At 41.0% G+C, this 122627-nt stretch overlaps 2 protein-coding genes across 3 annotated transcripts; both read right to left on the bottom strand.

Annotated features, from left to right (window-relative positions):
• Nucleotides 1-5609: 5609 nt before the first annotated feature.
• Nucleotides 5610-31413, bottom strand: rbm38 (RNA binding motif protein 38). Its single transcript, XM_023278622.3, has 4 exons — nucleotides 30748-31413; nucleotides 29154-29277; nucleotides 24251-24305; nucleotides 5610-7117 (listed from the first exon to the last, which is right to left on the bottom strand). Exons 1-4 carry the CDS (start codon nucleotides 30967-30969, stop codon nucleotides 6769-6771), a joined length of 750 nt encoding a protein of 249 aa, XP_023134390.1. The 5' UTR covers nucleotides 30970-31413; the 3' UTR covers nucleotides 5610-6768.
• A 4727-nt stretch (nucleotides 31414-36140) lies between these two features.
• LOC111574181 (nuclear receptor coactivator 3-like) lies at nucleotides 36141-104832 on the bottom strand. 2 transcript variants are annotated; one of them, XM_023278618.3, is made up of 23 exons: nucleotides 104679-104832; nucleotides 67167-67253; nucleotides 58648-58755; nucleotides 57458-57618; nucleotides 55521-55621; nucleotides 55249-55423; nucleotides 52587-52769; nucleotides 51570-51656; nucleotides 51276-51416; nucleotides 50732-50879; nucleotides 49935-50452; nucleotides 48732-49846; nucleotides 48484-48616; nucleotides 47354-47512; nucleotides 46845-47072; nucleotides 45418-45523; nucleotides 45122-45293; nucleotides 44460-44786; nucleotides 43876-43974; nucleotides 41610-41862; nucleotides 41154-41331; nucleotides 40856-41057; nucleotides 36141-38873 (listed from the first exon to the last, which is right to left on the bottom strand). In XM_023278618.3, the coding sequence occupies exons 3-23, from the start codon at nucleotides 58734-58736 to the stop codon at nucleotides 38862-38864; spliced, it is 4587 nt and encodes a 1528-aa protein (XP_023134386.2). In that variant the 5' UTR covers nucleotides 58737-58755; nucleotides 67167-67253; nucleotides 104679-104832; the 3' UTR covers nucleotides 36141-38861. The 2 variants fall into 2 exon arrangements, with proteins under 2 accessions (XP_023134386.2, XP_054869005.1); XM_055013030.1 differs by lacking the exon at nucleotides 104679-104832 and adding an exon at nucleotides 104486-104505.
• Between the last annotated feature and the right edge of the window lie 17795 nt (nucleotides 104833-122627).

Below are 122627 nucleotides of genomic sequence, written 5' to 3'. Positions count from 1 at the left end.
ATGAAATAATGTAAAGGAAGCCGTGAAAAACACTCCAGAAAGGTTTTCTTTGAAAAAAAAAATGATCATGAATTTTGGCGCAAAAAAACGCCTTACTATACTATGTCGAAAAAAAATGTCATTTTTCAAACATGTTGTAAAATCGTGCCATATCATCAAATAATGTAAAGGAGGCCGTGAAAAACACTCCAGAAAGGTTTTCTTTGGAAAAAAAAAAAAAGATCATGAATTGTGGCGAAAAAAAGGCCTTACTATACTATGTCGAAAAAAAATGCGATTTTTCAAACATGTTGTAAAAACGTGCCTTATGATGAAATAATGTAAAGGAGGCCGTGAAAAACACTACAGAAAGGTTTTCTTTGAAAAAAAAAAAAGATCATGAATTGTGGCGAAAAAAAGGCCTTACTATACTATGTCGAAAAAAAATGCGATTTTTCAAACATGTTGTAAAAACGTGCCTTATGATGAAATGATGTAAAGGAGGCCGTGAAAAACACTACAGAAAGGTTTTCTTTGAAAAAAAAATCATCATGAATTTTGGCGCAAAAAAACGCCTTACTATACTATGTCGAAAAAAAATGTGATTTTTCAAACATGTGGTAAAATCGTGCCATATGATGAAATAATGTAAAGGAGGCCGTGAAAAACACTCCAGAAAGGATTTCTTTGAAAAATAAAAAGATCATGAATTTTGGCGAAAAAAAGGCCTTACTATACTATGTCGAAAAAAAATGCGATTTTTCAAACATGTATTAAAAACGTGCCTTAAGATGAAATAATGTAAAGGAGGCCGTGAAAAACACTCCAGAAAGGTTTTCTTTGAAAAAAAAATCAACATGAATTTTGGCGCAAAAAAACGCCTTACTATACTATGTCGAAAAAAAATGTGATTTTTCAAACATGTTGTAAAAACGTGCCATATGATGAAATAAGGTAAAGGAGGCCGTGAAAAACACTCCAGAAAGGTTTTCTTTGAAAAAAAAATCATCATGAATTTTGGCGCAAAAAAACGCCTTACTATACTATGTCGAAAAAAAATGCGATTTTTCAAACATGTTGTAAAAACGTGCCATATGATGACATAATGTAAAGAAGGCCATGAAAAACAGTCCAGAAAGGTTTTCTTTGAAAAAAAAATGATCATGAATTTTGGCGCAAAAAAACGCCTTACTATACTATGTCGAAAAAAAATGCGATTTTTCAAACATGTTGTAAAATCATGCCATATGATGAAATAATGTAAAGGAGGCCGTGAAAAACACTCCAGAAAGGTTTTCTTTGGAAAAAAAAAAAGATCATGAATTGTGGCGAAAAAAAGGCCTTACTATACTATGTCGAAAAAAAATGCGATTTTTCAAACATGTTGTAAAAACGTGCCTTATGATGAAATAATGTAAAGGAGGCCGTGAAAAACACTACAGAAAGGTTTTCTTTGAAAAAAAAAAAGATCATGAATTGTGGCGAAAAAAAGGCCTTACTATACTATGTCGAAAAAAAATGCGATTTTTCAAACATGTTGTAAAAACGTGCCTTATGATGAAATAACGTAAAGGAGGCCGTGAAAAACACTACAGAAAGGTTTTCTTTGAAAAAAAAATCATCATGAATTTTGGCGCAAAAAAACGCCTTACTATACTATGTCGAAAAAAAATGTGATTTTTCAAACATGTTGTAAAATCGTGCCATATCATCAAATAATGTAAAGGAGGCCGTGAAAAACACTCCAGAAAGGTTTTCTTTGAAAAAAAAAAGATCATGAATTTTGGCGAAAAAAAGGCCTTACTATACTATGTCGACAAAAAATGCGATTTTTCAAACATGTTGTAAAAACGTGCCTTATGATGAAATAATGTAAAGGAGGCCGTGAAAAACACTCCAGAAAGGTTTTCTTTGAAAAAAAAATCATCATGAATTTTGGCGCAAAAAAACGCCTTACTATACTATGTCGAAAAAAAATGCGATTTTTCAAACATGTTGTAAAAACATGCCATATTATGAAATAATGTAAAGGAAGCCGTGAAAAACACTCCAGAAAGGTTTTCTTTGAAAAAAAAAAATGATCATGAATTTTGGCGCAAAAAAACGCCTTACTATACTATGTCGAAAAAAAATGTGATTTTTCAAACATGTTGTAAAATCGTGCCATATCATCAAATAATGTAAAGGAGGCCGTGAAAAACACTCCAGAAAGGTTTTCTTTGAAAAAAAAAAAGATCATGAATTTTGGCGAAAAAAAGGCCTTACTATACTATGTCGACAAAAAATGCGATTTTTCAAACATGTTGTAAAAACGTGCCTTATGATGAAATAATGTAAAGGAGGCCGTGAAAAACACTCCAGAAAGGTTTTCTTTGAAAAAAAAATCATCATGAATTTTGGCGCAAAAAAACGCCTTACTATATACTATGTCGAAAAAAAATGTGATTTTTCAAACATGTTGTAAAAACGTGCCATATGATGAAATAATGTAAAGGAGGCCATGAAAAACACTCCAGAAAGGTTTTTCTTTGAAAAAATAATCATCATGAATTTTGGCGCAAAAAAACGCCTTACTATACTATGTCGAAAAAAATGGGATTTTTCAAACATGTTGTAAAAATGTGCCATATGATGAAATAATGTGAAGGAGGCCGTGAAAAACACTCCAGAAAGGTTTTCTTTCAAAAAAAAAAAAAAAAGATCATGAATTTTGGCGCAGAAAAAGGCCTTACTATACTATGTCGAAAAAAAATGGGATTTTTCAAACATGTTGTAAAAACATGTCATATTATGAAATAATGTAAAGGAAGCCGTGAAAAACACTCCAGAAAGGTTTTCTTTGAAAAAAAAAGTCATCATGAATTTTGGTGCAAAAAATGCCATAGTATACTATGTCGAAAAAAAATGGGATTTTTCAAACATGTTGTAAAAACGTGCCATATGATGACATAATGTAAAGAAGGCCATGAAAAACAGTCCAGAAAGGTTTTCTTTGAAAAAAAAATCATCATGAATTTTGGCGCAAAAAAACGCCATAGTATACTATGTCAAAAAAAAAAAATGCGATTTTTCAAACATGTTGTAAAAATGTGCCATATGATGAAATAATGTGAAGGAGGCCGTGAAAAACACTCCAGAAAGGTTTTCTTTGAAAAAAAAAAAAAAAAAGATCATGAATTTTGGCGCAGAAAAAGGCCTTACTATACTATGTCGAAAAAAAATGTGATTTTTCAACATGTTGTAAAAACGTGCCATATGATGAAATAATGTAAAGGAGGCCGTCAAAAACAGTCCAGAATGGTTTTCTTTGAAAAAAAATCAACATTTACTTACCGAACTATCAGAGTCCTTTCAGTGTCTGCTGGTAGAATCAGCCGAAGGTAGAAAACTGGTTAAAACAAGCCAACGGGCAGGAAAACTGTCTGTGGAAAATGTTGTGCTGCTCCACCGATAAATAAACCAACAGTTATTATATCAGAATTAATCCAAACGAGGAGAGCAGAGTCTCAGCTGTCTCCTCCATAGGACCTGTCAATCATTCCAGACTGGACTGTCAATCAAATAGCCCCGCCCCCTGGCTTCGCAAAACTTTAACGCGCTATAAAAAAATCAATATTGATTCATTTTAAGATCGGCCACCTGATCTCTCATTTTGACCATGAAAACTAATGAAAAAAATGTATATACAGTCTATGCACCCTACTCTGTTTGGCTCCACACTTGCTGATGACCACTTCCGGTCTCAGAAAATGAAAAAACGGACCTTTTTTCGTTTCTGTCTCTTATTGATTTTACTTTCTTCCATCCATCCATTATCTATACACTGCTTAATCCTCACTAGGGTCGCGGGGGGGGCTGGAGCCTATCCCAGCTGACTCAGGCGAAGGCAGGGGACACCCTAGACAGGTCGCCAGTCTGTCGCAGGGCTACATACAAAGACAAACAATCACTGTCACATTCCCACCTACGGGCAATTTAGAATGATCAATTAACCTCAGCATATTTTTGGACTGTGGGAGGAAGCCGGAGTACCCGGAGAAAACCCACGCATGCACAGGGAGAACATGCAAACTCCATGCAGTAAGATCCCGGGAAAGCCGGGACGCGAACCAGGGACCTTCTCGCTGCAAAGCGAAAGTGCTAACCACTACACCACTGTGCAGCCCGTTTTGCTTTCTTGTTATTCTAAATATAAAATGAAAATAAAAGCATTTTTTAAAAAAATCGTATATCCCTTTTTGATCATGAAAAGGAAAAACACCTTGTATTTCAATTTTAATTTTTGCATTTTAAAACGAAGATCAAATAACCACTCGTTTTTTGTTTTTCAATACTCGTTTCAGAACAGAAAATCCAATTACCAGATCCGTACACGGACCTGGTTTGGATGGTGCAAATTCTGAAAACATTGATAAGTGCTGGTACAGTTAGAGCCCAAAGTGACACCTTCACTTTAATTTTATTTGACCAACGAACAGTCCAAAACTAAAAATGAATTTAAAAAAAAAAAAAATAAATAAAAATGCAATTCATTTATTAAACTGAGAGGAAAAGCAGAAAATATGTATATTTGTGAAGCTGGAACTTTGAAATGTTTCTGCATGAAAAATAATTTAAACCTGCTGACTGGTTTTAAAGGCATGTTTTCTTAAAAAAAAAAAAAAAAAATCTCCAAACTTATACCATTTATCAGAGCCAGAACTAGAGAGAATTGTGAGATTTTAAAATTTTTACAAATCACAAAGGACATGTGGTATAATAGCTAAATCTAAGCTTAAAAATATATTTCATCAAAAATCACCTTCCTAAATTGACCAAAAATAAACCATTTGCACCAGATCCTATTAAAAAACACCGTAACTGAAAAGTCATGAAGGACTCAGCGGGGAGTAACAGTCATATAACAAAAATTCAGGGACTTTTCAGGCGAACTGCAGGTTTTTACTCAGAGCAGAGATGAAACAATGACAGAGGAAAATGAAACACACCTTATCAATAAAATAAATGCAACATGGCTCAAAACAGAGGATCAAGTTGTTGGAAGATACTTTTAGCATGGTAGAAGGCTGTTTGCAGAGTTGATGTGCACAGAGGTGTGAAAAGATGTAAATAATCTAAAACGTTAGCTATCTATAACATGTGGAGCCCCCATTTTTTTCCCAATATTGCTAAAACCTGCAGGCATTCATAATAACATAGTACATATTGATTATATGCTTTTTCAATATTTGACCACCTTTTTCTTTTTAACAATTAATGCAACTATAATTGTGTCATACTGCGCTTCACTTTATATTTTGTAGTTTTTAGTAGTTCTCCCTACTTTGAACTACGGTTATTTTGTTTGCATTGATGTGCTGAACTTTCTATTGCAATGAAAATGAGTACACATTGAGCAAAAAAAATGCTCATAAAATACATTGTTTCCCTTTTAAATGTAGTTGAGTATATAATTACGTATAAATTGTCTCACTTAAATGACAACAACCTCAAACACTATCTCAGTGACATAAATAAATGTCACGTGTGACTCTCTGGATTGCTTCCAGTCTTTATTCAGCAGCTATTTACTACAAATATAATTTACAATTACTGCCCTCTGAGCACAGTCAGAAAAAAGATAGCAAGTCTCATTTAGAAATATTCATTTTATTTTGCATATTTGTTTAAAATGTGATGTATGGCTTGTGTTAAGACTACTAAGGTGGCACCACGGCACCAAGAGACTCCAGTATCAGTATTCTGCAGCTGGGAAAAAACAAAGAAACAACTCTGACCAGTACAAGTGGCTGGAAAAGGAGCTTCGTCCCGACACTGGTGTTTACTGCATCGCTCTATTTCTCTCTTACTCTCACACACACTGACAGCAAACACGCACTCACACATACACACACACTTCTGGACACCTACATCCAAACACATTTAGTTGATATGTATCGACAACTATGTAACTAAATATCACAAAACTAAACAGTGCCCAAAGACCGAATCCAAAGACACTCTTGTTCCAAAAGTTGCAGGTCTAGAAAGCCTAATACGCAGCTACAGGAAATCCATGTGATGAATCTTGTGTCTTAAGTGTTAAAGTTGTTCTCTGAGTAATGGCCTAGCAGTCGCAATACAAAAAAACAATATACCAGTGTTGTCTACCTTATTCATGCTCATCCGCTGTCGTCAATATTGCATATTCTGTGATAATCACCGTGTAATAACTTGCCAGCAGTAAATGAAAGGAACTAAAGGGAGTACAATAAACATTTTGTTCATCTGACATAGAGACTAATAAAAATGACAAATGGAACCAGGTACAGAGAGAGAAATCTAAGGCCATAGACAGAAAGGTAACCTTGAGGAGGAGGTAATTGGACCTGTGTTTCTGAAAGAGGAACTGGCTCTCAGCTTGGCTTAAGTCCAGCATTCAGCTCAGTACCTGTGGAGAAACTGCAGCCACAGCATCATGTCAAACAGACATATTTCTCATTGTCTTTACCCGCGTGCCTCCAAACTCAGCGGTAAGAGAGAGGCATCCAGAAGATTACCAGTCATCTGATTTCAGTCCCTGACCGCTGCCACTTATGAAAAACATTCAGTGTATGCTGATGACAATAGCAGTAGAACATCTTTTATTACCTATTACAACAATAATATATATTAAAAAAACAGGAATGAGAGTGCTCTCGAAAAGCCCTTTTGATTACATCACACTCTCTGATCCAGTCTCTCCCTGATGATGTCACAGGTCAACAGTCAGTCTGTTTTGAATCATCAGGTCGGCGGCTGCAGCTCGGCTCACTGCATGCGGTCGGGCTGGTGCAGAGGGTAGTGGAGGAAGGCCTGCGGGGCCGACACAGTGGTGAGCGCAGCCAGAGGAGGGTGGATGGCAGCCGGAGGGGTCGGGGAGGCGGTGAGAGCCGGCGCTGGCGTACCAGGGGAGAAGCTGTAGCTGAGGTAGCCAGCGGAGGGCGACGGTGAAGGGGTGTAGGGGTACTGCTCCAGCCCTGTGGGGGCGTAGGGGCTGTAGGCCGAGCTGTAGTCCAGGTAGGGGGAGGTGAGGGCTGCCGCTGTGGGACTGAGGTGAGACTGCAGCAGGAGGCTGGGCTGGAGGAAGGCCTGGGGGTAGACGTACTGCTGGGCAAGCCTGGAGGGACAGACGGACAAAAAGTCAGGCCAAGAGTAAAGTCACTAAACATTATTTTTTATTATCTATTAACTGTATTCTCTATTCTAGACAATAGTGAAACATGTCCTTCACAGTTTGCTGGAGAACAAAGAGTTTATCTAAACAACAGTATAAAGTTCACAATCATTCCAATGACTATTATGCACAACAAGGAAAATCAGCAAATTTCCCCTTCTGAGTAGATGGAACCTCAAATATTTCAGACTTGTTCTTGTAAAGTGACTCAAATTTAAGAAAAAAAAATGTCGGCCAATCAACTACTTCATTAATTTACTATCATAGCAGCTCCCTGTTTACTTATTGACCAAGTAAATGTACATATACAAGGAATTTGACTCCATTTCATCTTTGCTCTAGAAGTACACAAAAAAACATGTATTTAAACAAGGGCAACAGGTTAAAGAATGGAAATAAGTGTTTAACTACTATCCGCTATTTGTAAGTTAGGATTGTTTACAAGGATGAACTTACAAAACATCAATCTTGGTTGTGAGCCATTGTTTTCAGCTGAGAAGTCTACTGTGTAAATGTAGTTTTTTTGACCTCCTCTGTCACTTTCTTGGTCTGTTTTTAAGTGCTTACCACACAGTTCTACAGTTGTATGTGCAAAATAACAAACAAGAAGGACCAAACAAAATCAAGCAAACAAAACAAAACATGTGGGTCAGTGTATGAAATGAATGGTTAGGAAAGGAACACAAGAGACGAAGCTGATATTCCTGTTGTGCCTCAAGAATAACACAAGTGTAATAAAAATTACACACACAGGCCACGTCTGTATCTGAATATCCGATGGCAATGTCAGAGCAATGTGTGTTCAGAGCTGCAACTCGGTTTAACAACAGTAAAACGAGACACTGTATGTACAAACACACAGTCAGGGATGCAAATGGACAACAGCTTCTTCAGTAATTGCTCCTTTTTATTATATCCCAAATACTGACTCCTATAAAGGCATTCTCCTCCTTTAAGAGCAATTATCTGCACTGTCGCCTTAAAATAGAGCGTCTCCCTTGTGTTTAAGTTTAATTAGCACACTGCCTGAGAATTGTTCAGAAAAGAAGCTTTGATCCAAATGAAACGTGTAACTATGAAACACTAAAATGAAAGAAATGACTAAATATGGTGTATGAAATGGACACCTGTGCACTCTCACACACACAACTTGCCACAACAGATGAATTGCATGAGATCACTTGTACTCTGGGCCACAGTGATAATGAGAGAGAAAAAAAACACTCTACTGTCCTCCTGTATTCAGTCATGCCTTTGCCTAAGGCTGCCCACTTAACCTGAACTGCCTCAGTTACATCTGGCAAGAGCAACTGCGATCATATCAGAGGAACAAGGCTATGCTGCAGCGCTTAAATAAAAACAACACAACATGACAGTGTTTAACACTTAGAGTCTTGTGATCAGCGCCTACAGTCAAAACCATTAACCTGACAGTAACCTTGTCACTGAGTGTGAGCAGGTGATCGGAGCTGTGGCCTGCTGCTGCTGTTTAGCCCCAAACAAGGATCAGGTGTGCTTTCACAACAAACACCTAGTCTGGGCCTGTTCACATCAACTCTGTTGTATACACACAAACACACCAGTATGACCAGGGTAGCGGCCAGTAAATTCCAGTGCAAATATGAGGAGTTTAAACTAATGTAACACAATTTAATCCTACTTTGAATCTATTTAATCCTGTTGTGTGGTACTGTCAACAATCCAAATGCTTTCACAATTTATTAAAATCTTTTGGAGCAGTGAGTGGCCAGTCATAGCATTGGCACGTATATTGTCTGATATGCACTGATATGAAAACTTTTGGGGGGGTTTTGTTACAGAAGATAATGCAGATAAGGATAGCTGTAGTTTAGAAATAGTGTCAATATTTGTCCAGCAGAGTGCGACTCCTTTTTGTACACAACTCTCAGCGCTGCAGCACATGTAGCAGGGTACGGTGGTATGGAGTCAAACAGGGTCAAATATATATATATACAGTATAATACATATAAATGAATGTCTGTTGCATTTAAGCCTGTACCCAACGACAGACAATGTGCAACCTTAGTCAGCTACAAGCAATTACGAGTATGATGGAACCTGTGATTTAAAAACCAAGGAAGTGTCCAAAAAAGTTTCTGATACTTCGAGGATAAAAACAAACTGTCTGATCAGAGGAAGGATTACAGTCAAAAAAGGAAAGATATCAACAACGAGGCATACATCATAAGAATGTGTAAACAGTGTTTGTGTAATTACTCTCACTGCCAGATAAAAGGCTGCATGTGTAAGGGCTATTTTTTTTTTTTTTAAATCCACCTTAAAAAACATCTCCAAAGCTGTGAGGCCAAATGAGTTTCTTGGGTTCTGTCAGTAAGAAATGCTTAAAATGCACTTAATGTGCCAGGTTTGGCAACCTTTGAAAAAATGGCATTTGGCTACATTTTAATAGCAGCATAAAGCTGCTGACAGTTAAGTATTTTTATTATTATTACACTTCAGTAAATGAGAAAAAAATTAACCGCAGTTATTCATTAACTGTAAATCCAATAAAACTTCTTCATATTACATAAAAAAGTGTATATATTAATGTTGGATAACATCAGTCACTGTAAGAAGCTTAGTGAAAAAAGAGTTTAAGGAAGTTCTGGCCAAGAAAAGAAAGTGTGACTGTGATAAAACCTGCAGAATAAGGACCTGCAACAAAATATAAAGCTAACAAATGAAAGGCGTCATTACACAGTTTGTCCAGCAGAGGGTGTTTATACATCATTTTCTACAGCACTCTCAGCATTGCAGCACATGTAGCAGAGTACATATGACAGTTGAGCAGACAGTGGTGCGGACTAAATCTTTGTCTTCATAGTAAGCTAATATAAGTAAACAATGACATCATTTTTCCTTCTCGATATTACTTATTTTTAGCTATTTTTCATTTTTATTTGGTAATTACTTTTAATTACTATTATTATCATCACACTTCACTAATTGAGAAACAATCAACCCTAATTATTCATTAATTGTAAAATCAATGAGAAAAGTAAGAACCAAAAATTCATAATAACTACAACTTTATATGTATGAAAAGTGTATATTCATGTCAGACAACATCAGTCTCTGTAAGATGTAGATTGTGAAAAGAGTTTAAGGGGGTTGTGGGCAAGAAAGCAAGACAATGAGAAAATCTGCACACTGATGACATACAACAATACTGTATATAAAGCTAACAATAGAAGGGTGTCATCACACAGCTTGTCCAGCAGAGTGCGTTTACACATCAGCATGGCAGCACATGTAGCAGAGTACATATCACAGCTGAGCAGACAGTGGTGCAGAGTAAAGGCTTGTCTTCATGTTAGCTGCTAACTAGTTTATTGCTGGAAAGTTAATAAACAGTGACATCATACTTTTTCCTTCTCAACATTACTTGCTTTCAAGCATTAAACAACCATTCTTCTTCTTATTACACTTTACTGAAATATTAATCTTAGTTACTTAACTGTAAAACCAATGAGAATGAAATGACCCAAAATGCAGAACATAAAAAAAAAAACTCTGAATGTATGAAAAGTGCACATTCATGGACAACATCAGTCACTGTAAGAAGCTGACTGGCAGCAGAGTTTCAGGGAGTTGCGGCCGAGAGAGCAAGACGGTGATAAAATCTCCAGACTAATGACATACAACAACATTTGAAGCTAATAACACCCTCCTCCTCGACCGCTCTGTATCTCCCAGAGCAGAAGTGCAGTGTCATTCCCACGGCTGTGTGCCGCTGCCTGCCTGCGCACCGGCCTGACTGATCCAATGTGACAGCGGCATCATACGAGAGGGAGCTTCGCCTCGCCTCTCTCCTCCCCGTGCCTGGCATCATTGCTGGCTGTCAAACACACATTTATATATATATATTTTAGTCACACACAGGAGATGTAGACGGACAGGCACGCAAACACTAAATTACAAAGCACACAGAGAATCACATGGTCGAGCTGATCGCATCCAGAGAAAGCGAACACGCACGAACGCGGTGCACGTACACGTTTAACAGGTTGTGTGTAGTTAGTTAAGCAGCTCAGAAGAGGGTATGTGGATGTATCTGTGTGGTGAGTGGGGGGGGGTTCAAGCATGGCGAGGCTAATTGGCGCAGCTGCATGGGTGTACGCTCACTAACAGACCCATGAGAGCAGAATAACCTCCACCGACTCCCCTCTCCTCCCTCCCCTCTCTGGGTTTACTCCCTCACAGCCATCTTCCTCTGCTGCACTCCCCCTTGCTGTCCTTTCTCAAAACCCGGCAGTGGGATGAAAGAGATAGGATGTACTGACTAAAGAGAGTAACGTCAAAACATCCCCAGTGTTTTTTTTTAAATGCGTGGGTCAATGTCAGGACTCCTTGGACGAGGAGTGAGAGACGCTGAGAGGTGAAGGATCAGCCATCATATCCTTCATGCCTCAGGACGGCCTCGCTTTTAATAGTTCACATGAGGGATGTGAGGAGGGTGAGTCAGTCAAAGAGACACACTGACGGACACGCACGCGCTTGACCCTCCGTCCTCCCCGATGAAGGCACTCGGCTGCAGGGAGGGTGAGCGATGGAAAGGCCAGCATCAGCGATGGACACTCAGCTCTCATGTCAGCAAGCGAGAAAGACATTCAAATTTGATTCATTCCAACAGGGCCGCATGAAATGGAGGAAATGTGATGTAAGACACAGGTTTACTGAATATGATCATTGCACTTTAAGTCATAATAAATTTAATATGTCACAGATTGCTCAAGTTTAACCCTACATTTGAACAGATTTTGCTGTCAGTATAATGGAATCCAAATAATTTCCTTCATAACTTGCTGCTTATCCAACAAGCTTTTAAAAAAATATCCTGTTCTGGTGTCGTATCTATCAAACTGCTTAAAGAATCTGGTGTTTTTTTAAGTAGGACCCGACTGATATCATTGGCTGATACTGGCTCCGTCACAGATGTATCAGTATAGTCATGTATGTTGTCTGAAATGCATCAATAATGTTTGTAAGACCATATATAAGGAAAAAAAAACACTGCATTTAAATGCCGTTTTTTACACCACTATCAGCACTGCAGCACATGTAGCACAGTATTTATCACAGCTGAGCAGACAGTGGTGCGGAGTCAAGCTTTGTCTTCATAGAAAGCTGCTATCTAGATTTCAAAGCTATATTGCTAGAAAGTAAAAAAACTAAAAATATTTTTTCTTCATCACTTGTTGCTAATCCAACAAGCATCAAAATCTATCCTGTTCTGGAGTTGGATCTATCAAACTGCTTGAAGAATCTGGTGTTTTTTAGTAGGGCCCGACTGATATCATTGGCTGACACTGGCTGTGTCACAGACGTATCAGTATAGTCATACATGTTGCCTGAAAGGCATCAATAATTTTTGTACGACCACACCAAAGTAAAAAGATGCTGGGCTACTTTAGCAGAATGCATTTAAAAGCAATTTTTTACAGCACTGCAGCAGTACAGTTCTTTATGGTTAGATGCTAACTAGTTTGTAAAATGCATTGCTGGAAAGTTAAAAAACAGTGATCTCATCGTTCCTCCTTCAACAGTACTCCATCATAGGACATTCAAATTAGATTCCTTCGAACAAGGAGGAAATGTGAGATAACTGACTTCAATGTGTTGCAGATTTGAAGCGTAACCCAACACTGGAACACATTTTGCTGTCAGTGTAAAGGAATCCAAATAATTTCCTTCATCACTTACTGCTCATCCAACAAACATTTAAACAATATCTGGTTCTGGAGTCAGATCTATTGAACTGCTCAAAGTGGGATTTTGGGCTTTTTGAGGTAAAAATCCTTCAGTTAAAGCTCCTCATCATATCTCTAATTATTTATAAACTCTTAATTGTAAGAAAACTCCACAGGTCTATGACTTCTGGTGAAGAGTCAGTCATCGATGGCAGATGGTCAGAGACAGATGCGAGACATACAGAATATGATGACAGTCATCATGAAATTAGGCCAGTTTTAGTTCACCACTTGCGTTTGATTTCAACATTTGATAGGAGGGACACTCCTTTATTTACTTATTTATGTTTGCTTTAATCTGGGATGCAAACAACATAAATAAATTTAGCACCAATGGAACTTAATTTACTATTAATCTAAGGGAAGGTTTCAACTAACGAATATTTCCTCCACTAACTGTTTTGGTCAATGAAATGCCCATCACAATATTCTGGAAACTAATTCGAAGCTCATTTTGTCCAACGAGTTGTGCTTCTGTTTAGTTCCCAATCATATAAAACAGAGAAAAGCAGTAACTCCTCACAATTGAGAGTTACTGCTAAATGACTAATCAAAATAGTTAATAGAGCTCCAGCTCTGAGCAGTCATGCAAGCCAAAGGAGCAAACCAAAAACTGTGCAGATGATCCATTTAGACCAACTTTTACCCAGTCTTGACTGCAGTCGTTTATTAAACACCACATGTCTGCAGCAGCGTAACAATGAAACGTCCTCCTCACCGCTTCATGCCTTCCTCTCATCACATTTCTGGCACTTAGGCAGGTTTTTGTTGTGAGGCGCCTGCAGGCACATGATACACACAGAAGTGCTGATTTAGCCTCAAATGCAAAGTCATTGCTCATTAAAAACTAGCCTGAATCTATATTTTTATGCACTTTATTTGTCAACATCCTCCAACAGAAGACAGAAAAAAGGGGAAGCAGCCGTTGACTTTAGTGCTGAAATGCTGCAAATGCAGATCAAAATGTGAGTCATCTTTTAACAGACAGCTGAACAAAATGGGAGCTTTAAGTGCCATGAAAAGCTTCCAATGTGGTATTTTGACTTTTTCCCCCTTCTTCTGTTGGATGAAAAATCCAACAGAAGTGCCTCTCCTAATTGGGTCCCTGGATAAGAGGAAAATCCACCTGAGGGTTCGCCGTCTACCTAAACCCCTCGACAGACAGAGAGCGATAGCTGCAGGCTGAGAGACGAGGGAAGAGAAAGAGAGATTATCGAGGGGGGGAGGAAGGCAGAGGAAGAGTGAAAAAAAATCAGACAAAGAGAGGAGACAGTCGAGGATGTGAGTGGTACTGATGTGTCATTGAGAGACATTTCATAATAAACGCATTTCAGACACACAGGCACACACACAAAAACGAGCCCCAGCATCTGAAGCTTCACTGAACGCAGCCACAACTACACCCTGCCACAGGTGTGATCTAAGCCTGTATCCTCACCCCTCCTCCCCCGCCCTGTTCCACCCTGTGCCTCAACAGGAAGCTCTCCCGCCCCCTCACCTTAAACAGCCTCACCGTACATCCATCCCCTTCCTCTATTTTCTTTTCTCTCAAAAAAATAAACGGCACTGTCTGTTCTTTTTTTGATTTTGAAAAAAAAAAAAGAATCTCTCTGCTGCCAAGCAACTGCGCTGATGTTGGGTGCTGAAGGCAGAGGGCAGGCGGCCATGGGCGACAGATGCCTCCCCTCCAGTGAGAATACCCCCTCACCCCTACCCAGCCCGACTCAGCTGTACCTCAAAGCCACATTTGGCATCAGGCCGTCCTCTGTCCTCTTAAAAACTTTAAGCAAACACGCCGAAGCAGCAGACAGAGCTGCGCTTTGTTTGAGTTTATCGTTGATATTTGCGGTTTACTGCGTGGCTTCGTCTGAGCGGACAGATGCAAGAGCCCACTGGGGCCCTGCAGGGATGAAACGGGCAACAAAACACCTGCAGACCAATGATTTTGGGAAACCACATTTATTTGCTCTTTTTACTCTGAGATTCACATAAAATAATCTAAAGTAAAGCTTAACAAAAACAATCCATGTAAATTTAAAATAAAAAACAAAGCTTGCTCATCGAGGATCCAAGGAATCCTTGGATGTGGTGAGTTTTCATGTATGTTTTTGTACAGTCAAAGCTTTAGCTCTTAACTCATCAGATTAATCTCCATAATTGATAACACTGTTGTATCTTGGCCATAATATTTGTATTAGTTTTGTTTGGTTCCGTAATTTATAATACCGTAGGGTTTTTAGCTTTATTATTACATGAGTAATGTTTTCTCCATATTAATAACAGTGTAAGTTCTCAGCCTTGATATCTATTATAGTCAGGTAGAAAACAATTTAATGTAACTTTTGCAGCGTTTAATCCCTAATATGTAAATTTTGTCAGGTAAAATCATACCATAAATCACACTGTAGGTTTTTGACTCCAATATTTAAACTTGTTAGATTACTTTTGTAACACTAGTCCTTCCTATTCCTTTTCCTATCATATTCTCTGTCTTTTTTTTATATATAGGTGGGCACTTTGACTTGTCTAAAATGTGCCACATTTAAAACATCATCAACAACAACAAGCAAATGTGACTTAATTACTTAATTTCACCTTATTATATTGCACACTTAGAACCCTCTTTACTAGTTTGAATGTGTTTACATTACATCTGATATTTGTTTTGTTGTATTATATTACTGTTCTACTGTTGGTTAACAGCTCCCTGCAAAGTAGTAAACTGTTTTTTTATTAGGTGAAAAAAAATAAACTATGACGTGTTAAAAATTGATCTTTAGAGCTGCTGGTAGGTGGATTTTGCTACCTGTGGTCAGAGCCAAGCTAGCTGTTTTCCCTCTATTTCCAGTCATTATGCTAAGCTAAACTACCTGGCTGCACCTCATTATCATTCTGCTATAGGGGGGAAAAACAGTTTGTATTTTTTTTTTAAAAAAGAGCTAAATGAAGGTTGCAGCAATGGTACACCCTTGAAACAGGGATGGGTGGAATTATTTTGGTGGAACATTTGCACACAGGGAGATGAGCGCTCTCACTAACACGGAAATTTACAGAAAAACAATTGCAGGGCACAATTGTTGTGTGGTAGGTTGCTGCTGAGAGGTTGTTGTTGTTGTTTCCCATGGTGAAAAGCATTTTGAAAATGCTAACACATACAGTTGAAATCACAAGTTTGCATACACTGTATAAAAAGAACCATAACCCTTTTTTCCCACTCATTGTCTGACATTAAATCAGACTAAACTTCTTCTGTTTTAGGTCAGTTAAGATTACCAAAATTATTTCTATTTGCTAAATGCCAGAATAATGAGAGAGATAATTTTTAAAATTTTTTTTTACTACTTTCTTCAAAGTCAGAACTTTACATACACTAATATTACTGTCTTAAAACTATTTGGGAAGGCCCAGATAGGTTCATTTACAACATTTGAATTAACTGGAGGCACACCTGTGGATGTATTTTAAGGCACACCTCAAACACACTGCTTTCTTGTGTGGCAACATGGGACAATCCAAATAAATCAGCAAAGATATCAGGAGGACAAATGTCCACAAGTCTGGTTCAGCCTCAGGTACAATTTCCAGATGCCTGAAGGTTCAGTGTTCATCTGTTGAAACAATTATACGCGAGTATAAACACCATATGAATGTCCAGCCATCATACCGCTCAGGAAGGAGACGTGTTTTGGAGAGAAATGTGCATATCAACCGCAGAACAAAAGCAAAAGATCTTGTGAAGATGCTGGCTGAAGCTTGTAAGAGAGTGTCATTATCCACACTGAAACAAGTCCTGTACTGACATTGGCTGAAAGGCTACTTAGGGAGGAAGGACACATTACTTCCAAAGCAACATAAAAAACACAGATTACAGTTTGCAAATGCACACAGGGACAAAGACTTTAATTTTTGGAGACATGTCCTGTGGTCTCATGAGACCAAAATTGAACTGGCTGCCCATAATGACCATCGTTGGAAGAAAAAGAGGGAAGCTTGCAAGCCTGAGTACACCATCCCAACTGTGAAGCACAGGGGTGGCAGCGTCATGTTGTGGGGGCGTTTTTCTGCAGGAGGGATTGGTGCACTTCACAAAATAGATGGCATCATGAGGAAAGAACATTATGTAGAAATACTGAAGCAACATCTCAAAACATTAGCCAGGAATGTAAAGCTTGGGCACAGATGAGTCTTCCAAATGGACAATGACCCTAAGTATACCGCCATATTAGTTACAAAGCGGTTTACTGACAATAAAGTCAGTGTTATGAAGTGGCCATCACAAAGCCCCGATCTCAATCCCACAGAAAATTTTCGGGCAGAGCTGAAAAAGCAACTCAGTTACACCAGTTCTGTCACGAGGAATGGGTCAAAATTCCAGCAGACTATTATGAGAAGCTTGGGGAAGGATACCATAAATGTTTGACCCAAGTCAGACAGTTTCAAGGCAATGCTACCAAATACTAAGGAAATGTATGGACATTTCTGACTTTGAAGACAGTAATAAAAGATTCTCTAAAAAAAATATTTCTCTCATTATTCTGGCATTTAGCAGATAGAAATAATTTTGGCAATCCTAACTGATCTGGAACAGGAAAAGTTTTATTTAATGTCAGACATTGAGGGGAAAAAAGTTGTGTGTCTTTTTATACAGTGTATGTAAACTTCTGGTTTCAACTGTATATAGTAGAAAGGAAAGAGAAAGCTGCATCAAATGCACGGCCAGTGAAAGGTTCATTCCAGCAATCCACATCCAGTCAGTCAGACTACATGGCGGTTGGCTTTTGCCAGACAATAGACGCTATTATTAAGGTTGACATACCAGTGATTTTACATTAGAGTCAGTCTAATGCAACAATGGTTAAAGGTTCCATCTTGTGTTTTGTTTTTAAAGTATTTAAAGGCAACGGAATTTCTTTTAACACTATAGTCAACTTATACAGAATTTTCATCTTAAATGGGTGAGGTCAGTATAATTTATGGTATAAAAAATTATGAAAGAAGCCTGCATCAATGTATGTGTGGGAAAATCATAGTCAGGTAGTCTGCTGCAACCGTTGGCAGATTGTGTTGTTGCTATGAGCAGCAAACCATAACTTCAGCTTTGACGACATTTGTCAGGACATTGAATTTAGGACACATAAACATCCTCTGTGGCTGATTCTCCCTCTGATCGTCATTCCTCTAATGCTGCTTTGATTTCAAATGCTCCTTTGCATCACACAAGTTGATTGTGAACATCGCTTATTGTTGATTTTTAAAGAGTGTTAAAATTGATTACATCTGATTTCTGTTTTTCAGATCCAACAGACTTTCTATGGATTTTACTGATATTTCTGGTGGGTACTGCAGGTTAATTAACATGAGTCTTTATCTAAACCATTAAAATGCGATTGTCTCAATGATTTACTTGTTGAATAAAAAGGAAACAATATTAGAAAAAGTTGAACACTTGTATCTGCCAATAAAACCAGATTCTAAAAACACATCTTGTCAAATCTTCCTTTATAACTGTATTTTAAGGATTTTTTTTGTTCTCTTGAAAATTAGTTTGTATCAAAATTACAAACTAATGTTCCAGTTTTATTTGTGCAGCAAAGTACATGTGAATGTTTTGTGTACAGAACTGCAAAAAAGACAGCATCTTATATGCAGTCATCTTAAGCAGTTCAATCAAGTTAAGATTAAGGATTTTAAACTTGGGAGGAAGATTGGTGGCTGGTGCTGCTTGAAGATACATTGAGTTGACCAGTGGAAGAGCCAGTAAACCTGTTATTCAAGACTGGGAAGGCGACTACTCTTTCTCAACAGCATCGGCCTGTTGAAACCTTGAGCTATTTCTTATTGTTCCTAAAATAAAAGTCCTTGAAGTCGCCAAGTAATGCTGAAAACTGACTGCAGTCATACTGATCATGTCAAAGACACATTGAGCCTCGGAGCAGAGAGATGTGAGCTGGACAGATGTGCCTTGCGCAAGTACAAAACTGAGGAATATAAAGACGTCATGGGCTGTAAGGTCTGTGTGTCCCTTGTTTAAGTGTGCAGTTTATGTCTGAGCTGCAGTTTAGAATGATTAAATTCTTCCAAACTTGTTTAAGCAGATAATATGAGCTCAAGTATCTTTCTGTCAGCTGTGTGGTGCGCACAGAACAGGAGCAGGAATTTCCGACATTCAGCAGAACGACTTAACAGGCTTCATTTGTTTTGTGTTCTGAAGAGACAAACAGCAATGCTACCAGTGATAACAGAAATTCAAAATAGACAGCTTCCTGTTGTGAAAAAGTGAATCAGCCACTCAGTCAAAGAACCACACCTCTTGCAGCTGTGCAGCACTCAGATCTCCTGAGGTTAACGCTGTCGCAGACACTGGTATCGCTTCTTCTTCTGCAACAGATTTTTTCCCTAAATAAACTGAACCATGTTTACAAGACACACCGTGAACGGATGTTCCATTGAAAATGAAAGAAACTGTGTGTAAAGCTGAAGTGATGAACTGATTCAAGGGTTTTTCCACACATTAAGTATTACGTTTTCACTGAGTTGTTGGGCTTGTGGGAGATTAACTAATGTATGGGCAGGATCAGAGCAGTAGAAGTTGAGCTACACAAACACTGAATCCAACAACACAATGGAAATAAATACACACATACTTAATCACTGGATAAATATGAACTTTAAAGTCAAAGGAGTCGCTACTAATCTATTAGCTCACTGAGAGTAAATGACAACAATATTAATGAATAATTTGTAATTTGCATAATAAATCAAGTTAAAAAATTCCAAACATTTGCTGCTTGCAGCTTTTCAGATGTGTTGATTTGCTTTCCCCCCCCCCATTTTGTATCCCTGCTAATTAATCATCTGTCTGATTTGAACAAAAACTGACAGCAGATTTATAATAATTTTAAAAAACTCATCATAATACCCCCTCAAAATAAAAGCTACTTATAGTTACTTTTTATCACTCATACATGGATAGATAGATAGATAGATAGATAGATAGATAGATAGATAGATAGATAGATAGATAGATAGATAGATAGATAGATAGATAGATAGATAGATAGATAGATAGATAGATAGATAGATAGATAGATAGATAGATAGATAGATAGATAGATAGATAGATAGATAGATAGATAGATACTTTATTGTCTGCCCCCAATTGTGACATAGACATAAGACATATCAAAACACACTTAAGACACAAGCTCACAAAGTACAGACGTCTAAAGGAAATGTTAAAAAGAAACAGCAGCCGATAAAAAAAAATATGTACGGTTCAATGTCTTATTTCATTTTGTTCAGGGTGGTTATTGCAGTGTGAATAAAGGATTTTTCATAGATGTTTTTGTGGGCCAGTGGGACTTTGTAACATCTGCCTGATGTAGTGATGGAGGGGGTGAGAGGGTCCTCTGTGATCAGGGTGGCTTTCCTGATCACAGAGCAGTTATACAGTTCTGTGTAGCATGACTGTACCAGGAGCATGTTAAAACACAACCTACTGCCATTTTTAAAGAGTGTGGCGCTGAAGATGCAGCCTGGTGCTACTCTGGCTGAAATGGATGCAAAGTTGTAGTTTTTCGTTGTCAAAATGTTGCTATTCACTCTCTAATTTACAGTTTTAATTGCAGTTAGAATGAGACTTTTTCAAACCTCACTCTGGTTCGGTGAAAAGGCTGAGGAGACTTATTGTATTTTGAAATTCTTCCAAGTGTCTCTTATTCATAGAACCCAAGGTTGTTCATTTTGGCCTCACAGTTTTGAAGACGTTACTGACTGAATTGTTTTTTTTTTTTGTGGTGGAAATTTCAGAAAATAGTCTAGGGCTCGAGGGGATAAAAGAAATTAATGACTGTGTTAACTGTGAGCTTGATGGCTCCCTGCAAAAAAGAAAACAACACTTTGTCAATGACTGCAGTCGGCTCATAGCCTGTCAACCCAAACACTTGCTTTATTTATGCTTCATAACAGCTTATTACTTGCTAGTTAATTACTGACAGTGTGGCTTGTTGTGAAGTTCCAGTATTTGTCTGAATGGATCCTGTGTTTTCATGCTTTTCAGTGTAGGGATGCATTCATTCAATCTCATGTTGTCGTACGAATTTGAGTATCCATCAGTTAAAAGTGTATAATGTTTTGTCACAGTTTCCACAGTCCAAACCTAAAACTGTCCATTTAATGATGACGTAAAACAAAAAAGATCTCGGTTCACCTCACGAAAGCAGCAAATATTCTGCATTCTTTCCGTGATTAATGACTCAAATACATAATAATTAAAACACAGGTCCACACAGAGCTCATTTGTTACAAACATTTGCACAGGGACAAAGTGACACCTCTTCTGTGTGTTTGCCTTTGGGGTGTGTTAGTTAGTGAATGCACCAGGTGATGTTTTGTTACCGTCTGCGAGGTGTCAGACTGTGACTCTTCCTGAAAGCAGAGATTAAAAGACCGACTCCCTCTGCTTCAAATGTCCGCCTTCGCTCTGGGAGACTTTCTATCAACCCTTCATCACTCATTCATAGACTCATCTGGGTCAGCCTCAATTCCCTCATCGCTCATTCAGAAATTGAGGACTGCAATATTAATAGCACTCAGAACAGTTGAGGTTTTTAATGGACTTCACTGTAGCCGCAGGATGAGAATTTGTCAGCCTGCAGAACTTAAGAGTGACAAGATCTTTTCCAAAACATGGCATCTTGTATATTCCTTAAAATACCTCTAAAACATAAAAGATCCAGGCGGAAAAGCTTCAAATTTTTTGTCAACCAAAGACCAAAAAGCCTTAGAATCAAAGACAGTGAACACTTTTTCCCCCAGTGGCAGCTATTTCATTTTGAAATGACGCTCCGAAAATCAGCAGCTCACCCACATACACAGGACGAAATCAAGCAGACAGCTGTGATAGTTGACAACATCCTCCTCTAAGCTCACCCCGGCAGCAGCAGCGATACACTGAATATCTGAGTCAAGCCTAAGGAAGAGCTGTCAGAAGAGTCATCCATGCTCAGCTTACACAACAACACAACAACTGGGCTCGACCTGCAGTGTTTCTCTCTGCAGTCTGTAACAGTCCTGGATATGAATCACCCTCCACGTTTCACTGAGTAACTGAGTCATTAAGATTTTCTTTCATGCTCAAACTGAAACTTTGTGAGAATAATGGATGAGGAGGCAGAACATCCGTCACATGTGGATTACACTTTTCCAGCAGTTTTTCAGAAGGTCAAGGTCTTCCTGAGAAACCACCGGCATAGGGTCAGATGGGCAAAATTCTTTGATATGTATTGTGATATTGTGCTTTTTGTAAAATATCAATAATCCAAGATTGTGAGCAGGTACATCAAGGGATCATTCCTACGGGGATTCTTTAAGAAGATTAACAGTTAATCAATGCATGCATGTCAGAAAATATAGATAAGAAGAGAGCATTGTTGGGTTTTTTCTATAGTGAAGGGGCACCATGACCAAGACTTTTGTGACAGTTAAAGGGTGCTGGCCAGAGTTCAAGCATTAGCACTAAGCTAAGCAAAAGCCATTTGAGGGGCTCATATCTCTCAAAGCTACATCAGTATATGAAATAATGTCTACTGTAGTTAATTGGTGCCGACTATCAATTAAGAAAAATGTTCAGAATTAGCGTTCCTTGGTGCAGCTACACAGTATTTCACAAAAAGAACCTCAGTGTACAATAATAAAAATAATTTTATGTAGCATAATGTACCGTGCTAACAGCGTGGCAATGGGAATGTTATGTGCCTGCTGTACAAGTATCTCAGCAATAAATATATTGGATTACCATGAAATTTTGAGCAGACATTAATAGTCCCAAGAGGAAGGATTCCACTAACTTTGGTTATGCCCTGATTTTCTGCTTCACCCACCAGCAATTAAACTCAGCATCTACTGGATGGACTAAGACAAATGTTTTCCTCTGATATGTCTTCTTGCACCATCACGATGCTGCTATTTGTTGTTTTAAGTGAGATGTCTTGACAGTTATTGGCTAGAATGCCATGAAATTTGGTACAAATATTTAGGATCCCTTCAGGATGAACCGTGATGAATTGGAATGTGTCCAACACTATTTCCTGCAAAACTACTGACATCTTTGAGACCTAAAAACAACTTGTATATATTGTAAATAAAGCTGCTGTAACAATGTAAATTTCCCCTGGAGTGGGGAGAAATAAAGAACTTTATCTTATCTTATCTTATCTTACACTAAAACCGACTTGATGCACTAATCATTATGCACATAAACTGTGATGTCAATACGGTGCGCTTCCTCTTCTAACAGATTCCTGTCACTGCAGACAAAAATACAATCTATACCACTAGAAGAGATATTGTAGAGAGCATAGACCTGGGCAATAAAGCATTGGTCTATCATATGGGTGAAACAGACAAAAATTATCCATTATATTGATGAAATTAAACATTTTATCATGATGGACTTCAGCGATGTCACTCAGCCCTTGCAGAAACATCTCATCTTTCCCAAACTGCGCAACCCTCTCCACGAGTCCTGTGCCATCTGACGGTCTTGGTACAGGTTATAAAAACTGCGACACCAAAACACACCGTGCACCAGCAGTGACGACACCACATTTTTCAAAGTGCCAACAAGGGCAAACATGATCTCCACTTGATACTGAACATGGAAAACATCATAGCATTGTCAGTGCACGTATGTTCGCGTCGCTGTGCACTCTTGTTCTTCAGTGAGCATCCTGTGACCTCTTGAAACCACTGTGCTATTTCACCCAGAGATATTAAAATGTTAGCTGCCATCGTGTTAACAGCTTCTCTTCATATTACACAACTGTATGTTGACTCATAAGAAGCATGATGTTGATGCAACAATCTCTGTGTGCACAAATGCATGTGTGTGATGGGAAAAAGAGATGGGATGGAGGGAAGTTTGCCTAATTGGCTTATTGCCTCAGCGAAGCCCAACTCATGCGTGAGTGAAATTCAGAATTGAGCTTCTCATGTGTTTAATGGACCAGAGACAGTAGACGACAGAAGACGCATCAGAATCCAGTGTACAGATACGGATACAGACGCAGGGCTGGGGACATATTTGAAGTGTTTAAACCAACATCATTTGTGCTGTGATGGCCTTTTCTTTCTTTCACATTGGCAGAGTGGCAGTAACTACCAGGGCCCAAGTGCAAAACAGGAGTGAGTGCTCCCAAATGTCAAGGACGGAGGAGTGAAATGTATTGTGTTGAGGAGGAGGAGGCAGTGAGAGACACAGAGGGAGAGAGGTGGAAATAGTGGTATTGATTCTTCTTTGTCTTACCCATATTGCCTCTGAGCCCATGTAGGATGGACTTGCTGAACTCCAACAGAAAGACCTGTAAGCAAAGACAAAGGGAGAGAGTCAGCGGTAAGGAGGGATATTTTAGCTATGGGCAGTGCACACAACAGGAGAGACGTTCAGACAAGGACAGAGCCGATTCTCTCCCTCTCCGGCTCTGTTTGTTTCGCTCAGATGTTAGCATGTATACGAAAGTATCACAGACTGACTGTTATTCCCTCAGCACACACTCACACAAATAATGATGCACTCTGCTCACAAACATCTGTGACCTCGCTGCCTCCACATTTCACCAGGAATCAGCTGAGGCTGAGTAAGAAAGAAGAAACTTATCCTCCTCCTCTCTGCCCCTCCTCTGACTTCACTTCTACATTCCTCCAGCTATTCATTCCTTTCGTATTCCTCTTTTCACTATGCACTGCCATGACTTCATTATTCTTCTTTTGTTCAGACTCTTATATCTAAATACATTTTCTCTCTACACCAGGACAAAGAGGAGACAGGCTTGCTGTTATTTGTTGCTCTTAACAGTCCCATCCCCACTTGCTCTTCGTATTCTCTCCCTCTCCTATTCTCTCACTACTCTCGCACACAATAACAAAATACCAAGCGCTGCCATCTCCCATCAGCTGCATGCTTGGGGAGTTGCGTCGCAGCGCTGGCCCAGGAATAAGGACACACAGTCAGTTGTTGCTGGCACCACTGTTTGTCAATCACACCTACACTCCGCTGTATTCCAGCCAGCGAGCTTTAAACGAACCAGCGAGGGAGAGCTGCTGTCGAGGTCTGGTGTGCACCCAGACGTCGGAGGGGAAGCATGAAGCATGTGCGGTGGTGGTTAACTCTGAAAAAGCCTGGCGGCAGGAAAGCTGTGCGTAAATGCAAGCAAACAAAGAACAAATATATGGTGGGAAAGAGCAGAGACAGCCGGCTGGGTGACAAGCATACCAGTGGTTTTCCATGATTTATCCAACTCACCACAAATTTGTACATACATTTATTGGCTTTCAGATTGATTTCCCTATCATGCAGACAGCCATCCATTTCAGTGAAACATAAAAACAAACATGCAGAGACTCGAAACCTGCCTGAGATCCATTAACTTCAAACATTTAGCTGCTTTTATTCTTTCGCTGCAGTGAGATCACTCTCAATTGGTAATGAGCTCATTCAGTCTTATCCTGGTTTTGATCATAGTCAGGATGAGGTGTTTACAAGCTGCAACATTATTTATATCTCTGTATGCATGACTATAACTGCCTGCAGATTTCTGAATGTCTACGTGTAGGTTTTTTACATTTTAGCCATTTAACCCCCTGCTGCATTCAGCTTCACTAGTATAGGAACATTAGCATGACACAGAATAGAAAGGGCTGAAACCTGCATATCCACATCCACCCACACATAACTGGGACACTTGATCATAACCAGGACACTCATACAAATGTAAACACATTCAGTGATGTTGCAAGCAGGGAATATTTCTGGTGTTTTCCTGTGCTTTTAAGAGGCTGTGATATTTAATATGAACCTTTGTGATGCAAAAATCCCCTGTACCAAATTACACGCCATCCTGAGATGCTTTGGTTGCTAAGATACAGAATGTCTGTGGAAGTAATGCGTTGCCAGTATCAGCTGGCTGACTCAGCTGACTACCTGGTGGACCCACAGCGAAGGAAATGTTCCTCCAAACATTATTTTCCACATTAATATTGTGGTAGTCCAGTGATTTCATGTACAGACATGAACACTCAGAAACCAGCATTAGTAACTTCTACTCCATTGTTTAGCCTTTGCTCAGCGGTCGTACAAGTAGAATGCGATGGTTGGTCAATGTACTATTTATCTAACCTTCATTGTGATTGGATGACTGAGTGAGAAGGGACACTAATGAGTGCAACGTTTTACCCAAAACTGAATATTTTTCAAAGTCTGAGCTAGCAGTAAAACATGCAGCAAATGCCGAGAAATAGACGCTCAATGCCTTGTGGCACTGCTGGCACTTTCAACAAACAATTTAAAAAAAAAAACAGACTGGCCACAGGAACAAAAAAAATGAAACAAAGGAAAGCGCTGGTGGATAGACCACCTAAATTCTCTGCTATATCCAATAACCTGAATCCACTGACCAGCCCTCCACTAGCAGCAACCAAAGATACAATGTTAATTTTCTCCATTTAAACCCAGATAAAACAGAAATTATTTAAATTGGACCTGATAAGTGCCACAACAACAATCAGTTTGTTGCTCCATTTCACTCAAATATTTAATATCAAACAACAACAATCTTTAATCTTTGATTGGCATATCACTTTTGACCATCATGTTAACTCTTAGAGAGTCAGTATAAAGTAACTGAATTTCTCTTTTTGGTTCTTGAAGATGCTTCAACTGTCATCTAAGAGGCTTCTTCAGCTTTAACCAACAGATGGGAAATCCAGATATATAGTGTATATATATTATCACCCCGAAATCATATGGATAATCTATATTTAACAAGCAAGACTGGTGTTAATAGTAGTGAAACTGAAAGATCAGGGTGGACTCAAGGTGTAAATGAAGATGAAACTTTGTGGAGAGGAACCTCAGGACTGCACTGTAAGTACCCGATAAGTGGTGTCGTATACCCCGTTAATTTAAATATGGCTGTTCAAGTCAAACATAGATGGCTTCCTTCACTCTCTTTTAAACCATCTGTCTTGTCTGTCCAAAATATAACCACTGTTGTCCTCAAAAGAGTGTCCTTCATCCTTCAGATGCAGGTGGACTGCTGAGTTTTGTCTCGTTCCTGTTTTTACCACTAAAATCAGATGTAGCTGGTCTTCTAATGAATATCAGATTTTTATTTAATTCCTTCATTTTCTCCCATTTAAATGATAGTAATTCACTCTACACGTGCCTCAGTCCAGCTGCTCTAAATTGACTACAGTTAAACTGCAGCTGCCAGGCTATTAACTAGAACCATCAGTCCCGCATTACTCCTGTTCTTGCTTCCCTCCATTGGCTTTGGCAAAATTTTCAACAATGATTACACATTAGACCTTGCACGGCCTCGCTGCAGTTATTTTTCTGATTTCCTCTCTCCTCATTCCCATTCTCAACCACTACGATCCTAAAATCTGAGCTTTTTATCCATCTCTTGCTCCAGCTGCAGAACAAGAGGTGATGGTGCCATTGTTTTTTCAATCCCAAACCTCTGGAATCCTCACATCTGCTGAATCTTTGGACTGTTAAAAAAGGTTTTACATTTACAGTTAAATCTGTTTTTATAGACGTCTGTCCCTGTCTTACGTTTTCGTTCCTCTGTCTACCATTTCATTTTCACATGTGTGTGAAGCACTTTGAAGAACTCAGAACTGTGTGGCTTCAAAAGTGCTGTATAATCTAAGCTTTACTTCCTTAAATATTGGTTGTGGTGTGTTTGACTTCTCAAGAAAGTTTAAAGTCTTTGCAAGCTACTAGCTCTGGAGAAGCAAAGACATCATTTCACTAAATTAATTTTTGGAGAAATCAAAGGTATTTTGTATTTTCACATTTATTAATATCTCCCTTGAAAATTCCAAAACCAATAACAAACTGATCGTACTGACACGTTTTTACAGCCAAAGCCTCATATAACTTATTCCACTGCCACAGACGTGTGCTGTTGTCCAAAAGTCATTAACATCACATCGCTAAGCCACACTGTTGCACTGGGTGACACATTCCTTCATTATAATGAACCTGGGCTCTATAGTTCATTTTAAAACAAATGTACAAGCTATTGTGCTGCTCTAAATACTGATAGGGGCACAGAATTTAGCTCAATCTCTGCTCATCTTTTTAAAATTCTTTTGAATGTTTGATTAAACCGTCTGATCTCCGAAACCATTCCATCAGGAAACGCAACCAAATCTAAGCATATCATTGTGATATTTCCTCAAATTCACCTATCTAGTTATCTCATTTTAAAAATGGCCAAAAATAAACCCTCTAACCAGATTCTGTAAAAACGGAAGAAGTCGGTGCTTCTTTACGCAGCCATGAAGTCATTAGTATTTCAGATGCAACTAACAGTCACGTGGTAAAAAAATCATAGACTTTTCAGCTGCACTGCAGGCTGTGTCTACATTTACATAAATTAAAAATGAAAGTAATAAAATATCATTTTCATCATTTTTTCCAGTATAGGTAGCACATGTAGGCACTTGGGAAATGTTGTACATGTAGATTCCTTTTTTTTTTCAATAAAATAAATAATCCAAAAAAAATCAACTTTCATTTTTTCTTTTTGAGGATTTATGACAATATAACCGTGGCATACTTTTTAGTTCTCTCTACTTCTAGCAGTTGTTGTGCTGTTTCCATAGAGGTACAAAAGTTTATATTGCTGTAAAAAATGGGCCCACAGTGTATAAAAATTTGACAGCAGCAAAAACAACACCAGAAACTGCTGCTAGTTCAGAGGATTGATGTCCTGAGTTTTCTTGTGCCACCACTGCGTTTCTGAGTATTTGAGAAGGTGTTCTATAATTAAAAGACATTTTCAAATTTATTAATCTACAACCAGCAAATGTACTGTTTATTTGTGATTCAGTAACATTTGCTGAAAGCAACGGCGTTGAACAGGGAATCGTTCAGCTTTCTTTATGAAGTGAAACTTTCTTTATTTGTGACCCAATTTTTAAAGGTTTACACCTCCAGCAGGAACCAGTGGGCTCGATGGGACTGAGTGCTGCAAACAGGCCTGGGAAGTTGTAAAGTACTGGCAGGTGGGCTAATGTGCTTCTGAATTTTTCATGGGATTTGTTGACAGTCGAATAAATATAAAATAATGCTAGAAGTACTAAGATTTGTAGGGAGGTAAACACATAATGTCACCTGTGATTCTTGTACAGGTACTTACTGGTCTGTGAGCTGCGAGGCTTCGCTCCCAGGTAGGCCAGGTTCACGTTGGCCTTCCTGCCGTCGATGATGGGGTTTGCATCTTTGCACGCTCGCTCTGCTGCCCCTCTATCCACCATGGTCACCTGTTGACAGGATCACAACATTACTGATTAATATCAACGCTAATAAAAACCCTTGAAGCTACATAAGTGCATCATGCCAAAGCTTCTCTCTCTGCAGTCCAACATGAGATGAAGCAACGGACACACAGAGAGTCGTGACCCTGAGGGAGCCGCTGTCCTCAACTCTCCTCCAGCGGTTCAATCTTTTTGTGACAAAATGCAAGAGAGGACGCTGACTCCACTACACGAAAGCTGCAGTCAGTGTGTTTTAAAGCTGTGTGTTGGGTCTGGTGTGGGCTGATATGTGGGAGGCAGATCTGTTTGGTTCACACTGGGCTGCCAAGGATGAAAAAGAACTGGAATCTACCTTGAGGGAGCGATTTGAGGAGTGGGCAGATAGAAACTGGAAGAGGTGATGAAGGTTAAGACACACACATAGTGCAGCTACACTTAATGTACACGGTAAACCACAGCTGCACCACTAAAAAAAAAAAAAAAAAGTGGGACAGTGAAAGTAAAAAAGCAGCCTCGCTCGCTTTCATTTCACAGCATCAGACTCTGGAGTCTTATGCAAACAGAGGCAGTGGATGGTTTGCAGAGAATTAAGTCTGCAAAGGGAAGTCAGGGATGAAATGTGCACACTGTCCCAAAGTGGAGAGAGCGGCAACACACACACACAGACACATACACACACATACACACACACACTGCTCCTCACCTCAGCTGATCAGACATGCAGCAGACAACTTAAAGTCCAATACACATTAATTGCTCTCTTCTTATCTCTCTGTCTCCTTCACACACAAACTCGCAGTCAAACAAACAAGCGAAGGTCTCCTGGCAGAGGAAGGGGGAAGGGCTGCAAGGGAGGAAGTCAGAGAGAAACTGCAGCCTTATCTCACTGAGCCAACTGACATGTCACACCTCAGAGACCAAGGACCCCCCCTCCTCCTCTGCTCTGCTTTCTCTGTTTTTGCAGAAACACAGCAGAGAGAAACATCTGTCCACAGCTGCAGCAGCTCATCACCAACTCAAGTGTGTCTCTGCACACGCAGCAGCACAGTGTGTGTCTCATCCCGTGTCTGTTTGCTTCAGTATTTTAGGGAGAGTGGAGATAATTGATGACACACTTGTAAGAAATAACCTGCTGCTCATGCTTCAAGCATGTGACTGCCACCACCAGACACTCTGCACATGGCTGCTGCCTGAACAAAGTGGCATTCAGGACAGCCTCCAAGGCCAAGAAGAGGGGGAAAAAATCCTGAAGGAGATTGTGAAATTAAAAAAAAAAAAAAAAAAATATATATATATATATATATATATATATATACACACACAATTAACCATATAGGCTGAGCTGCTTAGAATCAACACTGCCTGCAACAGTGTGTTTGGAGCTCCCAATTAAAGTGATTAAACCTTAATTAAACACCAACTCCACATGCTTCTCGTGTATTCTACATGGACACAGATGAACTTAGATTAACTCACAAAGCCGTATCCTCGGGATTTCCCCGTCTGTTTGTCCGTGATCACCACCGCCTCGTCGATGTCCCCGAAAGTCTCGAAATATTTCCGAAGTGAAGCGTCGTTGGTGTGGTAAGGCAGCCCGCCGACAAAGATCTTGGTGTAAGTTGTGTCTTTCTCCATGGTGGGGTGCATGATTTCTAACGGAACCCCGACCAGCTGACCTAGAAACAGCGGCGAACTCATGCGGCTTGGAGGAAATTTAAAAAAAAAATACAAAATAAGAAAGAGGGAGAGACTGTAACACAAAGGAAGAAGAAGGGGGATTAACTTTACGCTCCGTGGACAGCTTATAATAACGATAAGAGCGCGTCCATGGCCAAACACGCAGCCTCCGGTCGCCTCACATGCAGCTTCTGGATGAGTAGTCCTCCTGACAGGTGTCTCGGACCCTCTTGTCTCCTGTCCGGGAGAAGAGAGAGAGAAAAAAACGCAAAGTCTTCAAGCCTGGGTAGGCGCTAACGTGCGCCCACTCTGCGTCTGGTCCAATAGACGAGCGGTGCGTCTTTTCCCATCGGCGCATCCCGCCTCCTGCTCCACCCCAAAGCTGCTGCGCGCACACGCAGGAAACCCCCACATGGCCGCTGACATAATGAAACGGAACAGTTGAATAATTTGATATCTTGTGCAGCGGAGAGCAGGGAAGACCAAATGTCTCTGCGAAGGCTGGCAAACAGTGTGATTCAATAAGGATGGGGTTTTGTAAGAGGTTGGAAGAATCAGCTGATATCCAGCCAATAGAAAACACGTGAGAACCTGGCATATTGAGAAAGAAATTACACAACTCCAGCACCAGATGCCTCATTGTTAATTCATGGTTTTATGAAAGGATTATTTTTACTTTCTGTTTTAGGAGCAGAGCAGCCACAGAGGGGCTGCTGGATGGTTCTGGGTGGAGCTACTGTATGCTGTATCATAAAACTAAATAATTTGAAGGCTTTTATTGATGAAAAACCAGGCTGTGCTTGATTGAGAACAGACGGGCAGTGTGTCAACGGCAGCTACTTTAACTGGTGTAATTTGAACAAAACTAACAGTCTACAGATATGCTGGCAGATCTGTGAAGCTTATGTTTGAATTTCACACTGAGGGGGACATTACAGTCTAAACTACATTTCATGAATGCACTGTAAGAAAAACAAAGTTTTAACTGTTTAAAATGCACTTTTTTGAGCAATTTACTGTTACTGTCAGCTGTTTGTCTAATCACAGCTGACAAAATTCCAAAATTAAGAAAGGTATGAATTTCCATATTATAAACCTGCATTTTTCACAAATGGTAATGTATTCTTTAACAATGTTTGACCATAAAATGACCCTTTTAACTGTTTTAGTCAGCACACATTATTGTTAGTATACAGATATTTACTATTATTTGAAAGAAGTTACATATATTATAGGATTGAAAAATGGTAAATTAAAAAAAAAAAAAGAATTCACAGATTTTTGCCCAATAATTACAGATAAAGTCTAGTGAAATCACAGGGAAAGAGTACTCAATTATGTTGTTTTTTAAAAACAGCTAAAACTGTATATAATGTCCTTCCCAAAAATCTGTATTTTTAAAAATCGTTCTTTCACAATTTGTGAATGTAAAATCAGTTTTATTGTATCTAAATCTGCTAAAATTATAATTGCACAGATATTTCCAGTTATTTTCACCATTTTACATTTTTTTGAATGCTACAGGATTCCACTATTTTTAATGTATTTTTTCTTCCAGATTTTCGCTTCATTTTCTAATTTTTTTCTTTTTTACAGTGTATCCATCCTGTAGTTGTTTCTAGTCAGCAATTTAAACTGCAAAACTAAAATGTCAACCTCATGGTTAGGCTACAAGTAAAGTTAAGGGATCACCAAACTCATCTGATGTCATGCTCTGCACGTCTGCACACAATTTCATGGAAATCCACACAGTTGTTGTTGAGACATTTCAGTCTAGACCAGGGGTCACCAACCTTTTTGAATCTGAGAGCTACTTCAAGGGTACTGAGTAGCACAAAGGGCACTTTGTTTAGACTTAGACAAACTTTATTCATCCACAAGGGAAATTTTGTTGTCACAGTAGCTCAGAACAGTAATCTTAAATAGATCAGAGAACAGCAATAGAATTATACAATAATAGGATATACTAAAGAATAGACTAATTAGTAAAAAGTAAAAACAGAATACCGGTAGTTACTATCCATACAGAAAAATATGGAATATGTACACATTTACAAAATAGAAGAATTAGGAATAATATTAGGAATTTACACTATGTACAATATGGAACAGGTAGCTATAATGCAGTGCCAGTTTACACACGAGTATTGACATAAATGAGTGAGTTATCTATCACAGAGTGGGGAGTTATTGTACAGCTGTATAGAGTATGGTATGAATGTGCTCCTGTAGCTCACTGTGACAGCGCAGCTGGAAGAGTCTCTTAGAGAAGGAGCTCCTTTGCCCCTCTACAGTCCGGTGGAGTGGGTGAGCAGGATTGTCCATGATGGAGAGCAGTTTCTCCAGTGTCCTCCTGTCCCTCACTGTCACAAATGTCTCCAGCTGACAGCCAACCACCTGTCCAGCTTTATGGATCAGTTTGTCAATCCGAGAAATGTCCCTTTTAGTGGTGCTGCTGCCCCAGCAGACCACAGCGAAGTACAGGGCGCTGGAGACCACAGACTGGCTTGATATAAACTTCCTCAATAGCAAACTTGCACCATCATCTTTAAACAATAATAATAATAATGAAAATAATATGTAAAAAGACTGTCTGATCACATTTATGTTAATTATTCCTTACAATCATTATTAACGATTTCCACAACAATGACGGTAGGAAACACACACACACACACACACACATATATGTAAATCCGTTCCAATATTTAAAAGTCAGAGGTATCCCATCTCTGAAACTTTGGTAAATATCTTCTTGGCAGTTTTGTATGAATCAGCATATTTGCAGCATTTTGTTCAAAATCACACCAGTTACATTTCTGTGCAAATTGTCACTTATAACATTTTTAGGAAATCATTAACTGTCATCAAATCATGCTTCATTTGTGCAAACTCCTACCTTTGTAACATTTTTGAACAATTCATGAACTCTGTCCCATGTTTGTACAAATTACCAGTTATGTGAGAAAAAAAATCAACTCTTTCACATTTTGAAATGAATCCTATCACATTAGTACTAATCACCAGCATTTTCACCAGCATTGCAACATTTTTAAAAAATCATAACAAAAAATCATTACATGATTTCAACAAATTATTTTTCACATATTGTGTAATGGCAGTGTTTTGAATGACAACATGTTACCTCTTTCTTTGTCTGTAAATGTGTGTTAGTGGGAAGCCTGGCATTGCAGAGCTTATCATGTCTTACCTTTACCTTGTAGCTCACAGTTCAGATGGTTCAGTTTCCCAGTGATGTCCATTAAAAATGCAAGAGCAAGAATCCACTCAGTGTCCTCATGCAGCAAGGTGTCTTCACCTTTGGATTGCATCAACTCTTTGATTTCGGCCAACAGTGACAAAAAACGCTGCAAAACTGGTCCCCTGCTGATCCATGGGGTTTCTGTGTGTAGTAACAGGTCACCATGTTCAGCTAACAGCTCCTCCAGCAGCACCTTCGATGTCCTGGTTGTTTGGCTTTGGAGCCATTTATGATCTTCATGACACGAGTCATCACATGATCAAATCCGGCCACTTTTGTACATACATATGTCCTGCTGGTGAATGATGCAGTGGTAATGTAGGAATGTTGGGAAGTCTGGATCACCTCTGCATCATACAATGAAGCCTGCATGGCGACCTGTCATGGAGGAGCCCCTTCTGTCGTCATTAAAACAAGCTTTTCTAATGGTACATTTTTCTCCATGAAGAAACTTTTCGCCGCGTAGTAGATGTCACAGCTGCCGTTAAGTCCTGGGCTTTTCCTGTCCGTAGTGCGCATACAGTCTATGTGCTACCAGGTGGCTAGTTAGCATGGAAGCTTTGTAGCGGCTAAAGTAGCATCTGTCCACATTGTGCCGCTTTGCCGACGCAATAGTCGCCCCGCAAATACGACACATACATTTATCTTTCACTGTCGTAAAAAAGGACTCTTCCTCCCAGTCATCGTGAATAAACAGTGTTTTCTCTTTCACTTCTCTGTCATGTTTTGGGGGTAAAAACCACTTCTAGCTTCCCAAAGCGTCTGCGCCCGGACGCTTCAGCAGTGACGTGGTGGTTGGACATGCGCATTGAACTTTGACTCGGACAAGGTCAAAGTTCATTTACACCGAAGATTTTAGTTTTTAAAAAAATTATAATAAATATTGTAATTTAAAATTTGCATTAATGTAAGTATTTCTGATCTAAAAAGAACAGCAACTATAATTTTTTATAAGGAATTTCATAGTGACTAGTGTTCTTTTTAGAACGTGTGTCACGGGCGACTCACATGGTCTCTGGGCAACCAGGCGCCCGCGGGCACCATGTTGGCTACCCCTGGTCTAGACCAACGTGGTTTATCAGCCTTAAAGGCAGAACTTACAAGAACTCAGAAATGTATAGTTTTGTGATTGAAATCTTGAACATTGCTTTGTGCCTGTATTGGGCACTGCACTTTAAAAGGTTGAACGAGTCAGCACACACCAACCTGGAGTCCTTAGTGTGTGTAGATTCTCAGTCATCCAGGTAACAACAATCCTGGAAGCTCACTAGAAAACAACTGAAACGTGATGACTTCAAGAAGCTAAAAGAAAAGTCAAGCTACTTTTCCTTGAAGCTCCTAGAATGAAACTGTAATTCTATTAGGGATGACACTGAAGTCTGAACAGCAGAAAATTATTTAAAGCTCTGAACAGGCTGATGGGGGGCTGCAGGTCTGGTACAGTAACAGCAGCAGCAGCAGGGCTGGGAGGATGGGACAGCCTGAGGGGGGTGTGTGAGATCTTTTCACAGGGGGCAGAATCATTAAGAGGAGCGAAGAAAGTGGGATGATTAATGACAAAAGCTCACTGAGGGGGAGGTGACCGGCTGCAGGAAACAAACAGCAGATGAAAGCGAGGCTGCAGACGGCAGCGTGGACGTGAATGTCACTGACAACAGCCAGTCTGAGAGGAAGCCCAGGACTTGAAACGCAGACGTCCTTCACACTCTGAATTCCCTCCACACGTCAATAGCGCCAATCCACACAAAATCACACTCTGCTTGTGCCCTGAGCTGGTGGCTCCTGAAAAGGCCCGATTACTGCAGAGAAACGCTGTTTGATGCATGAAAAGGCTCCTCTGCCGGCTTTCTGACAGACTGGACTGTTGCTGCAGCGCTGAAGATTGATGAGTCACTGCGGATCAAACTTGCAAAAATCCACAACACAGACATTGTAATGTTTAAATATAAATTTGTATTTACATCAATATTAACATCAAGGAACAAGGTAAGAAAAAATGCAATAGTATTTTACATCCTGTAACAATGACTGTATGTTTCCCAGATGTGATTTTCTCTTTTCTTTAGCTCCATCGATTCACCACTGAGATGATTTTCTTTCCTTTAAAGCAAAACGCAGACATTGTTTGTTGTTGTTGTTGAATATCTGTAGATTAGTCTTTCATATTCATCATTGAGACTGGCGTTTTTGAAAGAAAACAACTCCAGGCAACTATTTCTGAGACATAAATGACATCAATCATGAATGAAACCTCCTTTTCCAGCTTAAAATCATTCTCCTGTGAAATTAAGGTTTGCAGCACCACAATTCAACTGGCCATAAGGTCTACAGAAAGGAAGAAACAATCACAAACAAAAAACTCAAAGCACCTCAGCAGAACCAGACTCATCTCTACTCTATTTCATACGGATGGGGGTATAATATATGCAATTAAACATACTTAGCTCGATGTATATTATAGGTTATGTGCAACAGTAAAAGCACACATGAGTACTTGCACGATCTACATCAGGAACTGTTTCTACGCACTGCAGAATGACAAACAAAAATCTTTGGATTGAGCATGTGTTCAAAGGTAGATTTCTCCACAAAAGTTTCACAGGAAATACAACAGAAATCAAAGGACAACTCAAAAAAAAATGCCACTGTCAAGACTGACAGATAATTAGAGGGTACAAACTCCTTCTTGTGTTGCTTCCATCAGGATTAAATGACTGCTAACAAACCAAACGTGGACAGTTACACAAAGGGACTGATCTCTGCGAGTCTCGCATCTGAGGCTGACCGACCAAATAGGCAAAATTCAAAGCACAGAAACCTCAGGAGTGAGTCGTAAATGGAAGCATGAGGTTCAGAAAATATCAACCCCACATACTGGTAAGACATCTGGGCCTTTAGAAGCCTAACACAATCATGTGTCAACTCTTTTTGTATAGGCATATTTTGTGTTGTTTTTTTAAAATTTTTTTGTCGAAAGAAAAATATTTTTAAAAAAGAAAGAAAATATCCACTAGCACCTCTGTAGCTAACACTATGTCCTCAGGAAAATAAAAAGTTCATGATTTGAAGATCACAAATTTAAAAAAGTGCTTTCTGAGAGAAGGAAAAGTGGCAGTGTGAAAGAAAATCTACATGTACTGCTTACCAAAAAAAAACAAGAGGCCCTTCCTTTCCAATCAACAGTTAAAGTACTGAAAATAAAAGCTGACCTATGACAGAATAAGAAAATTACACTTTTAAATATTAAGCCTTACAATCTGTGCAAAAACAGTATGTGACCTACAAAAGCATATATATATTTATATATAGTACATTTGAAGCATATTTACAATTCATATTCACAGACAAAAGGAAAAACAAAAAAGGCTCCACACAAGACATCATGTCTAATACTGCAGTACCTGCTTTGAGTAAACGATGCTTCAGCTTTGTCCTCAGAGGAAAACCAGGAGGAAGGATTATTGCTAGAGATCTGCATGCCGACACTGAATCCCTTTCTCTTCCAGTGCCAGCTAATCTGGATGTAATTTCATAAGTAGCAATCGATTTTACTTCTGCACTTGTAGTAACACTGTAAACTGGTGCAAGGTAACCAAAATATCTGAGTTAAAAATTACCTCGTGAATGATAAAACAACCACCTCGTGAATCTGTAGAAATATAAGTGGTGTTTCGATCATTAATAGACTGTTTGCTTCAAGAGTGAGTTTAAAATGACTTAAAAATTTCTCCTGTTGTAATAAATCTGTAGATGAGAGCGTTGGATAAAATCTGTGCTTACTGCCTTTCTACTGGTTCCCACTTCAGAGCAAAGATCGTCAAGTTTACTCATTTCCAATCAAAAAAAAAGTCCCCTTTTTTTTCTCAAAGAGGAAAAACTTGGAGAACACGCACACAAAAATAAACAGTAAAACGTCGGCTGCTATGCTTTGATTCTTGGGTAAAAGGCCTCTATATTGCCACAATCCTTTTGATGTTGGCTTTTCCTTAAAGTGCAATCAGCCAACAAAGCAATTCAGTCGTACTTCAGCCCGGCGGCGCCCTGGAGGACGAAACAATGTGCTACTGCTTTAATGACATTCATGTGAGTGTCACAATCTGATGGCTCGTCATGGAGAACCCAGTTTACTGAGATCCTCCAGGAGCAGCAGAGAGGCGGTGGAGGAAAAAGCCCACGGAGTTCAGAAACTAGAGGAGGAATCCCGCGTTTTAAATGTGTAATACAGCTTCATGGTACATTCGACAAAGGAGAGGATGTCTTAGCAACGTTTGTCCACCTTCAGCGTTTGGTCCAGCAAAGTGGTGTGCATTCACTGAGGCAAGCACACCGCTCAGAAAGAGAGGAACATTAAACTACAGTCTATGAGAGGAATCACAGGGGTGTCTGTCTGACCATCTTTATGTCTTTAAGTGTGTAAAGTGGCATTTCTGAGTATCTGGAACACTGTGTGTTTTCATGTGTGTTTCATGTTTATCTCCTCGGGATGCCAGACTGACATTACTGGCCGAGAGTCCAAAGGGAAGTCCACTCCCCCGTCTGGTGGGAGTGCAGCACTACACACCTCCTGCTCTACTCCACACACATCAGTGCTGCAGTCGACTCCCATCTCTGAGTGGAGATCACAGTGAGACAAGCACTTTGGCACCGACGTTCAGCAGTATTTCTAGATAATCGTGAGGAAAAGAAAAAAAAAGAAAGAGCATGCGTTACCACCGGCCAAACAATAGCTTTCCTTACCATAGCTACCAGAATCATACAGGACAGGTGCGCATTTTTGCAAGTCTATCTATAAACACCAAGCCAATGTTTATGACAAAAGAGTCACTAGTTGTTGTAATAGTTTCGAAGCGCAGCTCAGCTCAAGTTAATATAAACTTTAAGCAGTCTGATTGAAACAAATGAAGCAGGTATCATTCAAAATTGCAGTCTTTTTAATACCAAATTCCCTCTTTGTGTCTCCACAGTGCTTTCTTGCTGAGCTGCAGCAGACTACATTGCAACACAAAGTGGAAATTTAAAGTAAGGGACAGTAAATGCATTATTTATTTTTGTATTTTATTTAAAGAGGTAGTCCAACTGACATAATGCTCTCAGAAGAGACACAGAGTTCCCACTTTCACACTTTATGTTCACATCAAGAATAGAAATTGCAGGCAGAACTGCAATTTGTTTAAAACATATCTTAAGATTTAGAAGTGAAATGAGTGATTTTATTTTTAAAGCTGTTTTTGCGGCTTATTCCATTCGTTGTGTCTGAAAATATTCTGTGACTTGACTTTTCAAGTACTGTTTTTATTCATAAAGAGCTGTTGTGATGAGGGAGCAATGAGTCTTAGAGATAAATTCAATACAGTGGAACCCCCAACATTTCATATAAGATGCTACAGAAAGACTTTTTTGCAGTGTACTGTGATGGAGAGCCCAGACAACACATGGTAGAGGGAGTGGCATGCATATATATAAAATCATCAATTGCAGACACAACTGCATGGTGTAATTATTCTGCACACTGATTTCATATTGGTCCTGGGGGTTTGCTTGTCAGATGTTCCACATCAGTCACAAAGGTTAGTCTAGTGTTCATCTAGATGCCCAAGTACTTAGAATATGCATCAAATTTAATTTGAAAACCCTGAACAGTGTGGGCAGTAGGTTGGAAACAGAATTTAGGACAAGCAAAATTTTGTGAAATGTGTCAAAAGCAGACTGTTGATTTGCAATAGCCAGATTAAGAGGATGACCTGTGGTGTATAAACTAGTACAATAAGTGTAAAAATTACATTTTTGAGTGGCTGAGATAATATTATTTTCATATACTGTGGGAAAAAAAAGAACAAGAATAGAGCCCTGTGGAAAATCTTCGGACAAACGCTAATGATATCTAATTTATATACATGTGGGCTTGTATTAAGTAGACTCTGAAAATGTGAACCTGTTCTTTAATCTTCTGAAGAATAAAACACACTGGTGGGTTTGAAAGGTATGGTGCCTGTAAACTATTGCCAAAATGAACCCATTTATCAGAGCAAGAAGCTGTAAAAAAAAACTGACAGTGTTTGAACTATGCTGCTCATTTGGGAAAATTAACCAAACCTGAGCATAAAATTGCAAAAACTTAAAATTTCAGGGCTCCTATTTGCTACCAAAAGGCCCTTGGTGACTCAGATACAAGAGTCACGTGACAAAAAATCAGGGACTTTCCAGCTGCACAAGGATTAACTGCAGGCTGTGCTCACACAGAGAAAATGAGAGACAAATAGAGAAAAAATTAAAAATGGAAGCAGTAAAATATTTATATGATGTAGAGCAAAGATTTTTCCAGTATTGGGAACACCTTTTGGTACTTGGAAAAATGTTGTTCATGTTGATTCGAGGCTTGTTTTTCAAATGCGATACATAAAATGAACAACAAAAGAATTTAAACGTTTGTTTTTTATGATTTACAGCATCATAACTTTGATATACAGCAAAACAGATACTTTCCAGTTCTCCCTACTTCTGGCTGTGGTTGTGCAGTTTCTATAGAGGTGTGGGACTTTATCTTGCAGTAAAAAATTGGCCCACAGTGAGTAAAAATCTGACAGGAGCGAAAACAGTAAGCATACTAGCATTAAGTATTTAAACTCTCCCAAACTCTGCACTTACCTGATCAGGCCCCATAGGCATGCGTCCCATCACCATTGGGTTCATACCCATCTGCCCCCCCATCTGGCCCATGTGACCTCCTCCACTGCTCGGCATGCCCCCGTTCATCATCATGCCTCCATATTGGCCTGGATTCCCCTGTTGCACAAACTGCTGCTGCCCTGGAGGTCCCTGCTGCCCGAACTGCTGCTGAGGGTACGAACTAGTGAAGAAGAGTGACAGGAAGGAAGAATGGTTAAACTGAAGCCACACCTCCCGCCTTTTGACAGCTAGATGTAGAGCAGTAAATGTGTCACACCTGTTACGTCCCATCCCTCCCTGCGACCACCCTTTCATATCAGCACCCTGGTACATAGGACCACCCTGTGGGTGCTGCTGCATCATGGGGTTTTGAGGCCCCAGGCGGCCAGGCATCATGGCATTAGGAGGGCTGCCCCCTGATGGGCCGAAAGAGGGGTCTCCCTGCTGGCCCATCCCTGTGGAGATTATTCACAAAGCTTCAAGTCACTCATTTCCCCACAAAATCAAGATATTAGAAACATAACAAATAAAAAAAAAAGATAATGTCCTGTAACTTGGGAATGTGTTACTTTACTATATATGTTTTGAGGCAAGGCAGGTGCATGTAAACTGCCTTCTGACAAATATTTTTTGATATTAATCTTGTCTCTTAAATGACAAATGTGAAGCAAGAAGTCTGAACTGCCTGGACTCACCACCAGGGAGCAGCAGTATTCTGGCTCAGTAAACTCACCATAGTTTCCTCCGTAGCCAAACTGCTGGGGGCCCGGCTGGCCCATGTTCGGCCCCCCCATGGGGTTGTCCATGCCGCCAGGAGCCGTGACGTTGGGAGGGGGACTGAAACCTCCTGCAGCTGCAGCAGCAGCTGCTGCCGCCTGCTGCTGCTGCTGCTGTTGCATCAGCATCATCATGCGCTGCCTCCTCATCTGCATGGTGACCATCTCCCTGCTGCGCTGAGCCATCATCTGAGCGTTTATGAAGCCCGGCTACATAAAATAAACACACAATCAGTCATTTTTAGTGGAGCCATATTTAGAACCTTCATAAAATACAAATGTTCTAAAACCCAGTGTTAACAATGGGCAGGCAAGGTGGATATAGACTGCAGTCAAATACATTCATAAAGCTGTAACTTGTGAAAATTGTAACAATACTTTTATGCAGCCTTTAATATTAAAAAAAAGATGCATCAAAAACACAAGAAATGATATAAATACACCAAACTGAATGTATTTTTAAGTTGTAACTGGGAAAGTACACATGCTTTGCAGATAATTTAAAAGCCATTAAAAATGTGATTGTGTCTATTAGCTAATACACTATTACAGATGGTAATCCATTAATAACTTGCAAATACTACCCAAATAATACAAATAATACATCAAGTCTGCAGATATATATGTTCACATTTACCAATGCATGGATTTGGGTCCAGTTTTATATATAAAGGGGAGTTTCTGAAAAATGAAAGTTGTACAAAGAAAACTATACTGCTGGAGGACAAATCACAGTCATAATTGAAAAGTTATTCTACTAATAGCATGGGATTATGAGGAGCATTATTAAAGGCATTAGTTGAGACTAAGGAACCTTACATAAAAGGGATGATTAATTATAAAGTTATATCACTCTCAAGGGCTTGAAAAAGAGGTTGGCAGACCACTCACACCAGATGCTAGAGATCACTTACTCCCACAAGTCATAATGCTAATGAAAAGTTAGCTCACATAAGGAAGGACTGGGCTTGTATACATCAGCTACAGTTTACAACAGGAGTTCACCCCTGTAAAATATTGCTTGAATTTCAAATGATTCAAAATTATATAACCTCTCAATAACTGTATTACTTTTAAGTTGAACAGTAAGATATTTAATCTTATGTCAAAATATGTCACACTGTTCATGAGTGATTGTGTTTACAGTTGTAAATTGTTCTAATTATAATGTCACATGAATTACCTTACTTGACAGATTTTACATCTTAACTGGAGGGTTGGAGTTGTTTTATTGTTCTCTTCAAAATACCCCAAGATGTTCTATTGGATTCAATTGTAGGCAAAGTTAGTGACAATAAGATAAAGTTTTGACATTTTTCTTCTTTAGAAACACTTGTGTGATTTCGGTAGGGTGCTTTGAATTGTTATCATGCTGGAATATTCATCTTTTGTCAAGTTTCTGCAGACTGGGAGGCATTATGTCAGATAGTATTTTGTTATATACATTAATGTGCTTCATAGTCAGGGCTATGCATTTACTGTGGCAGTTCTGATCAGGTTCACATTAAACATGCTGGACCACATCTAAGTAGAACAAATTTGTGAGTCTCATCTGATTACGGGATGTGCTCCCAATATTCATTAGGTTTCTTTACATGTTCTTTAGCAAAGTTTTCTTTTCTTAAATGCTGTCCATAGAAGTTGATGTTATACACTGTCCTTCAAACTGTCCGAGCTGTCAGAGAAACTCTTTCAGCATTTCAACTGATGACCCCTGTGCCAAGTTGGAAACACTGGCCTGCCTGGTTTTTAGAGCTACACTGTGTAAGTAGCATGCGATGTGTAGCGTTATTTTAGGGTGATGGCAAATGAGGTTCTGATTAGTGACACAAAAAATCTTTTGATACGTCCTGATTACGGCTACAACTGTAATTTACTGATTTTTAGTTGATAACAGACACTCTGTCAACCTTTTCATCTTTGTAACGTCTCATAGTCAGCTTTCTCGTGATCTGACAATTTTTTTCCATGTGGAGCCATGATGCAAACATGCAGACAGACACAGCAGCATCTTTCTAATGGTGATACCATTTTGAATCACATTTAAGTGATATGGCAGACTTACTTACTTTTGTTCTACATAGCATATCTATGCTATGATGTAGATGCTTAACTACAACCTATAGCTAAAACTTGTTATATTAAAACAAAATAGTCTTACTACAAGGGCTGTATTACAATGATTTACCCCTAGACAGAAACAGTAGGGATTCTGTCACCTACCTGTCCTCCCATGCCAGGCTGCATGCCGGGCCTCATGCCAGGGTTGCCCCCTGGGTTCTCCATCTTCATGGCCATGCCCTGTCGCGTCTGATTCATAAACTTCAAGAAAGCGATAGCATAAGGTGTTACAGCAAATGTTCAGATTTACCTGACACATAAATCATACACACTGTACATAAAACCATGCATGGTGCATGAATATGTTATCTAGAAAACAGAAACCCACTGAATGAACTGTAACATTTTTGCAATGATAAGAAAATTGTGTATTAGACTTCACTCGAGTCTCAACTCCAGGATGCTACTCCCAATTTCAAAATAAAAAAGCCAATTTGTGTTTTCCAGGTCCAGTGTGTTTATTTTCTAGCAGTTGGAATATTGCATCTGACATTTCTTGGCTTTCTCTGAGATGTAAGATCTCCACTGATTTTATTTTAAATATTATTACACCTGAATTTGTCTTTCTTTCAGTGTGAATAACCTGTATACACTTGTAGCTAGATGAGACTTATAATATTGGGACAACTTCAAGGTAAGCTTATTTATGTGTAAAGTAATAATCAATGACCTTTCTGGGATCGTACCTGTTGTCCCTGCAGCCTCTGTTGCAGCTGAAGCCTCATTGGCTTGTTGGCACTCATCATCCTGGGTCTCATCATGTTGGCACGAGGATGCCCCATGCCCCCCATTCCTCCCATACCAGGGAAGCTGCCCCCTTGGCCCATCTGTGAGAGAATAGGCCCAAAACCGCCCTGCTGAGCCTGACCCTGCATGGGGTTCCCTCCATAGCCAGACTGCATAGGCATGGCGGGGGGTCCAGGATAACCTTGTCCATACAGCGGCTTCTGGTCGAGCACCATGGATGGGTCCTGCCCAGGAAAAGGCTCCAGCTGCTGTTCTGCTCCCTGCGTCTGGAGCAGACAGGACAAGAGGACAAAAAGTGAGGTTTGACAAACTTCTTCCTCTAATTGATTAATTTCCAACTGGCTGGCTCTGTAATTGTCTTTTTCTAAGCAGCACAGACAGACTCCTCTGGGCTCATCTATCTCTTTTCAGTGAGAGAACAGTCTGAACATGATGAGTCATGGCTGAAATAGCAAATGCAAAGATGAACATGACGCTCGCCTGTGAGTCATCGTATGCAAACTGATCTTTTCTGCTTTTATATCACTTCAAAAGAGATCTAGACAAGCACATAGATGAGTACATTGGTTACCCAGGGTTTTTTTTTTTAATGTTTTGTTACCTGACTGACGAGGTCTGGGATGCCCAGAGCTCGGTCAATCTCCTCCAAAGCGATGCCATCTGTATTATTCAGCAGAGAGTCCAGCTGGTCCAGGAGTGCCCGTTCATCGCTCTGACCCTCACTGGTGGTCGGTGGAACCAGAAGATCATCCAAAGTGTTGCCAAACTGGCGCCTACAACACACACACACACATATATATAGAGAGAAATTCATCACAAGGTTCGGGATAAACTGTCTCCTCAGGCCATTTAAGCTGTTAACGATTAAATACAGACCACAATGGATGTTGCACTGACCTGTTGCCCTCCATGCTCATCATGGTGTCTGGCCAGGAGGGGGACTGGTTGGGTTGACCCTGTTGGCCGAAGGGGCTCATGCCCATCCCCATGTCAGCAGAACCTCCTAAACCAAAAGGACAAAATTATTTATACGTGTAGAGAGCATCTAACAGTCGGTTGCTACAGGTGATACAGATAGAATGTAATGAACACGGACAACCTTTACGTGTTAGTCAATTCATATCATGTAAGGTTGCTTAAAAACTTGGTGCACTCCCCCCCAAAAAACAGGCCAGTTCATAATCTTCGCGCAAGATCCAGTGGACATGTGCTTTGATCATGTTTGTCATATCCATGGACCAGATCTAAAGGTGCCATTGGGGTGAGAAGGGTGTCCGGTGTTTAGGTATCTCAGGATCTTGTTCACAAGTGACAGTGAAATGGAGCGTGAGACAGACAGACTGATTAGTGCAGCATCAGTAGTAAGGCAGAGTTGTACCAGACCGTCGTGGTGAGGAGTGAACTAAGGCAAAGCTATCGGTTTACAAGTTAATATGCGTTCCAAACCTCACTTGTGGTCATTAGCTCTGGGTAGTGAGTGAAAGAATGAGGTCACAGAGACAAGTGTTTGGAATATGTTTCCTCTGTAGGGTGGCTGGGCTCAGCCTTGGAGACTGAGTGAGGAGCTCAGACATTTGGAAGAAGCTCAGAGTAGAGTCAGCGCTCCGGCAGTGGTGGTTCGGGCATTCGATTAGGATGCTTCCTGGGTGACTTCGTTTGGAGGTTTTCTAGGCAACTGGGAGGAGACTCCAAAGCCAACCTAGACCTCACTGGAGGAATTACATATCTTATCTAGCCTGGTAACACCACTGGAATTGGAATGTGTTGATGGGGCAAGTTTTGTCTGGAATGACCTGCTTAGCTTACTGCTATCATGACTTAACCCCAGATAAAGGGAAGAAAACAGATGGACTAGTGCCGCAACTTAATGGATGATAATCCATAGTCTATAGTCAGTGACCTGCTTCAGTGCTTTGCTTCAGACATAAATATCTCAATGACTGTCATGAAATAGCATAAACCTTCATGTTCCCCCCGGAGTGAACTGATTGAAACTTCAATTTCAACTTTAAGAACTAAACTTTTAAGAACCAATGCAATCCCCATCAGCCTTAGCTGCATGTGTTCAGTTCTATCTTCCAAATGTTTGCATGCTAACAGGATTAAATTAAGATGGTGAATATGGAAATATGCTGATGTTTTCATGCAGCTCTGAGCATCGCTGTGCCTGAGTGGAGCCTCACAGAGCTGCTAGCATGACTGCAGACTTTTAAATGTGTTTTTCGACACTTTCACACTACTCCCTGGAACATATCTTCATGTAGCTGTGTGTGTGATATTTCCTCTAAAATCATCAACACCTGGCGACTGTATGACAGACGTACCCATATCCATTAGCTGTTGCTGCAGCATCGACCTCGTTCCTGGTAAACTGTTGGAGCGGCTGACCATGGATCCTGACATCATCTTACCATTGTTGTACTCCATGCCTGGGCGCATCATGGATGGGTGTCCTGCTGAGCCCACAGGGCTGGCACTAGAGCGAGGCATGCCCCAGTCCCCTGAACCCCCCATGGGAGACCTCTGGGGAACCATGCCTCTATTCATTGGTCCTGGTAACACAAAAACACCCAATGTACATTTGTCAGAATCATCAAAGTGGTTAAGGAGGCAGTATGGCTGAGTCTTGGTTCTTGACATTCAATTTTTTAATCATTTCTTGAATATTTTTGCTTCGACGTTATAAAGTCGGCATGTAGGTGACAAGAAATTGGAATATCATCGAGGACCTGAACTGGGGAACAAATATCCAAGAAACATTGGGAGGGGAGAGGCAGAGAAACAATGTAAGGAAATGTGCTGAGAAAATAAATGCTGGGTAGTGTGAACACACCCATGTTTCCTGGGTAGCCATCTGGGCTGCCCATCATGTTCTCCTGCTTGATAAGCATGGGGCGTCGACCTGGTCCTCCAGGTCCAACAGGAGGCTTCCCATCCATAGACATGGCCCTTTGGAAGGGCCCCCGAGGTCCCGGACCCATCCCTGGACTTCCTGTACACAAGTATGAAAAGAGTCGAGAGCTGTTAGTGATGTCTGTGTAATTTAAGTTAATTAAAAATATTCCAGTACCTTGAGAAATTTTAAAAAATATCGATATCTTAACAATAATATTTTTTCATTTTTTTATAGGCAGATAATGTAAGTAATCATTAATACTCTACTTATAGAGGACTTTCAAAACACAAAAAAATAATACACAAAATAGTCAACACAACAAAACTAACAGTCAGGCCATTGATAGTGCAGAGAACAGACAAATACTCAACAGTAAAATAATATGGTTCAGATTATAAGGAAGAAACATTCAATTAGAAAATGCAAATTGGAAAACAAATCTTTTAAAAAGCATGACCTTTGAAATGCACTTTATTTTGTGCACAGACTGCCATTATAACTCGGTGCTGTTAAACTCGCTCAACTTTTTTAGCCTCCCAGTGTACATAGCCTTATGAGTCATCATTTATTCAGAGAGTGAGGAAATAAATGCATTTTCATAGTATTCAATACAGCTATGATGCACTTTTAAACAGCTTTTCTAAGTGTTGCATCTGAATCCAAAGCTTTGAATCTTCTAAACATAATTAAATTCTAAGTGTGATTCCAGTGGGAGTGATTATAAGACAGAGTGTCTGTTATGAGTGTGGCTTTTTTGAAGGAGGATTTTTTTTCTTTGCTTTGAAACTAAAGCTGTACTTTTTGCCACAGTTTTTGTCAAAGGATCAGTTCAAAATCTTGCAAGGAAGGAACAGACTTCATCACAGCTCAAAAAAAACACGACACAGGAAAAATAGTGACATTTGTATTTGCTGTAGGAGTAAAACAAAACTTAGAAAGACAGCATATGATGGTGCCAGACGATGTTTCAGTGGCATTTTATATGGATATCATCACATATGATCTTATAACACCCGCCCTCTATGTAACTGTCACTTTTCATAGGCTCTGATCCTTGAACCACTTACCCTGCAGGCTGTCGTCAAGGCAACCCTGGGATTTGTTTCCTGTGTCATTGGTCCCTCCACCTCCAGCCTGATCTGGGTAAAAGTCAGAGCTTGAACCTCTCAGATCTCCCAGGATGGACTCCAGGTTGTGCAACTGTACATTAAAATAACACAAATTAGTCATTTTGTCTGTGAAGATTCATACTCATCCAGATGGCCAAAGACGAAACATTTAATAATGACAAGATTAGCAGTAATTTCAATCTTACATCATCAGGTGGTTCTGACTTGATTTTGCTCTCAGGATGCTCTGGTGCAGGGCCGGACCCAGATCCAGGGCCAGACCGTGGTGCACCACTGCCAGCTCCTGTGGGTCCCTTCCCCTCCAGCTCTTCTAGTTTGGGTTTGACATCGACTGGCTCTTTGGAATCATCCTTGTTGAGGAGGTAGTGGAGGAGGGCATGGGTCTTGTCCTTCTTGGGACTATGCTGCTCCTGTTTGGGGTCCATGATCAACCCAGGGCCTGATCCGGGCCCTGAGCCTCCTGCTCCAACTTCACCACCTTCCTGCCCGCCGAGCGACACCTTTCCTGTAGCCTCGGCTGTGATCTTCGCAACTTCATCTGGAGTATTGCCATTTTGAAGAAGCTTGTGGAGGATCTTGTGCTTTTCTTGCAGTGAACCTGTATAGTGGGCTGATGATATTGATGCCGACACAGCTCCTGGCCCGGTTGCCTGGCCTGGATTGGCACTGGCTGAAGAAGAGGAGGACACCCCAGTGGATGAGGGGCTGGTCATGCCTCCAGTGGTATCCTTACTGTCTGTGCCTGTAGGAGTGCTGCTGCTGGTTTGTGGGGGTGGTACTGGCGGCCCTGTTGGCCGGCTGCCACCTATTCCCAGCTCCTCAGTGGGGGAAGTAAGCAACTGAAGCAGTTTCTTGTGCCCTTTACTGTCTGGCACCCTCCGTGGGGGTTCGGAGCTCGCCACCCCTGCCTCATTGCTTCCCTCTCCAGACTCTTTAGTCCCTATAGTTGCCTGGCTGTCTGGTCGGTCTCCAGAACTCTCAGCCTGAGGATGCTGATGATGGTGGTGATGGTGCATGGGGTGGTGATGGTCGCTGGGTCCAGGCCCTAATCCTCCCGCTGGGCTTTTGGAGCCATCTTGGCCTGGTTTGGTCGGCTGACTGGGTTGGGATGAGGAGGAGGAGTGGATACTGGGAGAGCTGTCTGGTTTGTGGGCTGGTGAAGGGGAAGTTAGGGTGGAGGGGAGTGAGCTTCCTACTCCTTCACTGATGGCTTGTAGCGCATTTAGGGAGCTGCTGGAGAAGGTAGTGGAGCTGCCACTTCCTCCACCGCTGCCAATGCCACTCAGAGGAGAGTGCATGCCTGAAACAGAAAGAAAAATCATAAAACTTACATCCAAACAAGCAGTTGACAAATTCATCAATGAAGCTGAAGTCACTAACACACTTACCTCCAGGCGAGAACTGGTTGGCGCCCATCTTTGGGCTCCCTCGGTTCCGGGGTGACATCAGCAGTCCCTGCTGGGGGCCGCCCATTCTGGGACTCCCCGAGGGGCTGTTCATGCCGCTGAGCCCGAACCCGCCACTGCTCTGGAATGGAGGTTGCTGTTGGTGCTGCTGCATGCCTTGACCTGGGTGATTCATGGGACCCATCTGATTCATGTGTCCCACTTGATTCATCTGCCCCATCTGATTCATCTGCATCATGCGGTTGCCCATTCCTCCACCTCCTCCTCCACCACCACTCCCTCCGTACATAGAGCCGCCTCCCATCTGACCCATGTGACCCATGTGGCCCTGCTCATTCATGCCGAAGCCCCTGTTCATGCCACCCATGCCCCCCATCCCCATCCCCCCACCGGAATTCACGTTTATTTGGGCATTTGGGTTGGGACCTCCCATGCCCTGTGGTCGCATAGCGCTTGGCATCATGTTCCCACCTGGTGCTGAGCGGTAACCATTCGGTTCCCTGCGTGGAAGGAGAAGGGAAATAATGAAAAGGCTGGAAAAGTGCAAAAACCTTGGAAATGGAAATCTTAGAATGCGGAGGTTCAGCCTGTGTGGAGTCTTCTTTGTTCACTGACGTCGGTGTATAAAAGCTACTTGAGCTGCTACTTGAGCTATTTATGTGGAATGAATGCCTATGCTGCTTCGCACAGACATGCTGGAAGGGCTTCCTTTTGTTGAATAGTAAATGAGACATACTTTGCTGTGTTAGAATGCTGTGTCTGTATTTTCAGTTTCTGACCTCTGTAATAGGTGAGTGGAGATGAAGCCTTGAGGCTCGTTGCTCATGGGGTGACGGTACAGTTTGCTCTTGGTCTGCGCTGTGACTGGAGTGCCGTCAGACAGGGAGAAGCGGTACAGGGGCGTCTCAGCATGACCCTGCAGAAAGGCTGCACAGGCAGATAAAAGGACAGATTAAACACCGTGAAACACTTAACTGATAACAAAGGTCATCAATCACTGCCGTTATGTTGAAAGTAACTCTGTAATTACAACAAAGATCAATGTTGTAGCCCTCAGACATTCTTATTCATGAGCTCAATATTGAACTACTAATGCATGAGGTGCATATATGTGTTTAAACAGCAGGTCTCATTGAGATTCTGACTTTTTTTCTTGAAAAGAGAAGCAGCGGCAACTGTTCATTGCTATTAATGCAGGCCTATAAATTAGGCTAAACAAACTACAGAGTTGCTTAAGCGCAGCAACATCCTTATGCCTTCGCCTCTATATCTTCTTCAAAAAGTAGCTGATTCCAGCTGTGTGAGTGTTCATGTGTGACCCACCCTCATGGTAGTGGCGTTTGTGTGACCACGGCTGCCCGTCACTGTGCTGAAGGAACATCTGAATGCAGCGCCTCAACAAATCCTCCCAGCCGGGACGCATCGAAGCTCGCAGAGAGTTCTGGTCGATCTGAATCAGTTTACCTGCCGGGGAGGACAGAAGGAGGACAAGTGGAGAGAGGAAACGGGGAGACGCAAGAGGAATGAGTCAAACCTGTTCATGGATGAAGAATGAACATCACGGCCTGTTTGAGCTTCTGTGTTTGTTTAGTCTTTAGTGAGGATGCAGCTGCTCACCTGAGAGCTCGTGCCGGGTATTGAAACTCTCCGTTCTCTCCATGGCTGTCACTCGACGGGCCACACAGATCATACATGACTGGAGGTCTGCAGGTGAGACGGGAGTGTCACTATTTATTACATGTACTTAAGGCAGTTGTTTTCGCTTTCAGCAGATCTCACTGAAGAATGACAAGAAATGTTTTTAGAGGAGGTGTAAGCTAAATTTAGACAAATGAAAGTGCAAAAGTTTGCACTTCTGAGCCCAGAGGGTGTCAAGATGAAGAGTCCCACATTAATGTCACATTAATATTCTAAATTGATTTGTTTTGCATCTTAAGAGTCTCTTCTTCGTTTTTGTCAATGACATTAAACCATTTTTACTGTATTATTTTTGGTTCCCATGCAACAAAAATCATCTTCTTCCAAAAAGAAATGTGATTTACATGGGGAAAAAATTATTTACAATACAGTGAAAAATTGCTTGTTAGTTCTGTATCTGAGCACCTTTAAGTAAAAACAACAAAAACAATTACACAGTGGTTTCTTTGCATTGGTATGTTTTATGTCCCAACGTTTATCATTTTATTATGTATTTTATTGTTTATTTAGTTATGAATTTAACTATCTTTTAGATTTTCCCTTCAAGTATGTTTAAAGACATAAAATACTGAATAGTTGTGAATCATGATGGGATTTGTCCACAAAAAACACACTGACTCAATTTGCCTCATTGAGTAATATATGAAAATAATCTACGAATGTGCAAATATTATTCATTTCAAAGGCTTAACCACTACTGACAAGATGTGTTGCACTTTACCGTAAAGTCTATTTTCAGTCTATGTAGCTGTAATTTTCAAAATCACACGGACCATGATTCACAGTATCACGCTCTGAATTGAAGGCGAGCAGCGACAAACCTTCTCTCTTCATCTTGTACATCATTCTGCACAGTGAGAGTCAAACATGCAAGGTAGATAACACTAATCATAACACATTTTTGAGTGTAGGAGGATGTTTCCGGCTCCTTCCTACCTTCCCCCTCCTCAATCATGGCCTTGGGCTGGGTAAGAGCAAAACACTGCATGGTCTCGTAGCACGGCCCTCCTGGCCCCTCCTCCATGGGGCCGTGGCCATGGCCAAATTTGACCAGCATCCGGCAAGTGAAGGTGTGACTCTTCTGTCGGGCTGCCTCGTTCCCCCACGACACTCCATTTACTAAAAAGGAACGCATACAAAAGGGAATTTACACTTGGGAGTAACACGGAATGAAGCTTCTGGGACTGAAAACCACAGACACAGCTATGAATGGATTGCCTGTAATCAAATATCACAAACAGCTCACACCCTGTCCTGCCACAGATCCACACACACACACACACACAAGACAACAAACAAAACAAACAAACCACACTGCAACATGTATTTTCCCTCTTAAATTGAGAAGCAGAAGCCTCTCCTGCTGTTCGGATCCCTGGCTAAATGGACCATGGGATTAATGTAGCCAAGGTGTCGATTTCCAATATCTTTCCCTCTCAGTCTGCTCTGCAGTGGGCAGAGGCCAGGGACACTCAGCCATCTATCCTCATTTAGACCCTGACTCCTCATCACGGCATGCACACACACACATTTAGACGGGGTCACCTTCACAGGGAGAGCGAGAAAAGGGAGAGGGAAAGGGGAGCCAAACTTCAGAGAGACATCCAACTGTCCTCCAAGGTCTGTGTGAAGCCTTATCAGGGGCCTTGAGCTGGCTGGAGGTTTCTGTCTGGCAGGTGCAGGGAGGATACAAGAGAGGACCCAGGAGAGCGAGACATGTCAGGGGGTAGCGCGGTAGTGGTGGGGAGGTGCTGTGTGATAGTGAGAGGCGATTTAACAAGGCCTTGGGTTTCTCTCCTCGACAGAGAAAAAACAGCAGTACAGTCACCGGGGCCGACATCTCCCCTCAGACGCAATTAGCTAACAGCGAGGCAAGACAGAGGGGTCAAAAACACGGGGGCCAGCAACAAAAGCTCACTTCATGCTCTGCGCACGAGCGCGTGTGCGTCTGTTTTTGTTGTATGCGTGTGTTTCTGTGTGTGTATTTAACTGTAGCTGGCATGGTCAGCGGTCATCCCACAGGAATGTGCAGCGAGAGCGCATTTCATTCATGGGCCCAAAAGATAATGAAGGGGCAGAGCAGCAGAGCAAGACACAATGAGGGGTGGGAGAGCGACGAGAGAGGCAGGTTGAGGAACAGACAACCACAATATTCCTCTTCGCAGGCAGCCATATTAAGTATGAATGAGGCGGAGAAGGAGTGAGTTGAGAGAGGCACGAGGGACGCTCAGAGGAAAAGTAGATAAAGATGAGGCTTAAAAGAGAGTGAATGAATAAAGGAGCGTGCAGGGGAAGAGGAGGAATAAGTGAGAGAACGTGTCAATGACATGTCAGAGACGTCGCCGCTCAGTAACATTACTGCCGAGTTAATCGACTAGCAGGTTCAGTCGAGCACACATATCCATAATTAATCAGCTTTATAAATAGTGCTCTGTGCACATAATCATGGGCTTACGCACACACAGCATCCAAAAAAACACATTGCTGCCATAGTCCTTGAGTAAAGTACATCTACTCAAGAACTGCACTGAAGAACAAATAATTTCAACCATGTTTATGCAAAAATATGTCTTACAGGAAGCCTCTTAAATGTGCAGATTTTCATTAAAATTATTGAAATGTGTTTTTTAATAATTTTGAGGTTTGAACCACTGCTGTATGTTAAAGTGCCTCTTTAGTTAATCACAATGGGCAGTTCTTATTATTTTCAGATTTGTTTTAACAGAATAAGCAATCAAGTCAATTGAAAATGTATCAAGCATGAATACATAATGAAAATTATTAGTCGTAGGTCTATATAAAATAATTGTAGCCCCCACCACAACGAACTACAAGAGTAAAATGCTGCTTACGCAATAATTCATAAGAATCTAATGATCGGCAAACCACTGGAGTCATTTTTCGCTACAGACATTTTTCCGATTAGACTCACATATGTGTATTTAAGCAGAAATATGAAGATATTTAATGCAGGACTTCTAATTTGAAAAGCATATTTCTCAGACTTAAGAGTGTTATTAGTATTTTGACTTAGGTCTGAATACTTCCTCCATAACTGACAGCAAGTCACACATTTGCACATGCAAACACATAGTGAATTAAGTAGAGGAAAGTGTGGAGGTGCATTATTCAGCAGTACGTAGTTTCCAGATGGCTGCCATGGGATCTGAATGGAGCCTGGGCCTGTTTTACACTGTCTGGACCACTGAGTGTGACTGACAGCTGCGCTACGCTCTGCCTGCTTAGCACCGAGTGGGTGGGTGCTCCTGTGCACACGTGTGTTTTGTCAGGTGTGTGTGTCTGTGTGTGTGTGTTTCTGAATAGTTCTCATGCACATGAACTTTCTTCCCAGGAGCTCCTCATTATAACAAGAGATGGAGTAAAGACCAGAGGAGCATGAATAAATAACTCAGTGAGTTTACGTTGACGTGTGCACAGAGGTGTTGTAACCTCTCAAAGTTTGCTCTATACCTCGGCCCCGTGGAAGATGTCAAGTAGGGTTTCCTTCTGAGCAGACGTGCAGCTTCCCCCGTGAGTGTTTTCATGTGTGTGTGTGTGTGTGTGTGTGTGTGTGTGTGTGTGTGTCAGTGTTTCTCACTGTTGGTCTTGGGCAGGTTCTTGTGAAACTCCTCCCTGTCGTCCTCATGGAGAATGTTGTACACGCTGGTGTTGATGAGCTCCTCCTGTTTGTACTGCAGGTACTGCGTCACGTTGTCCGACACAAACACGATGCTGCCCTCCCGGTTCACCACAAACAGGAAACCGTCCAGAGCCTGGCAGCACAGAGAGAAGAAGTCACCACCTGCCAGCTAGCCAATCAAAACCCGAATAAACATGGCATGATTGACAGGGGAGGAGAGCTGGACTCACCTGCAGCAGCAGCGGCCCCAGGTGGTCCTTGTCAATGACCCCTTGACCAGTTGAGGACACGTCTGACTTCTGAACATCGTCATCGTTGGATGAAGCTTTTCCTGTGGGAGAGGCAGGGGAAGGTAAAGAGAAGAATGAGCAACGAAAAACATCACAAACAGCCTCTTGAAGCCCAGCTGCCTGCAAAAGAAGCAACAAAAAGAGCAAAGGAGAAACACAAGGTGAGAGCCACGATACCTGAAACTCGAGGAAGCTGCCAGTCATTCACTACTCTAGCTGCACCAGCAGGGGGCAGCGTTTCTCAATCTTCACTTTTTTTTAGGGAGGTGTGGGGGGGATTTAAAACTACAGGTGAGGAGGGAGATGGACGGAGGCAGGTTTCTCTGAGGAGCCCGTCAGGAGGAGTAGAGGGCTGGGTGCATGTGGAGCAGGTAGCTGCCGTCCTCATGCTTTATATTCAGTGTCAGACTGAGGGACTGTCTGGTAGGCTGGGGCTGAGAGAGAGAGAGGCAGGAGAGAGCTAGAGAGGCTCTGGAAGCTGTAATGGTGCAGAGGCAGGAGCTGAGACACCTGAATTAATGGAGGGGCTGAGGCTGGGAGAGGGAAAAAGGAAGACGGAGAGAAAGAGGGAGACGGGGAGGTCCAGGGCTGAGACGCTGGGATGTGGATGGAGACGATACCCGCGATAATGTTTGGGTTGTATTAATACAGGGCTTGGTCTGAGAAAGAGGCGGGGGCTGCTTGGCTACAGGAATCATTCTATTTGATTAGCTCCCAAGGGGCACAGATACCCACACAAAGAAAGAAAAAAGCCATTGCTGCCTACAGACAGGCACTGTAAAGTTAGGTGGAGAAGGACCGAACGAAAGAGGGAGAGGAACGAGACAGAAAGAGAGAGGCTGCACTCAATCAGTTCATTCAATATCTTAAGATGCTGGGAGCAAACCTAAAGATGTTGCAACTCATTGTGCTGCAATACAGATGAGACATGAGGGGGGGGGGACAGAGAAGCCAAAGAGGAGGAAGACGCAAGAGCAGAGAATATTAAATCCCAGTCAGAAGAAAAACAGGACAGAGTGATGGAGAAAAGAGCAAAATGAAGACTGGCAAGAAGAGCAACTGAAAGTGAGAAGAGGAGAAGAGGAACAGGTAGAAAGCGAGAGACGAGTCTAAACGCCCGTGTCATTTCTGTCTTCACTTCCTGTAACTATGGTAACCTGTCAGCAGCCAGTCAGGGCCAGCTGTAGCCTCTTCCCCTTCCTGTCGAGGTGGCAGACACTGACTGAGCTGAGCAGAAACAAGAAAGAACAAAATTCACCACCGGCTCTCCCCTCTGATCTCCAGAAATTCATCTCGAATGGAAAAATTCAAACTGACACACGTCTGAATCCAGGAGTTAAAATTCGTCAGCATGCGTCCCTGATGGTACATATATCTGCAAAGCAAACGTCTCAGCCTGCAGCTTTCTAAATTGTTTGCTGCAGAAATGACCGCAGCATAATGGAGACAGAACTGTGACAACAGCAGATGTAACTGAACTAATAATTTGGCAGTTCAGCAGAATGGATGGGCATGTGATTACCTGCAAACGTCCAATTAAACAGCCCCCAGCGAGGCCAGCTGTGCATGGCCATAATACACACACATACACAAGAATGACAGGTTCACGGAGCATTGATGTTTCGACCCATACATAAACAGTTAAAGCTGTGAAATTTGTGGGAGATGAGTGACTGATTTGTCCTTGCACCTGGGCTCTGAGGAGGTACGTGTGCGTTCTAACCCCCAGCTGTCTCCACTGCTTCTCTCTCTCCGCAACACCTTTCCCAGTGTTTCCTACACACACTTTTCAACAGTCCACCTAACTTGCAGTGCACCTGTCCGGTTCCAGCCCTCAGCAGCCTTCAACGTTTCACACAACTGTGTCCACCACTCACCCTGCTCTTTGATCTGGCGGATCTGGCGCACCGTCTCTTTGAGTATGGCACATTTGTCTGGTTTGACGTTGAAGCTGTCGATGTCGCTCAGGTTGGCAGAGATCAGCTCCGCCAGCTCTTCAATGTATTTGCTCTCCTGCTCTCGCCGCTTCCTCTCACACCTACAGGGGGCAACGTGCAAAGATTAAAGCTAAGCTAACATCACTTCAAACATTTTTCCATCCATCCATCCATCCCCTGTACCTGCTTTATCTTGTGGAGGGATGCAGAGGAACTGCAGCCACTCCTTGCTGACTCTGGACGAGGCAGACTCCTGACAGGCTGCTAGTTGATCTGAAATTAGCTAACCACCACACTACTATGTTGTCTCTAACAATACTCCACTTCTCTCACATTGTTGTTTATTTATCTTAAAGCTATGCAGATAGATGGAAAGTTGCATACTTCTGAGCACAACGTGCAGCAAACCAAGTGTCATCGGTGAGTTTGGCTGCAGGTTGAGAACAACGATTTTATCCAGAGCTGCAGCCTCGAGTCATTTGCTGATAGTGTTAACTGGACGTTGCGTTAAAAAGCTCTCAGTACTGTCACCTTCCTTCACAAGAATTAGATGAGAAGATCATACAGTCCTTTATTTGACCGCTGCATCAGAGGCATAGAAAGTAAATGCAGGGACAGATAATTAAACGCTGATACAAGGCTGGTGGAATTTGGCATTCATTTTTTAAAAGTGTGCATGTCATGTTTTTTGACACTGTCAGGTCATTTTATTTATCTTGAAAAGCAAATCATAAGCACCATGATACTTCTACCTGAAATAAAGGTAAGAAAACAACTACTTTTTTGCAATTTTTTAACCAGTAGAGTAGAAAACAGAAGGAATAAGGAGAAATATTCTGTTTTCAAATGATGAAATTCAGTGCAGAAATAGAAATCTTCTTACATTTTTCCACACAGTTTTAGCTCTTCCTCATCACAGCAGACATCAACAAACTAGCTGCGTGGCCCGGACTCAAGAAACCACTGACCCAGTAGCCCACTTTCCCTCCTTGTTTGCTGATCTCACACACACACACACACACACACACACACACACACACACACACACACACACACACACACACACACACACACACACACACACACACACACACACACACACACACACACACACACACGCACACACTCACCCCAGACCAGGCGTGTCGCAAGTGGAGAGCTTGCGTTTCCGGTTTTCTGAGCTCAGAGGCTCCATGGAGTTCTCCCCCAATCCGCTCATCGTGTACACATATCAGCACCTGCGAGGAAAAGGAGCACACGCAAACACAGAGTTGTAAATAAGACTTTAATGCAGGCAGAGAAGGGATTATATAGTCCCTCTTAGCCTTTTAGCCCTTATTATATAGGTAATTGTGAAGGGAAGAAGACGTGGGAATCATCCTTTTGAACTCAGCGAAAATAACTAAAACACAGGCAGGTTGTAAAGTGGATCCAGCGCTAAACAGTACACAGCAGAGTAAAATATGCTTATATCATGCAAATTGTATTCTCCTGGCAGAGACTGACGAACATAAACATGTCTCGTCGGCCGCCTCCTCCTTCTCCTGTTTGGAGAATATGAGAGTAAGCATGTGAGGTTGTGTTTATTTGTGTGTGTGTGTGTGTGTGTGAGCCTGTGCATGTATGAGTTCATCAGCTCATGTGGTACACACACACGCACACACACACACACACACACACACACACACACACACACACACACACACACACACACACACACACACACACACACACACACACACATACAGGATTAGCAGTGTCTCTGATGATAAGCCACGCTGCACAACTAACCCTGTTAGACAGCCGTCTGTCTCCCATAATGCATCACATTTCGTCTCCAGGAAGTGAGCCGATAAAGGTTGTAGGGAAGAGAGGCAGATGGGACGAGAGGAGGAGGAGGAGGAGGAGGAAGAGCAGGGAATAGAGGGAAGGAATGAAAGAAATAAGTGAGGGAGGGAGGGAGAAGTCGGTGCTGTGAAGTGAGCTCTGATTGGTCACTTTCTTTGCCACAGTGACAGCAGTTGACACTGGGGAAGGTAGGAGGGAGGGAGGAAAGGGAAGAAAGTAAATGAAGGGGAGAGAGAGCACAAATATAGTGGGAGACAGAGGATATACAGAGAAAATGCAGAGGAAGAAAAAAAAATACCGAGGGGGGGAATCAGAGCAAAAAGAGGCGGAGGCAGTAGGAGGGAGCGAGCTGAGAGAAAGAGAGATAAAGGCATGTCAATGAAAGACGGGAGGGAAGGCGAACAGGTGAAAGGAGGAGGAATTAGAGGAGGAGATGTAACATTCAGACTGTCTGGAGTGGGTTTTGAATGCATGTGTGGCACACAGTGTGGGCTGAAAGCCTCCAGTACCCCTCTTAACCTTCACAGCCAGAGCAGCTTTTTCATTCCATTGATTACATGGTTATCCTCTGACCAGAGCACCGCCGCTCCTGCATAGCAAATCAGGCCAACGGCAGGGGAGAGATGCCGGCCTGTTATTTAATCATCATGCACCATCATTTCAGGCTCCTTCTTCTGAAATGAGATTCCAAATTTTTCCAGGGATGTCCATGGTTTTGGGTAGACGAAGCAATAATCTTCTTGACACGCAACAAGATCATATGCAACTGAAACAAGCAGAGAACGCACCTTTTTATTGAGGCAGAATCAATATGAGGGCGTCTTTCATGCATGTCTTTAAGACCAGGTGAAACACAAGTGTATTCTCTTGCAAGACACCATCGGGGAATACTCATGAGTCTTCTTCTAAAAGCAAGAGATACTCTGAAATCGTGCACATACTCCTGCTCAATCCCTCCCTCTTTGAGTTTCTTTCAAATTTCTCTTTTAATCTCTCCCTTGAGTCCCTCCCAACTGACTGTCTGTCTGTCTCAGTGCCTTTGTCTGCTTGCCTACCTGCATCCCTTCTTGTCTATCCTCCAGTCTGCCTCCCTGCATGCCCGTCTACCTGCCTCCCTGTCTGTGGCTCTTCGTTAGACAAAACCCCCACTTGCTGTTGTCTGATGAAACCTACCACAAGGGAGATGAGGAGCAGTGGAAGTAAAAAGGAGAGAGAGGGAAGGTACAAAGTCGGAGGGTTCAGAACTCTAAGAGCCAAAGCAAAGTGTTTGAGTGAAACTCTGTCTTTGCTCCTACGCTGATCGAGCCCACCGCCTGCCTGCCAGCCTATTGATGGAGTTCTCAAAGGGGGAGTTGCTCTAATTGCGGAGTGAATGAGGCGGCCCCAGAGAATGGTTGATTAGGAGGTTGCTGAATGCCCCAGGGAAATGGGTCACCTCCAGCCTGGCGCGGGCCGCCCGCTTTTCCAGTGCAGGGAGAAAGTCAATTACACGCTACAGGCAGTGGGGCCTGGTGGCAGAGAGGCAGCAGGGCTGCGGTGGGTACAATACAGCAGCAGGGGGCAGTGGGAATGAGACGCGTAAAGAGGGAAATGGAAGAGGGTGATGGTGTTATTGAGGGCAGCAAGAGGGAGTGGAGAGACGGGCATTAAGATGCCAATTTAAAGGAGAGAGCGAGATGCTGGAGATGGGAGAGTGCATGGAGCAGAAAGCAGACAGTAAGCTACTGGGTCATTTTGAATCAGAGCATTAAGAAGACACGAGAAGAAACACTGGAAATTGAAAAAACCTCTGACAAGTTAGTGTATCAAAATTGATGATGAAAACAGAAATGTTGGACAGAGTTGGGAAACAGAACGCACGAATCTAAGAAAAATACTTAAGAAAAATATTAGCACAGGATGTCATATTTTATTAAATTCTATCAATTATTTTCAAACATAGAGGAATAAGTATTGGTTGTTCCAACACAGCATCTTTACAACAGATTGGACGTCATGAAACAACCAAGCATGGACTATGTTCAAGGATCAAGTATATTTACTGTCATTGCATTTCTACAATGAAGCTTCGTTGGCAAAAACAACAGTATAAGAAACAACGGACAGCTTTATAAAAACAAATATTAAAAAACAAAAACAAGTATTTAAAAAAGTGTAACAGTGAAATGAGCTGGGCTTTTTTCACCAGGTTGGAGGTGCTTAGTGTCCATTTCAGATCCTTGATAAAGTGAATGCCAAGGAATTGAGTCCACTCTCTCTACTTCTTCTCCACAGATATAGAGTGGGGACTGTATGACTCTCCTGGTCCTCCTGAAGTCTATGAGGACGTCCTTTGTTTTGGTGGTGTTGAAGACCAGGTCATTGTCTGCACACCACCCTACCAGATGTTGGACCTCCTGCCTGGACCAGGTCTTTTTGTTGTCCCTGATTAAGCCTACCAACGTAGTATCTGCAAACTTTATCAGTGTGTTGGAAGAGTGGGTGAGCATAGCGACTGGCTTTTCAGGCCTAGTTTGGGGGTGGTTGTCACCTACCGATGTGAATGGACAGCACGAATCTCGCCATTACAGCTGCTCTTTTGATAATCTTTCTCCCTCCTACTACATAACAGAAACACTTTCATTATCATGCACATTTTTTGGAATAAGTATTCAGGAGCGCATCTAGCATGATGGCAAAGAACTTAAAGAGATGTAAAAACAGAGCTGAATTAAGTGAAAAGGGGCTTTATTCATGACACAAGAAGAAAAGCATCTTCCCTAGGCCATAAGTTCATTTCAGTCTACAGACTAAGTCATATAGTTTAAAATTTCTCACAGGCATTAATCACAGCCAAAGGCAATTGGGGGAAGCTGTTAATCAGGAGGGTTACTAAGCAGCAGAAACACAAATAGGAGCAGGGAGAAAAATTTAGCTCCCAGCTGGCTGAGCCGTCATGAGAGAGTCCTCTGTTGCACTGACAGTCACAGGTGAAAGCGTCCATGCAGGTAAGCTGCTCTGAACTCTGATACTAAGCTTGACCTGGTTCTCTACCCTGATCTTGACCTGAGTGATTTCAAGGGGTCACCGCCTTCACGCTGACAGTTGACCCACATATTTTCCAGGTCATTAGATGGGTGCAACGGGAGGGTCACTCGGGTCAACACTGCTGTGGTGAAGCTAAACTCTGAGTTCTGCTACAGGACGGTAGCCTGCCAGTGACCCTGGAGCCAAGAGCCCAGTGGGAGCACGGCTCACCAGGAACCACAGACTTTATGGCTTTATGGCAAAACCAGAGGAAGCAGGTCACCTCGTAAACTAGAAGCGTGCAATCCAGCCCCAGTAAAGTTCACATGCTACAGGACAGACGTCCGATGGCGAGCTGGGTAGGAAGAGATGTGATTCACACACAGATGTGCTGTTAAAATATCCTCCCAAACGTTGGACAGTCCTGAGGAACTGCACAGATTATTTAGTCTTAGCAGTCAGAAGAAGCACACTGACCGATGGGTAGGTTATGACCTCAGTGACATTGCTAGGCAACTGAAATCCCGTGAGAACCTGCTGCTGTACATTCTCATGTTTAAAGAGCAGAAATGAAGATTATTCAGCAAGAAACCTTGTTCTTTTATACTACAATCCATACAGCGAAGATGGAAAAATGTGGATAACATAGTGGAACGTAAACTCCAAACATATCAAGAGGAGAGAAAACTCCATAATCTTTACATAGGTGCTCAGCAGTTCTATTAACTGATGTAATACTTTTTCAGGCTCACTGAACATTGACTCAATTTTTTTTTTTGCTATTTCTTACTAAAAAAATCCTTATTTCTCTTGCTGGCAGCTGATTTTCCATACAAACATCAAGAAAATTTGAGGATAACTTACCAAATAAAATTAGGTTTCTATTCATTAATTGTTTTGGAGCAAATAAACTAGGATGCGCAGGGTCATCAGAAGGTGGTGGTGTACAAACGATCCATAAGGCCGTAATAAAGAGAGCAGAAAGAGAAAAGAAGACAGAAATAAAACACTGCTGTATACCAACTGCCAAATAACCTTGAAGAAGAAGAAGAAGAGAAAGATAACTCCAAGAAAATCTGGTGTGAAGTCTTCAGGAATTGTATTCAGTTAGGCAAAGTTGTAATAATTCTGTCATGTCAGCTGGTATTGGTCATGTTTCATGTTGTCCAGAAATGAAGACAGCAAAAGAAGCGGAAACAACCAGTCAATCATTTGAGTTGTTTACTATGTCAGAACTTTTCAGAAAAAGCATCTCCATCTCATGCCTCTTAACTCTTTTTCGTAAAAGTAAAAAACCACCTCAGGTGACTGTAGAAAGTGTACTGTGAAAGTCAAGAAGTTTTCCTGATTTTGTTACTACCAGCTACCGTTTCTGATGCAATACTTCAATTTACGCTGTGGAATATGCCACAGAAACATGGCAAATGTTGTACAGTATATATCACAATCATTCTAAATAATCTTAACTATGATGGGCAGAGAAATTAACACCACACTGAACAATTTTTTCTCTGGACTGCAAACATCAACCAATCAAACTCGCTTTCATCAGCCGTCAAACTTAAGTCAATGTCATAATTGGGTCACATGTCATAATATGTGTCCCAAAGTCCAAGTTTCTTCCTGTTTAGTCATAGTTTCTGTGTCAACACTGGCTATTATCACTGTGTGACTATTTTTTCCCCCTTTTACCTATTTTGTCCCACATTGCAAGAGGTAAAAACCATTTTCATAGATTAATCCATCATGATATGAATCTCTTCCACAACTTCTAATTCACAGTATTACATGATTTATGAAGCTAATTTAATTTTCTTTTAGGTGAGGAGGTGATACATTTATTTCGGTGATCTTAAAAAGGCAAACAAGACGTGTCTTTAATTTCTATCTGTGAACCTTTTCACTTTTTCGTGCTTCAGCCTTTACACTTATCTCCCGGCATTTAAATCTGAGTTGCACCCGACCTAATAAGACTGAGAAAGTGAGGTTATTCCACACAGGAGACCAAGATTTAAAGCTGCAATCAAATTAATTTTATGAGGTGCATGTCTGAAATAGACAGATTTCCTGACAGTGACCACAATCATGCTCTCCACAGGATGAAGCGTCCTCACTGTGGACACACCATAAGAGATGCAATGGGGTTTGAATGAATGTTGGTCTTCTGGTACGCCCGTGATAAATGTTTTATTTTAGCTCCTCTACTGATAACACCCAGAGGAACACAGTTGTCACAGTTTGTATAAATTGGATGCATGTGAACTTTCTATCTGTGTTTCACAGAGCTGAAAACTCTCAACCAAAGCTGGAGCAGCATTGGGAAACTTTACATGCCTGCTGCCATTCTGGACCTTAGGAAATGTATTTCATGGATACCAATCAGATATTTGTTTTCTGAAATTCAGCTTTAAGTATTTGGGATGAAGAAGAGAGTTTTGTGTGGATACGGTTAACATAGCCACTTAATTCTTGAAGTCTTCATGGTTTTTGCACTGAGGAGCCAAATTCCGGAAATAAGTATGTTTTTGTTGTGTTTCAGCGTAAACAATAAAAATGTGTGCAATACGATGTGGACCACTTCAGTATCACTGGTGAGTTCCACACATGAACACTACATGAGCAGAATTTAAAAAAAAAAAAGAACAAAAGCAAAAAATTCAGGTTTGGGGGAGACGGAAAACAAAGCGGAGAGACGACAGACCTCCCACGACAGTATGAGTCACAGTGGAGGGGAAAAAACAAAGCAACAAACAAGAATGAGTCGGAAAGAGTTACTGGGTTCCAGACGCTGAGCGAACAGGAAAAAATGAGCAACAACAAATACAGCCTTGATCGATGTTAATCTGCCTTGTACTTCATTTCTGTGCATAATAATTCCTGTCTGAACGTCTTGGGATTCCCCCTGACAGGATTCAGTCAATGTTAAAGCTTAAATTCAGGGTCCAGGTGAAACTTTTAGAGGTTGCTGTGCACAAGAGAGCATCAAGGTTGAGACAGAAAAATCTATTTAGAAGCTAGAAATGTGTCTAAAATAGTGTTGGGTTGAATATAGTTATTCACCATCATTCAAATGCTGGTTGCCAATAAACTTTCTATGGATGTTTTTCCATCCTTCCTTTATTGGGGGTGATAAGACCATGAAGGCAAGAGGTTTGGGCAGTGTGAGGACTGTTGTTAGCGGTGAGAGGGAGGAGCAGACAGGAAGGGAGAGCAGGGAGGGAGAGGGAAGGTGACAGAGTTAGAGGGGCTGGATGTTGCAAACAGCCTCCCCCTCCTGCCCACCGCGCTTTCATAAATCTCTGTTGGCAAAATAGAGGCACACGGCCCGGTCTGGCCATGTAAACCCACACTGGTGACAGGACGACAGCTGCAGCTGCTGTCACTATGAACCACCAGTCTATCCTAAAAAACATGGCTCCAGATCGATGCCTGATCAGATGCGAGTTCAGATTTGTGGATTTGAACTTTGTCTAACTCAGACGTAAGTTTAGCAAAGTTTTCCCAGCTTCCTATTGCAGCGTTTTCTTTAAATAATACCACTGGTTGTTAAGATTTCAGAGAGTTTTATTGACCTTGAATGCAACAACATAGCTGAGGTTGCATCTTTGATCAAGTCATTCAGGGATCTAAAAGTACAATATCAAAATACCATTAAAATTACAGCACAGTCTCTACCTGTTCATTATTTATGTGTTTCTTTATATATATATGTTTTTTATATATATATATATATATATATATATATATATATATATATATATATTTATATATTTCTTTATATATATATGTTTTTTAAATCTTTTATGTCTTATTATTATTGCACAGTCTTGAGGAACAGTCACTTTGCATTTCACTGGTTATACTGTATGAGTATGTGACCAATAGTGTCTTGAAGTATTAAATAAATGATATGAATCCAAAATATTGCAAAGAAACAGGAGGGTTTTCTGGATAAACTGCTTTAGGTTTATATTGTGTCAGTTTTGAATGTAGATTCAGGTCATCATTAACTGAACTTTATAATAAATCAAATGTAACTCTTGGACTGATGATTCAAAGCACCCCAACTGCCACTCACCTCACAAGTACTTTCTTACTGTGAACTTATTGTGGAAGAATCCTACAACCACCTGCCCCTCCTCATCTTCAAGCTCTGAGGTTTACCTCCTGTTCAGGACCAGTATCTCCCTCCCCATGAACAACTGGACTCTCCCTCTTCCTCCTTCTCTCACCCAGTCACTCCTACTATCTGTGCAAAGCCAGCACGTTTGCAGAAGCACGTATGTGAGAATGCACGTGAACGAAAGAGAGAATGTGGTTTGGTTAAGTCTGGGTGCGCTCATGTGGGAGTGTGTATATGTGTGTGTTGTTGTCGTCACCTGCAGACAGAGGTAAAAGATTAATGCTCTCTTTCAGCCTCTGTGGCAGGTAGAGCACAAAGAATAATTTGATTTCTCCTCCTGTCTCTCTGCTGTCTTCGCACTCTTCATTTTGTCATCTGCCTGAAAATCGTCCTCCCAATCGTCTTTGCTTCCCTCATCACCACCACCATCACCACCAGTCTTTTTTCAAAACTATTCTACCTTCCAAGATCCAAACCTCAAACACAAAAAAAAAAACCAACACCTCCATAAAACATTTGCTTCAGAAAACACACAGTATTCTCCGCATTTCAGTGCTCAGGTCAGGAGGATGTTGCAAGAGTGTGGCAACAACAAGAAACTGTCTCCTACAAACCGCTCAACCTAAACCCAGCAGGCCGTTACCATGCCAACCATACGGGATGTTAGCCCACCTTGCGACGGCGCCAAGACGATGGACGATCTGATGCCCCCTCCCCTCTCTCTGGGGGTGTGGTCCGATGTGGGCTGGTCAATGGAATCTAGAGGCAGAGAAAAAAAAACACACACCAAAAAAAAGTTTAGCAATCATCCTCAACAGTGCACGTTCATTATATTAATGAACAACAAGCAGCATTATTAATCAGCAGCCTGAAGACACATGCACAGGAAGCAGCATTAACAGCTTAATGAGGGATCCTGAGCCTTGCTATAAGCTTTTGTCTTCATTACGGGTGCACGCGTACAGAGCAAACACACTGCAGCTCCTGTGTATTTGCATTAACACACAGACCACTCCCACAGCCAAACCAAAAACACACACACACACAAAAAAGGGATGTTGAGACACAAGTTTTACAGGAAGCCAAATGGTTGAAACCTGAAAGTGACGCCAGCATGTGATCCACAATTCCGCTCTAACTATAAAAGGTAAAAGAAAGTGCTTCCACATCTCTTCCACTAAACGAGTGCAGCAGATCCATACGAGTGGATTTAAACGTCAAGCCTTTATTGGCAAATATCTCCTGTGCTGTACGGACTCAGCGCAAGACTGCAAAAACAGACTATTAGGCTAAATCACCGCTCTAATCCCAAAAGCACATAATAGGCTAATTTGTGTCCATTTAGATCCTGATAAGAAACAATGTGTGTGTGTGTGTGTGTGTGTGTGTGTGTGTGTATGCGTGTGTGTGTGTGTGTGTGTGTGTTTTGCCCACTCTGAATTGTTGCAGAAGCTCAAGCGTTCTGTCTGAACAATCACAAGAGAGTATCCCGTAGGGGTAAACAGTGCGTAACCATGGAGAATGCAGGGCGTTTCCATGACACCCTGTCATCAGTGAAGCTCGCCACCAGGATGTCTCATGTTCATCTGTCACTGTGCCTCGATGTATGTGCGTGTGTGTGTGTGTGTGTGTGTGTGTGTGTGTGTGTGTGTGTGTGTGTGTGTGTGTGTGTGAGATGGGAAGTAGGTTTACTTTCGTTTTTATGAAGTGGATGCTGAGAGCGTAGCGTCAGAGGGCATGTTTACAACTAGTTCGGCGTGAATGAAAGCGTGTGTTTGTTGGGCTGATCTCATGCCTAGCGTTGCCTGTGTTGTGTATCCTTACATGTGTGTTAGCACATGTCTGTATGCTGCTCACTGTCAGCGACCTGACCGCTGGCTGCACCCGTGATTGGGAGCAGATGGGGGCTGTCGGTGTGTATATGTGTGTGTTGCGAGGCAAGAGGAGGGGTGGGTGCTCTAGTTTAGGTGATGTATGGACTCTCACACACCAACAAAGACCCTCCTTCAACCGATGTGTTTCCTATTAATTGAAAGGGGAGAAAAATAGAGGCAGAGAATGACTGTTTAAGTAGGGAGAATTTATAGCTCAGTGATGACAAAGACTGACTATATTTTTTTGTGCAAAAGTTAAGAAAAAAGAGTGTGCTGTTCACAAGCGGGGACAAGAGGGCCTTCAGTGTGATCATTACTGCTCTTTGTACTCACTTTGACACAGCCATGAAAACCGGAGTGAATAAAATGGTAGTTAACGGCATGTGGCGCTGCTCATACCGGTGTAAAGCCTTGAATATAAAAGCGGTGTGAATGAGCTTAAGATGCCGAGTCAATGGAGAAATCTTAAGCTCGCAGTCGCAGAGGCCTTTCTACAGTCCGCTCTCCTCTGAACACGTGTCTGTTTATCTCCTCGCTCTCTTCAATTACTCATCACCAGAGAGCTAAACAAGCCTTCAACCTTGTACCGTATGAATGCGTGCTTGCTCGTCTTTCATCAATGCATTTGAGCAACACAATTAATATCTTACACGGCGGCATCTTCCTCTTGTTAAAGCAAAATCAGCTTAAAGATGCAATAAAGATGCAGCCAGAGTTCACGGTTTACTGTGCTTATACAGAGGCTGTTAACTTCACCAACTTGAACTGTGCAGTATATCATGAGCAGCAGAGAGGAGCTGATATTTACTGCACAGATACTATCTCCGCGACAAATCTGCATTTCAAAGCCGTGTATGCAGAAGGGACTGTCAGAGAAGCTGATTTAACTCAGCGGTCAGTTTGGTGTGACTTTTGAGATTTCTTCCTCTTTCTGTGTTACACTAATACTGTAGAACTCACGGATGATGAATCATTGTTTACTGGACCTCTTCTTTGTTCCTATATGTCGCCTTATGTTGCACTGAAACTCAAAGCTAGTGACAGTCAGATCTCTATTAAAATGGCTAATAATGTTTGAAAAATGTCAGAAATTCAGTCAAACCTGCAGTACATGTTGACTGAAAGAGAAAAATTCCTGAAACAATAGTTTAAAAATGCAACCTTATGTTGAATTAGTAGCTCTAATACGCTAATCAACCAATTCTGGGCAGCTGAGAAGAAGAAAGAAAAGTTTCCAGCGACTATGAATAGTGATCTACATCAAACTTTCCACCGCTGATGTTAGTGGCCCTCAAACTGAAAATCAACATACAGTACACATCAGTGCTGTATGATTATTGCTCTGTCACTGAGCCATTGTGTTGTGTCTCTCTTTTAATCCAGACTTACCAGAAAGACAACATGAAATAACAGACACTTTCTCAGTTTGTGTTTTAGTGACGACCATAAAACTGCACGCAGCCAACAAACAGCCCTGATAAGCTCAAGATGGTAAAACCGCACACACGTCTCCATCTGTCACCTTCAGCTGAACCAGGAAGAAAACTGAGAGTCACGTTGCTGTGCGAGAGACATTTTCCTCTTGCCAACAAAGTCCACTACAATCTGGATTCTGTGAGGCCAATCAGTCAGTGTGTGATCTTTGTGAAGTAGATCTGAGGCCAGCAGACTGTTAACGAAAAAAAAACATCTATTGTGGATAATGGAGCTTCTGATGGGGTTTTAAATCTCAGACAATATTCTAAACAGGCCCATGAAAAACATGCCCAAACCCAAAGTTTAAAAAAATCTTGAAGAAACTACTCAGACCTATTAAGATCCAAGAAATACTAACAAAAACACCATCCATACTTTGGCAACAGCACAGGACCATACCTGGACCCCTTTAGAATCAGGATACATAGGTGCTTAGGAAAAAAAACGTCCTTACATTCTGAAATCCATCCATTTACTTCTGCTTAGCCGGGATTGTTTTTCAGGCTAAGCAGGGTCTTCCAGATGTGCCTCTCACAGCAGTGTTTTTCAGCTTCTCCTGAGGGATCCAAAGGTTCACAGGCAAAATGAGACTTGTAGTTCCCTTAAGTTAGTTCTGGGTCGACCCTGAGGTCTCCTCCCAGTTGAATAAGCCTGGAAAACCTCCAAAAGAAGTCTCCCAGGAGGCATCCTAATCAGACGCCCAAACCAAATTGGCTGGTTTCTTTCGACATGAAGGAGCAACAACTCTACTCCCTCAGGATGTCAAAGCTCCTCACCCTTTCTCCAAGGCTGAGCCCAACTACCCTATAGAGGAAACTCAATTTGGCGATTTCATCCTTTCGGTCATTCATGACCATAGGTGAGGCTTGGAATTTAGACTGACCCGTAAATTGAGAACTTTGCCTTCTGAATCAGCTGCTTCTTCACTACGATGCTCCAGTACAGCACCCACATTACTGCTGATGCTGCACCAATCAGTCGGTCCATCTAATGCTCCATTTTCACTTCACTTGTGAACAAGATCCTGAGATACTTAAACTCCTCCACTTAAGGCGGCAGCTAATCCCCAACTCAGAGAGAGCAATCCACCAGTTTCCACCAGAATACCACAGCCTCCGATTTGGAGATGCTGGCTCTCATCCCAGCTGCAAACCACCCCAGAGCTCACCAAGGCCACAGTCTGATGAAACCAACAGAACCACGTCATCTGAAGACAAACTGGAGAACCGACTATGAGGTTCCCAGATGGGACACTCCCCATGAATATCTCAAACAGGATCAGAGACCAAAGGACATCGCTGGAAGAGTCCATCACCCACCAAAAGCATGTTTCTTCCAGGGTGCTGGAGAGAAGGTTCTGACTAACCATCAAACTTCAGATTCAGGAGAAACATTCTAACAATGGAAGAGAAAATTCCACATTTTGATGCTTTGATCTCAAGGTAAATAGCTGACGTTGAAATTCATGCTACGAGATTTTCTTCATAGCAGTGTGTTTGGACGACGCTGCATTACAATTTCACTAGAGCCAACTGCATTCAATGAAAGCATCATCATGTCAATGGATAAACCTCATTTGAACTAATCAGAGCTTGTCATTTTTTTGATGCAGGGCTTATACCAGTTTCTGAAACATAACTCAAAGGTTTTCCAAAAAAGAGAACAACAAAGGTAGGGTAAAAAAAATGTAGTTGGCCAGTTGTGAAAAAAAAACAACTTTACTAAGAGAGGTTAAGCAAGACTTAAGAAAAATCTTCCTGCGGCGCTAAAGCCAGCCTTTGCACAAAACTATGATCAAAACCTAATGCAGCAACGCTAGGCCTTAAGGCTCAATAACATTTTACTGAGTTTGAATCCAGTATGAAATCTTCTTACTGAAGCCCAATCCTTTCCAATCTCTTATCAAATCTGATTAAGTTTAGCTCCAAACATATGCAATTAAGTGAAGTTGTAAATACCTAAAACTTAAAGATTTACATTAAATCACCCTCTTTTAGATTGAGCAGATGGTTACAGTGCTGCGTGTCTAGTTAACTCTCTGAACCATAAAAAATAACATACACGAGCTTGAAAGACATGCTATCTTTTCTAATGCAAAAATTAGACTATAAGAGCAACAAGCTATAAAAACAGGAACAATTATCTGACTTTCAACTTTCTGACAGTCTTTGAACTAATCACGTGTGGCTATGTCAGAAAAATGTATCAGAGCTCAGCTTAAGATCGTGATATTTCATCAAAATCACTTCATCCTACATGTCATTGAAAATTTGGTAATAATAAGCCAAATCAGATTCTGTAAAAACAACTAAAAATACTGCACTCTTCTGCACAAACAAGAAGCCATCAGTGACTCAGCCAACAGTCACATGGAAAAATTCTGCTACTTTTCGGCTGAACTGCAAGTTGTGTTTACACAGAGCAAATGGGAGGCTTGAATGGTATTAGTGTAGATGTGAAAAAACAAATACTGAGTCAATTTATTGTTGTCTGATTTTTACAAAATCAATGGTAAGGCTATGAAGAAACATTATCTGAATGTTTTGTCCATTGCCAGATACTAGTAACAAGTAAAGGGGAGAGGTAAAATATACTTTGAGAAATTTCTCGATATCTAAGGCTAGAGAATCTGTTTTTGGAAACTGAGTCACAGGTGAGTCTTTAGCAGACCCTTAAAAACATTCATGTCCAGCCAAAAAGGATCTTTACGAAACATCTCCAGGCGCCTGATAGAGACAGAGGAAATTCAGGCAGAGTTGTTTCTTTGAGCTTTATTCTCCTCCCTCACTTCAACCCATCTTACTTTTTCATGACACGATTTTTCTCTCTGTGTCTATCTTCTGTAATGGCTGTGAAGGAAATTGTGCGCACTCGTCAGCATACACAACAGCGATGCATAAAAGTACATTGTGTGAAAGTGTGTGTGTGTGTGTGTGTGTGTGTGTGTGTGTGTGTGTGTGGGGTTGTACTCTGGGTGACTTTAGTTTTGCTTCGCCCAGTCCCCCTCCAACAAACCCGGCACTCACACTGGAGCAAAATACGAGCCAAGCCACATCTTGGCACCTTGCCTACTCTTAAACAAATCAGACCACAGAGGCTAATAAAAAACTCTGAGTCCAAAGCTCGCCTCCACAGACGAGGGGGTACCAAAGAGGGGAGCCATTCTCGGCTAAAAACGAACGCTGCTATTCACCTCGAACAAAAAGTGTCAGTCTCTCCACTGTCCCCATCATCCACACCCCTTTTCTCACTGTTGTTAAATGGCGCTTTGGTGCTATATTGTTCTTAACTAGCCTCGCTAACAGAAACACTCACTGGAAACAAATTGCTCCTTAGTTCAGCGACAAAGTGAGAGTGAACTTTCCATCTTTAGACCAATTACTGCTATCATAGCACAGAGCCCGCCGCTTCAAACTTCACACTTCACAGAGGGATAAGAGGGGGTGGAGGATGAAGAAAAGCAGAGGAAAAGCATCTGGCTCAGGGCAGAAATAGGCCAAGCAGGTCTAAAACTAAAACTCATCCAGCCATCCAGGGTGTGTCTGCTGTAGGCTGCCTTCAAACATGCATTTACATATTCAAAAAAAGAAACAGGCGTCTGCATGAGTCATCCTTTCCAAGAAGGTAGAGAAAACCCAACTCACAGCTCAGTGTGCCGTGTTACAGTGTGAAGCGTTAAACATTTAATTAACCCTAACACTAATAATTAATCAGCTGTTAGACAGCTAAATGAACTCACAAGACGGATAAACTATTGTAAAGAAACAACTGTAAAAAGAATGAAAGAAAAATGATTGGATCAGGTTCTTGTAATAGCTCAAGGCCACTTTAAAATGACTTTACGGTGCAACATCTGTTTTGAGTACAGGCTGACACTCCGTGTAATAAAAAATGCAATTTTCTTCTCTTAGAATTTACTGGGTATAAATACCGTAAGACCATGTTTGAAGATGAAAAAAATCAGGGGATCACTTCACTCACGCATCACTAATCCTGAGCTGCTTTATTTCTGTTATTTCTGCTGATGAACTTAGTTGTCTGCGACTGAACAGCATCAACTGAGAAAACTGAGTCTTTGGTTTTGTTTGCCAAAGTCTTCTTTATCCCTGTCAGTTCCAAAAAATACAGAAATAATAAAGGTGCAGTTCGGCTAACACTGGAGCTGCTATGTTCGTTTACAACATTTAGCACAGCAGTAGGAGTTAAACAGTGTTAGTCAGGCAACTTCTTTAGTCCCGACTAAAATTTTAACATAACTATTTGAAGGTTTCCTTGAAATTGTGTGTCAATATCTGTTAATATTCGATCCTTTCAAGATAAACTGTCACAGCATTGTCAGACCTTTAGTGCTTTCGTTTATGAGCAAATATTTTCAAAACTAATGACATTCCCATCAGCCTCAGCTGCTTTCTGTGCTAATTGGCAAATGTTAGAATACTAATATGCTAAACTAAGACTGAAAACAACCCCTTGCTAATTAACATAATCATGTTAGCATTGTCACAGTCAGCATGTTCACGTGGTGAAATTAGCATTTAGCTCAAATTGTTATCGCTTTATCAACACACAGTTGATGGGCTGGTTTGGAGTCGGTACCTAAACTGAAACCGACATTCAGTCAGAAAAACTGGTTCAAGAGTAGCAAAAAAAAAAAAAAAAAACTTTGCTGATATAGAACAAGAAGTGCTTTCGTCAACAATATTTAAAGTGTGTTGTGGCGCGTGGGAAAGACATTGTGTCTCTTTGAACTGTCATTCTTGACAGAAACTTAGAGAAAGTCTCATAATGAAACTGATGTTTGAGCAGATGTATACACTGACGTAAAGGCTCTACTGTGAGTCTCTAGCCAGTGAAAAAGTCAAGATACGCATGTTGAACCAAAAGCGAACTGGGACTAACACACATGAAAAGTGTCTTAAAGCATGTGCATGTGGCATACATGTTTGTGCTTGTGTGGCAAGTGTTCATGAGAATTTTAGATTAGAAAAAGACACACAATCAAGGGTGAAAAGTGACTTGAATGGGAGTTAAAGTAACTACAAACTTAAAAAATTTAGTTGTAAGATTCAGCAACAGCTCCATTTTTTTTTCCTTTCAGTTAGCGACCATGTGTCAGTGCTATAATATATTCTGAGGTGTCCAGAAACGGAAATAAAGAACTCGCAGGAGGAAACACCACCCTGCTTTGCATCACAGAGTTCTTCAGCTTCACTTTCTTCTTTATTTTCGTGTGTTAGGTTATGCTGTCATGCTACTGCTGACATATACAGATGGCTGACAAATTAAATCAACATGAAGTCTCCAAAAGTCACCAGAGCAGCGTTAGTGTTGAATGGAAGCATCTGTGTTTCCACATTCATCAGGTCAGAGTTTTCCCTTTAATATGTCACACAGTACTATATCGCTTATTTTTCTTTGTCAAAATTACATGAACCTATAATAAAAGTGCACAAGTTGCTCTCAGTTTTAGTAGCTGACGTTGTGTTTGTGTGTAGATCTAAGTTACCTGCAAGAACGTGAGCTGCACAGTATCACCGTAAATCAGAGTTGACAGAGATCATTAAAAAGCGTCGCAGAACTGTAATCTTGCATTTCAATCAAAGCCTGACAAGCATAACAGTGCTTGTTGTTAACAGCAGCTCCGGCTATTTCTTTTGAGCCATGTGCTCCACATGTGTGCAGAGAGGAGCCGCTTTATGAAAGTATGGATGCATTCTTGTGCGTCTGCAGCCGACAAACAGCCCTGATAAGATAAAGACAGGAAAACTCCAGTGTCCTCATTTAGTCACCTTCAGCTGAACTGGAAGGAAAACTCCACGCAACTTTGTAAATGTGTGTTATGAGGATATGTAATTTAGAGTTTGACACACAACAGTTGAACATGGCTGCATAGTCAAACACGGAACAAGGTGAAATAAAACGCCTCATTGGAAGCCATCAATTATGCAGGGGCAGTGCATTATCATAACACAGAGGACCATTTCTGTGAGTTAATTAGCAATGAACCAAGAGGCATGGCTGTCATATCTAAGAGCGATGAATGACTGCAGCTTGGGTAAAATACCTGAAAACATTCTAGTCATCACAGAGCGTAAATTACCTGGTTACAGACTTCATGGGGTAGACAAAGAAAAAAAACAGTTGTCACCTGCTTTCAGTTAACTACTGTGAAAAGAATTTAAAATGAGGTGGGAAAAAAATTAGACCTCTCAGTGATATTGTTGTATGGATTCATTCTAATTAGCAGAACGGGTCTATCAACAAGACACTCCCCTCCTTCTCCAAACACACCCTTGATTGTTAATCTGCTGCCATGGCAACTATCCTCCTCTGGTTTCCATCCATTGCAAGAAATTTACTATTGTGACACACAGTTGCCAGTTTGGTCATCCAATAAGTAAAGGTTCAACAGAAACTGAACAATATAACATTGATAAAGACTTAAATATAAGAATGAAACATTTTTCAGAAATACATTACAATACAGTATTAAACCAGTCGACTGTTCCGTCTTGGGGTTTTTTGTATTCAAATTTCCCACCGACAGGACCAAGGTGCTGTTCAGCGTCTTCTATTTTGAGTTGCTTGGTTCTGTCACTACCGGATCAACTGCCCATATGTGCGACGGCATGCGTGATGGTGGTTCTACTTGAACAAACTGCCTGAAATGCGTTGCCAGAGACGTTTCAGAGATTTTGAGTGATTCTGTGCTGCAGATGGCTTAATTGCGTGAAAATTTTTAATCATATTAATCATGATGATGGATTAATCCGTGTTACCGCGTTCATTTTGACAGCCCTAATAATTACAATTTAAAAAAAATATATATATATATAATCTCTGAGCAGTGTTTTGTCTATTTGCAGAGCAATTTGCCCCAACTGGAGTCTCCAGCATTCAGCCGCAGCGTAAATGGAAGAAAACCGGACAGTTTACATCTGTGCTAACTTGCACTCGCTGACTTCTCCTCTCAGTTTTGCTTTCTGGGCTCCTGACGCTGCTGCTGGTGATCAGATAGGCATCTCTGCCTCTGCTACAATTAATACTTCCTGCATGGCTGACACCACAGACAAATGGGTCTATAAGATAATGTTTGGCTTTTCATCGGAAAGGATTGAGATTCATACTTTTGACATTTACATAATCCAAATATTTTACCCCGTAAAACCAAAATAAAGGGAGCTGGTATTATCTCATCATCCTGTCTTCTTGTTTTGAGAAGGTTTTAAAGAGCATTTTAGAGTAGCTGTAAAACTCATGCACTCTTAAAACACTTCAGGCAAAAGGACAGATCATAAAATTGGTAGTGGTATCAACAGTTTTAATGTGCAGCTCAGCACAGACATCTTTCACTGTGAAGCAGTGTCCTGGGATAAACTTGTGTCTGAGGCCGGTGTGAACCCATTTTGGAATCCTGAACTCAGACTAACCCAAGTCTGGATGCTGCCCTGCTTCACTATGAAATAAATATCTCTTTCTATGACAACTACGGCATTATTTCATTGTTACAGCTGATTTACAGAATTACTGCTGAATCTCCAGTGACAAACCCTAAAGATGAAACCCATTTAGAATGATCTTTGTTGTACAGTTCTTACATTTTCTGTCAAGCAAGGACACATACTTGTGCTATGATAGAAAGTAATAGAGTGCATTTAATTCAGTATTCTACTTTAACAACAGAGGTACTTTGCTTTACTCTGCTACATTTAACAGATTATTTAGCTACTTTGCTAGTAAATGTCTTTTAAACACACGATAAGCTACTTAAATGATACATTGTTATGGATTAGAACAGTCTATAGAGTTGTTAAAATCTGCTTCACATGAATTAATCAGCCACAACCACAAAATTTTGCTTACATCATAATCAGTCAGTGGAAGTAATCCAATAAATAAATAAACAAAAATGTCCCTTTTTGCAGAATCAGTACACTGTACAAGACAATTCTTAAAAAAAAAAAAAAAAGTTAATATCTGGCAGCAAGGGAGCCAGAAACACTATGTTTAAAAAAAACTGTGGACTACTGCTACATTCAAAAACTATGAAAAAAAACAACAATTATTTAAAAAAAAAAAAATCAGATGTCATTTAGCTATTTACCTTAGTCAGCTTTGGTTTCTAGATTTTTGTTGTGGACACTGAATTTTTTTTATTTTTTTTTTTTACAGTTGTAAGGTCAGTTAATTCTTCTTTCCCTGATTACAATAGTTTATTTAACAAAACAGGACAAATCTATGCTATTAAAGTATATTTTTCTGTTCTTTCTACAAACATTTTTTACAGTGTACTTCTCATACTTCACTAACAACCTGTGCTCTTACTTTAAGAAGATTTTAAGTGCAGTACTTATATTTATAAGAGAGTATTTTCACAGTGACGTATTGCCACTTTTGCTCAAATAAAGGATCAGAGTTCTTTCACTGCTGTTTGCGGACACCAGATGACCTGGATATAGTGTAAATGGTGACAAAAAGGAATTAACCCGCTTCAAGTCAGGTGCGAGCGGTCGAACATGTTTGTATTAAATGTAGGTTTGTGTACAAAGGTAGCGCAAGATCAAGAGCAGGATACAATAAATGAACGTTGGAAGAGCTGAGAGAATAAAAAAATGAGGGTGGAGTTGGGGTAAAAGAACGGTATGTGACTGTAACGGTGTTTTCCTCACAAGGTAATTACATGCAGAGAAAACTGGAGCTCTTCCAAGTTGCCACGATAAAGAATACTCCGTCCCAGAGATGCAAGTGAATGTGTTGGAGTGTGCGTGCGAGTGAATGAGCTGTGAGACTTTCTTTAGCGGCAATGAGACATAATTGGCTCACAATAACCCATCAGTGTGGTCTTGGTGAGAGTACACCATCTTCTCCTGCACCTCCACCTTCCTCCCGTATCCTTTCTCACGCACTCGGCTCTCCGTGGCGACAGTGAGGGAGCAGATTCACCACGTAAACACCCTCCTCCCGCTATTTATTTGCTCAGAGTCCAAAAACTGCACAGCATAAGGGGAAAAAAAAAAAAACGATAGCGGGTGGGAGGGGTGGAGGAAGAGGAGAGAGAGAGTGAAAGAGGAGTGGAGGAAAAGGGAGGTAGATACACAAACACACACTGCAGATTCAGCTGCACACACGTGGATGGGACGCGCACGCACACACGCACTGCACACACTCCTGGTTGAGCATCTAAATCACATTAGCTGCCTGCCTGCCATCCATCACTCCCACAGACAAAAGCACATGCCGGAGAGGCAGGGAAACTGCATGGCAACATGCATAGCCACCCACAAACAATTACACAATCGGTCACAGAGCAGCCGACACACCTTGAAACCAGACGACGGCGTGCGGGAGAAAGCAACCCCTCCGTTGCACTCCCCAATCACAAATCAACTTGTATTCACTCCCATACACATCACTGTCAGCACACATCAACTGCACGCTCAGGTATCCACTCATTTGCCGCCTTGGCTGCCGCCGCCGCCGCTCTGTGTGCTCGGCAAAGTTGCGCCGGCATCAAAGAAAATCAACAATTCCGTGATAACACAATGAAGGGGAGGAAAGAAGGAAAAAAAACGTGGTTGCTTTAAATATTTAAAGCAGAAGGAGCTAAGCAGGGGCAGAGCGACATCTTGAGAAATCTCTCTTTTCTGTCGGTATCAATCTTCCTTCCCATTAGAGGGGGATGGGGGCCCTTATCTGACTGTGTGTTTGTGTGCGGAGAGCCAAATGTTTGTTAGAGGTGCCTCTTATCTTGAAGATGGTGCGTGTCAGTGGGGCGCTCCTCACCTAATGGGATGCATGGTGAGCCTGTGTGTGCGTGTTTGTGTGTTTTTTATCTAATGGGCTGTCTCTTGGGTGAAGTAATTGGCTGGTAAGACTTGGAAAGGAAGGGGAGAGAGTTGGGGGGGTGAAGGCGGCGAAGAAAGGGAAAGAGGAGCGAAGATTTAGGGAGGCAGGAGAAAGTTGACGTGTGCTCCATATATTATAAGACCATATGGTGCCCACTGTGCCGCAGGAGCAGGCAGAGCAGCCCTCGTCTATCGAGTCAGTCTCTCAGCTCCCACTGTTCTCCCTCCCTCCCTGTCTCCGGCTGTCTGGCTAACTCAATAACATCCACAGCCTCCTCTCTTAGCTCACCGTTTTTTTTCCTACTGGCAGGAAAGCAAAAAAAAAAAAAAAAATGTCTCAGCTTTTTTCCTCTCCTGCCTTCCGCTCATCCTAGACGACCGACTCACACCTTTTCCCTCACTGGTAACCCCTTCAACTCAAGTTTTAATCCCAACCAAAAAGGATTACTTCAATCGCATTAAAATCTGAAAACTGACAGCGCTCTGGATTGCGCCGCCTCAGCGATGACGGACTGTTTTCACACGTGTGTGCTGCACAGGAACTTCTGGAAAACCTCGATTGTCTGCTCGAGTGCGGCGGCGGCGACAATCAAGACGCTGCTCCACCGCCACGCTGTGCTGTTACGAAATGGCTAATCACTGGATGCAGCTGCGAGCCCGTGCATCTGCGTCCACGCATGCGGCATCAAAGCAGCCGGAGAGTGGGCTGCTCTTTTAGTTGGCTCATGAAATCACTTAAAATCGGCCCTCTGCACACAAACACACACTCGCGCACACACACACACCCCCCAGCCGTTTGATGTGTAATGAGAGAAACCATTAGCAGTAAAAATGGGCTCTCCCCGCCCTGCTGCTCAGCAGATCTTAGTCAGAGCCACAGTTACATGTCTATTTATACATTCACTCCTCTGTAGATTTTCTTCTTCTGTAACGGGGAGCAGGATGCATTCCCCCTGCCCCTCTCACACTGTCTTCTTCTTCTTCTTCTGCTGCTTCTCTACCTCCGACTCCTGCTCCCATCCCCCCTCTCCGGCTGTCTCCTCCCTCTCTATACCCTTCCCCCAGCTCTTTCCTGCTCCATCCCTCCCTCTCATCAGGCTATATGCAGCAGATTCATGGGGGGGGCAAAAAGAGAGAGACAGCAAAGGAGAGCTGGAGATAGAGGGGGAGGTTTGAAAAGGAGAGATGGACTGAAAGAGAGCAAAAACAAGAGGGAGACTAACAGAGAACGAAAGGAGGAGGAAGGGGCGAGTTGCGTAGAGAGAGGAAAGGGGGAGGACGAAAGGAGGGTGGGTTGCAGGGAGAGCGGTGCTGAGGAGGAGGAGGAGGAGGAAGCTCGCTCTCGTTACAGCGATGGGCGTTCCTCTCCCCTGTTCCTGCGAGGTCAAAAGTTTACCGTGGTTTTAATTTCACCTTTCAGCAGCCAATCAGAACGCGTCTCTGGCTGCTGGAGGAACTTTGACCCACTCTGAGAATTTGACAGTAAAGATCTGAAACTGGCCTTTGCTGCTAGGGTTTTTTTTCCACTTTATGCTTGTTTTTTTGTCATTTATTATTATTATTATTATTATTATTATTATTATTATTATTATTATTATTATTCACTCCCACCTTTGTCCTAGCAGACGTCCCCCTTGCCTGCATGTTTATTCAAATGATGAGAAAGGACCAAAAAATTTTTTTTCAAAAATGAAATAGAGGAGGCTGTTTTCTTTTTGTGCATTTCAGTGCTTTTCCTCTGCTTTTCTCAAACAGATGATCTACAGCTTCTCCTCGGGGATTGCACATCATGGCAGCTCTGACACAAGGGGCCACAAGTCCATGCTGGTGTGGTGGCACTTGATCAAAACACCATACACATTAATACTCACAACCCAGCAGCAGAGACACGCCCCACACGCTGCCAGTGTGCCTGGTGTGCAGGCATGTGAGTGTAGAGAGTAAGTGTGTGTCCACCAAGGGGGAGGAGGCTGCAGTTAGATCATAGCATCAGAGAGGGGAGGGGCAGCTCTGCAAATAGAGCGAGCAGAGAGTCGGCATGACTGGCAACGGTAAGCAGAATGGCTTCAAGCCTCTTGTAAGGAGACTGGGCCGAGTGGAGTGTGTGTTTTTCTATAGCTGCTTCATCCCTACGCGTGTATATATATATATATATATGTATATGTGTGTGTGTTTGATTAATTAACAGCTACGGTTACTGAAGAAGCTCCCTGTTGTTCTATTCTCCCCACATCCACAGCACAGTCGCCTCCACCCTGCTCCTCCATCCACCTGACTGCGATAACAAGGCACATGCAGGCGCATGCACACACAACAACAGCACACGTCCTCATGAGAGCTGCGGATCTCACAAACGTGTGCAGATGAAGTGTAGACGGAGCAGAGGCGTGCAGCCACCTTCCACCTGTAGCGGACTTTGCCTGCTCAGACGCAGCTCTCCACCCAGAAAATAAAACGTGCCAGCTGGACTTAAAGGAAAAATCCAACAATGATTTAATCTCATTATCAAGTCCCCACAGCCAAAATGTGATATATTTTGTTCCTATGTGCCCCTACTGGTGCACTAAAACTATTATACCGCAATAATGAGCTACACTTTTGCACAGACTGACAATTTCCTTCACTATGATGCAGGCAGTTTATTTTCAGTCAGACCCACCAACACCATCCGGATGCCAGAAATACTCAGTAAAGCACCAAATCCAAAGCTGAAAATAGCCCCAACAAATGAAATGTTTGCTATGGTTTTAGAATTTTAGATTGCTCTTTTATTAGTAACAAAAATCTCAATTAACAATATCCGTTTTTTGACGATTTCAGATATTTTCCAACTTATTTTCTCAACAAGCTTTTAAGCTTTTTTTTCCAACCTAACTGCAGAGAACATCAGGTCTCTCCTGTAGTGGAATTGGCATATTTTTTATCCTGACTCTTACTGTGCAGACATAAATTAGAATGCTGTTCAGACATACACATTTACCTGTGGCAAAAATAAGAAAACTGCTTTACCTCAAAGCAAAACATAATATATTCACCCTCATGGAAGATTTTTCAGCAAAAACTTTCAACTTGTGGCCTGACAGGCGTAATCTGCATCTCCAACTGGAGCCAACACATTTGAAGCAGAGAGTCAGACAGGGTATAAAATAATGTGGTGTTGGTTTTGGTCTAAAATATAGAATGTGTCAGGCTGTACCCTTTAGGTTCCTTAATGTTTTATTTTCTGTTGTTTAGAGTGTGAGTTTAAATATTTCATACAATTTCATTCAGTTGTAATGGACAAATGTTTCATGGGCTTTACAGAAGGTGCAAGTAGAAAGATTCCTCACGACTTTTCTGTGACCTTGATGGAGTAGCGGGTTGTTTTGACGGAAAAACCTTCTGACATCAAGGAGAGATATGAAGGAGAAATGAGAAGGTTAGGAAAATACAAGAATTGAACTCGATTTACTCTCAACTGTGAGGCATTATAAGTGATGCCGACTTGCACAAAGCTCCGCAAATGACAGTTCTTTCTAATTAAGTGAAAAATAGTCTGGCAAATGTTTGATCAATCACGTCAGAAATTCTCTGGCTGCCCCAAAATGAACTCTCAGATGTACTATTAAAAGTAATAGTGAGAAATGCTCATTAGGGTCAGGTGATGTCACATATGTTCAATTTCCAGTGAAATCACATTGAAAAGAAGCACATTTTTACTGGAGCTGGAGTAAGAAAATGTTTGGCAGTTTCCAACATAAATGACTTTCAATGATTGTCAAACTTGTTGCTGATTGACAAATGGGACAAGTTCTTTCACCAGTGCCACAATGTAAAAATGTCACTTTTCTTCTGAGGCTAAAGAAGAAAAAGAAATGCACCAAAGCATTTTTCTTTAGCATTCAGGAAATCTCAGCAGCTTTTATTACATAGGAAACTTTTGGTTCAATACCGAGTTAGAAAAGAGTAAAAGAGTGTGTTTTTTGGAAACTGGTTTCGATTTTGTATTGTCTTGTATTTTTTTTTTTTTTTTTTTTTTGCTCACAGATGGTGTCAAACTAATTTTGCAAACTATCCAGTGACACAAGCTCATCCAAAAAGCACTTGGATAACTGAGGCCATTAAAACACCTTCAGCGTCTCAGTTATTTGGATCATCTTTCACCTCTAGCCATCTTTCTATCAAAGCATCCATCAGCTGCCTCTCTTATTTTTTCCCCATTTAGCCATTTCTAAGGTATTCTTGGGTCAGATGGAGGAGCAGTAGGTTGCTTTGTGTCAGTCCTGCATTCAGGAAGGCTGATGATGGGGGTGAAGGTGTGAGAGGACTTTAAATGCACCTCATGTCGTGCTTTCTCTGTGAACTTCAGCTACAATTTGTGTCAAAGCTGTGAGCGTTAAAATGTTGCTCAAGTTTCTTATTTTATATGCAACATGGACATTAAACACCATATGAGAAAAAGGCACAATCTTCCTAAACCAACAATAATCAGTGAAAGGTTCCAGGATAAACCAGAGCACTCTGAGTAAGCTGCGGTAGTAAAAATGGTCTGTAACACCTTGCCTGAGGCAGAGAGGCCTCAGTGTTACCCCAGGGTTTAAGGTTACAAGGTAAATGGACTGTTCAAAAAACACTTGAAATTTAACAATGTCAACTGCATTGCCTGCTCTTCTGCTGCTTCGAATCCTCAATCCCCCCGTGGCACTAAAACCAAAAAAACCCTCCCCACGTCCCCCTTCCTGCCTTCTTTTTTCTGTGTTTTGCGCAGCGTCATTGTGTCTCTAACCCTTACCCGAGACCTCAGTTTGTTTAGTTGATAAATACAAACTCACACACACACACACTGCACAGCGTTTGCCATAGCACAATAATCGCACAGCAACAAGTTGCCCAACCTCCTCCTCTTTACCTCCTCAGGCTACATTTCTGTTCTTTTGTGCAGCTGAAGTGTGTCAGCACAAAGGTTAAATGCAGAACAGTCACAAATTAGTCCTGGCCAGGCACAGCTGAACATATGTGTGTGTTTCTGAGAAATTAGGTGTCAGAGGGACACGTATACAGCAGGCAGCGATGCAAAGAACAAAATCAGGAATGGCAAACATGGACTTGTCAGCTTGTTAGCTTTACAACCAGTTTCCTGGTTCACCAACGCATGATTCTGCACAAACTGTCATCCAGACAGTGTGTTCTGTGCAATAGTTGGACTGTAAAGCTGAGTTCCTGTCCGGCAAAATGCTTTCAGGAGACAGCAGAAAGTCTTCATCTAACAGATACAAGCCTCACTGTTTCTTGTTTCACACCTGTTTGCTTGTGTTTTGTCAAGATTGATGACAAAGTCCAATCCTGTTTGTTTTTGAAAATGCTAAACTGACAAAAAAAAAGTGCTGAAAGATAATGCAACTAATAAAGAGGTCAGTACACTTGAAGAATCAATGCCAAGGTGCACTGAAGCTGCTCTTGCATGTAAAGGTCCGACACCTTAATAAGACATTTTATGCAGGTTTTTCCTTTAATTTGTCATCTGTCTGAATTACAGGCATTGCTCACCTTGTTGTCTGTGCTTGGAACCATGGCTGCTTTAGCTCTGTACTATTTTCTTCAACTACGCAACCAACACCCTGCTTCCTTGTTTACACTGGCACCAATATTTCCAGTGGAAGTGAACAGTCATGTGATTTTAAGGCATGTTAGTGTGCACAGAGATTATTTCTGAAGCTGGGAGGACATAAAACTGGGACTTTATCCTGTATGTGACTGTTTTTACACAAGCACCTGCCTCCTTTGTCAAAAGTTGGGAGACTTTATGTGAGATTGACGTCTTGTTCACAGGTTTATTTTCTACCTTTGACTCATTTCTACTTCTCTTTTCTTTTGCATCATGCATGAAAATATGATAAAACAAAGTACTTGTTTGAAGCTGCCTCCTCCTCATTGCTCAGAGTGTATTTTTTCTACAGCTTAAACCTACAGACGACTTTTTAGTGAATCTGAATCCCGTTCTGAAGCTGCAGAATCCTGTTAATTGCTAATCAGATCTTTCAAGGTAGTTTCTTTTATAGTGAATGAGGAGATCTTTGAGTACTGTTTGCATTTTAGCTGGTGCAGTACAGAACACATTACACGTTTTAAAAAACGATGTAGCTTAAAAGGTGCACTTAGTGCATTGGTACCGGTGGTAGAAAGTTGAAGGGCAAGTTCTTACTCAAGATGACGGATTTCACTTGATTCAACTGATAGTTTTTGTGCATCCACACTTCATTATGTTTAATGGCAGCCTTGTATCTCTTTCACAGCTGTAATGTTGAGATAACAGACATTTACAACGATCCGCCACAACAATAGGGTTCCCCTCTTTTTGCACCAAAACAGCTTTCACCTGTTGAGGCCTCAATTCGATGGAGATCTGTGGAATTTGGAGGCCACGTCAACACCTTGAACTCTTTGTCGTGTTCCCAATATCATTCCTCAACATTTTCTGCGGTGTAGCGGGGAGCATTATCCTGCTGAAAAAGGCCACTGCAGTGAGGGACAGTGGTTGCCATGAATGGGTGTACGAGGTCTGCAGCAATGTTGAGGTAGAGACTACAAGTCAAAGCAATATCCACGTAAATGCCAGGACACAAAGTTTCCCAGCAGCACATTGTCTACAGCATCACGTGGCATTCTGCTGGCATCTCTTCCCCAAGTGAACAACGAGCTGTCCACATTATGTCAATGAAAACACAATTCACCACACCAAGCCACCTTCTTCCTTTGCTCCGTGGTCCAGTTCTGCTGTTCATGTGTCCATTTTAGAATCCTGGTCGATGGTCAGCATGGACACTCTTCTGCGATGCAGCCCCATATGCATCATACTGTGACTACTGTGTACTATCACAGTCAGCAATAGGGTCGTCAGCAATTTGTGCTGCAGTATCTCCTCAGTGGACCACATAGACCTTCATTCCCTACATGCATCAGTGCACCTTGGGTACCCATAACCATGTCTCTAGTTCACCGTGACATGGTGCTGCCTTGGACCACTTTGGTAGGTACCAACTACTGCATACCAGAAATGCCATACAAGACCTGCTGATGTGGAGATGCTCTGATCAAGTCATCTCACCATTGCAATGTGGTCCCTGTAAAAGTCCCTCAAATCCTGATGCTGCTCATTTTTCCTGCTTCCAACAAATCACCTTCAACAGCTAGCTGTTCTCTTGCTGCCTAATACATCCTACGACGTGACAGGTAACGTTGTAAAGAGGTAATCAATGTTATTCACTTCACCTGTCAGTGGTTTTTATGCTGTGGTTGATCAGTGTATATACATGGGCTGTTTTTTTTGTTCTTTTAGACGCCTGAGGTGTCAAAGCGAGGCTGGAAGTAATGAAAAAAGAAGTATTTTGAACACTTGGAACCAGATCCAAAATAGAAATGGCCACCGTAATCCATCAATACCTACAGAGTGGAATGAAATTTTAAAATATTCAATGTTAGCAAGCCTGCACACATTCCTGTCAAATTACTTTGTAATGTAATAAAGGAGCAATTTTTTTTCTCAATAACTTCAAAAGTGCACGGCTGTGCTGCATTTGTCAGCTTCCAACCCATGCATGTTTTACTTAATATGGCTTTGTAAGATTATGTCATCTTCTCACTGGTACCTTTAAAAAAATAATACAAGCCACAGAGCTATTTTGGGTTTGAAAACGCCCACTAAGCACCTGAGCACACCTGGCTGTTCGACTGGCCGTGGGCGCAGCCTTACAGTCAATACACAGCAGTCAGCTCATGTGAAAAGAGTTTCCCAACACTGTACAACATTCAGCACAAGGCTTTGTTCTTTGCTGGCCAGAACTAAAGGTCGAACTCAAAGTGTCCTGCAGGTAAATTATTAATGGCTTGTTTTCTTTTCCTCCCCTACACCTCTGCTCTTCCTCCGTCCATCTCCTCGCCCCTTTCTCTTGCTCTGATTGTTGTTTTCTCACTCTCATCCTGTCATCCCCACCTCCTCCACTCCTCCTCCCTCCTTCTCTCTGTCTAAGTCTAGCAGAGGGATGGTGGTATTTTTAGCCTTGGTGAGATAGAGAGAGATCGTGCTGGGCTAACACGTACTCTTCACAAGGCCTTTACTGGAGACCTGTCACTGATGGGTGAGAGAGAAACGGTTTTCAGTTAACACACAGAATGTGCATGTGTTTCCACAGAGTGCGTGTGTTTACTGCGGTTTCACATAAATATTACTGAGCTGCTTTCCTTCCAGTAGAATGGATAGTTCCTATGATGGCATGATAGCATACACCGTCCATTCAGGAACAACCTTTGATTTAAATGTAATCAAAGGGCATCACCACAACATTCACAGAAATGTACAGTAACCATGTGAAACTTTAACTCTCACTCAGAAAAAAGGTCACAGTCTGGAGGTAAAAAAAAAAAAGTCTGTTTTTTACTTTTCATCCACATTTGGCCTCTTGTTAATCTACAGTTAAAACTTTACATAGGTGTTTGACTCGACTATATTTTTCAGAGTGGGCTAAATTGTAGTTGGAGAGGGATCAACACTCTAGACCTGAATCTACCAGCAGTGCCACCAGTCCGTCTTCCATTAGTCTGGCTTGATCGGCTCTATAAACATCAACAGAAGCCTGGATCTGCGAGTCAACGCCGCTCACCTGATGGTTACCTGAGTGGGCAGCCGAGTCCAACAGGAGATGATATTTCATCCTGAGCATCACGTAATGCTGAACTGAAGCACAGGAGCACGAACACACAGTGAGCTTCAACAAACCGTCTTTTTCGGTAAAGTCTGATTTGCTGAACAATAACTAAAAATACACAAACAACAGCTATAAAAAGCCTCTAAAAGAAGAACACAAGAGGAGCCGGAATCTTTGTCTCACATTGCATCAAATCAATATTTAAATTCTGGTCCCTTTTCCTCTACAGATAGCATGCGAATGTCACTGCTTGTTTACTACGACTCGGATCTCGCAGGACTAACAGGCTCATTGTGAGCGAGGGAGAGAAAATGAGAGGTGTAGGGGGTTCAGAGAGGAAAAGCTGATTCAACCAAAGACACTCCCTCTGCATGATCCAAGGCCGCTGCATGGAGGGTTTCTTTCCATTTCCCAGCTTGGCAGAAACACACGGGTAAAGGTAGTAACTCTGTTTAGACCCATCCGTGGCAGAACGTGAAAATCAGCAGTCTGACTAAAGCCTGCGTCTTCTCTGCACATCATGTGAAAGCTTTCAAAATCTTTTCACTGAGCAAGCCGAAGGTCTCTCACACAACAGTTTCATGGGGTTAAAGCCAGTGATGTCTCCTACTGAGCCAAAGTGGGATCAATAAAGGAAGGATTGGAGGCTTACATTCTGCTAAATGCAGTAATAATAAATGCAGAAGTTTTACCTAAATTACAATAAACCAGAAGTGATTATGAAACTGTGGAGAGAATCTTCACTAATGACATGGTGACAACGAATAAATGAGTATCAAACAATTCCAAAACTAAACGCATTGCTCTCGGTAAGAATGTTCTTGCTAAAACATGCCACCCAGGTTGTATATAGCAGAGTTAAGCAACCAACCACGAGCCACAGAAAGACTAAACAATCTGTCTTAACGGGGCCAACGGTGAGCCACTAACCACCACTGTGTCGTTCTTTCTACTATTGTATATTTCCAAGCTGAAATTCTGTTCAAATTGTCTATTTCTTCGCATTACAAAGCAAGAAATCCTTGCGATTGATGAATTAAAGGTGAAAAAACATTTTTAGTGTGTTTTATAACCTTGAAGGTACAAAGTAAGATAAGAAAACATTTACTTCTGCCATTCCACATTTGTTTAGCTGTCAATCACAGATGCAGAGAGACTCTTCTTCCTGAAGGGGAAGCTCAGCTACGTTTGAAGTTATAGATAATGATGCAACCTGTTAAAGTCAGGAATTATACAGTCATGTTAAAATACACTATCTGTGCAGTATTTTGAGCTAAAAAATTAAAAGACACACACTAGCAACATGAAAAGGTACACAATATGGGACCTTTAAATCATAAGCTATCAACTAATTCCTACTAGGCGTATATAGTTTCTCCATTCTGCCACTGACTCCTAAAATGCTTAGAATTTTTAAAAGGTACGCTCCAAACTCCATTAACATAAAAATAAACAGTTAAAAAACACGTTGTTGATGTTAAACCTTCTTTTTCAAAGCTTGTACATTACATTTGCACAATTGTAGCTTTCTTTCCATTCACAACATCTTATCTTGAAATGATCTATTTAACTTTTTAACATTAATGAATAAACTTCTTGGAGTTATGTCTGATACTGTACTTTTCCACGTGCTCTGTGATCATTATGCATGGCAGTTACAGTTCAAATGATGACTCATACAAATCAACAGCTGCTGTTTTTTGTCCAACTGTGTGGTTTCTTGCTCTTTACAATATAGTGAGGAACCGCAAAGGACATCTTGTGTGCTTCTTTTTGATACTGCCACGCCATTTGCTTTTTATAGCAGGTATACTGTGCACCCCTCTGATGGAAAAAGATTTTGGATATATTTGCATATTCCGGTTGATGTGTTGTCAGATGGCGTTTCAGTTTCTCTGGCTTCAAGGCTTTGTTTGATATAAACTGAAGAGAGCTCACATGTTGCGTCCTCCTGTTGCTACTCTCAATAAAGACAAACTCGGTGTAACTATCAGGATATCTTCCTGGTTTGGCAGATTTGGGCTTTTTATCCCTTAATGACAACTGTGGATTTAAGAATTTTTCCTTTATGAGTAGCTTTGTAGAAAGCCATCTAGCCAACCGTTTTCTGATCTGCACTCATCATGGTGTTGATTGATTCACACCTGTGGTAGCAAAACTGATGTGGTGTAAACAGTTTCATCAGTAATTATTTGATTTTTCAAAAAATTATTTTATGGAAGCCTTTGGAAGAACTGTCATTTCAGGATCTAGGAACCCAACCTGGAGAACCACAGGTCTGTAAATCTTCCTCAGCCTCCTTGTTTCAGAAAGTCACAAATAAAAAATGATTAACCCAACATACATTCTAAATGGTTTGTATTGTCTTTTTGTTGACTTTTTTGGAGAATTTTGATCTAAGTTTATTTTGTCTGCAAATTAATTTTATTCAGATATTTCCTTTGGCTCATTTTGCCTTTTCATGATCTATAGATACTGTGTGGTTTTAAACTGTTGCATGTTTTCACAGTTTATTTTGTGTCTTGTGTCATTGGGGTCAAATACGAATGAAAAATGAGCCAGTCACTGATGCTCTGCACTTGTGCAAGGGTGCTGTTGTGTACCGTATGTGGAAACTGAGATAAAGAAGCCTGTATGACATCACAGCACCAACACTGTGACCTCGTAGGGAATAGCAGCCAATCGGATGGAGCCTGCTCAGCCAACGGTGTGCTCCACAGCAAAGTGACAAAGTGGGGGTAGCAGACCTTGGCGTGCTCCTCACACTACAATGAGGTGAATGATGCTGCTGCTGGTGACGCTGGAGAGAGGAACTGGTGGAGTGTGTACGAGTGTGTCCATGTACAGAGTGTGTGTGCGGTGGGGGTGGAGTGATATAGGAGGTGTAGCGGCGGAGAGAAAGGCAGGACGGGAGTGAATTAAGTTGAGGAGGTGGTCACGTAACAGCCGGGTTCAGGCAGAGTTGAAGCCACTTGCTGGCTGTGCTGCAGCTGGTAACATTTACCTCAACTCCTACCTCATAAATGTTTGTGTGTGTGAGTGTGTGTGTGTCGTTAGGTGTATGTGTGTGAGGGCACGTAAAGGAGCTCTAAAACACATAAACTCAGCCTGGGTTTTTACAATGGAATATAAGTAAAAAAACAGAGCTCCCCTTGTTAGACACACACACCCTTCTAAAGACCCCTTTAACAAGCACCTATTACCTTACAGCAAAGAGAAACGTGAAACTGACCCCCTCCTGACCCCCAAATCCAACTCTCCTCTTGATTGAGGCTCACAGAAAGGTGACACATTGTGTTTTTCTAACTTTTAAACAGCGACACATCTGCTCAACGCCATCATGTCACTGACCACAAAAAGCGACGTGAGACTTTATGTTTGGTTTGTGAAAATCCGGCTAAACTCTGTGTGCACCCTGCAGAGAGCACAAAGAGAAAAGCAGAAGCAGCAGAAGAAAAGCACCTTTATATTAGGCAGCAGCACATGCTGTGTTTACATTAGGTTTTGACAGATAAAGTGCTGATCTGTAACACTTGATGACGGGGCTCTCCTCCTGTCTTACCTTCTTGTGTTCATGTGGGATTTCTTGTGGACACTCGCAGAGATTAAGTAGAATATTTAACATCCAAAGTTACAACATGAGGCACTGACGACTCATTTGGAACTTTAATGACCAAACACAGCATCAGTGTCAAAGATTAAGGTTAATGTAACAATCTGACTGGTGCCATATCGTCGTCTGTTACCAACAAACTGAACTTTTAGACACGTAAATCATAATGATGTTGAGAGACTGTTGTTCATGAGAGTATAATAAGTTTGGCAAACAGACCTGCTGAGATCAGATGCTCAATATCCCTCTTTAAACCAGACAATATTGGGAACATGTCTGATAATTATCAAACTTCAGCCTGATGTTTTACTGTTGGTATTGCTCTGTTGGAGAGGTGAGCTCTCCTCACATCTAAAAATGACCGTTAGCCAGGTGATTAGAAAACACACCATATGGCGACAAACACCCTGAACTGCAGACCCACGGTTCAATTCCAGGCCAGCTAGACCACTTGCTGCATGTCATTCCTTTGCTTCTTCCTTCACAAAATAAATCTTTAAAAAATGGCAGATTGAGTCATTTTATTCTGCTGGGTAAAACATTTTGTGCATGATGTGCTTCCCTGATGAAATACAACAAAGTGAGCATAAATATCATCAGCTGAACTGCAGCCCGACTTCTAACCTCGTGGTCAATGGAGTTGCTTGATGATGTGTATGTGGCCTTTGCTGTGTTTTGTACCACTGTGGATATTTTTTTCCTCAAGGTTAATGTTATCAAACTAGGCCTGGGTGATAAAACGAAAGTGATATGTGACGATGATAGAAAGTACAATACAGCACAAATTCATACAATAAGAAAATTGTTCAACAGACTGCCTGATAGTGTCACCTAAATGCATCACATACGAACTGCCATGAAAGCATGAAAAGTATACGCAAAGGTTGATTGTACAAAGAAAGTCTAATAGGTTGGGTTTATACTCTCTGATATTTGCAAAATTTGGAGGTGCACGATACGCACATTTTCCGCTTGAGAAGGGCCGTGTGAGGGGGCGTGGCTGCTAAAATGCCGTGATTCGTCCACACCGAGCCGCACGGATAAGTCAAGCATAAAACAAGTTTAAGTGTGCTTCCACTCTCATAAACAGTCATTATAGTGAAGTATGCTACTCAGCGTCTCTTCTGAGCAGCTGCTGCACAGGTATCTCTAGGCATGCTAGTCCAAGCTGCCTGGACCTCTTGTCATCCTCATCCATAACCGCAAAAACTCCCCTGGCAGAGGCTCCAGCCTAAAGTGACCAGTGGTTGCCCTTGTGAGACGGATTTCATGGTCAAAAAACACCCACGACACAGTGTCTCTCTACAACCTCCAGCTATGCGACGCACATCTGACGACCCGCTGCGAGGGCTGACTGACTTTATGTTGTGGTGCAGTTACCATACAGATATTAGGAACCGTTCTAGCACATTTTTTGCAGCTTCGCCCTATTCCCTGCTGTGCACCTCCAGGATTCATTTGCTTTATTAATGTGCATCAAGATTTATCTGAATTTTCCACTGTCGCGTTAACCTTATAATAATTACCTGTTTGCCTTGATGAATTGGTTAAAGTGGTGCTTCAATGTAGTTTTTTTGTCCTTGTCTTTATAAAAAGTACCTCATTTAAAAACATAATTACAAATATTGATTCACTTTTTTCTGCTATATCACCTAGCCCAATATCAAGCTGTCATTTTTTTCTGGCACTAATTTTAGTGTCACTTTCAGCTAAGTCTACTGTACATAGTCATGGCTTAAGTGCATCACCATGTTTCAATACTGTTAATATATCATAAAACAAACCTTTATTGCATTAGAGTTTATCTAATACAGATCACTCTTAATGATCACATGCCTCTGCCTGCCTATTTTATTGTATTTTAATACGATTATTTTAATTAATAATATATGTCCTTCTCTCTACAGCCACTGGATGCATTGCCATGAAATTTTGTACATTCATGTCCCCCTCAGGATGAATTGTAATCACTCTGATGATCCCCTGACATTTCCTCTAGCACCAATTTGTGCAATATTTTGGTTTATGACCAAATAACCTGCAAAATTAATTACATTCCCACGAGCCTCAGGTATACTTTGCCTTTAGTGCTAATTGACAAACACACCAAACAAATATGGTGAACACGGTAAACATTATCCCTGCTAAACATCAGGATGTTGTCACTGTGAGCCACGCTAGCATTAGCATTTAGCTGAAAGCACCGCTGCGGAGCTATGAATAACCAATCACACAATCTAGCATGCCAACACAACTGATATCACCCAACGCAGATTGTTAAGATTTTATTAGGCCCACTTTCACACGGTGTGACATACAATGAAGCCGCAGGATTGTTGCGATCACGCAGTGTGTTAGAGGCCCTTTAGTGTACAACGTGTGCTGTCAGCTCTGGCAAACATGCAGCAGAGCCCCCCGAGGGATGCTGCTGCAGCCCTCTGAGGAGAGAGGAGAGAGGAGGTGGAAGGAGCCCCAGGTAGCCTCACAGCAATGCACCATGAGAGAAAGGAAAACACAAAGCCGGGCTGTGTTGCTCGCTGCCTTCTCCAGCCACTGTATTCCTCTCTCTCCCACTGACCAGCTAAATATTTTATCAGCTGGCAAAGGAGCCTACAAGCCCCAAGGCCAGGGGTTCTTTTTTGTTTGTTTCTTTATTGAAGAAAGTAACAGTGTGCGCGTTTCTGTGTGTGTCTGTGTGGGGGTAGGTGGAGGGAGGAGGGCTGAGTTTGTTCGCCGACCGCAACGTCACTGAAGTGCTTGCGATTGGTCACTTTGAAGTAGTTCTTGTGTTTTTCGCTGCCTCTCTCTCGCTCCGTGTGCATCCTGTGTGCAGCACGCCGCCTGGTTCAGAGCTGGATGAACGACCTTGAGCAGGCGCGCAGGGCTGTGTTGCCATGGCAACCAAAGCCTCGCGCAACCAGTAACAGCTGGATGCAACAGCACTCCCTGAATTTTAGCGGGAGTCGCCACGTTAATAAAACGACTCTCCACGTCTCCTCCCCCCTCGTCTACTCCTCGCTCTCCGTCCTCCCCGCCTCCCTCCTTCATCTCTCACACACATTTACTCACACACATGGCCCAACACAAAAGAAACCCATGTTTGGAAAAAATAACTGTTTGATATGAACAAAAAAACTTATTTATCTGGATGACTCAGGCATAAAGAAATTATAAAAAAAAGTCTTTATTGGATGCCGCGAGAAAGACAATCGAGAAGACAAAGGCCGAGGTGAACGAGAGGATGAGGAAAAGACGGAAATCGAGTGCGAACCACAAGTAACAAAACACAGAACGGCGAGAAGCGCGCCGAGATGGGCACTTGACATTCTTCTCACAGAAGAAATAGCTCTCAGAAAAATAAAGCGGCAGAGGACATGAGCCGCACTGAGGCATTCTGGAGAAAGAAAGGAAACAGAAACCGAGGATACACTCGACAGTTGTTCTGACAGTCCATCAGCTCATCCCTCTCTCTCTCTCTCTCTCTCTCTCTCTCCTCCCACCTCCGTCTCATCCCTCCAGCTCTGTTTGATATTTAGTTACTGTGTTATCACAAATTAACCACTTCTCAGCTCCCCGTCTTCGCTGAAATGACTAAAAAAGATCACCTGGATTTTCTGTCATTTCAAACAGCACGTCGCCGACACGCTGATCAATTTGAGGTCAATGCAGCGACATAACTAGTGAATGGTGACAGTTAGGTGCCCTGCTTTCACTGCTCTCTCTGATCTGTGTGGTTTTTTTGCAGGGCTGACTAGAGCCAGCAAAATAAACATTACAAATCAGATTTATTTTGATAACATGTATATATATTTGGAATACTAATTTGAGCATCCATTAATCTGTCACCGCATTTCAATTTAATTATTTTTTTCGGTCTATATAATGGCAAGAATTGCTGAAAAATGCTCATCATTTGTCCCAGACGACATCTTCAAAATCTCCAAATATAATGAATTTACAACAATATTAACAACACAAAAAGCAGCAATCATTTGAGAAGATCGAAACAGAAAATGTTTGGGAATTTTTTTCTCTGGATAAATAACCTTGAACGACAAAATTACTGTAAATAGTGGAACTGTCACTGGCTGTTGTACCTGTTGTTCGTCACACACATTTACTGAGAATTGCAACTGCAACTTTAGATCAGCGAGAGGCTCATAACGCCGCGGGAATTCAATCAGTGTTGTTTATAGTCTCGCTTTAGGTTTAAAACTGCTTGGTTTTAGTGCACAACAGCGAGGACATGTTTCTCTAATAACTTTACAGTCACCAAGGAGTTACTAAAGAATCAGTGTAATAAAAACAGAGGATACTGAGCTGCCTTAATGGAATTCCACTTGTCACTCCCCCTACATTTCTAGCCATCAATCCACTGTTGATGAGTTTAAAAAGGCACAAAATACTCAAAAATATATATTCAATTATAACCTTTCCTGCATTAAATTTTACTTTTTTGTAAATGTTACAACTATGATTGTACAAAGTTTCAATCTTTAAAATATGAGTTCAAAATCACGTTCACCATCCTCCATTTAACTTCTCAAATGTGAACAAGAGCTCATATTTAGTAAACTGAAGACTGAGATTTACTCCCAAACATAGCAGTGAAACCCACGTCACAAATCTCACTTTCGCATGTGGTCTTTCTTTGGAGAATGGCAAACTGTGCTGAAGACAACCACAACTGTAGCTCCCGTTTAATAAGTATTTTCTTCCATAATTGAATTTTTACTGACATTTCTTCCATGAAATGTTTCACTTCATATTTCTTCAAATTGCATGAACCAATAAAAATGCAAATCAGTGCAGAAACCACTTATTTACGCTCATAGTCAATGTTCTCCATTCTTAATAACTGTTTGGCAAGCCACTTAAGTGTCATCTCTCTGCGAGTCCATCAGTGATAGATGAGAAATGGGTCAATCCCCTGTGGCGTTTTTAAATGTTACTTCTTTTTCTAACTATCCTTCAGGCCTCTGTTTTCCCTTTGCACATGGACATTTACTGGTGCTTCCCTGATTGCGGAGCTGAGATGGTTTCAGCTGTCCTTTGTCTTAATGTGGAACCCTGGAGGGAAAGCGGTGATGTTCACAGGGAGTACAAGAAGAAAAAAGTAAAGTGCTAAGTAAATCAAAAAACATGCAAAAAGTCAGTATTAGAGGTAAGTTAAGTCTGTCAGCATTCAGAACAGAAAATATACAATTATGATAAAATATGTGTAATTTCTGTACATTATAAATAAAACATTTGAAATTTTATGTTGTTAGGAATATATTTTTGCTATAGCTAAAGAAGCATCCACAGATAATGCTGGAAAACCACAAGGACAATTGATTATACATTTATTTTATACATTTGGATTTCTAGACAAAGTGGCTTCACATCCTGGTTCGTACATGAGGGACTCCTCTTCCCAACTTAAATACAGGCATGGATTCAAGTCAGAGTCCACACTTGTCATCAGATGAAACAACTACATAGTTATTAATTTTAAAAGCTACAGCAGCGGTTAAAGTGTAAACACTGTTAACTTTAGTGCAGCTGGCTGTGGTCCCACCGACTTCTTGATGCCAACATTCTGCATTCTGTGTTCTGAAATATATAAAATACATCTCCCATGTTTTCTTACATCCAATGTGTTACCTCTTTTGAAGCATCTGAACTATCTTGGCTCGCTGTTCTGAATAGATGATGCTCAGTCTGAAGATAGACAGCCACTGTTTACATTCGTCGGTTGTACGCCACCTTGGATTGTGCTACATTCGCTAACTTTTTGCCCTTCATCACGTCTCCCAAGCGCAAGTCAGACTCTTCTGATGGCAGTGCTTCGAAGAAAAGGAAAGTCATCTCTATGGAAATGAAATTAGAGATAATAAAATGCTCAGAACATGACTTTTCTGAAGAACTGATCGATACCGTGATGCACTTAACGGCTTTGTTTACATTTTTGCCGGCATTCCAACTTACGGCGAAAATCGACTTTGATCAATAGGAACGGAACGCCGATGTAAGTCGAAGACGCCCTGTATTTGAAAGAAAAATTCCATATATTTAGAACTGAAAAATGTTAAATTTTAATATTTCAGGTTTTTACTGTAGTTGACTGCACTGTTTTACAGATTTTTCCTTGTTTTGTAAAATTACAGAAAATATCTAGTAAAAGCATAAAAAAAGTATACATTTTCATGTTGACTATAAAATAAAATTGGCCAAAACTGTACATAAAGGTACACATCAAAAATCTGTATTTTTTTACAAATAGTAATTTGCTTTTTTTTTTTAGAATATATGACCATAAAAATCACACTTTATAAATCAGCTAAAAGAATCATAATATTACAAAAATTCGCCTTTATTTTCTCTATTTTTTACAGTTTTTGTACTGGCTGCACTAATTGGTTCAGACATAAGATGTATCAGTATAAGAAGCCCATCATATACTTCTGCTGAGTTTTGTTGTGAGGAGTGACAAGGTCAAAGGCTAACTGCAAAACGACAGCATTCGGCAGTAATGTGCATCTACAACAACTGGCAATGTAAGGGATTACATTTCACAAAATATTATATTACAACTATTTATCCAACAAACACAGCATTACCAAAACACATTAAGTTGTTTGCCCCTGTAGGCTATTTGACGATGACATGCACATGGCAGGTCAAGGCAGGTCTTGTCAGCTGCGAACAAAAAATTAAATAACGGATGGAGAATGTCAGGTATTCTTTAGCAGCTGGAATTACTGCCATTATTTAGAATTAATCTCAATCAAAGATGCAAAGAACATTGTCGACTGTTGTAAACTTTGTGCCAGCGATATAAAGCTTTCAAACGTGAAAAACAGACCGATATTAATCAGAAGACCTCTACTGTCAGTGATGCGTTCACATCGGCTTAACGCCAGAAACTAGATTTCAAGGTAGAACATGTTAAGTAGACAAGATCGGAAGAAGCTCAGATAGAGGACATGTTACTTTTTCTGCGGTTGACCGACCCTCATTTCAATGCATTATAGAGAAAATATCCACTGAGCAAGTAAAGCTGCTGCAGAGAAATAGATGTTTTGGTCATCTTGACTGTAAATATGTGTTGTTGGAATCTAATTAGCTAAAGTAATACAGAAATATGAGAAGTAAGATCATAAGTAACTTTTGATACTAAATCGTAAGTATATAATCTTTACTTTTTAAAAGTGTATTATGTCAAAACAAACTTACTACACTTCCTGAGTAACTTGACCAATACTGAACCCTAATGCTGCACATATTCTACATTTATTTCATGCTGAGAGTTAGAGGATCAACACCACCTTCACATACATCTGGTCAATATGGATCTATGACAGCTTATCTTAGCAAAAAGACTGAATACAGGTAGCCTAGATCTGTCCGAAATTTTAAAAATATCTGCAACCAAACCCTCTTTAATGCTCAGTCATTTACATACTTGCCCAACTTGTGTGATTTTTACAAAAGCTGAAGCCCAAGTGGTGTCACTGTTCAGGCAAGGAATAGTCAAGTAAATAACTCCCCATGAAATGTAATTATGTTTGGTTTTATTTGTGTGGCTTGATTTTAACTTTTAGCGATATAACCAGTATATTTACCTGAAAAAATGTCAAATTGCTGTTTTAATTTTACGTAGCCAAACTGTGTTTTATATTCCACTGTTTTGTCTGACATCGTGTAGCATCTTATGGTGTCGACTGAAAAATGATGGCTCTGTGTCACTATAATTCCATCCTGTATTATTTTTGGCTCATGAAAGCGCGACAGCTTTTATGTGCAACTGCTGGAGCATCGATTGCAACACACATAGCATCAGTTACACCACTTCAACAGCATGTTGAAAGGAATCAACAAAAGAAATACCAGCTGTACTGTCTAAAGCATAAATAAGAGTTAAAAGTACTTATTGGAGGATGAGACAGAGGGACAAATTATCTGTAATAAGAAAATCAACAAGTAATTAATATAATCTTCAATACTTGAGGATACATTTTCATCTCTAATGTTAAATAAATGAAGCTCAAAGCCCAAAGAAACACTGTGAAGTACTGCCATTGATGGTTAAGTGGAGACTGCCTTGAACATAACTGAGATGTTTTTTTTTTAATGGGATCTGGGTAGTATTTCTAGTTTAAACCTGCTAGCTGTATGATAAAATAGAGCTCATTTGGGTGTCAGAGTTAAAGCCAACAGATAAATCCGTGTTGGTCTAGAATTCATTATCAGAAGAGTAGCAACAAAATGTGTCTCTAGATAAGTTCACAGGAATGGATGCTGGTTCTGTAGGAATGCAGTGAATTCTAGCAGATATTGACTTAATGGATACAAAAACCATAGGTGGGACACATCAGAATTCTGCCTTCGTTTGATTTGTGTTTCCCCATCAAGGTTATAGAGGACGAACTGAGTGATGCAGAAGCCACTCACAGCTGGGCATCAAACCTCAACACCGAAATGTGTCTGCGTGCATCAGGAACATGATGCCAAAAGTTTGGAATGAAAACCTGGTCAGGACTGGACGTTCACTGAGCCTCTTACCTGGGTGCTGGACGTCTCAACAAGGAAGGAAGCTGTTGGACTGCAGTAAAGGAAAGCAAGGATGGTGTAAAAGCAAAAGTGTAATAAACAGATTAATCTACACTAATGTGAGCTTTCCAGGAAACTCCATCTTATAATTCTGCATTTCTTAGAAGTCTAAAGAAGCACATCAGTTCATGGGGTCACAGGTTACGATTCCTCTTGGCATGAGTGCATATCAGGTGATCGTTCTAGAAGCATTTTGCCTGGGAAACGTGACTGCAAACAAGGATGCATTGAAATAAAATTCTACCGGTAGTTCGGTCATTCATTTTTCTCTAACGCACTTATTACACAAGCACTAACTAGCTCAACAATGCTGCTTTAATTCCCCGAGGACATCTGAATCTACACCCCCCCTCTCTTTCAGTTTGCTCATGCAAATTAAATCCATGAACATCGACGTATTTGGTATTGTAGGATACAGGGAGCTCTCATCTTTGCAAAAATAGCATCCACTTTTTTTATTTTATATGCATTTTGTACAAAACACACTGTACGAAGTCTCAATAGCCACTGTGTGTCCGGTCATGGAGTATTCGGCCAGCAAAAGTTACATAAGTTAAAGGTTACAGGACTTGAAATGACATATTTATGTTAAAAACTACTTTTTACCCTCAATTTTCACCCATGTAAAAAGGTAGACTGCTCTGTTTCTGCATTACCCTCCAGTTTTCTGAAACTTTCACAAGAAACTTTGGGTGTTTCTCTTTCTGGTAAGACCTCATATAGTCAGAATGGTTCAGAAGCTACAGCCACTTTAATTTGGGTTGGTCAATTCAGCCATTTTTGCTCCAGAACAGGAAGACAATGGAAGAGGTTGACGACAATTTATTTAGGAAGTTCTTGTAGAGCTGGTTTTGTGAGTTTTGTTTGATTTTAGGCGAGAGTTTACAAAGGAACAAGTTTGTATAGGGTTAGGGTTACTTAAAGTAAAGTATGGCTTTGGTTTGGATACCAGAATTCAATTCAGTAGGTCAGTAATATGAAACGATGCGTTTGGGAAAAACCAAGTAAGACCACATCAAATCAGCCGCACGGGAATCTACTGCTGGGCTGGAGATAGTTCAGTAAAGGACGGGAGGACAAAAATTAGGGTTTTTTTTTTTTTCTAAAGGGACCCCTCCTCCACAAAGTGAAATCAATGAGAACTGCTGAAGATTAATTCCTGTTTAACACATCCTGACACATGGGAGAGGGGCCCCAACAACAACAGGACAACAGTTCAGCTCACTGCACTGCAGCTGGGGGAGGCAGGCAGGCGACAGCGAGGGAGACACATACCACAGAGAGTAGAGAGAATGTCTGAGTCACAAAACTTCCTGATTCCACAGAGGAGGTGGAGAAACAAAAAACAAAACTAAACACAAAAAACAGAGCAGAGTCGAGGGGGAACAGAAACGGGATCAACTACAGACAGGGATGGGAACGTGAAGATAAAAATGTAAGGTAGAATTCCAACATGAAGCTCCACCTGATCCCTCCTCTCTCGGCACACACCCCCCTCCTCCACACTGAGCTCCTCGGTTGGTGTGTGAGGTCCTTGCCTTCCTCCTGCTCAGCCTCCAGAGCCCTGCCCCCAGTGCCTGACCCAGTCGCCAGCATCTCCTGCTAACCTCTGTCCCCTTTTCTCCCATTCAGCAAACATAATGCATCACTGTCACCCTCCTCCTCCTCCTCAGCCATCGCATTCATGCCGCCATCCGCTTAGCGAGAAACCCATCGTGGGTCCGAGCGACCGGCCCTCAGCCCTCCCTTGTCCATGTTCGCTTCAGCTCCCAGTGAGCAGGTTGCAGGCGTGCGTTGCAACCGGCCACACGTGTGCAGGAGACTCGGGCCACAGAGTCGACTGTAAATCTGTCAGGAGAGGGGCGCCGCCGCCGCCACACCCCTCCAGTTGGGCAGCAGACACATTCAGGACGTGGAAACGATTAGTGGAGCAGATGAATCACTGCTAATGTTGATGATCAGTTCATCATTTAAAGCCCCTTTACAAACAGCAGCCAGTTAAATCAGACAGAACTCAGGGCTGACAGACAGAACAGTGAAGCTTTCTGCTGTCGAATGATTTAGGAACCTCATGTCGCCGCAACTAACAGCAAACAAAACAGTCCCCTGACCAGAAAGGGAAGGAAGGATTATTTTAAATAGCCTTTAACCTTTCAATTATTTTCTACGTGAATAGTTTTTTAAAATGTCCAGCAGTGTCCCTGGACCTCATGTGATGTGTTCAAGGGTCTAAAATGAAACTTTTGATGATGTGATGAGTGACAAAGAATCAGCAGCAAGAAAAGTTGGAATGTCCTCCAATTTATTGTTGATTGACTACAATTTTTGGCCCAATAGGCAAGAAAAAAGCTCAATTTCAACATGATGTAGCATCTTTAAATTTGGATCAGCGTTGATAAATTTATTTTTTAACAAGAAAATCAGTTCATGACTATTGTAGTGTAAAATGTAGTTGATTAATTTTACAAAAGAGGATCCTTTTTCAAACAAAAAATCTCCACCATTCTCCAATTGAAGCTTCTTAATAGTGACTGGGTGCAGACTTTGTTTTGAAAACTCACTATCTTTTGATTATAAATGTCTTGATGTTTTCAAATGTCTTCTCTTGTTTCACCAACTTGGGACTCCTGGGACTCTTTTTACAGAAAAAAAAGTCAGATAATGAAGATAATAGTTTCTTTAAATTTAGATTGGTGTTGATAAATTAACTTTTAACAAGAAAATCAGTTCATGACTATCGCAGGTGTCAAATGTAGTTGATTAATTTTATAAAAGAGGGCCATTTGTCAAACAAAAACTCCACCGTCCGGAGGCTCCTCAGTAGTGACTTGCTGCTTATTTTATTTAGAAAATTTTACATAACTGAGCTTTAAATGCATCCATGTTTTCAAATGTGTAGCGTTAACCCCTTTCAGACACAAATCTAAATGCTGACATTGATTTCAGTGCAATCAACTCACATCTCACCTGCAGTCCACACACATACACACCATCAGCATCACTTCATTTCAACTTGTGTTGGGTTGCTGCTGTTGTACAGTGTGAGCTGGAGCTGGTGTCACGCTCAAGGACGCGCGCACACAGAAACACAACTGGCTGCTGGCTGTTTGATCAAACGGTGGACCTTCAGAGTTGCAGGGCGGCGTGTGCGCACAGGGCCACGCTGCTGCCCCCTGCAGACCCACGGCGAGACACGTTAGTGAGGATGAAGCAGCTGACAGGAGGAGTTAGATGGAAGGAGACCTAACAGGAAAGACACGAGCACGACGACCCTTCACTCTTTCACCTCACACATCCAAAGCCAACGCATGACCCAACCAGCCCAGCGCACCGACTGGCACGTTGGAGACACACAACACAAAGCTGCTGCACTTTCTTTCTCAAACCGCTCCTCTGCAGGCTGACAGGGAGGCTGTTTGACTGACAAGCATCGCCTGCCGTCCTTCCTTCCTGCTATCTGCATGTTTGGAGTAACCAAACCGGTGAAATAAAGGAAAACACAGCTACTAATTCACCCAAACATGATGCACAGCTGTTTGCGCGCCCCTGATCAACAAACATTTCGGTCCAAATTCCCTCATGTTGCGTCAGGCTCAGCTGTTGTACAGTTTCCCACCGACTGTCGCGGGCAAGTCAGCAGCCAAAGCGACGGGGAACTGTTAAATCTCACTCTATGCTCAAGTCTCAAAGTGTGCGCTCTAGCCTCCCTTCAAAAACAAACAAAAAAAAAAACTTCCACGATGCTCTGGAAACATATCAGCCGGAGACACTTCTGTGATCCAGCGGCTTGTGCGTAAAACTGGCCGAGGCTACGCGATCAAGTTGTGAAAATGTGCCACAGCGTTGAGCCGTTTTTTGCAGACAGACATGACACCTAACATGCACTTTCATCACGAACGGGACAAACCTCCGCTGTCATGCACTCCAACACCATGCACACTGTGCCCTCCGCGTCGCACCGATGCCAATATTGTGTGTTTGCACCGCCGCTGGAAACCAAAGTCACTACGTTTCCGTCCTCTATCGAAATGCAACTGCGAAAAGCAAAGTAGGGATGAAATGAGCGGAATTGTTCGCAAAAACGTGCAGCGCGGTCCTACCTGGGTGGACGTATCTCTCCCCGGATCGATAATTTCTTCTTTACACCATTAACTCTCCGCCATCTTCGGCACTGTTTGTTTAAATGGGAAACACTCCCGAAGCCCAAGAAGCCAGTTCTGTAAGTTGAGGCGTCGCGGGGGCTTCTGGGTAAGCGAGTTCGCCGCGCTGGAGCGCCGCGCTTCCGTGCGGCTCGTCCGACGCGCACACGGACTACAGGCAGACTCCACCACCACCGCACCGGGAGGGGAGGAGAGGGGGGGTGAGGCAGAGGTGAGGGCAGAGTGGGAGGGGAAGCAGGCACCGTCTGTCTCGCAGCCTGCAAACTGGTGACAGAGATGATGCCACGGTGCGTCTTTATCAGTGGAGAGCAAACACTGACCTGTTTGTTTTGGTGAAGCAGGAAAAAAAACCCGCACTTTTTTGGAGAATCAAAAGAGGCCTTTATTTGGAGGAGGTTAGATCTGAGGGTGAATTAGGGCGCCATGGTCTTATCCTTGTGTGATAAAGAGGAGTTGGTTCATTTGGATGAATTAAAGCTTCGTTTTTGTGCCAGTTCATTTGAAGCTGGGATTAGTTCTGAGACTTTAAAGAACCACGCTCAGTGGTTTTGCATGTTGTCGTCATTTCACTTTGCAAAATAATGCTTTTCTGTTTTTTTTTTGTTTGTTTGTTTGTTTAGAAATAATGAGTTTATTTTCATGCAGTTTTTCCAGGTTCAGTTAATTTAAACACGTGCAAGTTTGTACTTGTGTCTTTTAATAGACCTTTAATGCTCCTTTCATTTCATGCAAGTTTGTGCAAAAGCATTCTCAACTTTTAGCTGCAATCCAACATCATCCAACAAGGCTTTTCAGTAGCAGATCACATGCATGCAACAGTGCCTACCTGGTACAAACCTGTAAAACCGTCTTAAGATACAGCCTGGGAAAAAAAGCAGAGATAAAGTAAAACTATGTCAGTGCATTCGATGTTAGTCGATGGATAGTAGACCTCAGGTACTATATGTGGTATGGATGGCCACAATAAGGGTTAAAGGTGCCAGAAATATTTAATTCAACAAGTGTTTCAGTTATATTTCATATGTGAACTTACCTGCACCGTGCATATCCTAATATTATTACCATCATTCTTCAATAAACACATTTATGGGATTGTTACTTAAAATGTTGATGTATGTAAATTGAAAACAGACTGCTATTTAATTATCAGAATTCATAAGTCCTCAAATATCAGTGTCAGCTGGCTGCTAGCTACAGCTCCCAGTGCATGTTTGTATGTTTCTGCAACTGCAGTTTGTAAAATAGGTTTTCTGTTTTAGACATTTTGACTGTATTTTAATGTAATTTGATCCGCTTTCAGTTCATTTCCACACACAAAAGTTTTGTTAACTGTGCCCAGTTGTTTATTTGATGCATGGCCGCAAACAAAAAATGGAAACTGGCTCAACTTGCTGCAACCCAGTGTCATTCATCTTGGCTTTGTGGTGGTTTATCAAATACAAGCAAGTGTGCATTTGTGTTTTTTAACTTTCTTGCAATTGCTCGGATGAAGAATAAAATGAAATCTTGCCTGTAAGTGAAGAGTTTTGAATGCCGTAGCCTGGATGGACATCCTGGATCACACTTCAGTGTCTCACCTGCACTCTGAAAAGGAAAGTTTGTGCTAAAAAAAAAAAAAAAAAAAGTCTTAATAAATGAAGACTCAATAGTTTGCATCAGAGTTAAAATAACTTCTGTGTTCGGCCTGTGAAAATAAGGTAAACTCAGAGCCAAACTAAATTTAAGTATGAACAAATTTTTTAAACTGGCAAATTTAAAATAATATGTTGCTCCAGTGTTAAGTATGCAAGGGACTTAAAATTAAAATGACCTCAGGAAAATTTAATTAAGTCATCTCAACTTAAATTTCATCTTAATCAACTACAGCAAAAAATTGTTGGAAGGTTTCACAGTTGTCAGTTTTTAAATGACATCATGCAAAATGAAAATGAAATTTAATGCAAATTTCAGTAGTTTTGTGCTTAGTTTTCATACCATACAGAGAACAATGAAATCTAAGCAGTAGAAAAGTAAATCTGTTTAAGATCTACTTCATTTGTTGTGGAACAAATCTGGGGATAAGACATTTCTCTGATTATCTTTAAGTACTGTATTGAAATTACTTTTGTCTGTGACCTGTTTATTCCTACTGACATGTCTCTATGTATCAGTTTTGCTGTAATCTGTAGCAGTGGTTCCTAATCATTATGTCTTGTGACTTTAAAACAAGCTAACTTGAAACCTCTTATCAACTGTGAGCTTTGACCCTCTGTAGGAACAAGTGCTTTTTACCTCCTCAGACTGAACTAGTTTCATAGGCTTGAAGAGGTAAAAAAAAAAAAATTCAAAGTTTCACAACAAAATAATAATAATAATAATAATAATAATAATAATAATAATAATAATAATAATAATAATAATAATAATAATAATACATTTTATTTATAAAGCGCTAAAATAGCAAAGAATAAAAATAAAATAGTTAATTATCATATTAAGACTCATCAAATCGATATTGTAACCCTTTCAGGAGTCTCATTGTCCAGGTTGAGAACCACAGATCTGTCATTTTCCTGCAGGAGCTCTGTGGTTCAGATATATCTGATCCAAACCAGGTGTAGGCTGTAATAACAGCCCGAAACCCCCTGTGTAAGTTATGATATTTAGTTACATTTAGTTTATGTCTTTACATTTGTTATATGATTTCTATTGTGATTTTAGGTCAAACAGAGATATATCACATCTGAAAATCTAAACCAGGTGTATCATTTTTTTTTGTGCACCACACTGTGAAGCTTTCTTAAGATGCAGTCAGAAAAAAAGCAGAGACAAAGTTAAACTAAGTCAAATGTGTTCACTTTATACAGATATCAGTCAGTGGATAATGTACTTCAAACACTGTGTACGATATTGATGGCCAATAGGTAAAAAAAAAAATGGTGAACTGCAGAACAGGATTGCAAATATAAATTATTCAACAAGTGTCTCATTTACACAGTTTGTTCACCAAAGAGCAAGATTTTTGAAATGTGAGCTTACCTGCACCGCACATAGCCTAATATTGTTGTCATTCTATAATGAACACATATAGTGGAGCGTTATTTAAAATGTTGATGTATGTAAAGATGAAAATAGACTGCTGCTTAATGATCAGAAGTGATACATTTTCAAATATCAATATCAGTTGACTGTTAGTTGCAGCTTACATGTGTCAGAATAGGCAATATTTACATGAAAAACTATTAGACAATAGTTTTTAAACTTCTGTTGTGTCATTCAAATATTTTACAAGAGGCTGACATCAGTAAATGTTCACACTAGATTTTCTTGCATTGATTTATGATTTGGTTTAGTGAATGTAGAAAAAAAATGTTTTCAGAGGCTTCATTAATAACATAGAATAGCAGCGAGTAATTAACTAATATTATCTTTTTCTTAAGTAATTATTGTATTATAGATTGTGCAGTTCTGAATGTAATCTTTACAAGGGTCATTCCAGAATTGGAGGACATTTAGACTTCAAAATTTTTGAAAAATTGCCTTTCTCTTTTACAATTTTCTGCTACATATTTATCAGTAATAGGTAATAAACTATCAAAGGCTTGATTGGCTCAGCTTACACATCAGTGGTACAATTTTTATTCCGTTTTATTTGTTCTAATCACAGTAACAGGGTTGCTAATCCATGCTAATGCTAGATATTTAGCTCGCTGTTACAGCAGACCAAGAGGACACTTATTGATGGAAAACAGTAAAGAAAAAAAACAGAAAGAGTTCATCTTTTCCTGATAATATGCATAACAGGGTTGCATGAAGTAGAGTCAGACATCAATCAAGGCTGACAATGTTATGAATATATGAAAAATAGAAGAGAAGACATAGCTTTTCTCTACCCAGTCTTTTGGAAAGCTGTTTGATGATGCTAATTCCAGCGTATCATGATATTCACTGTTTTTTTCTTCTTCTACCAGCTAAAAAGGTTTTGCTAACAGGGTTGTTGGGGGACACACATTCTGTGCATAATAATTATTATTTAAAATATTGTGTTGAATTAAAAATTGTAACTGTTTTATTTGAGATTCAATTTGGTCACCAGGGGGGTGGGACTAGAGAAAAATGGCATTTTCAGTGAAACTCCAACCGTTTTTTGATATTTTTAAAAATATTTTCAAACATTCTTTTCTCCTAGTTTTTTTCCGATTTGGTCTCAGGACAAGTACATTTACATAAAACCTGCATGTTTTAGTATTTTGTACATGGATTATTTGAAATTTGATGGGTGGGACATAAAATGTCCCCCAATTCTGGAATGACCCACATTTGATGAGGAATAACGTGCAACAGAATTTTCTGTAACATGTTGCAGATCACAGAGATGCAAATTTGTATGAAAAGGCTGAGATGTTTTAAAAAACCTTTTCATATTCTGTTGTTTGTGAAACAGTCGTGAGTCCCCAAACCTAATTGTAAGACAATATATTGACAAATTATCGCATCAAATGACTTTTATTAATGATATAAATCTTATTTTATGTAACGTGTGTCTGTATCTATTACAGATTGTTGTAAACAGGCGAATGCTGAAATGTCACTTCACCATCCCAAAGCCTTTTTGAGCCGGCCTTCTGTGAACTGGGATTGTTTCGCCGGAGGCCCTGCGGCTCCTTCAGGCCACCTATCTCTTATGGATGAGGCCCATATGCAGGCTCCATATGCGAGCTGGCAGGGTCAACGTGGAGCAGTGACGTCGGAGCTGGGTGGCCTATGAACTGGGACACGTCAACACAGCACCTCGACTGCTGCCAAGATTTACAAGGCAGGGGCAGATAGCACCAAAATCTGTCACCATGGTGATACCAGGCAGACAAGAGCACAGATAGATGGATAGATAAGCTACACATACAAACACAGACACACACACAGACACACACACACACACACACACATACGGAGTGAGTGAGGATCTTGTGTCAATGACAGTGAGAATAGAAGAAGAGGAAGGTGAGAGAGAAGTGAGACAAGATGATGAGATAGTGGAGTTTAGTTTAAGGCAGTTTACAAAGACGCACAGACTAGATCACAGATAATGATAAATGGTGCCTTTTCCCTGAAGAGAAGGATAGCTGGGAAAACCTATAGGTGTTAAAGATACAAAGTAGAAAAAGAGGACAAAAGTGTGGAGCTGTTGGTGTGATGGAAGAGGAGAGAGAGCAGCTCAAAGTAAAGGTGGAACGACGACAGTTTTATTCAGGAAGTGAAGGAGAAAGTAAGAAACTGACGAAACAGGTTTGCTGAGGATGTTTAAATCAATTACCCTCTTGGGTCAGGCATAATTCATCAAGCAAAACTTAAACACCTACTAAGGAGAAGAAAATGTGATTAGAATATAGCTCAGCGACAGATCCAAAAATGTGAATGTTCCTGAAGAGCAGAAATTATGTTTAGAAGATTCTTAGAATTTAATTTCAGCCGCTGACTACTTCTGAACGAAATGTTAAGCGTTTGGAAAAGCATGACCCAAAAACATTATTTCAAATTACTACTTTTAAACATTCTACACACAAAGAAAGCAGCTGCTCGTTACACAAAGACAGGCAGTCAAATAAATGTGTATGCTTCATGTTCACCCTGTACCACACACATGCACTCAGAGACACCACACACACAGAGATAAGTCCTAGCCAAAGGATTTAGAGACATTTAAGCTTCCTTTAAAAGAAATTAGACTTGGAGCACATTTGAGGTCTACTGGCAGGCTGTGCTGAACTAAAAACTGTGAGTGTAAGAGCTTAATGCAGGTAAAAGGTTGAAAAGAAATTAACGGAAGCTGATAATGTGGACTGCAATGAGCTTTGGGGCTTTGTTCCTGTCAAATAAAGCAATAGATAAATAATAATTGTATTACATGTCCACTTTGCTGTGTATTAGTAAAAGGATAAGATAGAACTTTATTTATCCCAAAGGAAGTTCCTGTGCCCGATGTGGCTCAGAAAGCAAAATAACATACCATGAGAGTCAATGAGGCACTTAACAGAGAAGCAGTACGATAAAAGATACATGACTGTTTAAAATAAGTGAACTAAAATAATAATTAGGGCCCAACCAATCGGATTTTTTGAAGCTGATGCCGATTCTGACAATTGGCAGAAAAAAATATCGATAACCGATTAATCCGACACTAATGTTACTCCATAACAACACACACAGTGAGTTGCTGTTACAGCCTGGGTCACGTTACAGTATTTACTGACAAAGTAAAATTAAGAGTGACATGACATCATGTGACGGTTGCTGAAGACTGACAGTAATTTTAGTCATTTGAACTTTTCCGGCCTCCTTAAATGCGCACATCGCTCCTCTTTAAATGCCCCTCAACACGCAGCTGACAGAGTGATGAACGCTCATTCTGTACTCTCAAATATTTTGTACATTTACATTGTTTCTGCAGTTTCTGGGTTTTAAGCTGTTAGCTAACACTGCTAGGCTGGCCTAAATACAGCCATGTTATTGCTAACATAAACAGACAGGGAGGAACTTAAGCTAGGCTAGTACAACTTTAGCAATGCAACGTAAAGGAAAAGCATGACTGACGCAAAGAAGCACGCGTCACTCGTCATGACACATGGCAAAGAGAGTTAAACTGAAACGGGAGACATGTTGACGTCATTAGGAACTTCAGCCCACTCCTGTAATGTTGCCTTGCTGTAGCTTACTCCTGTATGTTACTGAGAAGACGGCGGTGAGGACTGAAGATTGAATGGAGTCAGAGCTCCATGTATTGGACGAACGACACAAGGACGTCATTCTGCGCGACTCTGAAACTGAACAGTATTTACTGTTTTATGATAAATTAAGAATATATTGGCATTTAATTGGCAAAACTCTGGCCGATGATCATTATTTTTGAAAAGTGCTAGAAAGGAAAACTAAGAAATACTACTGGCAATGTTTCTCATATAGTAAAGTAATATTACACATGATAATGAAATTTTACACACTGTATTTCATGCTATAGGGGAACTTCAAGCTAAGCTGGACTTTTCTGCACTGACTGTTTCTTGAAATGAGTTTGAAAAAGGCTGACACTGAAAAAGGAAGAAGAAGCCTGTACTGGAAAACTGCAACTATTCTACAGTTAATGTTTGACCATAATATTTTTTATTATCATAATTATTAGTATTGTTTAATTTTAGGCTTTGTTTTATTCCTATTTCCCATCTTCCTAACTGTGTGCTGAGCGACTGTAACACAGTAATTCCCCTACAGGCATCAATAAAGTTTTCTGATTGTCATTCTTTAAAAAAAAAAACTCAACTACAAAACCATATACCAGAGGGTTAACATTTTAATATAGATTAATCTTTTACATACATGGTTAAAACATGGACACATTAGCCAAGTGAGTGTAGTGGTTTGAGATTTCAACACCTATTGGAAATTTTGCAAAAGAAAAGAGGTGGTTTATGGCACAACTTCACCTACACCACAAATAAAGAAAGCAAAAGGGGAGGTCAACACTTGCGGTATAAAGAAGGACTTCACTGTTAGGCCTTTATTCTAGTGACTAATAATGAAACATGCCCAACTCCTCTCCTACAGTAAAACCTAATATCTTTGGTGACACCTTCACTGTTCCTCCGGTGCTCCGACGTTTTTGGAGAAATGGAATTCAATTGTCATGAAATATAGTCCTCCAGGATAAAGTGTGATCCTTTTAAGTTTCATCTAGTTCCATCAGCAGGTTAAAATGTTGATTTATCCAGTACTAAGGTTAATGTAATTCCCATCAGCCTCAGCTGTACTTTGAGCTCAGTGTTAATTCTTAACTAAATTCTAAACTAAAATATAGAACTTCATACCTGCTAAACTTCAGGATGTTTGCGTGTCCTCAAGCGTCCTTTCTCAAGTTTCTAACACCATCTACTGTATAAACTTACAAATTCTCAAGTGAATAATTTCCACATTGTTGCACAGTGTAATATTTCTATTACTTTTTCATTAGTTAAAATTTCCTGGACTTGCTATGCATGCTGTCTATTTGACTTGTAACACTTGCTGTTTGTCCTTATTGTCTACTGGATAGTGTTTACTGTAATCACCACGTCAAATTCCTTGTAACTGAAAACCTACTTGTCATTGTGCTCGTGTTACCATGCAGATGCTAGCATTTAGCTCAAAGCACGACTGGGCCCGAGCACAGCTTCAACAGAGATGTGTGCTCTTATTTTAAAAACATCTTTGTGAAGCTTTCAGAAGCTTCATTTCACACACTTTACTTATTGAGTACTGGTTCAGCTAAGAGACTTTTTCAGTAAAATGTTTTAGTAAATTCTATTGATTATTTTTGAACATAGGATGAAAAGTGTTTGTTGTGTTGACGTCATGAAGCAACCAAATGCGCACAATATTGGAACTGATGAAGGACAGATCGATAACGAGGTCATAGATCAGAAATCACAAGTCAATAACGAATTGCATGTCTGCTACGCTAAGTCATGAGGTTGCAGATGCTGCTTGTAAAATGTTGTCCTACTTTTCTGCAAATGGCTCTGAAGTTAGTGGACATTTTAGGGGACAGGCACGTCCATCCGCAGCATCATGTGGCAGATTGTCTGTTGTACCATGGTGTCTGAAACAATTTCTTAGAATCGACAAATAATAAAACAAATGGTAGAGTTTTGAACATTCAGGTGCCTGGCTACAACTTTAACTGAGACTCCAACATCCAGCAGACCAACAACTAATTGTCATTTTTCTCTTGTCATCTGTGGCATCAAGTCATTTGAATAAAGCTGCGTTTTGATGTGGTCTTTTATAGTCACTGGTCAAAGGAGTGTCTGTGTACTGGTCTCACTATCTGATCATTGTCCTGGGTGTGGATTGACTCAGTGGTCGAGAATTTAGAAAAATTAGAAAAAAGACCGTTTGCGTGCTGCAGATATATTTTTGTTTCTTGTATTTTTGATACAGGGGATCATTATTTTTGCTCATTTATTTCATTTCTTAAAAGACTGTAACTGTAATGACGACAAAACAATATTTTTTCAATGCTGTCCCTTAGTGCTGTAGTCGAGACCACCTAAACCGAGACCCAGACATGGCCGAGACCACAGTGTATCGAGACCGAGACAAGGCCAAGACTTTGAGGGGTCGAGACTGAGTCAAGACCGAGACCATATTAAATTTAACTTAACCATTTTATTCAGTACTTATTCAATGTAGTTTTTAGGCAAGTGTAAGGTTGCCTGTAATACTCTTGTCTGCAACGACAAACAACCATTCAATATGGAACGTATCAAACAAATATTTAATACGTGCGTCTTCATTTTTGTCTTGTTTTCAAAACAATATCAAGCATGCACAAATACGTACAATTTTCTACAACATATCTTAATCTAGAACAGTGGCCTCTTTATTTCTATAACACCTCAAATATTTCTTGTTTGATAAAACGGATATAACTGAACTTGGGTGAATTTTTCTTTTTTTTTTAAAGGTGTATTATTGTAAAAGAAAAAACCTGGAACCACTATTCCATAAAATAGAAAGAAAAAACAATGCCAAATATCAGCATCTAAAATGCAATGAAATATAACATGTCAATGTATCTTCAAAGAGGTCAGACACTGAAAGGCCAAACTACAAGTATTTCCTTGACAAACTGCTGAGGCAAATACTTTGTTATTCAAAGCTCACCACCAAGGATAAACACATGAAAGGGTCGTTTATAAACACTACAAACAACATGGCCCTTAAAACTTACAACATGGGAAGTGAGTTTAAAGTAGTGTTTGGTTACATTTTATAAGCATGAGAGACTGCAACATTTTGTGACCTAAACGTGCACGATGGGGTCTCATTATAATGCCCCCTCTGCTAAAAACCCTCTCTACTTATACACATATTTATTTTAATTTATATTTAAGTTACACATTTATTATGCAATTGTGTGTTTTAATTCTAAAAATTGGCACTAAAATTAAGTGTGTACATTGCCAGGCCAAGTTGCATACGTGAGATGGAACTTTTTCATAGACGGGGTGCATAATTTGAACTGGACACTCCTCTGTCACATGTGCCGCTATGTCAGAGCTAACATTAGCTAACATTGATGGAACATAAACAAAGCTTCATGTAGCCTGTCTCTTTATCGTTTATGAGAAGCGCCATGCCAACGTAAAACACTACCACATGCCTTTTCCCTATATATACATGTACACACACACACACACACACACACACACACACACACACACACACACACACACACACACACACACACACACACACACACACACACACACACACACATATATTCACAAACTACAGCTTGCTAAATTTATCTTGCTAACTTCGCTAGCGCCATGTAGCGTTAGCTTACCTTTCTTTATGCTTCCTCTCCAAGTGTCGATAAAAGTTTGATGTGGTTCCAGCCGCCTCAGTGAGCGTTGCGTTGCAGAATTTGCATATAGCGCTGGGTTTTCTTTTTGATGTTGATTTACATATAAACTGTATATGGTTAGAAAAGCCAAACTTTATTACAGCACAGTTAGCAGACTCCTTCTTCCGCCTCCCGCATTAACTGTAGCGGAGTACGTGTGAAGAGGGGCGGGGTAGGTGACAGGTCACAGCCTGTAAAAATAATCCAAATTAAAAATCAGTTAACTTATTGGTTACATTCGAGGCGGGGAGTTTTGCATCCAATCACAACAAAGCTGTTACTGAACAAATGAGACAGCTGAAGGTAGTTCAGTGCTGTCGGTGAAGCCATGGTCTTGGCTGGTCTAGCAGTAAAAATCCCGAGTCCTCTGTGCCCGAGACCGAGACAAGACCGAGTAAAAATGCGGTCGAGTGCGAGACAAGACCGAGATCTTAAAAAAGTGGTCTCAAGACCGGTCTCGAGACCGAGACCGGTCTCAAGTACTACAACACTACTGTCCCTCAACTACAATTAATGTTGGTTTAATGAGAGGAGACTTATGGCTACCTGTAGGTAGGAAAAAGACATTCAGAAATATAAAACACTATTGTATACTCCGGATAATTGTTGGTATTAAGAGTGCTGGTAATAAATGGGCCAAAGCAGGCAAAAGCACTAAAATGATCCATTAACAGACATCCATCATTTGTAGGTGTGGGGCAGTCAGACTAATTGTTTCATTCGTTAAAAATGTGACACTTATCGCACTTTGACAAAATGATAACGACATAAAAGCAAAGCTATAACAGGACTGTGGTTGGAAATGATTTCAGACCTTTGCTTACAAATAATTTAACGGAAACAGATTTATTGAACAGTTGAATGCCTTTGAGAATATGTGCTAAGTTTGCTAAATGAATATTTCTCTGTTGCATTTTGTCGTAACACTTTAATTCATTATGTCTGTTCCTGATAGAATGAAACAGCAGAGAATTGTTTCCCTATTGCCAGCTGGATTCAGGTTGCAGTTTCACAATATTTAAAGCCACATTATTATGGTACTTACTGTCCATCATTTGGAAAATTCCACAAGGTTCCCCTGAGGCTAAAAGAAAATGTAAATGGCAGAAAGTGAAATGTAATGTGAAGAAAAATGCACACTGCTTTGACAGTCAGAGCACCTCAACACTGAGCTGTGCCTTTGCGATCCAACTTGATCAGAATCCTCAAAGATACAATAAAGCACGCTTACTGCCTGATACCCATCCATTAGACCATTACAGCCTGGACAGAGGATGATAGGGCTTTATTTGTAAGGATGCAGTTTATTATGGAGGCATTTCCTCAGTGAGAATTCAAGGGACTGCAGAGAGAGTTGTGGGAAGGTGAGAGGAACAGGGAAGCTGTTTAAAATTCCAAACAGGTAGGGATGAGGCTTCAGGAGGGTAGTGGAACAGCTCCCAGCACACACACGCACACACATACACACGCACACACATACACATAAACACACACACACGCACACACACACACACACACACACACACACACACACACACACACACACACACACACACACACACACACAGATGTGAGGAGACATGGAGAAAGAAAAGAGGCAACCCATATGCAGAAAATGCTGTTACATTTGTGTGTGGATCTGAAACGGCTGGTCGGTTAATCAACCCATTGCGCCTATCAACAGAAAATTAATTAGCAACTACTTTCCTGTAATTGATTGCGTAACTGAATGCAATTATTCCAACAAAAATACCCAAGTATTGATTCATTTTGGGTTTGGGCTCTTGATAAGACAAAACAGGCTTTTTAAAGGCATCAACTCTGGCTTTAGAAAATTGCAAAGTCATTTCATTAATTTGAAGGCATTTGATTAACTTAGAGAGCAATTAATCAAAAAAAATGTTAGCTGTGGCCCTATTTCCATGTACAGCAATGAAATTACTGCAAGAATCTTCTTTATTTCACTAACACTTTATGGCACAGTGTGTTCATCACACAGCATCACTGAAAATGTCCTCTTGAAAAGATCATCACTGCCAGGTGAAGAAGCACTTTACACACGGCTAAACATATTGCCAGGATCCGCCGTCTTTATGCTCCACATTCAATAAGACTTGTGGCAAGCATGAAGATATAGGAAGGTCAAGAGGTGACCTTGCCCATACAGACACAGATGAAGTGGGCTTATTATCACTCAAATGGATGCAGTATATAATGTATTAAAATGTATTCTAAAAGGAGGGAATTTACACGAAGGTCACAAAGGAAAACAGAAGATGTGAAGATCTGTCCACAAATACAGAAGAGAAGATAAAGGTGGAGCTGTGTTAAATAATTAGTTTGTCATACCTCCAGATGGTCAAGTCTGATGTTGCTATTACCCTCTGCCTCCATTCGTGTTTGTGAACTCCACCTCAGAATCATACAATGCAAAATCAATACAACATGACTGAACAGATAAAGCAAAAACGGGGGCAGTTGTGGTATCGCTGGATTGAAAGCCTCAAGGGACGATAAAGTTGCTGTTTGGAAAAACAAAACCCACAGAGGCGAAGGAATAAGTGAGAAAGGAAGCTGTAGCCTGGGACTGTGTGTTTACCATCACATTGCACAAACTGGGTGTTGCCAAGAGAGCGCAGGCAATGAAGGAATAGATGAGGCTGTGTAAATACACGTGACCCTGTTATGCTTGTCAGATGTCCCATTTGCTGGCTGGGCCATGTGTGTGTGCAGGCACATGCATGTAGGTTTGTAAGGATTCATGTTCCAGATGCACAGCTTGTTACTGCACAGCTGCATGCACGAATAAAAAGAGCAGAAAACATTCCTGACACTGTAGAGAACATGCATAAATCATATTGCCTCTGCATTTTTGTTGATTTCTGTGTTGCTCAATGTGATTGCTTTGGGCAAAAGCTACACGTGCCGACCCCATAGCTGAGATCTTCACCGGCTGTAAAAGCTCACAGTAGCCGCTCAGTATCAGGTTTCCGTCATGCAAACAATCATAGGTAACAAAGACTGACCACAACAGTACAAACTCGGTCAAAAACAAACTGTCAATATGTAGGGCAGTTTATGAACTGCAAAAGCATTGAATAAGCATGGAACAAATTCAAGCTGCAATCAGTCTAGGTTTCTGAGCGCACAGGGACAAATTTAGAAGTGTGGAACCAGTCTTAAGCATAAAATCCTGATTTTGTATGCACTCAGTTCAGCATGCTCTCATGATTTCCCCTGCAGTCTTGGCAGACTCTGTGCTTCTGGGAACTTCAGGAGAGGCAAAAGATTTTGGATAACATGCCTCAAATGGACTATGACTGTGCTGGCTCACATCTGTTCCATAGTTGTGCCGGTAGGCAAATGGCAAAGTGACCGGGCCACAAAAAATGTAGCCGTTAGGAAATGAATGACTGCAAAATTCACCTGCACGTCGTACAAAAACTGCAGTGCTACAGGCTTGTTGATGTTCTTCTAGTGGCTGAACTGCTGCAAAAGTTCATTCTGTTGCAGGAGCTCACCGACCATTACTGCAGACGGGGGAAATGCACTCGGTCGAAATAGCTGGGTTGCTGAGTTTCACACAGTATTTTTAAAAAGAATGTGTGCCCCAGTGACCGTTGTCTCCTGTGTTGGTACTGCATTTCCCTTTTGTGGAGCAGTTCATACTCCTCAAGGATCCTAAATAAACCTTGGTGCAACTCAACTAAAAAGCTGCAATCACTTCCTGCATTTGAGACTGACTTCCAGCTTCTACAGGTCAAAGACATCAAGATGACTTGCTAGCAGTCAGCGGTGACATATTTATACATCAAAGGTCATCAAATTGAACTCCTCACAGCCTTCGTCACCCTAAGTGAGCAAAACCACTAACAGCAGTTCAATTGAAAGGAATGGATTTTACTGCAACTGGGATCATATAACAATATACGCTCACTGGCCTCTTTATTAGGTATGTCTACCTTGCTAGTACCAAATTTGACTCGCTTTTGCCTTCAGAACTGCCTTAATTTTCTATGGCATATATTTAAGTGTTGGAAATGTTCTTCAGAGATTTTTGGCCTGATTGACATGATAGCATCATTCAGTTGCTGCAGATTTGTTGGCTACATATCAAGGATGCAAATCTTTTGTTCCACTACATACTTAAAGTGCTCTGTTGGTTTGAGATCTGATATGGAGGCCATTGGAGTACAGTGAACTCATTGTCATGTTCAAGAAAGCAGTTCGATATGATTTGAGCTTTGTGACATCTGTTACCCTGCCAGTAGTAGCCATCAGAAAGTGGGTACACTTGTTATGGCAGGTACAAAAAGGCTCAGGAGCAGGAAATGAGACTGCAGTCAAAAGATGTTTTAACAATGCTTTATTTACAACGAAAAGGATATACAGGAACCAGAAATAGAACTCTAACTAAATTAAACCAAGAAAACCAGAAACCATGTAGTGGTACAGAGGACAACTACATGAGAATGAAAACTTAACTATGGTTAACACACGTATGTATTACCAAGGCAGGAGAACAACAAAAAATACAAGAACTAACCCAGCTTAAACTCAAACTAATCCTGAACAGAAATCATAGCATAAAAAACAATTAATTACAGAATGCAGATTGTAAAAACTCAATGTACAAAATATTAAATTAATAGTCTGGTGATACCAGGGCTTGGAAACTTAGTTGACAAGTAGGGATACAGTCCTTGGCCTGGCTTTTCCCAGCTCTCTCCCTTTTCAGGAACTCAACACGTGGAAGGTAAGTAACCGTCCAAGAGTTCGTTGAAGGTAGGTATTTCTCCCAGAGTGTTCCATCCAAGATGAAGCCTGTGGTTTCCAGGACGAAGCTGGCGAGAAGTGGAATCCTCCGTTAGAACAGAATCCAAAGCAGAGCGGAGGACCAGCAGACTTGAAGATCCCAGACACAGCAGGCAGGAGTCAGCTTCACTAAACACAAAAACTAGGGTTAATAAAAGGCCAAAAAGCTGGTGGCAAAGACAGTTCTACTCCCCGTACTGACTGGAGATTAGACAACAGTCCAGCTTGAATGATGGTTGCAGTCTGCTTTTATGGAGACGCCCAGAGACCAATCACTCAGCTCCCACCTGCAGCTCATCTGCTGATTGTCATGCACCACACCTGCTGCCAGCTTCACCACGAACACACCTAGGAGAGAGAGAGAGCAGGGCCGAGGGAGGAGAGAGCACTACCACAGCCCACAGCCTTAAGCTGTGGCTGTGACAACACTGTGGTCAAAAAAGGATGGACATTGTCAGCCACAACACTCAGGTAGGGTGTGAAGTATTAACAATGCTCAATTGGTACTAAGGAGGCCAAAGTGTGCCAAGAAAATATTCCCACACCATTACACCACCGCCACCAGCCTGATACAAGGCAGGATGGATCCATGCTTTCAGGCTTTGTCCACCAAATTCTCTCTATCTGAATGTTGCTACAGAAATCGAGACTCATAAGAGCAAGCAACGTTTTTTCAGTCTTCTGTTGTCCAAGTCTGGCAGCTCATGCAAATTGTACCTTCAGTTTCCTGTTCTTAGCTGACAGGAGTGGCACCCAGTGTGGTCTTCTGCTGCTGGAGCCCACCTGCTTCAAGGTTTGTTTTTCAGAGATGGTCTTCTGCAAATCTTGGTTATTTGAGCTACTGTTGCCTTTCTATCATCTCAAACTAGTCTGGTCATTCTCCTCTGACCTCTGCCCTCAACAAGATATTTTGGCTCTGAGAACTGCTGCTCACTGGATATTTTCTCTTTTTTGGACCATTCTGCGTGACCATATGAAATAGTCTTTAGCAAATACAATCTTAACAAAACTTTACAAACTGACATTATTATTACAACCACTTCTAGTAGTATGACGTACAACAGCTTTTTGTGTGTCCAGAAATGTTCACTATTCCACTTGCAGCTTAGTATGACATTTGGATGCATTTATGGTCCCATCAGTTGCAGAAGGGACACGTACTAAACCGATAATAACACTTTACTGGAGCAGAAACAAAGGTTATGATGAAAACAGGCAATATTGCTAATCAATCAATTACTCTTACGATGGCAGAATGGCAGGACATAAATTTTCAAATTTAGATTTTTAGATTCAGACCTCCTGGCATTTTGGGTCCTCCCAGTGTCCACTCTATGCCTTCAATCTTGAAATGCAAACTTTTTTTTTATACGCACTTTGCATACAGATATTACTATACACTCTACTTGCTTCCAAATAACACCAGAACTGAGAGCGTGCAACAGGACACTAAGGATTGCTTCTTCAAACCTCTTGACAACATTCCTCTTCTTTGCTCAAAACATTTATCAGACTCACAAGTCTGCCCTGCTTACTCTCAATGCTGGCTGTGTGCTTATAAATATGTCCCTGCACTTACTGAAATCTTTACTTGAAAACTGATTTCCATTTAAATTTGTTTTATGCCTTTTCAATTGTTTTGCCATTAATGAACTTCCACACACAAGCAGCACTGTTTATAGCCTTTTTAACTTTTTTGTCAGCTATTGTTCGGCTTTCTGCTTTCCCCTCAATTTTGCATCAAGAATAATTTTGTTTTTTGCCAGACTGCTACTAAATAATTGTTTCTTCTAAACAGACTGGCCTGATTAAAGCAGCACACAAACGGAAGCTACGCACACACTCAGTGGCACAAAGCTGGACACTGAACAAGGTGGGAGAAAGAGACATTTAATGAGGAATGATGCTGGATGAAAATCTACCCACTAACATTTCTTTCTCTGCCTCTTCCTGTTTCTGTCTTTTGTTTTCCTGCCATCCACTCAGCTCATTTATGCCACTGTTGCCTCTTTATTTTACCTTTCTTATCTGTACCATTTAGGAGTCTGCTCTAATTTGCATTTGCTGGCTGTGATGGACGTTGATAGTGCAACTGCTCTTCCATTCCTCTCTGTATTGTTCTGCTTTGCTTTCTGTAAATCATAGCACTCTGCTGTGTCTTTTTCTTTCTCCTCCCATCCCTGACCATTTTTTCTCCACCATCGCCACATTCCTGCCCCTCACATCCCTCCAGATGTTTCCACCCTTTCTACAGTGTGTCCTTCATCGGTCTACACCTGCTCTGCTGCTCACCTCACACGCTCCCTTCTCGTCTGCTCACCCACAAATAACCGAGAGGTCACGAGCGTCTTAGATCTCCACCGAGCTTCATGGATCACTGCAAGCAAACCTGACTGGGAGAGCAGCTGCTGCCCAATTTGCTCATTTGAGACAATCAATGAAAATAACACTGAAGGATGACAATACCTCCAAGAGATTACACATGCATGCACACACACACACACACACACACACACACACACACACACACACACACAGACTCCTGTTCTGCTAATTGTTGGCTATTAGTCTGCAAGTCTGGGATTACATGTCTTATTAAATACAGAATTTCAAATGAGCTTCGTTAAATAAGAAAGTACTCCCATTTTAATGAA

Source organism: Amphiprion ocellaris, chromosome 8 (assembly GCF_022539595.1).
Source record: "Amphiprion ocellaris isolate individual 3 ecotype Okinawa chromosome 8, ASM2253959v1, whole genome shotgun sequence".
NCBI classification, from domain to species: domain Eukaryota; kingdom Metazoa; phylum Chordata; class Actinopteri; family Pomacentridae; genus Amphiprion; species Amphiprion ocellaris.
Note: the sequence above shows the minus strand (reverse complement) of the source record. Positions and strands in the feature narration are given on the sequence as shown.

What these genes read in the sequence shown, in the direction of transcription:
- rbm38 (XM_023278622.3), bottom strand. Translation starts at nt 30,969, where the DNA reads ATGAGTTCGCCGCTGTTTCTAGGTCAGCTGGTCGGGGTTCCGTTAGAA. An exon ending in AATCCCGAGGATACGGCTTT is followed by an intron (nt 29,278 to 30,747) that starts GTGAGTTAATCT and finishes TCCTGTCAACAG; the next exon opens with GTGACCATGGTGGATAGAGG. An exon ending in GCCTCGCAGCTCACAGACCA is followed by an intron (nt 24,306 to 29,153) that starts GTAAGTACCTGT and finishes CTTTGCTTACAG; the next exon opens with GTCTTTCTGTTGGAGTTCAG.
- LOC111574181 (XM_023278618.3), bottom strand. Translation starts at nt 58,736, where the DNA reads ATGAGCGGATTGGGGGAGAACTCCATGGAGCCTCTGAGCTCAGAAAAC. An exon ending in GCAACAGCTAATGGATATGG is followed by an intron (nt 45,524 to 46,844) that starts GTACGTCTGTCA and finishes CTTTTGGTTTAG; the next exon opens with GAGGTTCTGCTGACATGGGG. An exon ending in TCCCAGACCTCGTCAGTCAG is followed by an intron (nt 44,787 to 45,121) that starts GTAACAAAACAT and finishes TGTCTGCTCCAG; the next exon opens with ACGCAGGGAGCAGAACAGCA.